Source organism: Sphaeramia orbicularis, chromosome 4 (assembly GCF_902148855.1).
Source record: "Sphaeramia orbicularis chromosome 4, fSphaOr1.1, whole genome shotgun sequence".
Classification (NCBI taxonomy): domain Eukaryota; kingdom Metazoa; phylum Chordata; class Actinopteri; order Kurtiformes; family Apogonidae; genus Sphaeramia; species Sphaeramia orbicularis.
Window position 1 is genome coordinate 1 of NC_043960.1, and position 125,619 is coordinate 125,619.

General features: G+C 40.6%; 1 protein-coding gene across 1 annotated transcript; it reads left to right on the top strand.

The window, feature by feature from the left end:
* Positions 1–5,095: 5,095 nt before the first annotated feature.
* LOC115417988 (FRAS1-related extracellular matrix protein 1-like) lies at positions 5,096–112,001 on the top strand. Its single transcript, XM_030132255.1, is given in 38 exon segments — positions 5,096–5,188; positions 12,342–12,670; positions 13,475–13,569; positions 18,576–18,838; positions 21,482–21,675; positions 23,626–23,949; positions 27,056–27,134; positions 27,137–27,163; positions 27,244–27,295; positions 27,297–27,373; positions 35,840–36,184; positions 37,388–37,530; positions 40,904–41,100; positions 41,189–41,279; positions 42,452–42,619; positions 44,265–44,473; positions 46,140–46,233; positions 46,688–46,940; positions 47,020–47,214; positions 62,970–63,158; positions 63,506–63,702; positions 65,475–65,700; positions 67,873–68,017; positions 70,829–70,970; positions 74,136–74,340; positions 76,946–77,210; positions 87,288–87,708; positions 97,409–97,610; positions 97,706–97,850; positions 99,216–99,345; positions 99,434–99,516; positions 100,141–100,280; positions 101,240–101,559; positions 104,116–104,160; positions 104,253–104,414; positions 107,543–107,661; positions 109,160–109,245; positions 111,659–112,001. Coding segments are annotated over 37 exon segments (6,459 nt in total). The 5' UTR covers positions 5,096–5,188; positions 12,342–12,448; the 3' UTR covers positions 111,868–112,001.
* Positions 112,002–125,619: the final 13,618 nt, after the last annotated feature.

The window sequence follows — 125,619 nt, forward strand, 5'->3', positions numbered from 1 at the left end:
ACACAGACGGTTCCAGCTGCTGACGGGCATAGGGAATACTTTCAGAAACAAAAGTTGCCGCATCTGTTTATAGGGGCATCAATGACTGATTATGACATAACAGGTCTGGAAGGGTTGTCCCATTTCATAGGGGAATGTTTCAACCCCTACCCCTCGCAGCTCCGTTTCAAGGGGTAGTACCAAGTGCAAGGACCAAGGGGTAGGGGTAAGAGGGAGGGGCCAAGGGGTGCATTTGGATTGGGCCTAGGGCTACGTTCAGACTGCAGGCAAATGTGGCCCAAATCAGATTTTTTTGCCCTATGTGACCTGTATGCAGTCTGCTAAAGACAGATTGAACAGCACAAATCTGATTTTGTCAAATCCGGCCCAGCCCACTTTCGTATGTGGTCCTAATTCTGCTTTCCAGGCCGGTTTTTGAGCCCATAAGTCATGACTTCAAACCGTGACTCATGACTTTGTATCATTCCAGGCAAGTCATGCCAAACTGCCTGAGCGCAAGAAACTGTGGCAGCTAGATGTAAACAAACCAGCATGGAGGACCGTACGTTATGCTCATTTACAATCATTTCTATCACTAGAGGTGCTTGATTTTGGCTTATTTGAGGGAAACAGAGGAGGAGAAACAGCGCATAAAGCAAGAGAAGCTGTTATACCTTTCAGGGTTCTCACTAGGATATTTTCACAGCGTAGGAGCGAGTTTTGTAGGGGGGTCCGGGGCATCCTCCCCTGTAAAATTTGGAAATGTATAACTCTCTGAAACACTGTTTCCTGCATTTTGAGGAATGAAGCCAAGTTTTCGTCTTTGTTACAACAATGATTAAAAGCAAAAATTTTTTTTTTTCTCAATTTGTGAATGGTAATTACTAATGGGAATTACTCCATATGGGAACTTGACACAGACACGACGCAGACATGATCGTAGAAAAACATTCACTTGCACAAAATTAGGGATAATCGGAGCGGCACTCACACTACACACATGCACAGGCTAAATTTTAGATCTAATTTTCCACGGGTGATCGGTCCGTTTAAACCAGATAAATTGATTGAAGTCTCATTGTCAGCCAATGAGCGTAAGGCAAGTGATGTTGGTGAGCGGGGTCAGACAATACCAAGGCACACAAAGGGGTGTGGTTTCTATTGTTCTCATTTCCTGTCTGCAGCGCTTTGTGCCAAGACAAAGGACTATATTTTTTCAAATTCAAATTTCGTTATCATTATGCGGGACGATCACACATACATACACACACACAAAAACTGCTACACTGGTTGAAAGACAGTGTTGTGGGTCAAATCTCAGTGTCGGGGGGGCCCCCCAGAGACAGCGTCGGGGCCCCGACGTTCAATGACGCGAGCGAGAACCCTGCATTTTATGTTACGTTATTTGTATATTTGGATACGTATTTGGTGTCATTTTATTCTTGCACTCAGTGGACTGAAAACTAGCTAATGCTAGAGTAGCCGCTGATTATACAGAACATTTGTGGATGAATTGCATCAGAGCAATACCTTGTTTTAATAAACAATTTGCATAAATACACATCCATGGGGGCGGCCATTGTTGTTTCACGGGCTACGTGATGTCAGACCTTGGAACTGGTATGACTGAGAAGTCACAGGTTTGACTGTCCGTCCAGTGCATTTTCACTGGTAGAAGGCTGGAAAAAACATGAGTTACGGGTTACCAGGAATGCAGCATAAATCCAATATGTATCTGATATTTTGCAGTGTGACTTCAGTTTGAACAGCCAGGTAGCATTTATCCGACCTTTACTTCATTGAAATAAGACAAACGTCACAATTCTGTGTGCCAGGAGGAGGAGCGGCGGGAAAAACAACAACAGGCTGAGACAAGATGCCTCCATATTTCCTTCTGTAAAACAGTGTGTGTCTGCGTGGTCACATATTACGTCAGGACCTCTTTTGCGCATGCGGGTCACTTTAGGATCGCATTCATACTCAAAACTGGTAGAAGTTGCATGTAATGTTTAAAACGAACAAGCACACAAAAAAAGGATTTCACCAAAGAATCTGAATTGTGCATTAAGACCTGCTGTCTGAACGTGACGATAGAGGCTCACTGATCATGACTCAGATAAAACTAAATGAAAATAAATTAAGATACAAGGAAAAAGAACAAAGAACGTCAAATTGTAATAAATAGAAAGCAAATGGTAGACTTTAGTAGAAGGTTAAAAAGTACACAAAGACTTTTTAAAAAAAGAAACAGCAGTGGGAACAAAGCTATTCCTGGAGTTGAGAGCGAGGGCTTGGACACGGTAGATACTTTAGAGCCCAGGAACAAGACACTTAATACATTTAACATTTCTCTGACAAACGCCTGCCAGAGTTATACATCACAAACCAAGGTAAAAGTGAACAGTAGCCTGGATTCCAAAGTCCCAGTGTGCTTCAGGTTTTCAGGAAAGTTAATGCACCTTTTGCACGTTTGACATTATTTCACTGTAACTTTCCAAGTATCTGTATTAGAGGCACCAACTGGAACTGTACTACACAGATGATGTCCACTGATTTATTCCACTGAACTAAATAAAGATACCGAATATTGGCAACAAAACAAACACACCTTTCTAGCAGTCACATTTTATACTGTATATTTAGGAGAAGGGTAACTAATAGATTACACCAAGGGGCCAGGACCTCATCTCCAACTTGAAGCCAATGTGGAAATGTCTTTAAGTTGCAATACTACTGACAGCCACTAGATGCTGCTCCAAAAAGTATTGACTCCCATAGATTTCATTGTTTTACCCTCAGCCCTCGCGGCATGGAATTTACATCAATTTGTCTGTCTGTATGTTTGTATGTGCCAAAACTCTGGCGTGGACTGAAGGCCGAGGGTTTTCAATTGCGGGCACGTTATGCTAAAACAACTAAATCAGCAATGTTCTTCAGGGACTCATTCTGGTCTCTTTTTTTTTTTGGAGTAGTAGCGATATGGTGTGTCTTTAAATGACTTTGCCGAATCCAGACACACATATACACATGTACATACATACATACAAACATATACATACACACATGCATACATCCCAAATTGGGAAATTGTAGTGCAGCACGACACAGTAAAAATACATGAGGAAACACACTATACGTAATAAATTAGCAGTATAAAACCAGAACTGGTAAAAAATCAGGACAGTCAAACAGTAAAGTGCAACAATAAACCATAATGTGCAAAGATAAAGTGGACTTTTTCAGTGGGGAACAGTTGCATAAATAACATTAAAATGCACCGTAGAAATTGCGTTTATGTCAGGGGTTTAACATCAGACAGAGGTGAGTTTATTGTACAGTGGAATAGCATGTGGCAGGAAACATTTCCTGTATCTGTCCTTTCAACCAGCGGTGAGTAGTAGAGTTATCGTCTGCCAGGTTTGGTTTTCATTAACTTACCCATGACACTTTGCACTCCTGCAGCTCCACCTATTCGATGCAATGTGGACACTTATGGACACTTAAGCCAACATAGTGGCGGCCAAATCATAAACTATTGGGTTTGAAACAACAGCTCAGAAACCAGTGGGTGACGTCACAGTTCCTCCATCCTCTAATTCTTTATAATTTAAGGTCAGAACCAGTGTTTTACCCAACAGTCTCGATCCTTCTTGGTACTTCTTCTCGGTTCAACTGGACTAGTTTAACTCTTTTTGACAACGTTTCCTCTCATTCAAGAGACTTCTTTAATTCTGAAGAACTACCAAGAATGATGACTTGAGCAAATGAGAACCTTACACAGACAATTCATTCATTCATTCATCAGGTCCAAATGTCCTGAACCTCATTAGACACAAAGCAGTGGAGATTCTGCCTTTTATGTCCTGTGGGCGAATGAAATACACGTTTGTCACTTAAGTTACTGCATTGTCTTTTTATTTTACCTCAAATTTCCACATTGTGGAATTATCTTATCTTATCGTAACCCCACTGGCCAGGAAAAATAGCTACAAAAAATCTTTCATCCCTTCTGCAATAGCTGCTCTTAATAACACAAAATAGACTGCACTATGTTTTTAGTAATTTTATGTGTTTTACTTGTTTTTATCCATTGTATTGCACTTTTGAGTGTATTGGGATGTGTTTAATGCCTGAGTGTGGTTTTTTAAATGCTGTCTTGAAGCTGTGACAAAAGATGAATTTCTGTTTTTACTTGGAACAGACAATGTTATCTGTCTGTCTGTCTGTTCAGTCAGATGAAATTGACTTCATTCTCGTATCTACACATTTTTCCATTCTGCATTTCTGCTGCGGTAACACCCTCTAAATTTTGTTTTTTGCATCTTTTGTTTTTATCTTTATTCCAACTATGTAAACTCCACCCTTCTCTTCCTCTACACACAAAAAAAATCACATCAGTATCACATGTGAAAATACATGATCCCATTTGACATACAGAGAGCATTTTTGTATTTGGTTGTAAACAAAGTCTGTTGATTACATGTGAAACCCATTTTCCAACCTGTGTCCCACATATCTGATCACATCTAAATATATTACACCATGCAAACGTCTGAAAACATGTTCAGTCCAGGTTGTTTTGGCCTCACTGTTCTGTGCATTGTTGTTTCATTATCCTATGAGATTCTCACTTTTGCATTTTCTCTCTAAAACTGTTGTGTTGAAGCTACATTTCCAGGTGTTATAATAAATCAGGTTGGAACATGTGAAAACCACTACAAACAGATGAAACCATCACGCATGTTGTTCTCCGTTTGTCGCTGCTGAACACATTTAGCTGAGGCTAACGAACCGAGGCTCGTCTGGTCGGATGGGAAGTGACAGGCCGCCCCGCTTTGACACCCCCCCCCCCCCCCCCACACACACCACACACACACACACACACACCCTCGCCCTCCACCCGTCCCAGGACATCTCCAGCACCTCTGAGGGGTCACGCAGATTAACCCCTTGTTTCCTGCAGTGGGCTTTGGTTTGAAGTGAAATGGAGGGTGAAAGCGTTTTCCGGTCGGGAGCGTGGAGCGGCAGGGGAAGAATCCAGATGCATGCTGGGAGTTTTGTTTTAAGGATTTAGAGGAGTTTCGGTGTTGGTCAGGGGCAGTCAGAGGTTTCGGTACTGAGTCGGTGGACATTTTCAGTAGGAAAAATAAAAGTTTTAGGGGTTGGATGTCAGTGTTGGAGGGAATGTGCAGCTGAGTAGGATCTGGATGTCAGTATTTTGGACTCGATATTAGATGTTTGTCCATGAGCTGAGATCAAACTTGGACTTATTTGCCGCTTAAAATATGATTATATTTGATTTCTATGTGTTGAAGACAATCTTGACACTGTTAGAATTTATTACAGCAGATAGAAAAAACAACACAGAAGGAAGAGGAAGAAAAAAGCCAAAAAAGAAAATTAGAAACGTGAAAAATTAAAGGGGCAAGTTCAGTTAACCCATAAAGACCCAGTGCTGGACTTCTGGTAAGATGACGAAGAGAGTAGCTGCGTAGTTTGGAGCTCCTCCAAGTCGGTTAAAGAAAACACCACTAAAATGAATTAACTCGATATATAAATGTTTTATATTTTGTAATGAGTGGAAATAATCAACGTAAAAGCTGCAAAATCAAGAGATCAACACAAGAACAGGCTGCAAAGTCAAACATCCCTGAACGCAGCGACGTTGAACCTGGAGACCACACCGAGGCTCTCCGTGAGGGGCTAGCAAGCATCAGCAGAGACATAAAAACCCTCCACCAAAACATCAGACAGAAGCTACAAGAATTTAAGAATGACTTAAAGACTGAAATGAAACAAGAACTGACTTGACTCAGAGAAGATATATACCACAAACTCAGAGAAAATGACCAAGAGCTACAAGAGCAGAAGGCTAAACTAGGAGAAGGCTAAGCTAGCAGAAGGCTAAACTAGCAGAAGGCTAAGCTAGCAGAAGGCTAAACTAGCAGAAGGCTAAACTAGCAGAAGGCTAAGGTGGCAGAAGGCTAAGCTAGCAGAAGGCTAAACTAGCAGAAGGCTAAGATGGCAGAAGGCTAAGCTAGCCGAGGCCGAGGGCCGCATAGCCGAGCTGGAGGAGTGGAACACTGATGCTAATGAAGCACTGCTGAAACTACTGAACCAGACCCGACAAATGCAAGACAAAAAAACAGAACACGAAGCGAGGTCACGGAGAAATAATATTCGCATATTCGGTCTACCAGAAGAAACAGAAGGTAACTCAATGATCAACTACGTAGATCAGCTACTGATAACAGAACTGGAGCTTCCAGAGGAAACACACCTGCAAATACAGCCAGCCCACAGAAGAGGAGTACAGGAGCACCTCCCAGATCAGTGCTAGTCGTCTTTCTACAGTATGAAATCAAAGAAATGATCCTGAAAAAGGTGTGGCAGAAGAAGCTAAAAGTGGGAGAAAAGATAATACAGTTTGACCACGACTATCTGCCTGAAATAGTTCAAAACCGCCGGTCATACCTGGGCATAAAGACGGCACTGGGGGAGAAGAGCATGCGTGTCCAGACCCCATAAACCAAAATACCAATCCACTGGAACGATGGAGTAAAAAGTTATGATAACGCCAGAGAGGCCACACGGGATATGAGAGTAAGAGGATTCTCACTGGACATGCCGAACGACACCGATGACCGAGGGGAAGGGAAACTCTGCACCAGGATGGAAGAGGGTGAGAGCCGGAGGAACGAACCGAGACACGGCACAGCGAGCGAGGGACAAACTACAGGAATACCAGAGGAAACAGCCATAACCCACCGGGAGAAATGGACAAAACGCTCTTATTGAAAAATCTGACTAGGTAAGGTTTCAGAGACTTATATAAAAGCGAAGTGACAAAAACAAAATGACTGGGGTATAGTAGAAAGAAATATCTGATATTTAATAGGCTCAGTTTACCTAGAAACTCGAGTCATACATCACTGTGGGAGATTAACAGCATTCTGTGGCTTCAACTATAATTATTTAATTCATTACTAACCGACAGAGAAGGGAACACGTTTGAAAATGTTGGACACTTCTAGACTGAGGACAGATCCACAGGGTGGATATCTATCATTGTCTAGGGATGGGCCCTCATGTGAGATGAGGATTCCCTGTCCACCCTCCAACTGGGACTTTGGGGGAAGTAGGGTGAGTACCCCAATATGGAAATTCAATGTTGTTCATAGCGTTCATAAAATGTTTCACGTTTATTATGTTTCAAGTTGCTTGGGTGAACATGTACATGTAAAAACTCAAAATAATGGTATATAACAGTCTTAAAATATTGCCTCTAAATATAAATGGGTTGAATTCACGTGTAAAGAGAGGAAAAGTCAGGACAAAACTAAAGAAAGAAAAGGTACAAATTATATTTCTACAAGAGACTCACCTATCCCAGGCAGAACACGAAAAACTAAAAAAAATTCGGCTATAGAAATTCTTACTACAGTTCATATAAACAAGGAGATAGAAAAGGAGTTGTAATATTAATTTCCAATTCGACTAAATTCCTCTGTGAAAAGGAAATCCAAGATAAAGATGGAAGATATGCCATTGTGGAGGGAAAGTTGGAAAATGAACCAGTTACTCTGGTAAATATGTACGCCCCCCCAGAAAGTGATAAACAATTTTTCAGATCTATCTTCAATGTAATAATAATGGAAACTGAAGGAGTATTAATTTGTGGAGGGGATTTCAACATGGTGATAAATCATAAACTGGACACAAGTATGAGGAAAAACAAAAGACAGTTGGCAAAATTTTTAAAATGGTCCCTAGAAGAGATGGGAATGATCGATTTATGGAGGAATATGAATCCTACCAAAAAAGACGTCACTCATTACTCAGTAACTCACAGGGTCTACTCAAGGATTGATTTTTATTTTTTTTTCATAAATAAGGAAGACAGATATAGAGTAGAAGAATACACGATTAAGAGAGCAGATTTATCAGACCATAATGCAGTTTATCTACAGATCCACTTAAATGTTAGGAATAAACAATCTGGAGGCTTAATGTAGGAATTCTGAACAATAAGGAAATACTTAAAGACATGGAAAAGGAAATCAGACAATATGTAGATGAGAATAATAATGGAGAAGTTGAACCAACAGTTGTTTGGGATGCTCTGAAAGCGGTTGTTCGAGGAAAACTTATAGCTAAAACAGCATCATTAAAAAAAAAAAAAAAAAAGCAGCAAGATTAGCAACGTACAAGATATACACTGAAAGGTTAAGGGAATTAGAGCAGCAACACCAAATTATGAAGGAACAGAGTATACCAACAAATTCAGGATATTAAAACCAAAACTAATGACATACTATTAAGTGAAATGGAAAAAAATGCTTGTATCTAAAGCAGAGTTATTATGAAATGGGCCCTAGATCTACAAAATTATTAGCTAAATATATTAAAAAGCAACAGGCAGAAAATACTGTACATAATATCAGAGACCAGGTCACTAATAAGATCACTTATGACCCAGAACATATTGAAAGAATATTCAAGACATTCTATGAAAAACTATATACACAACCACCAGCTGCAGATGAAGGTGAAATGGAGGACTTTTTGAACCAGCTTGTAATGGTGTAAGTACAGGCACTGAATCCAAATGCAGAACTCAGACTCAAAAGGTATAGTTCAAAAGGTTTATTGGTCACACACAGGTGTAAGAAAAATATGAATGACAAAATCTTGAGGATAATGGGTGGTAACTTCCTCTTCGGATTCGTCCTCGTCCTCCGGACCGAGAACGGCAATCCGTCTCCCCGTGCGGTTTTTGGGGTCTTTTTCCCGACTAGGGAAAAGCAAAGGGAGGTCAGGGACGGAAACAGGTCATACACAGGTAGGCTATCAATCAGGCGACAGGACATAAGGACAAGGCAAAAAAAAACCTCACGTACCAGTAGTCAGGCGAGGAGATCAAAACCAGGGTATCAGATGAGGCAGACAAAACCGACAGGGAGCAGGCAGTAGGCAAAAACCGGGAAGTCAAAAACGGGTCACAAAAACAGGTAATCAAACAGACAGACAAGATCAAGAACGCTGGTAAGTACTACAAGAGTTACAAACTGGCGTCTGATCAGGGGAAGAGACTGAGTTTAAATACACAAAAGGGAGGGAAGACAACTAGACACAGGTGGCACAAATCAGGGCAGAGACAGGTAATCAGGGGAAAGGTGAACACAATCCAGGAAGGAAAGTAAAGACGACAGACAAGACACATGAGGGGAAACTTAACAAAATAAAACAGGAAGTGACAAACAAACATGAAAGACAGACAAGACCAGATTAGCGTCTGGCTGCAGGCATGACACAGCTGGAATTACCATCAGTCGGTACCTCTCAAAACAATATCTTAGCAGTCGACATCACAATTGAAGAGATTAAAGAAGCAATAAATTTTTAAAAAAAATAATAAATCTCCAGGTAGCTATGGCTATGCTGCAGAATGGTATAAAGCGTTTAAGGAAGAGCTGATCACAGTGCTCCAGGCCTCATTCAACTGGACTCTCAAAGAAAACAAAATCCCTCCAACATGGGCAGAGGCAGTAATTTCACTTATACCAAAGCCAGGCAAAAACAAAGAATAATGTGCATGTTATAGGCCAATTTCAATATTGAACATAGATTACAAAATATATACATCTACTAATCTCCAAAAGACTAAATACCTTTTTGTCAGACCTCATAGATGAAGATCAAACAGGCTTTATAAAAGGACGCCAAATAAGACAACATCTGGAGAACACTCCATATAATTGAACAAGCATAGAAAGAAAAACAAAGTACTATCTTAGCATAGATGCTGAAAAAGCATTTGATTTTGTGGATTGGAGTTTTCTTTATAAAGTACTAGAACGGTTAGGATTTAATAAAAAGTCCATACAGTTAATAAAAACATTATACAAAGAACCTACAGCTGGAATAAAAATAAATGGAAGTCTGACTGATAAGATCCACCAGACAGGGATGCTGCCTATCACCTGCCCTCTTTGCTATCTGTATTGAACCCTTAGCTCAGGCAATTCGGCAAAACAAAGAAATAAAGGGAGTCACAATAAAATGGCTAGAACACAAAATTGGACTTTTTGCTGATGATGTAATAGCTTTCCTCAAACAACCAAACACAACGCTCCCTATATTGATGAAACTTCTTGATTCATATGGTCATCTGTCAGGATATAGAATAAATATTTCTAAGACTCAAATTCTCACAATTAATTATAAACCAGCAAAAGTAATTCGGGAAAATTATAAACTCAACTGGAATCTTAAATCTATTTAATATTTTGGTGTGTCGGTTACACAAAATCTGTCAGAACTTTATAAAGAAAATTATGAAACATTAAACCAAAATATACGAAAAGATATGGAAAGATGGTTGACTCTGCCACTAGGTTTAAATTCAAGAATTGAGATAATCAGGATGAATCTGCTGCCCAGATATCTATACTTGTTCCAGTCATTACCTGTAGAGGTCCCTCAGAGTCAGTTCATATCATGGGATAGAACTATATCTAGGTTCATATGGGGAGGCAAAAAACCAAGACCCAGATATGAAACCCTCCAGCTGCCCAAAGGAATATTTCTGTGCAGCCCAAATGAGACCTATCTATTGTTGGTGCAAACCTGATTATGAGGCTAAATGGAAAGAAATTTAAATAGAAATGGATCAACAACCGATTCAAAATATGATTGGTGACAAAGAGCTATACAAGAAATTTAGAAAAAACATAGACCCAATGACAGGACATACATTAGAATTATGGTTTAAAATATTAAAAAGCTATAAATGTTACAATGGTTCCAAAAGTTTCAAATGGGTAGCTTATGATAGCAAATTCAAGCCTGCTCAAGATGATCAAAGATTTAACCAGTGGACCGTCAAAGGAGTGACAGCATGGTGTGTTTTAGAAGGACAGCTGGAGAGTTTCCAGAATTTGCGAGAAAAATCTGATCTGGGGACACAAGACTTTTATAGATATCTCCAACTAAGAGATTATTACAGAAAGGAAATCCAGGTTGACCCCTCCAGGGAAGTGAACCGTGTGATCCAAATCATTATCAAAGCATATAAGGAAAGTAAATCAAGAATAATTTCAACTATTTATCATGGATTCAACTCACATGACAACAACTCAACCAGTTATATAAAAGAAAAATGGGAGAAGGAGCTAGTGTGAAATTCCAGATGCTGACTGGTTTAACATGTGGAAGATACACCAAACATCCACTAGTTCACAGATCTGGAGGGAGTTCTCCTGGAAAAATCTTTTGCGTTTCTTTATTTCACCTAAGAAAAGTAAGCAGTTGAACAGACAGAAGAAATGTTGGAGGGAATGTGGAGAATTTGATGCAGATCACACACATGTTTTTTGGAAATGTGATAAAATAACTGTTTTGGGAAAAGTTGTGTGCAGTACTAAAACAAATAACGGGGTATGAGATTCCAATGTGCTGTGATGTTCTGTATTTGTGTAACTTATATGATGGAAATGTAGCAGGAAACGACATATACTTGGTTAAGATACTTTTGGTGGCTGCAAAAAAACTATTACAAGGAACTGGGGAAGGACAGAAGCACCAACACAGGACCAGTGGATTGAAATTATTAATGGAATATATACAATGGAAAGGGTGAGTCATAGACTGCGACTACAGGAAACTCAAATGGACAAAAGGTGGAATAAATGGACTGTTTACAGAGCTGGGAATGATGGAAAGAGTGAATAAGGCTGTGCTGAGGAATGTGCGATGCGACCAAGTAATCTTGGTTTGTTAATTTTTCGTTTTTTGTTTTGTCAAAGAACGTGTGAATTTCAATAAAAACTTAAGTGACAAAAAAAGACCCAGTGCTACTTCTCTGGCAGTTCCCAAATAATTTTTAAACTTTCTTAAGTGATTTATCACCATTTATTGTAATGTTTTTTCAGTGAAAATTAGATATTTTCCAATATTTAATTAATTGATCGTATCAGTTGTAACAAAAGATTACATTTATGATTGATTAGATGCATCATAAATAATTTACAGTCAGAGCATGAAAAATATTTTAGAAATTTATAGGTAGAACATTTAAAATGGTCATGGATGAAAAACAAAACAAAATCAGTGCTGAGAGAAGTTAAGTAAAAACCATCTCTGAGGCATTTTGGAAGCAAAGATAACAATTTAAACCAAATTAACCAACGCAATGATATTTATCCCAACATAAAACTATATTATGACATTATTTTTTTGTGTCTCAGACCCCTGTTAGAAAAGAAACACCTGAATTCAACGTGTCCACATACTTTTGTCCATATAGTGTAAGTGTTCAACACTTAACTCCATTATGTAAACAGTTCCTCCTCCTTTTACAGTCTGCAGAACCACAAACAGAGACTGAAAGGAAAACCTGCTGAACTCAAACTCAGAGACTTCCACTCTTCTCTGATTCCGTGAAACTACAGGACCTCGCTGATCCAAAATGGCCGCTGTGAGCCTGCTGCTGAGATTCTTGGTGGCGTTGCCGGCCGTCTGCGGTGTCAGTCTGGTGGCGGTGAACTCAGGTGTGGAGGTTGTCAGGGGCCGCTCTGTGTTTGTAACGGAGACGGAGCTGAAGATCAACGTAGATCCGAGCGCAGACTGTAAAGTGGAGGTGGTGATGAACGAACCTGTCACTCAGAGGGTGGGGAGGATGAGTCCACAGGTAAGAACACACCTGATGAAGGCCTGCTCACATTACGAAGACGCACAAACCAGATCAGTTTGCTAGAGTTTTGTTTCAACAGCAGTGAATTAACCCATAAAGACCCAAACATCCACCGCCGACCAGAACCATCTACTGATCTAAACTGTTCAATACCTGTTGATCCACTAATCCTATCAATACGTGTCAATAATTGGTATAAAATACAGTTTGTCATCTTTTCAAGAGGCTCCGTAGTGAATGTAGAAACACTGTCGTCTTCTACAACGTTGCTTCACAAGTAAAAGCCATGGTGTTGGATCAGTGACAGTGGATGGAGACACTTGGTTTGTGTTCAATTAATGATAGCTTTGACTGAAAAAGTCACTTTTTCTTCAGTTTTCTCTCTTTTTTGTTATAAGAACCCTCAAATATAATCTTGGCATGATGATTAAAGTACATGATCAGTAATTAAATATATGAAAATGCCTAATTTTCACTGAAAAAATCCAAAATACAGAGGATATCAGTATGATAAATTGTGGTAAATCACTTAAGAAAGGTTAAATAGAGACCAAAAATCATTTGAGAACTGCCACAAAAGTAGCACTGGGTCTTTATGGGTTAATGCAGGGCTTGTAGACTTCCTCTCTGTGTTTGTACTTCACACTCAAGTTCTTTTTTAGATTTATTTCCCCCCAAAATGTAAACATCTTTACCATTTTTCTCTGACATCCAACACAAACTGAGGTCTGGTTCCTGTTGCATGAAAGAAAATGACCCCTTGTTTTGTAACCAGTGGTTTTGTTTGGTGTTCCTCTGCAGGTGTTTGACTGCAGCTTCCTCCAGGACGAGGTGAAGTACATCCATAACGGGAGTCCTCAGCTGGACCAGGACTCAGTGATGCTCAGAGTTTACAGGTCAGTGGTCATCATATTATCAGCCTGAGGTAAGATGAGGAGGAGTGGGAGTAGAAAGAAAGGTAATGTAATTAAAAAGTGATCAGTTAGAGATGTAATGTCTCCTGAACTTGGAGTTGGAAGATATAAGGTAGATGAAATAACTGCAGGAGATGACTGTGTTTCATGTTCACTATAGAGCCTCTGAACGTCCATAAGGGTCATATCTGATGACCATGAAAAGATGACAGTGATGCTTTTGGTTGCTGGTGGCTCTTTAGGTCTTAATTGGCATGTTATGTGATTTTCCTCAATGATTGTCATTAACTCATAAAGACCCAAACATCCAACGGTGACCAAACCATCTACTGAGCCAAACAATTTAATACCTGTTCAGGGCTCTAGACTAACTTTTTAACTTAGGAGCACTGATGCTCCCAACTCCAAAAAGTTGGGCACACTAGCAAAAAATCTAGGAGCACCACTATAAAGTTGGGGCCAAAGCAAAACTCTTGTGGATATATCAAGTAATACCCTTACTAATCAATGTTAACAACCTGGAATAAGGTGTTTGAATAGATTACAAAAGAAAAAAACAGAATTCTGCTGCATTAAAGTCCTATATTGATTGGTAGAAAAGAACTATGTGGCATTCTAGGTGGTTCTTAGGGATGGAGGACAAATCACACAATTTGTTACAGCCAACTGCTTTATTCCACAGATTCACTCAACTGCCATTCACCCCTCCCCCCTTCCCCCCTCTGCGCGTACCCCTCTTCCAGCATGAATCGTGTGTTCCCAGGAAGCGAAGCCAGAACTTGGCTATTAGTGATGGGACTTTTGTCTCTTTGAAGGGAGCCGTTCAATCAGGAGTCGTTCACTGAAAAGAGCCGTTCAAAAGACTGGCTCTTTTATGTTTTTGGCATTCTTTTGAAACACAATGTTTTAATGACTAAATAGGCTACGTGTGATGATTGACATTACATTTTAAAGGTGTTTAACTGGCGCGGCAGTAAATATTATCTTATCGTAAAAAAGAATAGTTAGTTCAAATGTGTGGGTTAAATCCATGACATGAGAGGTGACATTAGGCAAATGATGGAACTGGACCAAAAACATCACAGTACATTATGTGGACTAGTCTAGCCCAAAAATGAAGAAGAAAATAAAACATTTTCTTCTGAAATAACATTTTATTCTCCTCAAAACAAGAACAATAAATGTGTGTAAACTTATGGAAGAAATTGCACAAAACACAACAGTGATTAATCACTGCAATTACAGTACTTAAATTACATTACATTACATTTACATTTATGCATTTGGCAGACGCTTTTTTCCAAAGCGACTTACAGGGGAAAACCAATCAAATCAATCAATCACATTTTATTTATATAGCGCCAGATCACAACAAGTTATCTCATGACGCTTTACATATAGAGTTGGTCAAAACCAGACTCTAAGCCAATTTACAGAAACCGAACAGAATCCTCCAGGAGCAAACACTACTGGGTGGTGACAGTGGAAGGAAAAAGTACCTTTAACAGCAGAAACCTGGAGCAGACCCAGACTCCTGAAGGATGGACGTCTGCCTTGACCAGTTGAGGTTAAAGAGAGAGAGTAAAGGAGGAGAAAAGAGAGAGCGATAGAGAGAGACTGGGGGAGAGGGGAGAAGGGGGGAAGTAGGGGGAGACACATGGATGCAGTTCAGGAAAAGTGAGTGATGATGATGAAGGAGGAGAGAGGCAGAACCACAGCAGCAGGTCCAGAGAGGACCCTGGGAAAATCTGTGATAATCCTGGGAAAACCTGTGAGGATCCTGGGAAAACATTATTGATATATTTAAAATGGAATGTCTGAAAGTGCTAGGACAGGAGGTGCTCTCAGAAGAGCTGGGTCTTCAGGAGCTTCTTGAAGATAGGCAGGGACGCCTCTGTTCTAGTAGTGCTGGTAGATCATTCCACCAATGTGGAACGACCCATGAAAAGAGCCTGGATTGTCTTGTACAAGGTCTGGGGACCACCAGACTACGTTCCCCAGACGAGTGGAGTGGTCGTGGGGCAACATAACCTTTTATCAGTGCACCTAAGTAGGTAGGAGCAGACCCATGGAGAATTTTGTAGGTTAGGATTAATGATTTGAATTTGATGCGGGCAGCTATGGGTAGCCAGTGTAACTCAATAAGTAAGGGGGTCACATGTGCCCTTTTAGGGTGATTGAAGACCAGACGTGCTGCTGCATTCTGGACCATCTGTAGTGGTTTGACAACACAAGCTGGGAGGCCTGTTAGAAGAGCATTGCAGTAGTCAAGGCAGGAGATAACCATAGTCTGCACCAGGAGCTGGGTGGGCTTTTGGGTTAGGTATGGCCTGATCTTTCTTAAGCTGAACAGAGTAAAATGATATGATCAGGTGACAGAGGCAACGTGATCTGTGAAGGTCAACTGATTATCAATCATGACTCCCAAGTTTGGTGCTCCATTAGTAGGAGCCAGAGATAAGGAGTTAGTTTTGATGGAGATGTCCTGCTGTATGGTTGGCTTAGCTGGGAAAAGCCGCAGTTCAGTTTTGGACAGGTTCAAAACTGAACCTAAAAAACTGTAGTGCAAATAAAATACTTCAAGTAACATTGCAAAATACCTGATATCTCTAATGTAAATATCAAAATGATACCAAATCAGGAGTTCTCTCACTTCTACTCTGTATATAAAGCCAAAGCCTCCCCAGTGACGCTAAACTGACAGGCAATCGGACACGCCCTCCTCACTCCTCACCGGAAAACTGTTTTGTCACTAACATAAATCACTAGGAAATGTAACATTAGTCAGATAGGTCTGAACTGGGGCTGTTCTGTAAGAGGGGGGTGTTGAAGGAAACTGAATGAGGTATGCATGGATACGTGAGGCGGAAGCTCAGCCGGGGCCGTAGTCGGTGTTGGAAGCTCAGCCAGGGCTGTAGTCGGTGTCGGAGCCTCAGCTGGGTCCGTAGTCGGTGTCGGAGCCTCAGCCGGCTCCGTAGTCAGTGTCGGAGGCTCAGCCAGGGCTGTAGTCGGTGTCGGAGGCTCAGCCGGGTCTGTAGTCAGTGTCGGAGCCTCAGCCGGGTCCGTAGTCGGTGTCGGAGGCTCAGCCGGGGCTGTAGTCGGTGTCGGAGGTTCAGCCGGGTCCGTAATCGGTGTTGGAGCCTCAGCCGGGGCTGTAGTCGTGTCGGAGGCTCAGCCGGGTCCGTAGTCGTGTCGGAGCCTCAGCTGGGTCCATAGTCGTGTCGGAGGCTCAGCCGGGTCCGTAGTCGGTGTCGGAGCCTCAGCCGAGTCCGTAGTCGGTGTCGGAGCCTCAGCTGGGTCCGTAGTCGTGTCGGAGGCTCAGCCGGGTCCGTAGTCGGTGTCGGAGCCTCAGCCGGGGCTGTAGTCGGTGTCAGGGGCTCAGCCGGGTCCGTAGTTGGTGTTGGAGCCTCAGCTGGGGCTGTAGTTGGTGTCGGAGGCTCAGCTGGGTCCGTAGTCGGTGTCGGAGCCTCAGCTGGGTCCGTAGTCGGTGTCGGAGCCTCAGCCGGGGCCGTAGTCGGTGTCGGAGGCTCAGCCGGGGCCGTAGTCGGTGTCGGAGCCTCAACCGGGGCCGTAGTCGGTGTCGGAGCCTCAGCCGGGGCCGTAGTCGGTGTTGGAGCCTCAGCCGGGGCTGTAGTTGGTGTCGGAGCCTCAGCTGGGTCCGTGGTCGGTGTCGGAGGCTCAGCCGGGGCCATAGCCTGTGATGGAGCCTCAGCCCGTGTAGGAGATGGAGCTGTGGCCGGGCTCGGCCCGGACCGCATACGGCGTCAGAGCCCAACCCTGGTCCAGAGCAGCAGCCGGCGTATTGTTTCTGTGCAGCGCTCGTGAACCCTCAGGAACAAGCATTACGTGTGCTACTACTCTGGTGGCGTGGCTTCAGAGGGACGTCTGGAGAAAGGGGTTTGGACTTTTGAATTGAGTATTTTCAAAATGTAGCTTCCTTGAACTGTTTTTCTAAGGTCTCAGACCCCACCTTTAATTATTGATAGTTGCACCAGTGCGACCGTGATTTCATATTAAGTCGGACGTCCGAAATTATTGGCGCATATGCGCCCATTTCAGTCACAATCAAGAGCCCTGCTGTTGATCTACTAATCCTATCAATGCATGTAAACGATTGGTTTAAAATGCAGTTTGTCATCTTTTCATGGTCATCAGATATGACCCATTTGGAGGTTCAGAGGCTCCGTAGTTACCATGGAAACACCGTCATCTTCTCCAACATTGATTCACCAGTAAAACCCATGGAGCTGGATCAATGACAGTAGATGGACACACTGGGTTTATGTTCAATTAATGATATATTTTGTTGAAAAAGTTCACATTTTCCTAATTTTTTTTTCTGATTTGATCTTTGAATTTACTCTGAACTTTAATGAACATAGATATCATTAGTATTTAGTATGTATTTATCTAGTTACAGGACAGTGTGTATTGGCATTAGTTGCAAAGAACAAGATGCCTGCACCAGATTTAACAGAGAAGCTAATTTACATTTGTTGTCCTGGACAAACAACCAACATAACTGTTAATAATTAGTGAATTAAATATAGGGAAATACATGATTAACACTGAAAAATGTAAAATGTAGAAGATAATATTATAATAAATTATGATAAATCACTTAGGAAAGGTTAAATATTGAGGAAAAAATGATTATGAAGGTGTGTCAGAAGTGACTGTGTTTAAATGTTGAAGTACTTTTTACTATGTGAAAGATCGACTACGAGGTGGAAATTCTTTTTATGACCTCTTTTATTTTATAGGGTTTGAGTCATTTCATTCCATGAGCAAGTTCCAACAAAACGTCTTTCCTGACACTATTTTTTGAATTTTTAATGAATAATTCGCTGAAAAAGGTCACTTTTTTTCAGTTTTCTCAGTTTTAATCTGTTTTTAATCTAATCTTAAATGAACATCTAGACAATCAGTGAATTAGATAAAGGAAAAGACATAATTTACACAGAAATATTCAAACATTGTCTGTGTAGGTTTACAACTTCGGACACGCTGGTGGAGGTTGTGGTTCTGCCAGTCCGGGTGCTGGACTCGAGGTCTAGGGGGTCAGTGGAGCTGGGCACCGTTCCCCTGGTGGTTCCTCAGTTCTATGGTTTGTCCAACGCCATCGACAGCTCAGTTCTGAAGATCCGAACCAGGACCGACACCGTCTGCACCGTCCGGCTGTTGACCTCTGACCTCAACACTCCTGCTCTTGGTCAGCTGGTGATGGAGGAGGAGTCCGGTCAGAGGAAGGGTACGCCACGTTACAGCTGATATGATACGAGCCTCTGATTGGCTGACGGAGTTAATTTTTTTTCCATATCTTTTTTTAGGCGGGACAGTGCGCATTAATGAACACATTTTTTCATTCCATTTCTGTATAAACCATGGCTCAGATGGTAGAGCGGGTCATCCAATAACTGAAGGGTTGGCGGTTCGAATCCTGCTCTGTCCATGTGCTGTTATGTCCTTAGGCAAGACACTTCACCCTCCTTGCCTCCAGTGCTGCCACTCACACTGATGTGTGAATGTTTGGTGGTGGTGGGAGGGGCTGTAGGCACAGATTGTGTGAAAGTCTTAATTATAGTATAGAAAAAAGTTTCTCTCAGTTGAATTTTAGAGGATGCTCAAAGGCACATAATCTTACATGACAAGAAATACATGAGGAAAGCACATTTCATTTTTTTTAATTTGTTTTGAGCAGAAGAAAAAACAAAACTTTTGTGTTCAAGAAACTATTAGCAGCAATTGCCATGTACACTAGTAATAATAAAATAAACTCAATATGTATTGCTCAAAGAGGACTGAGAAGAAGAAAATGTCTTAAATCCCACCCCTACCTCTCATTTATACAAAATAATACATTACTTTTGTTTCCTTAATGATAAAGTTAAATCTGTGTAGAGTCCTAATAATGTAATAAGGTAATATACAGAGTAGGAAAACTGATGTATATTACACATAGTAACTGTCTAATTGATGGTCTGCAGAACTTATAATGCAATTTATTTCAACAGTGATTACATACTAAGAATGGTAAACAATGACAAGCACATACCAACAAAGGTAAGAAAGAGCCAAGGATGGAATGGCTTAGACCAGTGGTTCTTAACCTTGTTGGAGGTACTGAACCCCACCAGTTTCATATGCGCATTCACCGAACCCTTCTTTATTAAAAAATAAAATATGATTTTTTTCAAATTCAAGACACAGGTATATGTTTTACTGGTGCACAAAATGAACCGTGCATTAACATCACTGTGTTCAAAGAATAAAACCAATATAGTGCATGAACTCACAACAAATTACATACCTTTTCACAAAGACATGACTTGTTTTTAATACTACCACACTGAAATGGTTTTAATTTTTAACCTTATGTATTCCAATAATGAACTTATTGTATTCATGATATTTATCATTTTTAACATTTTAACACACACCCATCATCTAATTTCCATCAGGCTACAATAATAATGAATATTTACTACAAATCAGTGTGACTTCTGCGGTTTTCATTTCATCTCGCTCCGAACTTTCCGAACCACACAATTTTGACATTAAAAAAAAGATAATTGCATGTAGTGTATCAAAAAAAAGTTCTCGTTATACTCCTTAAGTATTTTTGTGATCATTGTTTTATTACGGCACTAGCTCGGCTTTAGCGTACTACGATTTCTCCATCCGCAACGGTGCGTCGGTCGTCACATGATTGTAACTGACCAGTGCGGTGACCGAAAAATGTAAACAAACGCTACACATGACTGCCTCCGTGGATAACAGGAAGTAGCAAAAGTCATAACAACAATGTGGAAAATACTCAAATAATTCATCGTCAGACGAGTGGAAGAGATTATAAACACTTTCGGATGTGTTGTAGTGCTATAAGCAACAAAATCACACGTATATTGGATGTCAATCAGAGAAAGAGTCTCCGAAGCCGTTTGTTTACATACACAGACCTAGCCCGACACACACCCCGACTAATGAGTCGAGTGTGTCTTGACCTCCGCCGAACCCCTGACACTGACTCACCGAACCCCTAGGGTTCGATCGAACCCAGGTTAAGAACCACTGGCTTAGACCATACGTTTGTGAAGTGCTTTAAAACTGTGGATATTTTGGCATTGTATATACAAAACTGGATCTGATTTCACTAACTGGTCAGTACTGGAATGATTCTAGTGACACTTTTTTGCGATATCCATGCACTTTTGAGACTTTTCATATGTTTTGAAAACATTTCTGTCAGTAAGACATAATTTACTGTGAATTATGCATTCATTCATTCATACATTCATTGAAATTAACTTTTCTACTACACACAAGAGGTACAAACTCAACCAAAAAAGTAGGAACGCAAGTATAAAAGTACATAAAGTCAAGATCTGGGAAAAAAAAAAGCTGTTTTCAAAGGCTGGAATTTTTTATTTGATATAGAGCAAAGCACCCTGCTAGATGCATAACGATTACATGATAAGTTTGAGTCCGTATGGATGGATGTAACTGTCAGCCTCCAGAGAAGATAATTAAGAGCTGAACTGTAACTTTCCTGCATCTGTGTCAAAGTTTCAGACACTGAGTAGGTTTCAGTCTAATGTGTTGTGAATTTCAAATAAATTATCTGAAAATCAGTGAAAGAAAATGCAAGTCCATCCATTAGTGTTGACTGAATATTAAGCACTTACTCAGAATCAGAAAACTTTATTAATCCCAGGGGGAAATTATTGTTACAGTTGCTCATTCAGGTTTAATAAAAAGTAGCAGAAAGGAAATTATCAGTACAACAAAACCCAAAAAACAACAACCTTAAACTAAAAAGTGTTTAACATGTTACGCTCAATCTGTTGTAACACTGAAGTTAAATTTGTTTTCTGTTCATCTGTTTCATCTTCAGGTCGAGAGACTCTCTGTCCCGGAAACAAACCCTGTCTCCACGACACCAAACGGGTCCAGTTCCTCAAAACCAGCTGCCAGGACTTCCTGAACTCTGGTCTGAAGTACCAGCACCTGAGTCCTCCATCGCCGGAGATCGACTACATCCCCATCAGAGTAGAGCTGAGGGACCAGGCTACCAGGGCGCTGCTGGAGGTACCGGTCAACGCACACAAAGATTCACACGGACGGAAAATAACATACAGTGGAACCTGTCAGTACGAGTCCGCCATAGTACAAGAAATTTGCTTAATGAGACACAGCTCTTGAGAATTTTAGTCTGTAAATATGAGTGTAATGGGTAACAGGATTCAGATGGAGATTAGGAAACTCCACAACAAGGACAGTGTAGAGGAGGAGGCAATCTCTACCAAGAAATTAAAAGAAGTGTTGATAAAGAGGACAGAGGTTTGTGATTTAGTTAAAAAAATCATCCTGATAAATTAAGTTTAGGTCATGCAGCTGCTTTATTTAATGACTATGGTCTGATGCATTTTCACAACGTTTTAAAAAGCAGAACAACACAGATTTCTCTGGATAAGTTTATAATGAAACTACCTGCAAGTGTAAACTAATGAAAGTGTATGAACAAATGAAGTGAAGACAGAGAGAAAACAGCAGAAATTCTATTGTGATGTTTTACTGGAAGGAGATTCTCCTCCTTCATCATATTCACAGATTCGATTATCTCATCTTTTTTTTTGACACTTTTTATTTATAAACATTTTAGTTTTACAAAACAAGAACATGTAAGTGAGGTCTAGGGATGACAATTATAACATACATGCATACAACATCAGCCGTTTTTTATATTAGTACTATCACCATTTGTAAAGACTGTCCATTTTCTTCAGCTCCTTCTGGAGCCGCAGGGTGAAGGTCATGCATTCCGTCAGTCTAATGTTTTCTACAATAGAAATAAAAAGGCCCATTACGGGTGGCTCCTACTGTAGCCAACGTTTTGTTATCAGGTTGTCTCATCTTAAAGGTAAATAAGTTAATAAAACTAGCTTATTGTTATTTTCTTTCCAACTGCACTTTTTGTGTTTTAAAAACCCTTAAAAAAGGATTTGGGTACTTTTTGGGTGTTGTTTAAGGTTGTTTTTCTGTGGTTTTTGGGTGGATTTTGGGGTCTTGAACAGATTAATTATATTTGAGTGGGGAAAATAGATTTATAAAATGAGTAAATCGCAGCTCGGTCATGGAACCAATTAAATTTGTACTGTGAGGTTCACCTCATAACTGTTACTGATTACACTACAGCTGCTATTGTAAATAGACTTAAATTTACACTTAATGTTCTATTATAGTTTATTCTTTATTCCATCTATTTATTCTTATTCCATTTTTACCTCTTTTTAAAAAAAAAAAATTTGCATGGCTTTTTACAAGAGAAACAGTATCTCAATTCTCTGTGTGTCCTGTGCATCTAGTGAAAACTAAATAAAAATCTTTGAATCTTTCGAACCCTTTTCCACAGTAGTTTTTCTCTATGCATCAGAAAAGTCGTTTCCTGCTGCAAAACAAGGCAAGAACTGCTCATGTGAAAGGAGTGAGAGTTTTCTTGAACTTTCTGATTAATATCTGAATAAACACCTCCAGCGCTGAAGTTCAGAAACATTACATAGTTGGAGGAAAGAGATGTAGGTGCTTTAATTATAGGGGGTTGATAAACTGCTAATTCTTAGACATCCAAGCGGATGTGGATGTTTTCCAGGCAAGATTAGCATCTGAAACGAGCCGACTTTTGTTGGCAGTGACAAGGTGACATCCCACTCCCATGTATTTTTCTCAGCTCTGTGGATGTGGAACAATGTGGAGCAGGAGGTTCTGCAGGGGTTTCCAAAGTCTCCAAAATGCACCATGTTCCAAATACTTCTCTTGTCCTTGTTAGCACATAAATTGTGCTTTTTTAGTCCTGTCATTTGTAACACGTCTGATTGTCTATTCTGGGGCATCGGTTGTTTACTCGTAAGGCGTTATGTGTTGTTTTTTACATGCTGCCTATTGTGTGAAAACTTACGTACATTTACACAGATCGTATTGGCAGCTTAAACATCGTCAGTCTTCACTTCCTTGTCTTTTCACGCTCACCTCCTCTGGCAGACGGAAGCGGTGTGGTTACCGGTTCTGATCCACGGGGCCATGCAGAATCAGCCTCCGCAGGCCGCCTTCATGGCCTCCTTCATCCTGGAGGTGGACCAGTTCATCCTGACGCCGCTCACCACCGCCACGCTGGACGCCAAAGACCACGAGACGCCGCAGGACAGGCTGGTTTTCAATGTGACCGCCCCGCCCCAGTATGGCTACGTCACCCACCTGGACGACCACACCAAACCTGTCACGTCCTTCACGTGGTCGGACCTGCACGAGATGAAAGTGGCCTACCAGCCGCCCAACAGCAGCCAATCACAGCGCAGGAACTTCGAGGTGCAGAGATGTTAAACGAGGACTTTCACTGGATTTAAGAAATAGTCAGGCTCATAGTGTTCTCTCTAGGACGGGTGTTACACATATGATCATGGACCAAAAGTGGCCCACCAAAGAGTCTAATCCGATCCATTGGATGAATTTGTTAAATGTAAAAATTAAACTGAAAATATTAGCAATCAAGGATGCGAAACTCCTTTTAGTTCATGCAAAACAATTAGTAAAATCCTGTCATAATAACTTATAAGTAATAACAAATCAAAATTTTTCCTCTTGGTTTTAGTGTAAAAAAGTAAAATTACATCAAAATCTTTACATTTACAAACTTTCCTATCACAAAAAATGTGATTAACCTGAACAAATATGAACAACATGGGATTTATTAAGAAAATTAAGTGTAAATTGGCCAATATTCTGCCTGTTACTAAATTTTTAGTGTATTTGTAGATCCACTGTGGTCTGTAAGTTGTAAAGTAATGATAAACTGAGGCAGAAATAATATAAATGCCTCATCTTAAGGATTTTCAGGTTGTTCAGATGACATTTTTTGTGAAAGGATAGTTTGTAGATGTAAACATTTTTATCATTAAATGTAACTTTTGTCACTCTAAAACATACAGAAAGTTTGGAGTTGACATTAGTTATAGGTTATAAGATGTACTATGTTACTGCTCTGGTCCACTTGAGATCATATTGGATTGTATGTAACCCCCTGCAATAAAAATGAGTTGACAGCCCTGCTCCAGGACATGTTCGACAGCCTTTATTATCTAGAGCCATTTAATGACAGAAATAGAAAAAAATCGGACCAATGGCCCTGTATCTTAGCGGCCAAATTCAAGCTTTGGTAAATGTATCCAGATCCATTTATTCTCCCCCAGTTCTGTGTATTTATTCTATTACAGTAATAGCCCATGTTTTGCTCATATTCAATCAGATCTGTCAAAAATTCAAATTCACACTTGATATCATTGATACTGATTTATTGGATCAATCCACTTCCTATCTGTTATAATGGGAACATTTTTCAAAGTCGCACCAAATCCAGAATCAGATCCAGATCAAAATAATTTCACTAACTTTTGTTGACATCATCATACAGAAGCTGTATACCAAGTTTGAAGTCAATCAGAATTGTAGTTTCGGAGAAGAAGACGATTGAAAGTTATGTAACGGACAACAGACGACGATGACAGATGATGACAGACGACGACAGATGCCGCCGGCGCCGCCGGATGCTGCATGACAATAGCTTACGGCCTGTCGGCCAGTAAGCTAATGAAATTGTCTGGGGCTAAAGATATCCTTATATGTTGTAAGTAGTAACTGTTTAAGAAGCTCTTCAGGATTTGTTAGTATTAGGGATGGAAACAATTAATCCACTAATGATTAATTGTCAATAGAATTTACTTGATAAAATTATTAATTGTTGGTTAATTGATTGCCGTTGTTGACCTGTCACACCTGTCTGAAGGCTGCTGGTTTGTCTGCGCTGCGACGCCGTGGCTGGGATAGCTGGTCATTGAACCGGATCATGGCGTTGATGAGTTAGAATCGCTTTATGGACATGATGGACCAAACACAGACCGACTGGTTTGTGGAGCGGTGCACCCCCGAATAAATACACGCACAAATGCTGGGGTCGGTATCAGAGCATTTTCCTTGGAGGTTGGTCTAGTCCACGGTCAGTGAGACAGAAGCTGAAAACATCCTCGAGGCTCCTGATTCGGGCCACAGATGTAATGAATTTGCGAAGCTTCAGGAGGTGGGGAAAGATAAATGAGCGAAAAGTTTCACTTCTGCGGGGGCACAGACCTGCACCGTACCCCCATAGTATTAGAAGTAGGATGGAAAGTGACGCACGTACGCGTGCAGTTACCAGCCAACACGCACGCATCACACCGCCACATCAACAGATGAATTCCACAGGAAACACTGACTGTATCCTCTGGTTCAGTAAATCAATCATTAAGGAATATGACATGCATTTTTTCATGAAGTGTATTAACAGTATTTAGCTTTGATTTTTATAGATGATATTGAAAAAGAAATTCAGGTTCTCGGGAAAATCGCTGCTTAACAATTAATCGTTAATCGATCGATAAGGGCAACCAACTAACGATTAATGAATTAATCGATAATTTGCATCCCTAGTTAGTATGGAATATGTTCAGAGTAAATCAAAGTTTCGGTGCATTTAGAGAACCAAAAAGAAATTACAGAACTACACTAAAGTAAATGGTGGGTCTCAGGAGGTTAAATATCTTTTTAATTAAACGATATTTAAAAAAAAAAAAATCAAAATACATTTCAATGTTAGCCTAATTTTTGAGTAATAAAATCAATCTAAAAAATAATCTAGATACTTTTTTTCAGAATTCATGCATGAAAGGGTTAAATCAGTGTTTTGCAACCGTGGGGTTGCCTGAAATTTGTAGTAATGATAAAAATAAAAAAAAAAACCTTACCAATAAAAAAATCTATGGTGAGTTGACAGAGACAATCCCAATCCACAAAAGACAAACTGTGGTTGGGAAACTGCAGCACTGTGCTTCTGTTTCTGTGTCAAATGTTCACTGTGGTCAGTTTCAGATGCTGCAGCTCTTTCATAATTCCTAGTTTCAGTTCTTGTTTGTTCAGTATTAATTGTCCTCCTTGTAAATCCCAGCTGGACTGACTGGACAGATCCTGAGCCTTTGTGCAGTAATCTACACCTGGATTTACTGCCTCTGTCCACAATAATAGACATTATATAGACTAAATGTGCTCTAAAATTAACGTTTATTTGCAGCATAGTATAGCAAACTATTACATCATCTAAAACAAATTAATTTTTGCAAAAACAAAATGTCTCCGTTTTCAATGTCTGAGGTCACCAGAAATTTGTGATGTTAAAATGGGTCACGAACCATAAAAGGTTGGAAACCGCTGGGTAAAATATACAAATACTACTAAAATATACATAAACCTAGCTGTATACTACAGATAAAACAGATATATACAACATATAAGGATATATTTAGGCAGTATAGAATATGTATTCTATTGTATGTATGAACAAATGTTACACTGTAAACATGTGTGAATGTGTTTGTTTTGCCGTAAGGTGGAGTTTCAGGCTATAGATGGTTCCTATGTGACCAGTCCACCCATCATGGTCCACATCTCCATCAGAGCGGCTGAAACCACGCCCCCAGAGTCTCCTGGAACATGGGTAAGAGTAAAACACATGGTTACAGCCACAGACGTGTGTTTTAAATGGACGATGGTTAAAGAGACGGCGTCTGTGTCCAGGTCTGGACCTGCTGGAGGGTCAGTCCAGACCCATCACATGGGAGGAGCTGAGATATCGACAACGACAACATCGACGCCGGTTACCTGGTGGCAGTGGACGGACCTCTGCATGGACGCCTGAGTGTCAGAGGTGAGGTCAAAGGTCACTGGGTCATCAGTGGTGGTATGTGAGTGTATGTGCTGGTTTTAATATAGGAGCTGGAGTTAGTTGAGCTTTACATCCAGTTTAACCCTTAAAGCGCTAAACAGCAACTCTGACTAAAATGTTTAATACCTGTTGATCCACTAATCCTTTCAGTCAGTACATATAAATACTGGTGTAAAGGCAGTTTGTCAGCATTTTCATTTGACATTCAGAGGCTTCATAGTTACCATGGAAACACCAGCATCTTCTACAACACTGATTCACAAGTAAAACCTGTGGAGTTGGATCAATGACTGTGGATAAAATGAATAAAAAAGACCTACAAAATAATAAATAATGTGGGGAAAAAGTAGCAAAAAATTTACTAAAATAAAGTAAAAAAAAGAATAAATAAGCAACAAAATGAACAAAAACAGCCAAAGTAATGATAAAATGACAAAAAATAATAATCACATGATAAGAGTACATTAGCCAAATGAACTAATTGAAGAAAAACATTTAAAAAACATCTTTACATACGTTTAAGAAATGTGATAATCATAATCTCTATTTTAAACGCTCCAGTCCATTATCAGATTCCTGTCAGAGTTCATACATACGTAAGTGAGGGAGAATTAAACTTCCTGTTACTGGTCTTATATTCATGTTGGCTATGTAACTTCCATTCTTTATGATTTCAATTGTTTTTACACATACACGGACATAAAAGAACAAAGTAAATCAGATTAACCTAAAAGAGAGTTCCAAGTGTGTCAATCTGATTACTCATAATCAGATTACTACTGTTACTTGATAAAACAGATCAGATTATACTGTTTACATTGTCACTTGAATAATCGGATAATAATCGAGTATTAGTATGGATGTAAACGGGTTCAATAACTGATCTGAGGACAACAGTGCCCAGGACAGGGGGCTCCAATCCTGGTCCTCAAGAACTGGTATCCTGCATGTTTTGGATGTTTCCTTCTTCAGTCCACCTGACGGTTGTTATCAGGCTTCTGCAGAGCTGGATCATAGTCTAATAGTAGGGCTGTTAGAAAATATCGGTTCTGCAATATATCACGATATTTCATTTCACAATACTGTACCGATATTAAAAAGTACTGTATTGATATTTTTAGGTATTTATTCAAACGCAGATATTGTGGAGGTTTGTTTTAGTTTTTTGGTTTTTCTTTGTTGTTTATATTTTATTTATTATTATTTAACACTGTTTATTAAATAATGGTTATTTGAAGCATCTTAAAAGCACTTTTTACTGTCTGAGAGAAGCAGATGTTCGTTCCTTTGTGGGATTGAACTCAAATCCTGTTCTGATGTTAGTTCTGAACTAATAGAATCTGAACATTTGAACAGGATCTGAAACTGTAATGTCTGTAAAAACAGAATTTCAGTTTGAACACAGGAACATTTTGTGATAGAACATTAGATCCTGTTGGGATCAAATAAAAATGTGTTTAGTATTTGTGCAGATTTCTGCTGGAATTCAATTCTTCCGGGAAATAATCATTTCAAAAAAAGAAACAAACAAAAAATTGCTTTTTGACAGTATCATGATATATCGTGATATATCGTATTGTGATCCTAGTATTGTGATTTGTATCGTATTGCCAGATTCTTGCCGATACACAGCCCTACTAATAAGAGGTAAGATATGCCTTTATTAGTCCCACAGGGGGAAATTTCAGGTTTACGGCAGCAAAGAAAGTGCAAATCATTTCAATCATTTTTCATCATTTGAATCAGGTGTGTTGGAAGAGGGATACATCTAAAACATGCAGGATACCGGCCCTCGAGGACCAGGATTGGACACCCCTGCTATAAGAGGACGATAGTTGAATCCAGGACCTGCTCTCTGAGAACATGTAGAAAAGTAGCTCACACTTAAGCATATACTTACTTTCCAGCACTGATTGGAATTACTTTTAGGAAACTCCGCCCCTGCGTCCTTATCTGTCGTGCTGTAATCCTCTGCTGGTATCCTGACACTCGCAGCGCCCTGGGAATTCCCAGAGAGCTTCGTCTGGCCTTTTCCGCCCTTTTTGCTCCATGTGTTGCCCATCCGTCAGGGACTGTGGTGTGGCAGGGGAAGCATATGTCTAGTGGCCCTGCATGTGTTTCCTAATCAGGTGTAAAATGGGGCCGCGGCCGCTTCGCCAGGGGCCGCCGCCGCCTCTCCGTCCACGTCTGTCCCTTCCAGCCCAGCGCGTTGGGAAACGGACGCTTTGTCTCCGACCGAAGGCAGGAGGGAGCAGATTGGAGCGACTTATGCCATTTCATGGCGCCGTGCACAGGCAGCAGATGTACTGTCCCCAAACAGGTTTGAATGCTACCAGCAAGTGGGGGGGTGGGGTGTGGTAGGGGTGGCAGGAATGAAGGCACCCCCGGGGGCTCCGGCAGAGTTAACCTTTCATGGAAGCTTTAGATGCACAAACAGGGACTGGATGGATGTTTCCAACTGGTTCTGTGGAAGATTAGTGACTGTATGATCACTGTAGACCAGTGGGTCCCAAACTCTGGGTCTGGACCAAAAAGTGACTGTATGATCACTGTAGACCAGTGGGTCCCAAACTCTGGTCTGGACCAAAAAGTGACTGTATGATCACTGTAGACCAGTGGGTCCCAAACTCTGGGTTCGGACCAAAAAGTGACTGTATGATCACTGTAGACCAGTGGGTCCCAAACTCTGAGTCTGGACCAAAAAGTGACTGTATGATCACTGTAGACCAGTGGGTCCCAAACTCTGGGTCTGGACCAAAAAGTGACTGTATGATCACTGTAGACCAGTGGGTCCCAAACTCTGGGTCTGGACCAAAATGTGACTGTATGATCACTGTAGACCAGTGGGTTCCCAAACTCTGAGTCTGGACCAAAAAGTGACTGTATGATCACTGTAGACCAGTGGGTCCCAAACTCTGAGTCTGGACCAAAAAGTGACTGTATGATCACTGTAGACCAGTGGGTCCCAAACTCTGAGTCTGGACCAAAAAGTGACTGTATGATCACTGTAGACCAGTGGGTCCCAAACTCTGGGTCTGGACCAAAAATCTGGCAGAGCTGGTTTTTAGGTTCAGCGGCCGATAAGACATGAGCAATATGAAGGCACTGTGTGGTCTTGTGGTGGCCTTTGTTGTGTCTTCATTTTTTGTCTCTGTTGTGTTTTCATCTTCGTTGTTGTCTTTGTCATCTTTGTTGTCATCTTTGTTGTTGCCTCTGGTGTTGTTGTCATCGTCTTTGTCAACTTCGTCTTCATTGTCGTCTTTGCTGTTGTCATCTTGTCATTGTCTTTGTTGTCATCTTTGTTGTTGTCTTCATCAAGTCTTTGTCTTCATCTTTGTTGTTGTCGTTGTCTTTGTTGTCATCTTCCTCATTGTTGTCTTGTCATCTTCATTGTCATCTTTGTCGTTGTCGTCTTTGTCTTAGTTGTCGTCTTTGTCGTTGTCCTCTTCGTTGTCGCCTTCGTCATCTTCGTTGTCGTCTTTGTCGTTGTCCTCTTCATTGTCGTCTTTGTCGTCTTTGTTGTTGTCTTTGTCGTTGTCGTCTTCGTTGTCATCTTTGTCGTTGTCCTCTTCGTTGTTGTCTTCGTCGTCTTGGTTGTCGTCTTTGTTGTTGTCGTCTTTGTCTTTGTCGTCTTTGTTGTCGTCTTTGTCGTTGTCGTCTTTGTCTTCGTTGTCGTCTTTGTCGTTGTCGTCTTTGTCGTTCTTGTCATCCTCCTCATTGTTGTCTTTGTTGTTGTCATTGTCGTCTTCGTTGTCGTTGTCTTCTTCGTTGTCGTCTTTGTTGTTGTCGTCCTCATTGTTGTCGTTTTCTTCATGTCGTCTTTGTCGTTGTCGTCTTTGTCGTTGTCGTCTTATTGTTGTCGTCTTCTTCGTTGTTGTCTATGTTGTTGTCCTCCTCATTGTTGTCTTCGTTGTTGTCATTATTGTCCTTGTCGTCATGTTCAGCATCGTCTTTGTTGGCGTCTTTGTTGTTGTTATCTTCATTGTTGTCTTTGTCGTTGTCATCTTTGTTGTCGTCTTTGTTGTGTCATGCGCGTTATAAAATATATTCCCAGCTTCGAAACAACGCCCAAAAGAGTGACGATAAGTTCATGATCGGAAAAGGCACCTGATAATTGTTTGTGATGCATTTGGATGTTAGATCACCCAGATCAGATGTGATGATGCAGAGCTGTACTCTCTTGAACTGTCACTGAAGTTACATTGACAGAATTTACTAAGTTAAACAAGGCTTTTCAAGTTAAGATTTGAGATATTTTTAACTTGTATTTTTGTCTTATCACAAGTCAAATAATCAGTTGTTATTGTAACACAGAATAATGTTAGCACAACAAATGGGTCCAATTCTATTTTACTGTGTGTCATTCAGAGACTTAACATGATGCATATTTTGTCTGGAAATACAATAAAGTTGGAATAATTTAGTTTTCATACACATTCATTTAAATTCATTACATTTCAACCTTATCTGTTCATTACACTTTGGGTTTATTAGTTCAATACTTACATTCACACTTACTTTTTGTCTGTTTGACCTGCATCACAATAAGTTGAATTTGATGTATCTTATCTCTGATCATTATTTATCCTTTTTAGCTTTTATTTTGTACATATTACACTCATTATCTCAGCTTTTCCTCATTTTCTGCTTCTTTCCCTGTTAACCCTGTTGAACATCAGGGCACTGTTGAAACTCCTGTGTCTTCTGTTTTTGGTTCGGATTTGTATTCATCTGTAGAAGACTAAGACGCCGTTCAACGATTGATGGTGTGATTCAGGGACTTAATGCAATGCATAAATTGTTTGTAAAAATATAAATGGCACAAGAAGCTGGTTCTAATTAATCTGAAAAAGGGCTTTAACTGTGAAAAATACATAAGATGGGTTATATATTAACCTTATTTATTCATAACACTTTAGGTTTAGTAGTTGAATACTTAAAATTGTGCTTGTTTCATTTTTAATTCATTCACTTATTACATTAAATTGAGATAGATTTTGATCATTATTTATGTTTTAGCTTTTATTGCACATATTAAAGTCTTTATCTTTGCTTTTCCTTTTTTTTTTTTTTTCCTCCTTTCACAATTAAGCGTACACAAAACCATCTTTAACATCAGTGTTGTTGAAACTCCTGTGTCTTCTGTGTTTGATTTGGATCGATGTTAACCTGTAGAAGCTCAATACTTAATGCACTGTGTATTTGGTCTTTAAAATGTAAATGATGTAAGAATCTTTTCTAATTAATCAGATTTAGTAGTTTAATACTTACATTCACACTTGTTTCATTTGTTCTTTGAGGCTTTTTTATTAATCTCTGATCATTCTTTGTCATTTTTAGCTTTTATTATTATAGATATTATTATATTTTATACATATTTAAAGTCTTTATCTTTGCTTTTCCTTTTTTTTTTTTTTCCTCCTTTCACTATTAAGCATACACAAAACCCTCTTTAACATCAGAGTGCTGTTGAAACTCCTGTGTCTAAATGATGCCAGAACCTGGTTCCAATTAATCTTAAAAGGGCTTTAACACTTTGGGTTTAGTAGTTTAATACTGACATTTGTACTTGTTTCATTTTTCATTCATCTGCATCACATTAAGTTTAGATAGATTTAGTTTTTTGAGGCTTTTATATTTATCTCTGATCATTATTTATCCACTTTAGCTTTTATTTTACACATATTTAAAGTCTTGATGAAACCCTCTTAACATCAGCGTTGTAATAACTCCTGTGCCGTCTGTTTTTTACTTTGGCTCTTTGTGAACCTGTAGAAGTTGCCAAAGCTGTGGCTCTGGTTCCCACATGCGTGTCGTCCTGCCTGTGGGATCCGGTCTGCGGTGGATCGGTCTCAGAGGAGGCGCCGCTGACACTGGACGCTGCGACTCAGGGGCGATGGCGTCACTGCAGGCTGGGCCCAACGCCTTCAGCCAAATGGACGGCTGCCTGTCCCATCACACACACACACACAGGCACCGTCCTCCCCATCCCGTCGTCTCCGTTATGGCCGCTTGCCCAACGCCACCTTTGGGCCCAATTACCAAGTTGTTTCCATCACTTGGACCAGTAGCCGGTTCCCCCTCGGTAAAGTTGCTAATGAGTTTGGGGCTCGCGACCGCTCGTCTCTCAATCTGTCTGCTGACCTTGCCCTTCTGTCTCTCTGGCATGCGCACGGAGACAGGAAGCCCCATCCTGGCAAGCGCTGGCGGCCACCGGGAAGGACGCCATGTTTTACCCCACCGGTGTTCACAGCACAAACCGCAGCCAACGCCTCGCGGTGCCTGAAGGCGCTAAGAGAAACTTGTTATTTCCAAGTGACAATGGGAGAAAAACAGCGCATGTGTTGGAGGCTGTAATTGAATCAAAGTGCGAAGCTTTCCGCTGACAACAACACATGTCCTCCAGTAGGCCGCCAGTCATGTGACACTCTGCTGTTAGCGCGAGCACGAAGTACAGCGAGGCGGAGTGAGGAAGGCCAGCCAGCAGCGCTGAGCTGCCAGATGGACCCGGCCTACATTTCATTAATGTAGGACACACAAGTTTTCATCTTCTGTCCAACAGCTCACCAGTTCGGATCCACGTTCCTGGACCAAAACGACCTGTTAGGAATATTTAGCGGCAGGTTTATACAGCGACAAAGACTGAGGGGTGTAAATCACATAGTCTAATAAAGCAGCGGTTATAGTTCAGGGGCCACATTCAGCCCAGTTTGATCTCAAGTGGGCCAGACCAGTAAAATCACTGAATAATAGAATAATAGCCTATAAATTATGACAACTTTATCTTTTTCTCTTTGTTTTATTAAAAAAAAAAGCATCAAACATTGTGTAAGTCATTTTACAGCTTATTAATGGAATAATTAACCATAACTACAGTGAAAGAGTCTGTAAGAAAGAAAAAGTATTATTTATTTATTTATTTATTTTTCTTGCTTATTTTCTGTATGTTACAAAACAAAACAAACATAGGGGGGCATTTGAGATACCTTGACCATAATAAACCTACAATTGTTTTAGTAGTGTGATGTTGAAAATTGTCCTTTTCTTCCATTTATCCTGACTCTGCTCTTCTTGAGTCCTCAGTCTATGCGTTGGAATCTCCATCTTAAATATTCCATTCACAGTTTGTATCCAGTCATTAGTTGTAGGTGGTTCTAATCTGCACCGTTTTTGGTAATAGCCTTTTTACAGGCTGCTAATAGTATTTTAAACAAATATCTATCATTTTTTCTTACATTATTACCAATAATACACCTGAAATACATCCCCAAACATGTTTTAGGGATTGCATAACCCAGTATCTGAACAAGTGTTGAATATACTTGATCCTAGAATGATGCAAGTTTAGGGCAAAACCAAAAGACATGAGCATGATTTACATTGACATCTCCACATTCTCTCCAACAAAGCTGAACAGTGGACACATATTTAGCTGTAATTTTATGTATTACGAAAGGAAAAATATTTTTAACAAGAAAAGCACTCGGAGAGCACAGACCTCCGCCAAGACAGATCTGTTGTGCCCCCCACCCCCGATCACCACCAAAATTGAATCATTTCTTCCTTGTGCCATTATCAACATTTCCTGAAAATTTCATGAAAATCCGTCCAGAACTTTTTGAGTTATCCTGCAAACAAACACACGCAAACAAACACACAAAGCAAAGCAATCACAATAATACCTCCTGGTGGAGGTAATAAAATAAACAAAAACCAACAAACGTTAAAGCTTGTTTTTTGACCTGAGAGTAAAAATTTAACCCATAAGGACCCAGTGTTACTTTTCCGGCACTTTCCAAATTAATTTTGTAGCTGAACATCAACCCACTGTTTCCATCCACTGTCACTGTTCCAACTCCATGGGTTTTACTGGTGAATCAATGTTGGAGACGATGACAGTGTTTCCACGGTAACTATAGAGCCTCTAAACATCCAAATGGGTCATATCTGATGACCATGAAAAGATGAAGAACTGTATTTTAAATCAATGATTTACATGTATTGATAGGATTAAGGGATAAACAGGTATTAAACAGTTACATCAGTAGATGGTTTAGGTTAAAGGTGGATGTTTGGGTCTTTTTGGGTTAAAAATGGTGTGAATCACTCATTAGGGGTTCAGGTGATGAAAAGAAACCAGAACGACTCCTGGTATGAAAATATTGACTTCGTATTTCAACAGAGAAGTTCTGTGTAAGTCTGCAAAGGCAGGGCTTTTTGAAAGTAACCCCTAGTGGCCATTAGTGGTGTTACAACCTTAAGTTGCTTCCGCATTGGCATCGTTTTGGAGCTTTGTCATTGCCCCTTGTACTGAAAATTGTAAATATGTTGAGATATTTCTGAGATACTTATATCACTGTCATTAACTGTGATTTAAAAAAATAAAATAAAATTCTGAAACGATGACCAATAGCGGCAGAGAAATGAGCAGCTGTGATTGGTTGACAGGTGGGAAGGCCTTCATGTTCCGCGTTCGAGACCTGAGGGAGGGCGTGGTCGTCTACCATCACTCCGACAGCGACACCACGCGCGACCACATCGTCTTCCGCATCAGCGACGGCCGTCACAATATTCGCCACAAGTTCCCCATCAACATCCTGCCCAAAGACGACTCACCGCCGTTCCTCATCAACAACGTGGCGGTGGAGGTCCAGGAGGGCGGGGCCGTTCGGCTGGAGGAGTACATGCTGATGGCGTCCGATCTGGACTCCAGCGACGACTACATCCTCTTCCAGGTGGTGTCACCTCCCCGAGTGGGTCAACTGGTCCGGAAGAGCTCCGCCTACGACGCAGGTGAAGGCGGAGTCAGCTTGATTTGAGAGAAAAAGATAATTATTTTTCTCAACTGACAGATTAATTAATATCATAGGGTAATACACCGTAATATCTTGTAGAAGATTGGTAAATTTCTCTTAATATCTTTAGAAAAAATGTTATTTTGAAAAATGTGATTTTCTTGTCAGAAATTCGCTCCGTAACGAGAAAAGAAGGTTTGTTATTTCTACATAATGAGAATTAAGTTATTGCAAGAAACTTTTGTATATCACAAAATGACCTGATAAACTCTTGAGGAGCACTGAAACGTAAATGCAAACTATTTTCTATTTTCTTCTTTCATTTACGAGTCAAACAACAAAACAGCCCAGTTTTTTTTCTTGATTTCTTTCAATTTTAATTTTTAGTCACTTTTATGACACAGATAATAAAATAATTATCACATTATGAAGAGAAAAACAGCTTTGTGTTCTCAGAATACCTTCAGAATTAAGCAGTTTTCATGAGTCAGTGAGCTTATTATCAAGAGAACATACTCTCAAAATATCAGAATACTCCATACTTAACCTTATCATGAGAAAACAATTTGTATTCCATTGAGAACAAAATAATTATGTCATTATCGGGAGAAAAACAAGCTTTGCAATCTCAACATATCACAAAATATGAAATTTATCTCAATATAATGAAATAATTATCCATTTACCTGAAAAAGCAATACGTTTTGTAAACTTGAAATAAAATAAAAACACATTATCATGAGAAAAAAATGTTATCCATGTCAAATTAGATGTACTGTTTATTTGACTGTTGTTTAGTTTCATATCCAACTAATTCTTTAAAGAGACAACCTAGCTGTGATATAGGGCTCTACAAATAAAACTGAATTGAATTGAAATTGAATGTAAAAACCAGATCAACAACAGATCAAGAATGAAAACAAGGTTTGTTACCTTCACATCATGAAAAAAAGAAGTACAACTTGTGTATAAGACAAAAAAAGTTCGGTTCTTTCACAAAAAAGAACTAAAATATGCGTTTATTCATTCCTTGTCATTCAGTTTTATGTCTGATCTTTACTTTCCACCATCATAATGACATGAATAGATGATTATCAGACAGTTTTGTCCTATAAATACCTTAAATGGTGATTAAAATCTGTTTCTTCATCACAGACTTCTGTAGGTTTCATATTATTTTTTGTCTTTTGTGATGACACAGGAGTTTCAGTGGACAGTTTCCTGCAGAGAGACCTGATCCAGGGTCAGATCTTCTACCAGCACTCAGGAGATGAACGCTTCGAGGACGCCTTTGACTTCACGCTGTCCGACAGCCACGAGCCGCCAAACCTCTCCCAAACATATGTACGCAAAGTAACACGTCCAGCTGTCATCTCTGTTCTGGTTTCAGCTGTTTTCCAGATGAATTATTTAATTTGTTAGTGGAAAAAATACTCAGATCCACAATAAAAATACTGCCTTTAGAATATTACTTAGATGGATTATCAGCAAAAGTAGAAGTAACTGTTATATATTGGCCACTGGAGGTTTTGTAAAAGTTTTATAATTCTTACACTGTTTGATTTCATTAGAAGTTTTGTAAGTTTTGTCTGGCTTGTGACTGAAAGGTTGCCAGTTCGATTTCACGGACTGGCAGAAAAAGTTGTTGGCTGATGTGCCCTTGAGCAAGGCACTTAACCCCCCCATTAGCTCCCTGGGCATCTGATATGGCAAGCCTGCTGCTCCTTGTCTGCAGTGTGTGGATGTGTGGTGTGTTCCTCCATGTTCTAGTGGTGGGTTAAAAGCAGAAGTTAAATTTTAGTGTGTGGTGCATGTACTGCATACTGACAATAAAAGGATCTTAACCTGATCCTAATCTTAATCTTAAAAAAATCTGAAAAAAGAAAAGTTTCCATTAATTAAGAGGAAACATTAACACCTCTAATAGTTTAATCCACAGTTTTTCAACCTTGGGGTCGGGATCCCACTTGGGGTTGCCTGGAATTCAGATGGGGTCGCCTGAAATTTCTAGTAATTGATGAAAAAGATAAAATAAAATTACTAATAAAAATATAATGCGAGTTGAGAGAAACAATCCCAATCCATAAAAGACAAACTGAAGCTGAAACTGCAGCGCTGTGCTTCTGTTTCTGTGTCAGATGTTCATTGTGGTCAGTTTCAGATGCTGCAGCTCTTTCATAATTCATAGTTTCAGTTCTTGTTTGTTCAGTATTAATTGTCCTCCTTGTAAATCCCAGCTGGACTGACTGGACAGATCCTGAGCCTTTGTGCAGTAATCTACACCTGGATTTACTGCCTCTGTCCACAATAATAGACATTATACAGACTAAATGTCCTCTAACATTAACTGTGAGTGCAGCGTATAACTCACTAGCCGTGAACCTCGGAGTTCTTCTGTTCGCGACACGTATCAGTTAACAAAACGTCTGGAATCCAACTTCTCTGTTTGCGGTCTTTACTTAAAACTTAGATTGGTACAAACAAAAGATCAATTTCTAAATTAAATGACATGACGGTCAAAAGACTGTGATGCTCCAGGCTTCAGGCTTCTGGTTCTGCTTTTCTTTCTTTACGTTTTTATAATCTTAGCAGCCAATACGATTGCATCACACAGTGATATCAAGACTTATACTATTATTACTCGACATTCATATAATATACATAAATTATTAATAATAAATCAAATATAAATATGAGTTTTTAACTGAAGCACAAAAAATGGCTCTAACCTTAACCTTTATTTGCAACATAGTATGGCAAACAATTACATGATCAAAAACAAATTTTATCAAAAAAAAAAAGGTCTCAGTTTTGAATGTGTGGGGTCGCTAGAAATTTGTGAAGTTAAAATGTGGTCATGAGCCAAAAAAGGTTGGGAACCACTGGTTTAATCTATAAAACGTGCAAAAATGAGCTAAAACTGCTCTGATAAATCATGAAAATCAGCAACAGAGCAGCTGGACCTGACCAGGGGTCACATAAATGTAAAAAAAAAAAGCAGTGCTGTTTTAAATGTGGTAATTTTATAAAAGGAATAACTTAAAGATAAAGAAATCTTTGAATCAGAAAAGATGGAACCAACATTTTCCTTTTTATCTCTCCGCTCGACAGGCCATGAGCCACTGTGAAGGTGCTGTGTCTAGCATCGTCTTCATTGTCATCTGTGTTATCCCCGTCGTCTTCGTTTGCAATTTCTTAAAAACTACTGGTCATTCCAAATTTTATATCTGTCTTCCTTGGGACAGTGTCTGCAAAGATTTTTCACAATTGTGAGTTAGGTTGATTTTCAAATTTTTTTATGAATTTTTGAAATATTTTAATCCATATTTTGAATATTTATAACATGTGAATGGTTACATGTATCCTACATATTTACTATTGATCACTGATAGAAGTCATATATGTACTTTTTCAACATTGATTTTTATTTATTTTTTTTTAATCCATGACTATGATTTTAAATGTTCTATTGTTTTGTTTATATGAATCAAACTTTTTAAGCTTGAGCAAAAAAAAAAAAAAAGGATTTCTCCTCATGAAGTTTTGATGAATATTTGAAATACTGAAAATGCACCTTTACTTACAATGGTTCATATTTTGAAGGTTTCTAACATGTATATGGTTACAGATATAAACATAGTTCCTGTTGATCACTGATAGAAGTCATATATGGACTGTGATTGAATTAGTTGAGTTCTCCTCCAGTGAAAGTCCCGCCCACTTCTATAGGTAGATTGATCTGCATCCAGAACACAGGACTGGAACATAGAGACAGAACCAGACAACCTCACAAATCCAACTGGGATTGATTCAGACAGAACATGACGCTGACATACAGGGACATTGAAATATACATCATCTTAGAAAAGCAAAACAAAATGTAAACTTTTCGAACATACAATCAGTCACAAAAAGTCGACAGTCAAATGTTCCAAATGTCCACAAATACAGTGATCCAGCTGCTTTAACTTGACTCGACAGGTTTCACTACAGGATGTTTACATCGAAAAGAATGCGGTTGCGCGTGGAGCATGTGCATAATTCTTAGGGGGTAAAAAAAAAAAATACGGGGGTAAACATTGTACAGTGGCACAGAGCGCGCACGGCTTCTTAGTGAAAATAGTAGGACTATTATATATTTTACATATGTATAATAAATCTAATGCCAGGGTGATGATTTTTTTCAACTTGAGTTGAAAGCAGCTGGATCACTGTATTTGTGGACATTTGGAACATTTGACTGTGGACTTTTTATGATTGATTGATTGTATGTTCGAAAAGTTTACATTTTGTTTGCTTTTCTAACTTGACGTGTATTGCATGTCACGTGATACTGTGATTAGACACTATATAAAACACCTGTGTAATCCTATTTGTCCTCAGTTTGATGAAGGGCCTCGGCCCCAAACGTCACATTGTTTAATAAATTCTTTGGGAGCTCACAGGTTGTGCGGACCTTCCTTTATTTTTTTCATACATTTTTTTTTGGGATCCTGCATACCTGTCATTTTCTGGATGTGCGTGTCAATCACCTCTCTTCATACAGGGACATTGGTCATACTTTCTTATTTCTGCTCTAAAATAGACTCATTAATTCTCTAAAACAGGACCTGGTTAGTCATAAGTTACAGACTGATTATAAATAATGTCACAATAATGTTGGCGTGTCTGCCTTCTCATGCCGGTTAAAGCTGTTTTCTGTCCTCTCTGCATCCAGACGGTGGTGGTCCATGTTTTCCCGGTTAAAGACCAGCTGCCGGTGGAAGTTTCCGGCAGCGTTCGCTCTCTAACGGTGAAGGAGACCGAGGTGGTTTATGTCACCCACGCTCATCTGCACTTCGTGGACAGAGAGCATCCAGACGCCGACCTGACCTACGTCATCACCCAGCCCTGCTTCAGCCCAGTGCATCCTGGGTAAGGGGAGGTGAAGCTCTGGAGGTGATCTGCCCCATGCTTTTATTCTGTCCTCTGGGAAACGATGTGAGGTTTTTCTCTGTTTCAGGCTCATGGATGCAGGACGACTGTTTTACACAGACACCACCAACGCCATGAAGAAAGACCACATGGTCCCGGTCCTGAAGTCCTTCACACAGGTGAGTTTGTTTGGGGGTCCTCAGATATTTCTACACTGCAAAAATCCAAATCTTACACAGTGTATTTTTCTCATTTCTAGTCAAAATGTCTCATCACACCTAAAATAAGACATAACCCCCTAAAGAGTAACTTTTATATTTTTATATTTGGACTAGAAATGAGAAGAATACAATCGGTAAGATTTAGATTTTTTTCCAGTATTTTTTTCTCCAGTATTTTTTTTGGTAAAGCTCAGTTTTGACACCTTTGACCACCAACATTTTCCCATCCATTCTCATGAACACAGTATCATCAAATAGAGTCAAGGATGGAGTGGAAATATTTTGGTAGGCCAAAGGTCAAAGTGAGTATGACCTTTGGCCTACCAACATTTTTTCAGTTCATCCTTGTCATGTCCGTCCACTGTCATGAACATAGTATCATATTTCATTAGTTAGATCAGACATTCATTCAGACTCAAGGATGAAGTGAAAATACTTTGGCAACCAAAAGGTCAAAGGTCATGCTCACTTTGACCTTTGGCCACCAAGATCATTTCAGTTCATCTTTGTCTGTCATGTCTGTCTGTCCACACACAATGTACTGCACAAACATTATGATGCAAAAACAACAGCCGCATCTGATTGTAACTAAAAAGACTTGAAATAAAGGCAGTGCATAAATGTTTTTTTCACCAAAACAAATCAGATATTTTATTAAATAGAGAAACTAGCCTTAAACAGCAATAAAACAACAGTGACACCATGAAATGTGGATGTTTATTGCATCTGATATTGTCATTTTTCAGTCCTTTTGTTGTGTCTGATATCCAGTAAAAAGTAAAAGTAGTAAAAATGTTCTACTCAGACTCTGATTTAGCTGCACTGGTCTGATCTGATTGGTTACAGAGCACGGGATTTAAGAGAAGCGTGCTTATTTACTGTGAGTTTTTTTTATTATCATTGTCAAAAGTCACAGTAGAGATTTGTTTCATTTGACTTGTCAGTTTCAAGCAATTTCAGCCAAGTTTTGTGTCAAACTTTGTGTTATTTCAAATAATATTCTTTTTGTCAGTTTTCTTTTGTCTCTAATAATCAGTATATCAGTTCTGAAAAACTCATATTGATCAAACTCTAGATATAAAATAAACTAAGAAAGAGCCTTCTCGTAACCATGTCTTGTGATTTCTCAGCATGCAGTGAACCACATGAAAGTGGCCTTCATGCCCCCGGTGGAGGACATCGGCCCCGATCCACTCTTCATCCAGTTCGTCTTCTCCGTCAGCGACCACCACGGGGGCACTGTCTCAGATCTGGTCTTCAACATCACCGTCACCCCCGTGGACGACCAGACGCCAGAGGTCAGAGGTCAAACACACACCCAGTCCCCCTCTGTGTTTATACGCCATGAGCTGCTGTGAAGGCGCTGTTTCTGGTGTCTTCGTCTTCATTTTATCCATGTGTCTTCCTTGGGACAACAGTCGCTTTTCCATTGACCCTCAAACTGCGCAAATATAACTTGGGCATAAAAATTTACCTGATGGAAAAACGACAATTTTGCCAAAAGTCTCATTTTTTTATTAAAAGTTTTTGCGCTAGCAAGAGGTGGTTTATCGGGCGTAGTGCAAATGGTATATCATGCAAAACTGCAATGGAAAGACCTTTTTTCGCAACTAGTCAGGTGAATAAAAAAAACCGGATGTTGACGAACGTCACAACAAGTGAAGAAGAAGAAGAAACATGTTGCAGTATGTGTGGACACACCAGGAAACCCAATCGTTTTTTAATTTAGTACGAGATATTCACGATTGTCACTATGTTTATGGAATGACTTCTCATGTCATCTCCCGATAATAAATAAACAAATCATCGCATTTGTGATTTAATAGAAAAACTGACATTACGCACTTGTGTTTTTTCGACATTTAGTAAATATCAGTAAAGTTTTGCGCAGATGTCCAATGGAAAAGTGACTAGTGTTTCCAAAGTTTGTTCACAGTTTTGATATATTTTACAGTGTTTCCTGTGGAATTGATCTCTAGGTGTGATGGTGTGTCATCAGTGGGAGGGGGGTGGCTGGTTTCTGTCCTGTTTATGCAATAAGTGGGCCTACTCAGTGAAGAAAAAAAATCCATTCACTCGCTTCTTCTGATTACCTCAAGAGATTACCTCAGAAAGGTGCCGTGTCTCATACAATTTTTACCCCCGTATTAGTTTAGTACTTCTGGTGTTTTCGCACATGTGCACCATGTGAGTAAATCTGGTACAGCATACTGCTTGCTGGTTTTACACCCGTATCATTTTTACCCTCATTAACTGTGTAGTTTTGAATATCCAAATAATGTAAAATTTACTATAGTACATGATTAATGAACAGGGTAAATTCAGTACGACAGGTTTCACTACTGGATGTTAACATCAAGAAGAATGTGGTTGCACATGCCTGACAATTTGGAGCATGTGCATAATTCTTAGGGGGTAAAAAAAAAAAATACGGGGGTAAAAATTGTACAGTGGCACAGAGCGTGCACGGCTTCTTATTGAAAATAGTAGGACTATTATATATTATACATATATATAATAAGTCTAATGCCAGGGTGATGATTTTTTGTATCATGTGTATGGTGTGGCAGCAAAGATTTTGCCGTGGTGCACCGCCACAGTAAAACCTTACCAGCAGAAATGCTGTTGTATGTTTTGAATTTGTGGCGAATTTTTGAAATATTGAAAATGTGCCTTTACTTATATAATGGTCCATATTTTGATGGTTTATAACTTGTAAATGGTTACAGATATAAATATAGTTTGTATTGATCACTGATAGAAGTCATATATGGACTTTGATTGAATTAGTCGAGTTCTCCTCCAGTGAAAGTACCAAATTCCACTTGTCATTGATTCCTGACAGAACATGCTGATGAGATACAGGGACATTGGTCCTGTTTTTTTCTTCCAGGTTTGTATGATTTGTCCACGTTCTGACAGAAAGCTTCCCGTGTTTTCCAGATGTTCACCAACCTGCTGAGGGTGGAGGAGGGCGGAGGGGCCTTTGTGACCGAGGAACACCTCCTGGTTCGGGACCGGGACAGCCTAGAGGAGGCGCTGAGGGTGGAGGTCCAGAAGACGGCGCTCCACGGCCGGTTGGAGCTGCAGGGCCAGACTCTGCTGCAGGGAGACGGATTCACCCTGCAGGACCTGAGAGGACTCCGGGTCCGGTCAGTAAGCCCGTTTACAAGACCATAAATATCTGATGACTGTTAGTAATCACATAATTGGAATAATCAGATCTGATGCATTTACATGCACTTAAGAAATCCGATAATCCTAAACCCTGGTTTAGATGCTCTCCAGTCCATTATCGGATTTCTTTCGGAGTTCGTAAAAACCTAATGATGGTCGACTCAAACTTCCTGTTATTGTCTTCTGTTCACGTTTGACTACATAACTTCAGTTTTTTACAGTTTTAATTGTTTTACACATGCACAGACGTAAAAGAATGGAATAAATCAGATTAGCCTGTATACATGCAGGAAGTATCCACGCCACAGTAAAGTGTCCACGCCACAGTAAAGTGTCCACGCCACAGTAAAGTGTCCACGCCACAGTAAAGTGTATGCACCCGCTCTGATTTGAGTGGATTTGCTGTTTACAGAGTCCACGTCGCTGCACCCGCAGAATCATGAATGACTAAACCCAACAGGAAACATGTTCAGGCAGGAAATCGGGATTTAATGTGGATGTAGGAGTGGGTTAGTTCTCTGCGTGGACAGTTTTTCCATCTTCTGACACAACCTCTCATTGCATTTTAGACATTTTCAAGTTTACAGCACCAACGCAAAATGATGCAGAGAATTCCCCATTATGTTACTGTCTTTATTTACTGCTGTTTTAAATCACAGCTCAAGTTTCTTTTTTTTTAACTATGCTATTTTGCCATATTCATTTTATTTTCCACATAAAAACATGTAGGATTACCTCCTACTACCATTCATATCATTACTAGCCCGTTGACCCGTGTGGATCCACAGGTTCTAGATGTGGTAGTTTTTATGCTGTTGTGTATTAGTGCATGGTGTACTGCATTTATCCAGTAGTCACTGCCAAAGTGTTCTGGGCATAACAACGTGATTTTAAGGCTGTTGTATTCAAAATTACTAATATCTCCCAAAATATTGGTTCTATCAACTTGCCGTTTTTGCTACTGTCTTCCTTGACCAGAAATACATAAGTGTGACAAACTGCAACAGTCAGCTCTGTACAGATTTAGTGTGAATCCCTGGGTGCACACACACACACATATGCACACAGAGGCCACTTAGCTTTTATTATAGATTTGATTCACCTTTTTCTTGTTCATATCTTAATTTATGAATAAATTATGATAAACATGATAGCCACAATAATTATAAGAGTCATGATGCTGACTACAACCATAGATGTAGGCACCCAGCCGCTTGAATAAAGGATATTGATAATGGGAAATACTGGGTGGATCATATAAAATTCAATGGTTCTTGGTTGATAAATACTCCAAAGATGAAATAAAACAAATTCAGAAAATAAAATTACAAAGCTACTGTAGATAGATCGATAGAACAGAAATGATGAAAAATAAATGTAAATAAGCAACAAAATGAACAAAAATAACAAAATAATAAAATTTATACAAATGGAGTTGATGATAGATAATTTAAAAACTGTAGAAAGAAAACCGAGGTAAGTGATGGTACACCGGTCCAACCGACAAACATCAGCATCAGCAAAAATGAACAAAACTGACCGAAAAAGACAAAATGAACAAAAAGGACAAAATAAAGAAAAAAGTCATTTAAATTTTACATGTTGTGTTTTTTTCACGTCTTGTTTCTCGTCTTGTTTCAGGTACATCCATGATGACTCGGAGACGACGGAGGATGAGGTCAGTCTGAGGGTGACAGACGGTGTGAACGCCGCTGACGTCGTCCTGCCGATCCAGGTGAGTGTCGACCGCTGATGTCCTCAACCACATCCATCCTTTGAACAATTACTTCTCCTTTTAGTTTGTGTGGAGTCAAACTGAACAAACTTGGCTCTTGTGGAAGTTCTGTCAACTCTTCAACATTTATGGTTATCAGTTATTGTCGATATCAGAGCATAAATCATTCAGTTTATAATTTTATCATAGGTGTTGGAGAACTAACACCATATAATAAGGTATTGTCTTTTTTTTTTTCGCAAACGAGATTTTTAATCTCAATCTTTTTTGCTGGTTAGTAAATTTGTTGTGTATATGAGGAGGGACTTGAACTGGTTTGAAAAAAGCAGAAAAAATAACTGATGAATGAATAAATAAATAGCTGTGATACTGGACTTGATGCAGTCGCAGCTGAACCTATCGACTCCATCCAAGGATTTACACTCCTCATAAATGTCTTTGTCGTCGTCCTCAGATTCTCCCGATGAACGACGAGCCTCCTCAGCTGGGTGGGGGTCTGCGGGGGGAGCTGAGCTGTGAGGAGGGGGGGCGGGTCCAGGTGACGGTGGACTACCTGTCGGCCACGGACCGGGACAGCGACGACTCCAGGCTCACCTACATGTTGGCCCGAACTCCCGGTTGGGGGGAGCTGCAGAGGGCGGGGCTTCCCGTAGATAAGTTCTCCCAGCAGGACCTGCTGCAGGGCCACATCTACTACGCCCATACAGGTGAGGGGCATCATGGGACCTCGGGATGCGTTTAGGGAACACGGGTAAACCTGGTGACATGTCTGTGTTTGTCTTAAAGGTGGAGAGATCGGCCCTCAGCCGGTGTTCGATACAGTCACCCTCATCATCTCTGACGGGGAGGCTGGAGGGACGGACAGCTGTTGCCATGGAGATGCCCCGCCTCCACCTGTACCGCTGCACGGCACACTTCCTGTGTATGACCTCAACATCACTGTTCTTCCTGTCAACAACAAAGTCCCTGCAGTCACTTTGGGTAAGATGAACAGCTGCAGCACAACGTCATAACTCTGTATTCTAAACCCTGTGATGATCATTTTAGGGAATTTTTTAATATTATACAATGTTATTAACATACTTTACTACTTAATACTTATCAATCAAATCAATCAAATTTTATTTATATAGCGCTAAATCATAACAAAAGTTATCTCATGACACTTTACATATAGAGTTGGTCAAAACCAGACTGAAGCCAATTTACAGAAATCAACAGAATCCTCCAGGAGCAAACACTAGTGAGGGGTGACAGTAAAGGAGGAGAAAAGAGAGAACGATAGAAACAGAGAGAGACTGGGGGAGAGGGGAGAGACATGGATGCAGTTGATGCACAGAAAATTGAACTGGAACATCTATGGAACTGTATAATAAACACTATCATAACTATATGGATACGTGAGTGATGATGATGAAGGAGGAGAGAGGCAGGACACAGCAGCAGGTCCAGAGAGGATCCAGGGAAAACCTGTGAGGATCCTGGGAAACCTGTGATGATCCTGGGAAAACTTTCGATGATCCTGGGAAAACCTGTGATGATCCTTGGAAAACCTGTGATGATCCTGGGAAAACCGGTGATGATCCAGGGAAAACCTGTGAGGATCCAGGGAAAACCTGTGAGGTCATAAAGCACAGATACTCCAGGGAATGAAGTCAAGTCACGTAACATGTATTCACTGGGGCGTAAATAGAAGAGAAAATTAGGAGAGAAAAGGTCAGGGAGGAAAGGGGAGCAGAGAGGAGGTCATAGAGGAGGAGGGAGGAGAGAGAGGGAGGTCATAGAGGAGGAGGCGTATCAGCAGAGCTCAGTGTCCATCAGTCTAACACTATAGCAGCAGAACTCAGATCAGCCTGAGCTGCACTAACTATAAGATTCATCAAAAAGGACCGTTTTGAACCTCCTCTTAAAAGGCAGAGGGTGTCTGACTCCTGGACCGAGGCAGGAGGTGGGTCCACAATCGTGGAGCGTGATAGCTGAAGGCTCTGGCCCCCATCCTACTTTGGAGATTCTAGGGACCACCAGTGCACATGCATGTGGACAGCGTAGTGCTCTAGATGGATTGTATGGAACTGAACGTTCTTTCAGATCAGTGGGTGCCTGGACATGAAGGGCTTTGGAAGTGAGGAGGAGTATTAAAGTCTATCCTAGCTTTTACAGGGAGCCAGTGCAGAGAAGCCAACACAGGACGAATATGGTCTGTGATACTGGTTCTAGTGAGTCATGGGCAGCAGCATTTTGGATTGGCTGAAGGGTCTGTAAGGACTTTTGGATTAGCTGAAAGGTCTTTAAGGACTTTTTGGACAAGCCTGCAGAGAAGTGAGTTACAATATCTAGTCTGGATGGAATAAAAGCATGGACTAATTTTTCTGCATGGTTCTGTGTTCAGATCTGTCTAACTTTAGTTATATTACGCAGATGAAAGAAAGCAGTTCTAGAAATCTGTTTTATGTGAGAGTTAACGATAGATCCTGATGGAAAATGACGCCTAGATTCCTCAAAGTGGTTTTGGTCTCCATGGTAACACCATCCACGGTAGACTTGGCTGGACACTGCATCCCTAACAGTTTTTGGTCCAAACACAATGACTTCAGTTTTGTTGAGTTTAACAGCAGAAAATTGTTGTTCATTCATCTTTAATCTCTTAATGCACTCCTGTAGTTTGGCTAGCTGATTGACTTCATCAGGTTTAATGGATAAATATAACTGGGTATCATCAGCGTAGCAATGAAAGTTGATGAGTGTTTTCTTATTAAGTTACTTAAAGGAAGCATGGATAGGATAAAACTGTATTGGTCCAAGAACCGAGCCTTGAGGTACTCCATAACTAACTATAGTGCACTGGGAGGATTCCTTATTAATGTTAACAAAGTGAGACCATCTGTTAGATGGGATTTGAACCACATTAATGCCGATCCTTTGATACCAACTGAGTTTTCCAGACGTTGCAGAAAGATGTGACGGTCAACAGTATCGAAAGCTGCACTAAGGTCTAATAAACCAGCCTAGAAACCAGACCCTTTATCTGAAGCAGTGAGAAGGTCATTGGTAACTTTGAGCAGGGCCATTTCTTGTACTATGATGTTCCCGAAAACCTGACTGGAAGTTCTCAACTGTTGGCTTGAAGGAAATCACATAACTGATTGGCTATTTTCTTCAGAACCTTAGATGTATGTCATTGTTATAGCTACCATTACTCATCACTTTATTATAACTTTTTTCCTGTGGTAATTCAACTATATATTTATATTTACATACATACATATTGTGCATATCATATTATCACATAATTAGCTATTTATTACTATTACTACTACTTTATGATTACTACTTTGCTTCTTGTTGTTGTCTACTAGTACTTTCCAATGTGCAATCACCTGTTTTTTTCTGTTATTTATAGTTATTGTATTTCTTGTCAAATTCATCTTTATTGTCAGTTTTGCCATATGTGCATTGCATACAGAATACTGAAATTACAAATTTTAAGGCCCCACAGTGCAAAATGAGCATAGTAGAAAAAATATTAAAAAATAGACTAGAGTCTAACTATAAACTAGAATATGACCATAAACAGAAGGAACGAGGAGACAAAAAATAGAGAATAAAGGTGCAATAGTTATTGGTAATAGATGAAATTGTGTGTGTACATTCGATGTTGTGCTGCTACTGGACTTCTCAGTTCCTGAGGGTTCTGCCAAAGGGATCAATAAAGTTCTATCTAATCTAATTTAATCTAATCTAATCTGAATATGGAAGAAGACATATAGACTGTTTAAAAACCGAAAGTGACAACTTGTTTTACAAACATAAGAGAGAAAATACTGATATTTGCAATAACATGTAGAGAGTGAAATTAAAATACACTATATTGCCAAAAGTCTTGTCTCCTCCATCCCAATAATCAGACTCAGCTGTTCCAGTCCCCTTCCATGTCCACAGGTGTATTAAATCCAGCCCTAGGCATGCAGACTGCTTTTACAAACATTCGTGACAGAATGGGTCTCTCTCAGGAGCTCAGTGAATTCCATCGTGGAACTGTGATAGGATGCCACCTGTGAAACAAATCCAGTGGTGAAATTTCCTGGCTCCTAAATATTCCACAGTCAGCTGTCAGCTGGATTATAAGAAAGTGGAAGGTTTGGGAATGACGGCGACTCAGCCACGAAGTGGTAGGCCACGGAAACTGACGGAGCGGGGTCAGCAGATGCTGAGGCGCAGAGTGCGAGAGGTGGCCAACTTTCTGCAGAGTCAATGGTACAGACCTCCAAACTTCATGTGTCCTTCAGATTAGCTCCCAGAAACAGTGCACACAGAGCTTCATGGAATGGGTTTCCGTGGTCCGAGCGGCCGCATCCAAGCCATACATCAGCAGTGCAATGCACAGCGATGGATGCAGTGGTGTAAAGCACGCCGCCACTGGACTGTAGAGCAGGGGAGGAGCCTTCTCTGGACTGACCAATTGTGCTTCTCCCTCTGGCGATCTGATGGACGGGTCTGGGTTTGGCAGTCGCCAGGAGAACGATACTTGTGGGAGCGCATTGTGCCAAGTGTAAAGTTTGGTGGAGGGGGGATTATGGTGTGGAGTTGTTTTTCAGGAGCTGGGCTGGGCCCTTAGTTCCAGTGAAAGGAACTGGGAATGCTTCAGCAGATCCAAGACATTTGGGACAATTCCATGCTCCAACTTTGTGGGAAACAGTTTGGAGCCGGCCCCTTCCTCTTCCAAACATGAACTGTGCACCAGTGCCACAAGCAAGGTCCATTTGGGACATGGAGGACAGAGTCTGGTGTGGAATGAACTGGACTGGCCTGCACACAGTCCTGACCTCAACCACCATAGAACACCTTTGGATGAATTAGAGCGCAGACTGAGAGCCAGGCCTTCTGTCCACCATCAGTGTGGGACCTCACAAATGCGCTTCTGGAAGAATGGTCCAAAATTCCCATGAACACACTCCTAAACCTTGTGGACAGCCTTCCCAGAAGAGTTGAAGCTGTTAGAGCTGCAAAGGGTGGACCCACGTCAGACTGAACCCATAGACTAGGAATGGGATGGACCTGACATTCATATGGGAGTCAAGGCAGGTGAGGGAATACTGTTGGATATAGAGTGTAAATAAAACACAGTTTAAAGCAGAGGTAAGTGACACTATGAGGTCCTTTAATTTGAGACCCTTTATTAACCATTTATTCATCGTTTTTGTATAACTTAAAAACATTACCATTGTTACAGAATCAAAATGCAGAGTTAAAAGTCGTCTTGGACTCACACCATCCAAACACCATCGAGCCGTGAGTTCACAGTATTATTGAGCCACCCAACTGTGTGTAACAGTGAACAAACCACAAAAATATCCAACCACCTCCACATCAGCAGGAGGAGACACAGAACGTCTCAATAAGAATCCTCTGTGTGTTTGTGTTCTTGTTGTTGCCAACACCTCGCTGTCATCCCGCTGACAATCCTCTTAATGCAGCAGAGCAGCGCCGACCCCGGCCACCGTCACCTATCAGTACAACACACACTGTGCACTGGGAGGGAGGGGTGGAGCCAACACACACACACACACACACACACACACAGTGTCTCTTCTGGGGAGGCTGATAGTTCTCACCAAGTCAGAGCCAAGAAGAGGGATTGGAGGAGCTCTGTGGTTATCAATGGAGACCAGTGACCATGGGGAGATGGAGGATGTGTGTGAGGGTGTGTGTGTGTGTGTGTGTGTGTTTGTGTGTGTGTGTGTGAGAGGGTGTGTGTGTGTGTGTGTGTGTGTGTGAGTGAGAGGGTGTGTGTGTGTGTGTGTGTGTGAGTCTCAGAGAAGCCTCAAATATCGTGTCCATTATTAAACCAATATTCTTGTAAAACATTTTGGTAGCCTTGTAACCATACTTGGCTAACTCATACACCATATGGACAAAAGTATGTGGACATGTTGAACTCAGGTGTTTCTGGGATACAAAACAATCATGACTAATGTTGTAATACACTTTTATATTAGGATTAATATCACTGCATTGGTTAGTTTGGTTTAAATTGTTATCTTTGCTTCTAAAATGCTTATGATTAGGGACCGAGCCGAGAGGTAAGGCCCTCTCACACAGTGAGAGGCCTTGCCTGCAAGCAAGGCCCTATTGTTATTCGTTTGTTTTTATATTATTATTATTCACACACCACTTTGACCTGGATTTTGACCCCCTGAACATGCTCAAAAACTCACCACATGTGGCACACATGTCAGGCCTGGCGAAAAATTTGATAAAATGAAAAAATTAACCCCATAGGTGCCCAAATGGCCTCTCTAGCACCACCTATGTGAAAAAAATGGCAATTGCCCTAGTAGCCAGTAGGAAAGTCGTAGAGACATGAATCCAACACCAAAATGTTGGTTGGACAATGCTCTACAAATCATCCACTAACACTCATGACCTATCTCCAACAGGAAGTTCGCAATATGCCTTTCAAAATAAAATTTTTAAAACTAACTCCGATGACACCGTTTGTCGTATTGACTTCTAAATAGCACCAAACGATAGAGTGAACCCTCCTCAAAAAAGTGACTTCACACTTTTTCCAGAACTGTCTTAGTTTTTTTTTTTACAAGCCCGCAAAGTTGCGATGTTTGGAACTCATTTTTCACTTTGGAGTTTTTCCCCACATGTGACATATCTATCCGTTCACAGGACTCACCACAACTCTCACATGCAAAAATTTTTGAGATATGATGTACGGTTATTGATTTATAACAATTTGTTTATTTTCATACTTTTTTCCACTTTAGACTGCCATTTGACCCCCTTAACATGCTCCAAAACTCACCAAATGTGCATGTATGTCATGGCTGGTGAACACTTTGATTCAATATCAAAATTAACCCCTTGGCTGCCAAATGGACCTCTGTAGCGCCACCTTTGTACTAAAAAATAGACAAAATCTGCCCTAGCAGCCAGTAGGAATGTCACAGAAACATGAAACAAATGCCAAAATGTTGGTCTGATTGAGCTGACAAATCATACACTGACACTCATGAGCTAACTCCAACAGGAAGTTGGCAATCTGCCTTTGAAAGTTACTCTACGTTTCTGCAATTACTGCTTATTCATTTCAGGTTTTTGACAAAAAAATTATACATCATTAAATTCCCACAATTCTGCAGAATCCAAAAGTGAAAGAATTTTTCAGAAACGACCTACGGTTATGGAATAATGGCAATTTTTTGACAAGTATGTTTAGTTTCACTTTTCACAATGGACAAAATCCTTATATAAGGCTTACCAGTGCAGACCTTTGCATGACTGACAATAGGCCAGTGGTAAGAGCTGTGGTCTATTGTATGGGAGGCATGGTTCAAACCCAGGCCCAGGATTTTTTTTTTTTTTTCTTCTTTCTTTATTTCTTTCCCCTCACATTTTGAAACAGGTTTTGCTGCATTGTATTGTGGATATTGGACATTTTGCACACATTACAAAGTACACAGAGTACATTTTTTCAAATAAAACCCTTATTCAAAATAATACATAATGTCTATTACATAGCTTCTTTTCATTTTTATGACCAATGCTCAACGTTTGTACAATGTTTCTTCATTCAAAGTACTCTTTCTCACACACACATGCTCACACAATAGGGTTTTCCAAAATAATAGCCTTAAATGTGATAAATCATCACTTTTATGCTCAATATCATACAATTTCAATTCATTTTTTCAAACTGATTCTTTCTCTCTCATACAAAACAAATGCACATACACACAGTAGGGTTTCCAAAATAAAAGTCTCATTTAAAGGTGATGGTGGTTTCAGCAGAGGGTTGCTGGTGTTCTGTAGAGATGTAAGGAGACAGACACTAAAGGGTGGGAACTGGTATGGGGACGGAGAGGTGTGAGTGGAGCTGAGGTGTCGACGGTCACGGGAGGCGGATCACGGGGGAGGCGGAAAGCCTGGTGGGAGGTCCCGCCCAATGCTGCTTGCAGCTTTAATTTTAAATGTTCTTCCTCTAAATTTCTAAAATATTTTCATGCTCTAACTGTTAATATAATTTTCTACCACAGCTAACCATCTACTTTCTTCACATCTCATTAAACTTAACGGAATATTGATGTTTTTAAACTATTGGACAAAAAGATTGGGTGATTATTGAGTGACTATGACTTCGACAATTATGCTATGAGGTTAATGATAGGAAATATTATGACAAGTTAATTATTTGATCCATCCATCCATCCATTTTGCCGCTTATCCGGGTGCCGGGTCGCAGGGGTAATAGTCTAAGCAGGGATGCCCATACTTCCCTCCCCAGACTCCTCCTCCAGCTCTTCCTGGGGACCCTGAGTCGTTCCCAGGCCAGCCGAGAGACATAGTCTCTCCAGCGTGTCCTAGGTCTTCCCCGAGGCCTCCTCCCGGAGGAGTCCCACATGCACCTGGAACAGGTCTGACTTACTGGTGGCAATGTGCACCAGGCTCCTGCTTCGGTCGTACAAGGACTGGACTGCCCTTTGCAGAGGGCCCCAGACCCCATACTCCTGAAGCACCCCCCACAGGATGCCACGAGGGACACAGTTGAACGCCTTCTCCAAATCCACAAAACACATATGTACCGGTTGGGCGAACTCCCATGAACCCTCGAGCACCTGATGGAGAGTGTAGAGCTGGTCCAGTGTTCTGCGCCCGGGACGAAAACCGCATTTTATTTGATCCCTTTTAAATTTATTCCATCATTTCCACACGTTTGTCAGTGTCCTGTCCATACTGACACTGATGTTTTTTTAAGCACATATTGTCCTCTGTTCTTACAACTTCTGTTTTATATTCTATCTGTGCCCACATGACAACATAAAACTCATAACAAACTGGTCCAAAGTCTGAGACAAACCATAGCTGTTGTCCAACCTGTGGACACTGTGGATGATACTGGACGTGTCAGACTCAGAGGCTTTAATCTGTCATGAAGGTTTAGTTCAGTTTAAACTTGTGTTTCCTTAAATGTTGGTTGTGGTTGTGGAAATGTATTCTTTACATGACGTGGATTAGTCCATAACACCAGTCCGGTCCATCTCACAAAGGTATCGGTGCTTACCTCCATCTACTGCTGATCATACATTGATTTATACACCTGGATTTGATGTTTCAGGTGCAGCTTTATTACACAAAGACATAATAGACATGAGAAAATGGGGTGAGAAGGACACTGACTAATAATATGTACATTTTCTATGAACACACAGATGCACACAAACCAGAGTTCTCTTTATTCTAAACCAGTGTTTTTCAACCTTGGGGTCGGGACACCATGTGGGGTCGCCTGGAATTTCTAGTAATTGACAAAAAACAAACTTACTAATAAAAAATATATGGTGAGTTTAGAGAGACAATCCCAATACATAAAAGACAAACTGTGGATATGAAACTGCAGCACTGTGGTTCTGTTTATCTGTCAAATGTTCATTGTGGTCAGTTTCAGATGCTGCAGCTCTTTCATAATTCATAGTTTCAGTTATTGTTTGTTCAGTATTAATTGTCCTCCTTGTAAATCACAGCTGGACTGACTGGACAGATCCTGACCAAGGAAAATCAAATTCTCCCTTTGTGCATTAATCTACACCTGGATTTACTGCCTCCGTCCATAGTAATATACATTATATAGACTAAATGTGTCTAAAATTAACGTCTATTTGCAACATAGTATAGCAAACTATTACATGACCAAAAAAACATTAATTTTAGCAAAAAAAAGTCTCATTTTTGAATGTCTGGGGTCGCCAGAAATTTGTGATGATTATAATGGGGTCATGAGACAAAGGAAGGTTGGAAACCACTGGACTAACAACACTTTTAGGTCATTTTTAATAATAATAATAATAATAATAATAATAATAATAATGATAATAATAATAATAATGGATTAGATTTCTATAGTGCTTTTTAAGGCACCCAAAATGCTTTTTATCGGTCCATTATTCATTCTCTCTCACATTCACACTCTGATGGTGGTAAACTACATTTGCATCCTCAGCTGTCCTGGGGCAGACTGATGGAGCCGTGGCTGACAATTTGTGCCTATGGCCCCTCCCACCACCACCAAACATTCATACACAGGGTTCCACAGGGTCTTAAAAAGTCTTAAAAGTGTTGAATTTATAAATCTGCATTTTATATCTTAAAAAAGTCTTTAAGTGGTATTAAATGTGATATGGTAGGTCTTAAGTTACATTGCCATAAACTTATTCACTATATTATACTTAAATGTGTCTGGGAAATGTCTAAACTACAAAGAAAGCCTCTTCTGCCTTGTTGTAATTTTATTTGAGTCACTATTTGGATTTTTTCACCCTTAACCCATAAAGACTCAAATATTCACCATCAACCAAAACCCTCTAGTGATCTAAACTGTTTAATACCTGTTGATCCACTAATTCGATCAATACATGTAAATAATTGGTGTAAAATACAGTTATTTATCTTTTCATGGTCATCAGATATGACCCATTTGGATGTTCAGAGGCTCTGTAGTTACCGTGGAAACACTGTCATCTTCTACAACATTGATTCACCAGTAAAACCCATGCAGTTGGATCAGTGACAGTGGATGGACACACCGGGTTCATGTTCAGTTAATGAGAGATTTTGCTGAAAAAATCAGCTTTTCAGTTTTCTCTGTTTCCGATTTAATAACCTTTGAATTTACTGAGCTTTTTTGGAACATCCACATGATCAATAAATGAAATAGAGGAAAATACATGATTTTCACTGGGAAAACATAAAATACAGAGGATAATACTAGAAGCACTCGGAGAGCGCAGACCTCTGCCAAGGCTGATCAGTGGCCCCCCCCCCGTGGGCCCCCCCACCCCCGATCACCACCAAAATTGAATCATTTCTTCCTTATCCCATTTCCAACAAACCCTGAAAATTTCATCCAAATCTGTCCATAACTTTTTGAGTTATGTTGCACACTAACGGACAGACAAACAAACAAACCCTGGCAAAAACATAACCTCCTTGGCTGAGGTAATTACAATAAATGGTGATAAATCACTTAAGAAAGGTTAAATGCAGAGAAAAATTCACTTGGGAACTGGCTCAAAAATCGCACTGGGTCTTTATGGGTTAAAAAGCATGAATGTGTAATATTACATGTGGTTAAATTTGAGACCAACATACAGTATGTGGGTGTGTTTTGTGTGTGGTTTGTGTAGTTTTTATATTTGTGTGCGATGTTGAGCTGAGGCTAAATGTGTCATTGTTTGCACATTTTTGGCATTTTGTGTGCTCAGCATGTCGGCCAAGGCTGACGAGGTTGGCGGTGACGTGTATTAGGCGACAGTCTTCCCATTGTGTGTTGTGTGTGTGTTTTACATGTGCACAGACACACACAACTCGGTAAGATTATCGTTTGTGTTTGTGTGCATTCCCCAGGAGAGCACGGACAGCGAACAATGACCGTCTTTACGAAACAAAGGAGGACAGATAGATGCACGTCCCTCCTTCACAATAGCCGGCGTGTACTAGCCTCATCTCGCTAGCAGGATTAGCGCAGTCCTAATCCTGCCAGCGTATCTCGCCAGTCATTCAGCAACCGGTTCAGGGTGTCTGTGTTTGTGTTGTTCCCCGGTCTTATTAATTAGCAGTGAATAAAGACGCAGAGTAAGAGCATTAGCACTGAGAAACCAGGAGAATCCAGCTTTACCTTGTTTTCTATATCGCATAGACAACGGTTTTATCGCCCAGATCCAGGACTGTTCGTATATACATGCACTTAAGACATACACAGGGATTTAGGCAGCATGGATCCAGGTTCAGCAGGGTTTGTGTTTGTTAATTAAGAGCAACAAACAAACACTGTGGAAGGAAGGGCATGATGGACTCATTAGCCTCTGACAAAGACTAGGATGGAAAAATCGGTAAATGTTGAACGATGATGGTCAGTTTGGTGGAAACTGGGGCCTGAAACAGTCTCAAAAAGTCTCAAATCCTATACTTTTAGATTATTTTGTTGAATTTTTAGCCCTAAGCATGTGTTAAAAAGTCCCCATACTCATATGTTGTACTTTTGCGTCTTTTAACCACCACAGTAGATCTGAAATCAAACAACCAAGATGTGATTGAAGTGTGGACTTTCAGCTTTACTTTAAAGTATTAAGGATTTTGGAATCTAGACATTTAGGAAACAGCCATCTTAACCCTCTGGTGTCCCAGAAGCATATAATCTGCACAGCACCGTAGCCACGTCAAAATCTTTTTTAGTTTGTTTTTAAATTTTTTTTAATCTCATCAATTTGACCCATAAACAAAAATACCAAATACTCAATAATTGTCATATTTTTAATCTTTTAAATGCTGTGTGTGTAACGTATTTTTTAATGCAAAAAAGCAGGTTATTTTTCAATATACTACATAAAAATTGGTTTACTTATATTTGGATATTTACAGCCTGGCATATGTCAATGATTAACAGCAGAGGTGGGAAGTAATGAAGTATAAGTACTTCATTACTATACTAAGTAGATTTTTTAGGTATCTGTACTTTAGTTGACTATTTATTTTTCTGGTAACTTTTTACTTTTACTCCCTACATTTTTGCATAAATATCTGTACTTTATACTCCTGACATTCTCAGAATAAGCTTATTACCTTTTCAAACTACACGTATGTGACAGTACGTAAAAGATGTCGCTTCAGAGGGAAAATCAGTGGAGGAGAGAAGGAGCACGGGCTTTGACCAGGGTCAGAACCAGAGTCCAGAACCGGGTCAGAACCAGAGTCCAGAACCGGGTCAGTACCAGAGTCCTGAACAGGGTCAGTACCAGAGTCCAGAACAGGGTCAGTACCACAGTCCTGAACAGGGTCAGTACCAGAGTCCTGAAGAGGGTCAGTACCGCAGTCCTGTAAAGGGTCAGTACCAGAGTCCTGTACAGGTACCAGAGTCCTGTACAGGATCAGTACCGCAGTCCTGTAAAGGGTCAGTACCACAGTCCTGTAAAGGGTCAGTACCACAGTCCTGTACAGGTACCAGAGTCCTGTACAGGATCAGTACCGCAGTCCTGTAAAGGGTCAGTACCACAGTCCTGAACAGGGTCAGAACCAGAGTCCAGAACAGGGTCAGTACCACAGTCCTGAACAGGGTCAGTACCAGAGTCCTGTACAGGATCAGTACCGCAGTCCTGTAAAGGGTCAGTACCACAGTCCTGTACAGGGTCAGTACCAGAGTCCTGAACAGGGTCAGTACCACAGTCCTGTACAGGTACCAGAGTCCTGTACAGGGTCAGTACCACAGTCCTGTAAAGGGTCAGTACCACAGTCCTGTACAGGGTCAGTACCAGAGTCCTGAACAGGGTCAGTACCACAGTCCTGTACAGGTACCAGAGTCCTGTACAGGGTCAGTACCACAGTCCTGTAAAGGGTCAGTACCACAGTCCTGTACAGGGTCAGTACCAGAGTCCTGAACAGGGTCAGTACCACAGTCCTGTACAGGTACCAGAGTCCTGTACAGGGTCAGTACTACAGTCCTGTACAGGGTCAGTACCACAGTCCTGTAAAGGGTCAGTACCATAGTCCTGAACAGGGTCAGTACCAGAGTCCTGAACAGGTACCAGAATCCTGAACAGAGTCAGAACCAGAGTCCAGAACAGGGTCAGTACCAGAGTCCTGTACAGGGTCAGTACCAGAGTCCTGAACAGGGTCAGTACCGCAGTCTTGAACAGATACCAGAGTCCTGAACAGGGTCAGTACTGCAGTCCTGTAAAGGGTCAGTACCACAGTCCTGTACAGGTACCAGAGTCCTGAACAGGGTCAGTACCAGAGTCCTGAACAGGGTCAGTACCACAGTCCTGAACTGGGTCAGTACCAGAGTCCTGAACAGGTATCAGAGTCCTGTACAGGGTCAGTACCAGAGTCCTGTACAGGGTTAGTACCAGAGTCCTGAACAGGTTCAGAACCAGAGTCCAGAACAGGGTCAGTACCAGAGTCCTGAACAGGGTCAGTACCACAGTCCTGTACAGGTACCAGAGTCCTGTACAGGGTCAGTACCACAGTTCTGTACAGGGTCAGTACCAGAGTCCTGAACAGGGTCAGTACCACAGTCCTGTACAGGTACCAGAGTCCTGTACAGGGTCAGTACCACAGTCCTGTACAGGTACCAGAGTCCTGAACAGGGTCAGTACCAGAGTCCTGAACAGGGTCAGTACCACAGTCCTGAACTGGGTCAGTACCAGAGTCCTGAACAGGTATCAGAGTCCTGTACAGGGTCAGTACCAGAGTCCTGTACAGGGTTAGTACCAGAGTCCTGAACAGGTTCAGAACCAGAGTCCAGAACAGGGTCAGTACCAGAGTCCTGTCCAGGGTGAGTACCAGAGTCCTGAACAGGGTCAGTACCACAGTCCTGTACAGGTACCAGAGTCCTGTACAGGGTCAGTACCAGAGTCCTGAACAGGGTCAGTACCACAGTCCTGTACAGGTACCAGAGTCCTGTACAGGGTCAGTACCACAGTCATGTACAGGTACCAGAGTCCTGTACAGGGTCAGTACCACAGTCCTGTACAGGGTCAGTACCACAGTCCTGTAAAGGGTCAGTACCACAGTCCTGTACAGGGTCAGTACCAGAGTCCTGAACAGGGTCAGTACTACAGTCCTGTACAGGGTTAGTACCACAGTCCTGTACAGGGTCAGTACCACAGTCCTGTAAAGGGTCAGTACCACAGTCCTGTACAGGGTCAGAACCCGAGTCCTGTACAGGTACCACAGTCCTGAACAGGGTCAGTACCACAGTCCTGGACAGGGTCAGTACCAGAGTCCTGAACAGGGTCAGTACCACAGTCCTGTACAGGTACCACAGTCCTGTACAGGGTCAGTACCACAGTCCTGTACAGGGTCAGTACCAGAGTCCTGTACAGGTACCAGAGTCCTGTACAGGGTCAGAACCAGAGTCCTGTACAGGTACCACAGTCCTGTACAGGGTCAGAGCCAGAGTCCTGTACAGGTACCACAGTCCTGTACAGGGTCAGTACCAGAGTCCTGAACAGGGTCAGTACCACAGTCCTGTACAGGTACCACAGTCCTGTGCAGGGTCAGTACCAGAGTCCTGAACAGGGTCAGTACCACAGTCCTGTACAGGTACCACAGTCCTGAACAGGGTCAGTACCACAGTCCTGTACAGGTACCACAGTCCTGTACAGGGTCAGTACCACAGTCCTGTACAGGTACCAGAGTCCTGTACAGGGTCAGTACCAGAGTCCTGTACAGGTACCACAGTCCTGTACAGGGTCAGTACCACAGTCCTGTACAGGGTCAGTACCAGAGTCCTGTACAGGTACCAGAGTCCTGTACAGGGTCAGAACCAGAGTCCTGTACAGGTACCACAGTCCTGTACAGGGTCAGAGCCAGAGTCCTGTACAGGTACCACAGTCCTGTACAGGGTCAGTACCACAGTCCTGTACAGGGTCAGTACCAGAGTCCTGAACAGGGTCAGTACCACAGTCCTGTACAGGTACCACAGTCCTGTACAGGGTCAGTACCACAGTCCTGTACAGGTACCACAGTCCTGTACAGGGTCAGTACCAGAGTCCTGAACAGGGTCAGTACCACAGTCCTGTACAGGTACCACAGTCCTGAACAGGGTCAGTACCACAGTCCTGTACAGGTACCACAGTCCTGTACAGGGTCAGTACCACAGTCCTGTACAGGTACCACAGTCCTGTACAGGGTCAGTACCAGAGTCCTGTACAGGTACCACAGTCCTGTACAGGGTCAGAACCAGAGTCCTGTACAGGTACCACAGTCCTGTACAGGGTCAGAGCCAGAGTCCTGTACAGGTACCACAGTCCTGTACAGGGTCAGAGCCAGAGTCCTGCACAGGTACCACAGTCCTGTACAGGGTCAGTACCAAGGTTATTATCGTGTACGAAACTAACGAAATGAAGAAAACTAGAATTGAAAAAACATTTCCGTGAACTGAAAGAAATAAAAACTATAATTGAAAACAAAAACGATAACTAACTGTACTTATAAAACTAACTAAAACGTATAAAATGATGGATAAAATTCCCTTCGTTTTCATTTTTGTCAATGTTGGATTGATATGAAATTGATTTATTTTGCTCTAGCAATTTTAGCTAGCAGCACAATACGACATTTTTTGCTCCGTCACTTGTGTTCACTTGTGGTTTCCAGTCGTCTTCTGGTCCCCACTCTACCTGGAAACATGGAGACTAAAGCAGCAGAGTCCTGTCTGGGATTTATGTGAATACGACGGTGAAGAAGAGACAAGATATGAAAAAACTAAAACTAAACAGAAAACTAAGCATTTAGAAAAAAAACTAAAACTAACTAGAAAAACACTCAGAGAGCACAGACCTCCGCCAAGGCAGATCAGTGCCCCCCCCAATCACCACCAAAATGTAATCATTTGGTCCTTGTGCCAGTATCAACATTTCTTGAAATTTCCATCCAAATCCGTCCAGAACTTTTTCAGTTATCTGGCACACAGGCAAACCAACGTCGACAAAAACAGAACCTCCTTGGCGGAGGTAAAAAAACTAGCAAACCTGCTCTAAAAAACAATTAAAACTGAATTAGAGAAAAAAGTCAAAAGTAAATAAAACTAAACTATAATGAAAAATCCAAAACTATTAGAACCCTGCTGTACTGACCCAAACCCAGTCCCTTTGGTATGAACCCAGCGTTGACCTCTGCAGAACCTGGACCCTTTTTGGGTTTCCTTGGCACTGAACCTGTTTGGTCTTGTGTAGGTGAATCCATGTTGGTGGTGGAAGAGGGCTCCTTCGCCTGTCTTTGTGGGGGGGTCCTGGGGGCCTCTGACCCCGACAGCCCCCCCAACCAGCTGACCTTTTACCTTGACACCCCGCCTCTGCACGGCTTCCTGGAGAACACGCTGCCAACACCAGGGTCGGAGAAGAGCAACGCCGGCGTCCGAGTAGGTCAGTGTCCGTCTGCTGGTTAAGGATTTCTTTTCTTTTCTTTTTTTTTGTTTTACTTTTTTTGTTTTATTTTATTTCATTTTATTTGGTTTTATTTCTATTATTTATTTTAATTTTACTTTATTTCATTTCATTTAGTTTTTATTTATTTTATTTCATTTTGTTTTATTTCTTTTTGTTTTATTTAATTTAATTTTGTTTTATTTCATTATTTTATTTTTGTTTCATTATTTTATTTTACCATTACAACATCTCACTGTCTTCCCTTTAACTACTGCATCACTGGGGGAAAATACATTTGTGCTGCTAATCACTAATACCTGATCTCAGTCTCACTTTTTTCCCAGAATCCTTCAGCCTCATCCACCTCACCTCTGGTTACATCAACTACGTCCAGTCAGAACACAAAGGGGCGGAGCCCACTGTCGACCAGCTGTCAATCAGCGTGAGTGACGGGCTTTATCGCTCCGCCCCCGTCCCCCTCTACGTCATCATCAGTCCAACCAATGACGAGAAGCCGTCACTGCTGCTCGCCAACTTCACCGTATGTATCAGAGCTGGTTCATGTCAATGTGTGCGTCAGGTTTGTCTTATTAGACTTTTTTTTTAAATTAACTGGACAAATACAACAACTACTCTTCAGCAGGGAGGGCAAACTCATTTTAGGTCAGGGGCCACGTTCAGCCAAATGTAATCTCCACCAGCCAGACCAGTAAAATCCTATCCTAATAACCTATAAATAATGACAACTCCAAATTTTTCTCTTTGTTTTAATCCAAAAAAGTACAATTTTAACAATATTATGCCTAAGCTTCTCATTTCCACATGTGCATTACAATTTACAGATCACACTGAATCTATAAATATACAAAACATTTAGCAACAGGCAGAATATTGATAAAATTGCAAGAAATTTGAGGTTGTTCATGGTTGTTTAGATTGTTGACTTTTTTTGTGAAAGGATAGTTTGTGAAAGTTAACATTTTCATTGTGATATTTTAGTTTTCTCACACTAAAATAAAAAAAATATTTGGAGTTGTTTATAAATTTTTACGTTATTCTTTTACTGTTCCGACCCATTTCAGATCATATTGGTCTGTATGTGGAACCTGAACTACAATGAGTTGGACATTCATTATTTTTAATATCTTCAGTGTAATTTTTGCATTTGACAAATTCATCCCATGGGCTGGACTGGACCCTTTGGTGGGCCGGTTTTGGCCCTTGGGCTGCATGTCTGATCTGCCTTGGCGGAGGTCTGCGCTCAGAGTGCTTTTCTAGTTTGTTTGTCTGTTAGCAAGATAACTCAAAAAGTTATGGACGGATTTTGATGAAATTTTCAGGAAATATTGATACTGGCACAAGGAACAAATGATTAAATTTTGGTGGTGATGTGGGGTGGGGTGGGGTGGGGTGGGGGGATGACTTTGGAGGTCTGTGCTCTCCGAGTGCTTTTCTTGTTACCATATTTTCCGGACTATAAGCTGCTATTTTTTCTCACTCACGTTTTGAACCCTGCGGCTTATACAACGATGCAGCTTGAGTATAGATTTTTACGGGCTAACAGCCTCCAGGGAGCACTGTAGCAGGAAGTGCAAAAGTGAGACAGACAGATGGAAGAGGGGATGAAGAGGAGAAGTTTTAATCTGAACTTTGAACAGTCATTTTATGTGTCATACACAAACCCTCATCATGGAAAACACACGAAGAAATGCATATGATGCAGCTGTGAAGTTCAAAGCGATCGATGTGTCTGTAAAGAAGGAAATAGAGCTGCAGCACTGAAGTGCCATTGAGCAACAACGGAAGAGACATGTAGAAGGAGTGTGACGGAGCCTTTCTGCGGATGTTCAGCTGAAGAACACTGAAGAAGATGACTGCAGTGGTTTAATGAGCAGAAGAAGATGAAGATACAGATCAGTGACTGTTCTGGATTTGTGAACCAGCCTGTTCCTGACGTTTACTGCCGTGGTACAGACACTGTTTGGAAAAAAGCAGTGAAGGGATGGAGCTAAATATTTAAACCATCTGTCTGTGTAAATATCTCATGTTACAACGTGGACACCTGTGGCTTATATTCAGGTGCAGCCTATATACGTACAAATGTGTTTTTTCTTTTAAAATTTGGTGGGTGTGGCTTATATTCAGGTGTGCTCTATAGTCCGGAAAATATGGTACCTATATCTTTGTACAGCACTCTGGGCACCTTGTGTTATTTTAACTGTGCTATATAAATCAACTTGACCTGGACCTTAAAACCATCTTCATTTCAGCTTCGTGGTGGTTCCACTTGTTGTTTACTTCCTGTTGTTGCAGGTGAAGGAGGGCGGGATGCGGGAGCTGACGCCGTCCATCCTCAACGCTTTTGACCTGGACGCTCCTCCAGATCTCCTGACTTTCACCGTGTCGGAGCCTCCGGCCCACGGCCGCTTCATCAACGGCATCTACGGCACCGAGATCAGCCGATACAAGGAGATGGGAGCCGATGTGCTGCAGAGGAGCCTCCCCGTCACCTCCTTCACCCTGCAGGAGCTCCGACAAGGTCAGACCATACGCTGTAGACCAGGACTCATTAACCCTTTCATACATGCAGTAAAACCTTAGTCAAATTTTTTTCCTGGGTGTTTTTTTTTAAGACATGAAAAAAATGATGCAATTGATTTTTTTTTTTTTTTTTTTTTTTTTGCTAACATACATAAATGTTCACTCAGCTGGACACCATGAGTTAAACATTTGAGGCAAAGAAATATGTATTTAACAAAAATCAGAAAATGAAACTTGTGTAAAAACTATGAAATATTTTTTTTAATGCAGCTAATCTGATGTCACATTTTAACATATTCTAATACTAGTTGTTACTGACTTTATAGAGATAATATGCAAAAAAAATACTTCTGGTTTAAAAAATTGTTAATTCCACTGTAATTACAATAGTTAATTAGTTTCCACTAAAACATGTTGGTGCAGATCAGGTTTATCCAGAACAGTAAAGTTAAATAAATATGTGGAATTTTTACCAATGATATTAATCCTTAAATATTACTTGATGCTTTCATATTTTTCCACCTTCGGGGGTGGGGGTGTAGTGCCCCATAATGGGAGGGAGGCTTATATACATTGCATAAGTAGTAGGGGTATGAATGCAGCGGACGTTACTACCAAAGACTGGGGGAGGCGGATTTGCCATTGAGATAACATGCTGCTTGATATTGATACTTTATATCAGTGGTTCTTAACCTGGGTTCGATCAAACCCTAGGGGTTCGGTGGGTCAATCTCAGGGTTTCGGCGGAGGTCAAGACACACACTCGACAACAGCAGAAGTCACACTGATTTGCAGTAAATATTCATTATTATTGTAGCCTGATGGAAATTAGGTGATGGGTGTGTGTTAAAATGTTAAAAATGATAAATAGCATAAATACAATAAGTTCATTATTGGAATACATAAGGTTAAAAATTAAAACCATTTCAGTCTGGTAGTATTAAAAAAGGTCATGTCTTTGTGAAAAGGTATGTAATTTGTTGTGAGTTCATGCACTGTATTGGTTTTGTTCTTTGAACACTGTGTTGTTAATGCACAGTTCATTTTGTGCACCAGTAAAACATACGCCTGTGTCTTGAATTTGAAAAAAAATCATATTTTATTTTTTAATAAAGAAGGGTTCGGTGAATGTGCATATGAAACTGGTGGGGTTCAGTACCTCCAACAAGGTTGAGAACCACTGCTTTATATAGACTAACACCCCCCATTTCAGTCTCAGCCCCCCCCTCTCAGCTTTCTAACTGGCCCCCGACAGTGTCCCAACACCCCCCTCAACAAACACTGGTTTAATACCTGCTGATCCACTAACTCTATTAATACACATAAATTATTAGTATAAAATGCAGTTTGTCATCTTTTATGACCCATTTGGGCATTCAGAGTTCATGTATAGTATAGTATTTATTCAGACAGTTTCTTCTTGAGGTGGAGATGGTGTTGTTTATAGGGTATAATTCCATTCTTTTATTGGTCCGATCCAGTCAGGATCAAACTGGGCTGAATGTGACACCTGGACTAAATGAGTTTGACACCCCTGATTTAATGTGTAATATCAGAAAACACATTTTCATTTGTGGGAGTGCTTCTTATATATCTAGGATGTTAAACATATGGCCCGTGGGCCAAAACCGGTCCACCACAGGTTCCAATCATGCCCATGGGATGAATTTTCAAAGAGCAAAATTTATACTGAAAACATTAACAGTCAATGGTGTCAAACTCATTTCAGCCCAGTTTGATCATAAGTGGGTTCAACTTGTAAAATATTGTCAGGTTAACCTATAAATAATGACAACTCCACATTACAAACTGCAAAATGTGAACAATATTCTGCCTGTTACTAAATAAATTGTGTGTATTTTTCTTAAGAAATTTCTGGTTGTTTAGGTTATTCAAAATTTTTTGTGAAAGGAATGTTTGCAAATGTTGACATTTTAACATTGTCATAAATTAATTTAACTTTTTTGCACTAAAACAAAGAGACAAATTTGGAATTGTCAATGTTTATAGGTTATTGTTCTTTTATTTTACTGGTCCGGCCCACTTGGGGTCATATTGAGCTGAATGTGGAACCTGAACTAAAATGAGTTTGACAGCCCTGGTCTATATGATTGTGATGTGGTTTCCATCTGCAGAGTTCTAATTCGTCCTCCCCCTCCTCCCTCCGCAGGCATGAAGATCATGTACATGCACGATGACACGGAAACCCTGAAGGACGCCGTGGTGCTGCGGCTGACAGATGGCGTCCACACAGTCCAGGGGACGGCGCAGGTCACCGTACTGCCGGTCAACGACGAGAAGCCGCGACTCATCAAGTACAAACACACAGATGTGGATTCCACACTTTAACTGGATTTGGTTGTTAAATGGTTTTTCGTTTGACATCATTAGAAACATGTGAATGTTTGAGGTTTTATATGTTTTGTTTCATTTATTACCCTTTGGCCAACTCTGGCCAGAGGGGTATTGTAACTGTTTTGTCGTCTGTCTGTCCATCCGTCTGTTTGTCCATTCTGGCCAAGGGGTATTAAAAGTGCACAGCAGGTTATGTTTTGTTTTAAAATCAGGTTTCTGGGGAATATTAATGCAGCTCCAAAATCTATGAATGTGAAAAAAGCATCATTTACCCTTACATGAAATGGTAAAAACAGGATCAAATGAGTAAATGCAACTTCATTAAAATATTAAATATGTTAACACGACTCGGGCTGTCTTGATCACTAATCCTTAGTTTGTCAAAGAAAACATTATCAGGGTTGTCATAAGTGACAAAAACTAAGACTAAAGCAGTGAAAAGGCATTTTGTTAAATTAAATAAGAATAAAAACAGTTGCAAAACATACAAAAAAAAATCATATTCTATTAATTTTTGATGTCATGCCGTCTTTAATCTGACCATTTTCAGGATTAAAAAAATGAAACTTTCCTCCTATTATAACTGAAAAACTCACACTAAAACTAAATAAAACTCAGCTAAATCTAGTCAATAAGAATCAAATTAAAACTACTTACCCACTTGACGTTAAAGGTGTTCTATGTAGTATTAATACTTCAATCTCTGACCAGCAGGGGTCAGTCTGGTACCAGAACACCAACAAATCAACTCTGTGTATCCACTAGGGATGGGAATTGATAAGAATTTAACTTTCCCGATTCCATTATCAATTTTGCTTATCGATTTGATTCCTTATCGATTCTCATCGGGTGAGGGAATAAAAGAGTACAAATGCGTGTGTTTGCATTAACTGTCTTTTGTATTTCCATTTCTACACAGAAAATATAATATATACAGTATGCACAAATAATAACAGGTGATGCCGGGCCCGGTTTCAGGGGGGGTCACCGTACAGTGAAAGTGAAACTTGAGACACTTCACTAATTCCTCTGTCTCCCGTTGTTGTGCACCTCCTTTCCTTTGCCTTACCTTTGGAAACTTTTATTTGAGGGGGCAGGACGTTTGTTGCCCGCACCAGAACCAGGCCCGGATGACAGCCTGGTGTTCGCTCTACTGCTACATTCACAAGCGTTGCTAAGTAGCAAATCAAATACGTGACATTCCTGTAAATGAGTCACATGCTGTGGACGAATGTTTGAGCAGACTGAAGGGATTTCACCCTTTTGAAGAAATGGAAGCTTTGCTAGTGTGACAAGTGGCCCAGGTGTTGTCTTTTTGGAGTGTTTCTGCCTCAACGCCATGTTGGCTACGTTCTGACCAAAACAATGCAGCGTGCATGTGACGTCATCGTGCATGTGCAGTGAAGGCGGAATCAATAAGCAGAATTGTTAAGCAGGCAGGCAAACGATTCCAAGGAATCAAGCTACTGGGAACCTGTACTCCCATCCCCAGGCTGGATTGGAGCCTTGGCGGCTGCATTTGGCCCCCGGGCTGCATGTTTGAGACCCCTGATATCGACCCTATTCATACGCCTACTTGTGTATGAGTGTGTGTGTGTGAATGGGTGAATGTGAAGAATTGTAAAGTGCTTTGAGCACCATGAAGATTTATAAAATGTGCTATATAAGTTCAGTCCATTTACCAAGTGACAAGCTTGAAAAAAGTGGAAAATACTGATATTTGCAATAAAATGCAGAGAGTTAAATTAAAATGAATAAAACACAGTTCAAAGCAAAAACATTTGAAGTCATAAAACCGTAAATGCTGCAGATAGACCCTTTAAAAGAGGAGAAACATTGTTAATAATTGTCTTAAATGATGTTGTTTGTGCACTTCAGTTGAGTTTGTACTTTCTCAGATGTGCTTCAACAGGAATGCAGTGTAATTAGCAGAACTGGCAGCTGCTGCGGTGAAATAATGTGACACTCAGAGAATCCCAGCAGGACGTTGCCTGGTCTTGGGGGGGTTTGGGGGGGTGGGGGGTTAACCTGTGTGCACATGTGGCCGGTTGCTTTGCTTCACTGGGTGTTTACAGAGGAAAAGTTCCCCCTCCTTCCTCCTCATTTTGTGTAGTGATTGGGAATTTGCATCCTTGACTGGGCTCCCCATGCCATCCCATCATGCCCCCTCCCCTCCCTTCCCCTCCCCTCGCCGTGCGGTCCCCAGGTCGGCAGTCGGTGTGCGTGGGTGCGTTGGCACAGGCTGGGCTGGTACTGTAAAGGCCACCGAGGCGGAAGTAACGCCCAGACTTGGCAGATGCCGGCCTCCTTGTTTCTGTGCTCCTGCAGGATGGACGTGGCAGCTTCGCTCCTGTTGGAGTTTAGTTCCAAATGACGAAGCAGCCAGACGGTTTCTGATGTTCAACCCCCCCCACCCCCCACCCTGTAGCACCCTCAGCACCACCCGCATCTCCATGATCCCACAGCTCTCACACTAACTTTAACTTTGTCGCGTCGGATGTTTGATTCGCACCTTTTTTTCGTGTCCGTTCTCAGACTTCGCAGGTATTTCATTGAAAACTTTCCTTCTGTTTCCTAATGCTGGAAAATTCTTATTATTATCTTATATTATAAAAGGAAAGTGGACTCTGTTTGATCATTAAAATCATGATTTCTTACTTTTTTCTGTAAATGTTTTTATTCACAACAGAAATAACAGTTCAGTGAACCCACACAGAGCTGTAAAAGTGGAAATGAAACTGGTCTTGTGTTGTTTTTCGTGGTTGTTTCAGGAACGCCGGGCTGGACGTGGACTCTGGTGAGCGTAGGGTGATCTCCAGCGTCACTCTGGAGGCTGAGGACCTGGACACGCCCACACATCAGGTGTTCTACTTCCTCAACACGGTGCCGCGCTTCGGCAAACTGCAGTTCAAGGCAGGTTTATGGATTGTACATTTACAGTGTCTTTAGAGAAAGTACAGCTGATTTTCAACTTGTGCATTTGGAGGGATGGGTTTCTCCTTGGTGTTCAGATGGCTTAGGTGCAGTTTGGACTCTAGCAGTTGTAGAAGAAAGTTTTTCAATCAAGGTTCAAGGTTACTTTATTTATACCAGTGGGTAGTTTTGTTTTGCAGACAGTGATTACATTTAGCTTTACAACAAAACACATATTGAACCTGTGTAGGTACTTGATTGAATGCCAAGACAAAGAGAGGTCAGTGTTCCACCATTCATCAGTACAGCAGCATGGATAAGTAAAAGGATAAAATAAATAACATCAAGTAAATAAAAACAAGATGCAATAAAACATAATAAAAAACTCAAGAAGTTAAAAACAGTCTCTGGGATAAAAACCAGGATAAGAACATAAAATTTAAAAATTAGAGAAATACATAGTAGGAATCCTTCAACAGAAGAGAAGATAATCCTTTACTAGGGGGCTTCAAAACAAAGAACACAGCTTTGACATGGTTTGAATCTCATGGCCTTCAGTTTTATACAGCCTTTGTCTTTGTTAGTAAATTCTTCAAACATTTATTAATTCATTTTTTAATATTTGAAATATTTAAAAATATGCCATTCCTTCTAATGGTCCACATTTTGATGGTTTATAACATGTAAATGGTTACAGATATTAGTATAGTTACTGTTGAGCACTGGTATATGGACTTCCATTTGGGTCCATGACCTTTGACCTGGAGTGACCTTGAAGGCTCAAACACAATGTCACCAATGTCTAGATTTCAACAGTCTTCTCTGAAACTTCAGGTCAGATTAGTTTCAAATTTAAATGCATCTTCCTTGGGACAGTGTCTACAGAGTTTGGTCACAGTTTTCAGATATTTAGATTTTGGAATTTTTGACAAACTTTTTAAATACAAAAAATGTTTGTTTCCTTCTAATGGTCCATATTTTGATGGGTTTATAACATGTAAATGGTTACAGATATCAATATAGTTCCTATTGATCACTGATAGAAGTCATATACGGACAGTGACTGGATGAGTTCAGTTGTCCTCCAGTGGAAGTCCCTCCCACTTCTATAGTTAGACTGATGTGCATCCAGAACCACAGGACTGGAACATAGAGACAGAACCTGACAACCTCACACAAGTTGCTTCTCTGTTGGACATCTGCGCAAAACTTTACCGATATTTTACTAAATGTTGAAAAAACAGAAGTGCATAATGTCGGTTTTTCCATTAAATCACAAATGCAATGATTTATTTATTTATTCTCGCGAGATGACGTGAGAAGTTATTCCATAAACATGGCGACAAACTAAAATATGGTGTTAATTTACAGATAGATTCATTATTATTATATATTACCCCTCTGTCTCGTACTAAATTAAAAAAATGATGTGGTTTCCTGGTGTGTCCACACATACCGCACCATGTTTCTTCTTCGCTTGTTGTAATGAATGTCGACGTCCATTTTTTTTAAATTCACCTGACTCTAGTTGCAAATAATGGTCTTTCCAGTGCAGTTTTGCGTGATATACCATTTGCATTACGCCCGAAAAACCACCTCTTGCCAGTGCAAAAACTTTTAATTGAAAATGAGACTTTTGGTGAAGTTGTCATTTTTCCATTACGTAAAATTTTATGCGCAAATTATATTTGCGCAATTTGAGGGTCAGTGGAAAAGTGACCACATTCAGCTGGGGATTGATTCAGATAGAACATGACGCTGACATACAGGGACATTGGTTCTATTTTTTACAACTGTCCTTTTTCCACAAACCTTTTGAAGCCCCCTTATATTAGTCCTACAATGGAGAAATATGCAGTTTTTATTATGATACACAGTATGTGCCAAAAAATTGGATAAGCACAGCATCCTAAAAGCTGAAGTTTGATGTTGGCCAACTGCAAATGATTATATATATCACAGGAAAAATCACTGTTTACTTTTCAACAGAATTCTACTTGATTCAACTGAAAGAAATCCTTAAAAAAACAAAAAAAACAAACAATTTCCCAGGGAATGACTGGTATTAGACAAACCAGAGGTGCTCATGGAGAGGGCATGAACAATAGAAAAAAGACAAAAATCCAGGCACTCACTTGGTTGGAAAAATTAGAAATTGTAAAAAGCCTTTATTTCATGAGGGCCTGTAGATTAATTCTTTGGGGCTGGAGTTAAAAACACACCAACGTGTGTCTGCATGAGCCCTCTTCAGGGTGTTGAAAGAAAGCAAAGAAATCCTTATTGAGGGTAAAAATCTCAACAACAAACAACTTAAACAAATGCAGCTAACAACGAAATAAATAGAGAATCTCGGTTTATTTAACCCTTTAACCCCTGAGCCCTGATTCCAGGTAAAGGTGTGTCAGTTTCAGGTTCATTAAAGCTGCTGTGAGTATGTGTTTGTGTTTTTTTTCTTCAGTGGTTTTGTTTTACTGTGTGTTTTAGGGTCAAAACAGGTGGAAGTACAGAAAAAGACAAAGAGAGGAACTGACATTTGACAGGTTTGAACTAAATAAGGCACTAGAATATACATCAGTAAGAGATTTAGGATGTTGAACCTCAACTGTGAACTGGAACACACTGAACAACAAAGATTTGAATTCGGACCCAGTAGTTTTTGTTTTGGGGCTCTTTTTTTTTTTTTTTTTTTTTTCTAAATCAGTCCAGCTGCTTTTTGGCACCTGGTTGAACTTCATAAAGCAGTTATACGGTCAAAACTCGGTAAAAACGCAGAAAAAAAAATAAAGGAAAATCATGACAACACTGGAAAAAACAGTAAAAACAAAAAACGACCAGGGAAATGGTGTAAAAAAAACAAAACAAAAAAGGCCAAACCATTTATTTTTATAGTGAGTCGGTCTCATTCACTGCTCTGTGTTTGACCCTCCATTCCACAGGGGGTAGGGGGAGCACTGAGCATGCTCAGATGTCAATGGAAAGAACAAGGTCAATTCTATCAGTGCACTTTAAAAATTTTTCCTATTGAGCAAACGGTTAAATTTTAATTAATGTTTAAAATAAATCATTCATTCAGAACGCTCACCACAGACACGTCAGGGGTTAAAAGGGTTAAATAGATCAAACCTGAACGGGTTTTCATGTGGATGTTTTTTGTCGATTCTACAGACGGCGTCGGGCTGGACCGAGTTGTCGGCCGGTCAGAACTTCACTCAGGACGACGTGGAGATGAACCGTCTGTGGTACGGCCATACCGCCTCCACCAGCGCCACCGGGTTCAAAGGTCACGACAGCTTCCGCTTCACCCTCAGTGACCTGGACAATGAGTCCACCTCGCAGAGCTTCTTCATCTCAGTCCGCACCGTGCAGAAAGGTCAGAGGTCAAACATGACAGACAGAGGATGTTCATACTACATACACCACATTTGTACTGAAGAACGGGAGCTGAAATATGGAGAAAATGGAAGAATATTTACCTACAATGAGTTTATTTGAATCCACTTTCTCATATTGAAACAGTGATTTCATGCATCTGGTCTTTCACGTGACTTTACCTGGGGTTTCTACTTTTGTCATTTGATTATTTTACTCATTTCATTGAATTTATTGCATTATTTGACAGGACAGTGTCCAATTTAAATCAGAGTTGGTCAGTGGGGTTTGATCTTGCCTGAGTAAATATAAAGACACAATATGAGTGTTTGCATTTATCATGAATGTGTGCAGGTGTTGGTACAAAACAGGAAATGGCTCAGTTTTAAAAATAAAAACTCATGAAGATCACACTTCTTCTTGAGGTAAAAACATACAATTGATGCATTTTGTCTTACGGTAAAAACACTTTAACATTGCGCTTTTTTTTCAGATAAAATCACACAAACATCGCATTTTGTCTTAAATATCAAAACACTTTAACATTATACTTTTTTTTAACATAAAAACACTAAAACATCACATTTGGTCTTAAAGGTAAAAACACAGCAATATAAGATTTAATAATCCTGTTGAAATGATGGAAACATGAAAGGAATTTTCTGTGAACATTTTTGCATTTTCATTCTGGATCAACTTTTGCCACTTTCTAATTATCTGTGTTAATTACATTAAAGTATTTTGCTTAAATAAACCATAATGTGGGTGTAAATTTGCAGTTTATTTGCATATGAACATAATTTGTAAGAGACGATAACTTTTTTTTCCGCTGAATTTTTTTATGTTAAATAAACAAAAGGAGCCATAACCAGGTTTGCATGAACACATTCATCGTCCCTGTGATGGTGCAGGTCTCTGTAGGCCCAGTGGTGGCCGGTGGGGGCTCATGTATTATTGAGACACCCCCCCCCCCCCCCTTCACCGTGCCAGCTTTGCCAGTCGGGTGAACACATCGTGAGGCCTCGGCCCTTCTGGCCCTGAGCCCTCTGATCCTGGAGGAGCCGAGGTGACAAACGCTCTGCAGCCACCGACCTCCACGGCCGCTGAATAATTAACGCGGGTGAGGGGGGTGGGAGCAGCTGTGGAGGGGCGTCGCATCGCCTCCTCTGGGTGCTCCCCCTCCTACAACAACACTCACTTTTAGGGTTTTTAGTTGCTTTAGTTTAAGTTGAGCCTCCGTTTGTCTTCTTTCTACAGTGGGAGTGTCCAGCTCATTTTAGTTCAGGTTCCACATTCAGCCCAGTATGATCTCCAGTGGACCGGACCAGCAAAATAATAGAATTGTAGTCTATAAACTAGGAAAGCACTCAAAGAGCACGGACCTCCACCAAGGCAGATCAGCCCCTTCCCCAATCACCACCAAAATTTAATCATTTGTTCCTTGTGCCAGTATCAACATTTCCTGAAAATTTCATCCAAATCCCTCCATAACTTTTTGAGTTATCTTGCACAAAGACAGACAGACAAACCCCGATGAAAATGTAACGTCCGCTGTTTCATTTGGCAAAGGTAATAATCAACCACATTTTATTTATATAGCACCAAATCATAACAAAAGTTATCCCATAACACTTTACATACAGAGCTGGTCCAAACCGGACTCTCTAGCCAACTCAGTGACAACTCCAAGTTTTGACCTCCATCAAGGAAGTTATGTTTTTGCCAGCGTTGGTTTGTTTGTCTGCCTGTCTGTCCGTGTGCAAGATAACTCAAAATGGATTTGGATGAAAATTTCAGGAAATGTTGATACTGGCACAAGGAACAAATGATTAAATTTTGGTGGTGCTTGGTGGCGGGGGGGTCACCGATCTACCTTGGCGGAGGTCTGTGCTCTCCGAGTGCTTTTCTAGAAAAGACGGTGCAGACCCCCGCCAAGGCAGATCAGTGGGCCCCTGTGCCCCCCCCCCACACCTGATCACAACCCAAAATTTAACCATTTGTTCCTTGTGCCAGTATCAACATTTCCTGAAATTTTCATCCAAATCCGGGGGGAATGATCTGCCTTGGCAGAGGTCTGCGCTCTCCGAGTGCTTCTAGTTATCTATGTTTTGGTGCAAAAAAAAACAAAAAACAAACCCATTAATTTATGAAAATATTTACATTTACAAACTATTCAAACAAAAAAGATGTGTATGACCTGAAAAAAAAAAGAAATTTCTTCAGAAAAATAAATGCAATTTTAACTAGAAAAGCACTTCTGCCAAGGCAGATCAGTTCCCCCCCCCCCAGCACCAACATTTAATCATTTGTTCCTTGTGTCAGTATCATTTCCTCAAATTTTCATCCAAATCTGTCCAATACTTTTTGAGTTATCTTGCACACAGACAGACAGACAAACAAACCAACCAGTGCCGGCAAAAACAGAACCTCCTTGGTGGAGGTAACAATATTATGCCTCACACAACCAACACTGGACATTGGATTTAAAACTGTAACCAGTAGCTCAACCAATAACTTTTCTAAAAATAATGCAAACCAAAAAAACCCCAGAAAATGAAACTATTCCTTCACAAACCCTTTGATCTTTGCCCTCTGGCCGTCCTCAGGTGCCATCACGCTGCTGTCCAAGTCTGTGAGTCTGATGGAGGGGCAGCGGGTGGTCCTGAGCACCCACGTCCTGCTGGCTTCGGACTCTGCGGGACGCCCCGAGGAGCTGGTCTACACCGTGACGGTCCCGCCGCGTCACGGCCTCGTCCACGCTGTCCAGCGTCAGGGCGTCCCTCTGCTCAGCTTCACCCAGCTGGACGTGGCCGCTCACCGGGTCTGCTACACCCACGACAACAGCCACGACGCCCAGACCGACTCCTTCAGGTCAGACGAGTGAAGCCGCATTTCACGTAATCACATGCAAAGTAAACAACCATTCTGTTGTATTTGTAGTTTAAATTTGACTATTTATACTATAAAAGGGAGTGGACTCTGTGTGTATGTGTGTGTGTGTGTGTGTGTGTCTTGGGCATCACAAAATTTGAAAAGAGCTGAATGCTGTAGTTTGGTATATTTATATATTTTTGTTTACGGAAGAGACTAGTGAAAATGGCAAATTGATAGGACCAATATTTTGTGAGATTTTAGTAATATTGAAAACAACAGCCTTATAATCACGTTGCTATGCCCAGAATCATATGAATGCTTTGGCGTTGACTGCTGGACAAATGTAGTACAGCATGCATGAATACACAACAAATATCCATGCTGAGGGACCGGGATGTGGATTTTAAAAACACCCCCCCTTTCCCATCCCACCTTCGGTACTGACAATGATGAAGTCCAGGATCTAGACCCCTTGGTTCCCCATGGGTCAACACACTAGTTTATAAGATAAGGTTAGATAAGATAAAGTAGGGTGAGATAAATTAAGATAAGATGATCTCAGACAAGGTAAGTCAAATTAAGATAAACTAGAAGCACTCGGAGAGCGCAGACCTCCGCCAAGGCTGATCAGTGGCCCCCCCCGTGGGCCCCCCCCACCCCCGATCACCACCAAAATTTAATCATTTCTTCCTTATCCCATTTCCAACAACCCTGAAAATTTCATCCAAATCTGTCCATAACTTTTTGAGTTATGTTGCACACTAACGGACAGACAAACAGACAAACAAACCCTGGCAAAAACATAACCTCCTTGGCGGAGGTAATTAAGATAAGATAAATGAAGATAAGAGAAGATATACTTTATTTATCCCCTAAATAACAATAATAATAAATAAAGTAACAAGTGTGCAAGTAAGTGACATTGGTCAGATACAAAAGTCAGCTTAAAGCAGGAAAAATGGGGAAAAAGAGGAATTCCTCTTCAGGACATTAACCCATGAAGAGCTAGAAGCACTCAGAGAGTGCAGACCTCCGCCAAGGCTGATCAGTGGCCCCCCCCGTGGGCCCCCCCCACCCCCGATCACCACCAAAATTTAATCATTTCTTCCTTATCCCATTTCCAACAAACCCTGAAAATTTCATCCAAATCTGTCCATAACTTTTTGAGTTATGTTGCACACTAACGGACAGACAAACAGACAAACAAACCCTGGCAAAAACATAACCTCCTTGGCGGAGGTAATTAAGATAAGATAAATGAAGATAAGAGAAGATATACTTTATTTATCCCCTAAATAACAATAATAATAAATAAAGTAACAAGTGTGCAAGTAAGTGACATTGGTCAGATACAAAAGTCAGCTTAAAGCAGGAAAAATGGGGAAAAAGAGGAATTCCTCTTCAGGACATTAACCCATGAAGAGCTAGAAGCACTCAGAGAGTGCAGACCTCCGCCAAGGCTGATCAGTGGCCCCCCCCCCCCCCCCCCGTGGGCCCCCCCACCCCCGATCACCACCAAAATTTAATCATTTCTTCCTTATCCCATTTCCAACAAACCCTGAAATTTCATCCAAATCTGTCCATAACTTTTTGAGTTATGTTGCACACTAACGGACAGACAAACAGACAGACAAACAAACAGACAAACAAACAAACAAACCCTGGCAAAAACATAACCTCCTTGGCGGAGGTAACCAGTTTGACCTCTATGTCATCTCCCAAACAAATTCAGTTTTCTTATGTGATATGTCAGCGTTTATTGTAATATTATCTTCTCCATTTGTTTTTTTTTTTCCAGTGAAAATCAGTTATTTTCTCATATTTAATTTGCTGATCATGTAGATCTTTATAAAAGCTCGGTATAAAGTTGAGGGTTATTATATCAGAAACAGACAAAAACTGATGAAGAAGCGACTTTTTCAACAAAATCTATCATTAACTGAACATAAACCCAGTGTGTCCATCCACTGTCATTGATCCAACTCCATGGGTTTGACTGGTGAATCAGTGTTGGAGAAGATGACAGTGTTTCCATGGTAACTACAGAGCCTCTGAACGTCCAAATGGGTCATATCTGATGACCATGAAAAGACGAATAACTGTATTTTACACCAATTATTGACATGGATTGATAGGATTAGTGAATCAACAGGTATTAAACAGTTTAGATCAGTGGATGGTTTTGGTCGGCAGCAGCAGCTGTTTGAGGGTTAATAAACAGAACCAAAATACATAAATATAATATGAGAATGGTAGAATAAGAGTCAAAAAGAAAAAAAAAAAAAATCTAATGAATCAACAGTGAAAATAATGGTCCCTAATCAGCCTAATTCTGGCCTTGGTTCATGTTTATTAGCTGCATATGTCACTGCTGACTGGGATTGTGAAAAAATGCCCACATCAGGAGAATAACTGGCACATTATCTGCCTCCATATTGGGGAGGGGTATTTGTGTGAAGTATCACACACAACATTTGGCCGACAAAAGCAAAACGGGCAAGCGAGACGAGAGAGAAAGTAGAAAAAAAAAAGAGCCCAGACGAGAGGCTTTTTCTGCTGCGGTGTGTTTATCTGCTTTTCCAGCCAATTTGGCAGCAGGCAGGGCTTTTAGTCAGGGGAGGGTGTGTGTGTGTGTGGGGGGGGGGTAGTGTGCTTGGGTTTGTCACCCAAGACCTCTGCTGCCCCGACCGGCTGGCGATCTGGCTCCAGACGACGGGGGACAGACTGACTGACAGGTAGAGGCGGGTCAAAGGTCACATGACATGATAGTTGTGTGTGATGAGGCCGACGCTGTGGCAGATCAGGTATTTACAGAGCGTCAGCGTTCGAACCTGTTCAGTCGAAGCTTACTGTCGTTTGGAGGCCGACGTCCAGATCTGCTGATGCTCTGAGGTTAGTCTGGGTTTAGCTGCTGCTCCTTCACCAGTAAAGAGTCACTGACACACGTTTAACATTTCAGACATACACTATATAGACAAAAGTTTGTGGACACGTTGAATTCAGGTGTTTCTTTTCTAACAGGGGTCTGGGATACAAAACAATAATGACTAATGTCAGAATAGAGTTTTATATTATGGGATAAATATCATTGCATTGGTTAGTTTGGTTTAAATTGTTATCTTTGGTTCTAAAATGCCTCTGAGATGGTTTTTACTTCATTTCTCTCCACATTGATTTTTTTTTTTTATCCATGACAATGATTTTATTAATTTATTTTTTTAAAATTTTGTTTTTATTGAAAAAGGTGACAAAATATCTCCAACATTACCATTCATACAGATATTATTGTACCATTCTAGTACAGTGACATCACCAAGATATAGACTTACAAAAATATATAAGTAATATGAACCTTAAAGACCGATAGTAAAGTCCGATGGATACCACTCCAATACTGGTGCATCTTGGGACAGTCCCACAACACATGACAAGGATTCACCTCCTTTGATCCACACTGTCTCCAACACTCAGAAGGGCCATTTCTGTATTTACCCTGATGGGGTGTCTTAAAATATCTAACAACATTTTTTCAACAATGCTCTCTCCATTCTAACAAATTGGTAGAAGACCACTGAAACGGACACATTTCTTCCCATTTGTCATCTGAAATTCTTATTTCCGCTTCATTTTCCTGCTTATTTTTGATGACAATGTTTTTAAATGTTCTATTATGTTTATATGAATCAAACTTTTTTTAATATAATATTTTATTTTGCAGTTTTCAGTTATGTAAAACACACACACAAAACCAACCAAAAAACCCCCAAAGGCTCAGATGTGTGTAACAACTGATCACTTGATTAACTAGTCAGTCCTTGTTAAAAGAAAGAAAGAGGGGCAGAGGTTGAAGACAGTCACTGGTCCACAGATATACTCCCTAGTCCAATTTAACTTCCTCCAAGTATGCGAGAAACGGAGTCCAAGTATTTGAAAAAGTGTTGACAGAACAGGTCCTAAAAGACCTGAGCTTTTCCATCTGTATTAATAACAACATTTTATTGACCCACGCTTGAAAAGATGGCGGGTTCGGAGACTTTCATTCTTTTAATATCAGTCTCTTAGTGATTATCATTCCAGTTCCAGTGGAGGCTGTAATGTTGCTGGTATATTCCCGACAGTCTGAGAACAGCCAAAAATAGCAAGTCCTGGTTCAGGCTGAAGGGGTCTTTTATCAGCCCTGGAGAACCAGTCTAATATTTTAGACCAGAAATCTGTGAGTGATGAACAGAACCAAAAGGAATGAGACAAGTTACCTTCTAACACTTTACACTGGTCACACATTATGGAGACTGAGGGACAACTGTGGTTCAGTCTGACTGTGGAGTAGTGGAGACAGTGGAATGTCTGAAACTGGATCAGCTGATGTCTACTGTTTATAGAACAGGAGTGAATTTTAGACAAACACTTGTCCCACATAGATTCAGTTCATTCAATGCTTATCTCTTCTCTCCAAGAATCTCTTATTTTCACACTATCTGCTTCAACACATTCATGAATCAAACATTTTAAGCTTGAACAAAAAAAACAACAATTTGATTTCTCCTCATGACCCCTTTTTGGTGAATTTTTTGAAATATTAGAAATGCACCTTTCCTTCTAATGGTCCATATTTTGATGGTTTATAACATGTAAATGGTTACAGATATCAATACAGTTCCTATTGATCACTGATAGAAGTCATATATGGACTTTGATTGAATTAGTTGAGTTTGTCACGGAAGTTTCTAGCACTGTTGACACCATTTGAAGCAAGAACACAAAAACTCACTGAATTGGTGTTAAAGTAGATATATTGTTACTTGTAAGAATATTGAGACAACAGACCACACTCGTCCAAAGCCTTGCCCCCTGCTGTCTGACCAACAGAAGAATCTTCAAAGCTTGTACATGTTTAGTCTTTTCCCATGTTCGGTTAACTACCAATTGGTTGGTTACTTCTTAAACTCCACCCATGTACACATTTTACCTTAAACAGTAAAAGGAGAACACTTGGTCAGTGAAGTCAGTAGTGTTTCCTTAAAGAGAAGGTGGACGATAAGTCTCTGACTCATCACTTTGTAGACAGTGAAGGAAACTACAAGCTTGACATGTTCACAGCAGGTGGTCATATGTTATGTCACGTTTAAGATGGGAGTACTGGACACTGCAACATTTCACTTTTCTTCGTCAAGTTTTCTTCCAGTGAAAGTACCACCCACTTCTGTTGGCAGATTAATATTCTGCATCTAGACCACAGGACTGGAACATAAACCACTTTTACACTCAGATCCTGGTAAAAAAAGGTCAGATGGTGATCCCACCTTTTTTCCACCATTGACCCATTTCCACAGCCAAGACAAAGAAACAGAGGTGAGACAGGCTGGACTTCTGCACAGCAGACCTGCGTTCACCAATCAAAGGGGCGGTGACACAGCGCAGCGGCTAGTGTGATGTATAACATGCACATCAGAAATACCCAGAGCATAGCGGTGTTGCTAACCTCTCCAGAGTCTTTCACCGTTCCACAAATGTTAGCATGGATAGAGTCCTCTGCCCAAAGTGACAACAGCTGGTGGATCTCGGTGTCTCCCCAGTTTGACATCTTTCTGGTCGCGTTGATATGTTTGTTTACTGTACACGGCCCACACTCATTTATAAATCGCCCTGGCACGGGGGTCGCACTTGCAATACGTCATCAAAACGTCACACCTTTTATTTTTTAAACATATCTTTCTTACATTTTTAACACATTACATGTCTTTTCTGACATGAATTTGTAATATTGTGTGGGTCTTCCCTGAGCATAAACCCCCAGAACCGCAAGCACTCCCCCCTCCCCAGACCACCTCTGAATTTGAAACTGCAATGAAAGTAAATAACAACAGACAAACAATGTAACTAATAGTCACTTGAATACTTGTCAACATTCATTTTCGTATGTCTGATACATAATCACACATCATTTAAAAAATAAAGAGAAAAAAAGGGGGGGGGGGTATGGTCTCACTTTGTAAGTTATGATGATGAGATATCAGGCCTTGATTCTAAAAATTTGAGAAATGAATTCCATATCTTGTGGAAGATATGAGTTTTATATAACAATTTTTATTTAACAGTACAAAAGAACAAACAGAAAAAAGAACAGAAAAACAAACAGATGAAAAGAACAGCCTGTGTTGGCGTCAGAATATTAAGGACCCGTAATAGATACATTTGTCTCTGAATGTCAGCCATTTTCCCCAGTTTTCATAACAAGATTTTCTTGAAACTTCAGTTTAAATGTCAGATGGTCCATGACAAGTCTATCATCTATGATTGAAATCCATTAAGTGTCAGACGGAGCATCAGTCTGAAGCCAGTTCTTTGTTCTGACCTTCTTCATGTCCACCAGGAGGATCTGGACCAGATATCTGTCTTCTTTATGCACTGATTCTTCCGAACGTCCAAGGTAAAGAACAAGACAAGAATTTGGGATTGCATATCCAACACATCACAGAGAGCTGAGGGAACCTTCCCCCAGAAGGGTTGAATATTTGAGCATTTCCAAAACGTGTGTGTGATCTAAATCCATGTGATTACAAAGTCTTCAGCACAGCTGTTGAGTATTCATTTGTTTACTTTTAATTTTAGGTGTGATGTAATAACGAATTACATTTGGAAGATATGAGTTTTACGTTTAATTGTATATGTGAGCCTTTCAATAGCTCTGCAGGATGAGAGTTCTGCAATCCATGCATTCACCGATGGACAATCAACACTTTTCCAGTGTCTGGCTATAAGACGCTTCGCATGTATTCGACAGATGTTCTCCAGTCGACTGTCATGAGTTCTAAGTGCTAAAGGTTCTGGAATAAGCCCTAGAATGCAGATCTCCAGATCTTTTTTGTCTATAATATTGGAAATTGTGTTAATTATCTTTCTCCACAATTCTTGCATATGTTGACATTTCCAAAAAACATCACACCTTGGTTGCGGAATGAGAGGTGTTCCTTTTCCATAGCGTTCCAGAATCCTGATTCCACCTTTATCAGGGTTCTGTTTCTACCTCCAGACCCGTGACAGAAGTGGGACCAAATGATCCATTTCATTTACACAGACGTCGTTCCGGAATAAAGGTGAAGTATTCCCGGAACAGAAGTGCTGTGGAAAAGGGGCTTTAGAGACAGAACCTGGCGCCCTCACAAATTCAGCTTGGTATTGATTCTTGATAGAACATGACTCTGAGGTACAGGGACATTGGTCCTATTTTTGCAAACGTAGACAACCAGGATACGACAGGAAACGAGGGCAGGAAGACGGAAAATGACAATAAAGGTGTCTGCTGACGTTGACCTGGCTTGACCTCAGAGTGGTGTGTTTTACTGGGAAAGCGGAAGACCATCATATGCTATGACAACACACCTGTGCACCACAGTGTAGTGTGTTCATCTGTCTGTTGTGTTGCCGTGACAGCACATGATGAATGGGCATTATTAGGAGAATAACAACAGCGCTGGCACGGCAACGGCCAGAGCGGCGGCCACAGACGGCCGTCCCTGGGCAAATATGGCCGACACCAGAGCCAGATGTTACACCAGGACCTGCCCGTGTGTGTGTTTGTGTGTGTTTGTGTGTGTTGCGGCCCGGGGCAGTTTGTCAGCTGCAGAGCTGCAGGGCTGAGAGGCAGATTGTGTTGGCAGAGGACGACAAAACACACACAAACACACAGCCTGTTTTCAGGTCCACTGCACTGTCAATTGTCACTGTAGTGTGTGTGTGTGTGTGTGTGTGTGTGTGTGTGTGTGCACGCATTTTGATCTTATGAACACACACTTAAACTGCACAGGAATAGTCCTTAATGTGGGTGATTGATGAGTGAAGCTGCAACATTAGAACAGATGACATGTGACGTCCAGGTTCAGTTCAGACGCTCAGAAAAGTCCAGAGATGTTTTTAGTCACAAACAGTCTGTGAACGGTGACTTAACCAGAGAATGTCATCAGCTTCACCTCGATCAAAGCTTCTTAAACCGAAGTACGAAACATGGAAGAACTATGAATGACTGTAAAACTACAACTCCCATGGTGCACGTGGGCAGCTTCTGGAGTCATTTGTTTATTTAGATCCTCTTTATTTATTGCACAGCAGCAGCTCCTCCTCCAGGGGTCATGGAGTTCACACGGTGACAGTTAAATACACTTTACTACTGGGTGCTTCTCTGAAACTGGTCCTGAAAACAGGACATGGGTCTAAAGATTCAACCCAGATGTAGATGAATGTTATGAAGCAGGTTTAGAAGCACTCTGGGTCTATTTTAAAAAGAAATACTGAGATAAAAGTGAAAATATTTTTCAGATAAAACATATTTTATATTATTTTACATAATCTTTAATACAAACATCTGCATGTAACACGGTCAAAAGGACATGAAATTTTGCACTACTATTTTTAAAAATATCTCTTATTCTCTCACAGATACATCTTGGGAATTGAAGTAATTATTCAAGGCAGACTGTTGACAAAAATGACCGCTACTGCAAAATCATTGCGATTTTAAATGCATTTAACTGGGCATGTAACACCAGTGGACACAATGGGTTCCACACCAAACCTGGAATGAGACTGAGATTGCTGCCAAACCCACATGTGTGGATTAGAAAAACCAGTAGGATCGACACATTGAACACAGTGTCTGTATTTAGAGTCTATAGAAGAGCATTTACACACGTTTACACATCTTATGCACTGACACCTAGAGAGATTTAATGTCCATATTTGGGTCCTATTTTTGGACCCAATATCTGTTTAAAAAAAGCATTATGGGATGGCTCAGAGCAAGAGTATAATTTTTTTTGCATTTATCTGAGGTCATCATTTGGTCCATCCTGGGGGGAAATATGTCTACATTTACCTTTTATTATTGGGTCTAAAAAGATGGCCAAGTGACAGATACTAAAATAAACACAGTTTCATAGAAGCACCCAAATCATCAGAAAACACTAAAATAACACTTTAAACAGTATAAACAAAAAAAACGAATGTCCGTAGAGCTCAGACACACTGAAGGAATATTTAATTCCTGAACATTGTGCTTTTGAGTTTTTATCTGAAGTCATTTACGTTATTTCGTTATTACCGTACATAGAAATTATGTGTCTCATTTTGACAAAGTGAAATAGTCTCCAACAGTTCGTCATGTTAAATAAATTCTTGTGTCTTTTAATAAATAATACTTCAATGCAGGGGTCTCAAACTCATTTTCTTTCAGGGGCCACATTCAGCCTGATTTGATCTCCAGTGGGCCGGACCAGTAAAATAATAACATAGCCTATAAATAATGACAACTCCAAATTTTTGTTTTCAATTTTGTTTCAGTGCAAAAAAACCCATTAAATTATGAAAATGCTTCATTTTGTAAATTATCCAAACAAAAGATGTGAATAACCTGACAAAACTGAAATTTCTTACGAAAAATCAGTGCAGTTTTTACAATATTCTGCCTCAACTTCTCATTAGTCCATGTGCATTCCGGATCAGATCTACAAAGACACTAAAGACTGAGGAACAGAAAGAAAAGAGTTCAAATTGTGCTTGATTTTCTTTAGACATTTCAGGTTCATATTTGTTTGGGGTTATTCACATTTATTGGTACAGGAGAGTTTGTAAATGTAAATATTTCATAATTTAATGTTATTTTTTGCACTAAAACAAAGACAAACATTTGAAGTTGTCATTATTTATAGGCATAATGTAATTTTTTTTTTGACATCAAACCGAGAAAGAAAATACACAGTCATTCTTTTGTGTGGGTCCCTTCTGCTGTTATTATTTGACTGTAGATCATATTGGTCTGTATGTGGAACCGCAACTAAAATGAGTTCCACAGCCTTGACTGTGGAATTTTTGCACTTTGTAATTTCATCCCAGGGGTCAGATTGGAACCTTGGCGGGACGCATTTGGCCCCCGGGACGCATGTTTGACACCCCCGCTTTAATGTAAATAAGATAGATGTTTGAGCATTTCAGTACATGTCTTTTAACAACACAAGCTGCTTCATTCTAGACCAGACTGCTGAATAACGACTCATTTCATCAAAATCTCTTCTGACGTCACAGTTTTGTCATCACCAACGGCGACTCGTCCCGTAGCGGCGTCTTCAACTTCACCATCGAACACGGCGACCGCACCCCGCCCACGCTCAGCCTCAACACCGGTCTGCGGCTTCAGGACGGCACCACGGAAACCATCAGTGGTGTCCAGCTGCAGGTCACTGACCCCGACACCGCCGCCGCCAACCTGACCTACGTCATCACGCAGCCGCCACGCTATGGCCACCTCCTGCTGAGGGGGGTCCCACTGTTGCCGCCGCTGACGTTCACCCAGACCGACGTGGACCATCTGAACCTGGCGTACCGTCACGACCCGACCAGCCCGGCCCAGATTGACAGGTTCTACTTCCTGCCGACCGACGGGAACAACAGAGGATACCTGGAGTTTGGACAGCTGAGGGAGGAGCCTGCTGTCTTCAATATACAGGTGGGCGGGGCTACACTTACTGTCATTATTATAGGAAACACTGGGATTGGACAGCTGAGGGAGGAGCCTGCTATCTTTAAGATACAGGTGGGCGGGGCTACACCTACAGAGGGTATGCACGTGACGTCAGCGCTAGCGGAAGTCACGGCGGTTCCTCCCACTGAGTGGCAGAAAGAGGGAGATGAGTGACAGCGTTGGTTTCAATCCTGTCTAAACTGAAGAACAATATTGAATAAAAATGGGTCAGAGCTGTTGTTGGTTGATTGTATTTTCAGGTTCTTAAAGCAGTGGGAGCTATCGTTTACAGACACCCAAAGACAAAGAAAAGAGAAGGAGATGGATCCACAAATCCAGGAAACCAAACCTAGATCTGTGGATCCTGTTTGGGGTCAGCTAACATTCACTGATGCTGTATTTTTGGTCCAATCAGACCTGAAATGACCTATTGTTTTGGCTAACGGTCCTTCTTAGTGCAGCTCTTGGTTTCATGATCAGATCTTTCCTGGTTTTTGTCTTCATTTGTGATTGTGAACCTTGTGCTCCTACATGATTAGTAAACTAACTGAAACTGAGGCCAACCTAGTTTTACAAATACGGAGGAACTGGAGAATAAAGCTACGACGGAGTATTAGGACCACAGAAGAAAAGAAAAACACTGGGCACTACCAGAAGAAAGTCAGAAAATATGGAGATAAAACCTGTAATTTTATGAGAATAAAGTCGAATACGAAAGAATCACAATGTTATGAGAATAAAGTCGTATTTATAAAAAAACTCATAATTTAACAAAAATGTCATTGGTTAATGAGATTAAAGTCGTCATATTCTGACAATAAAGCCATAATATTATCAGAATAATGTGTTCATTTAAACCAGGTGGTGTAAATCTGCTAATTTCCCAGAATCCAGTGGTGCCCTGCTGGTCCACAGCAGTAGTATCTGTGTTGGATAAAGGACTGGATCTGAACTAGACTCAGTAAATCTGCTCAGTCCCAGTAGATCCTGCATATATTCACTGGGGTCAGTCCACGACCTACTGGAAATGACCTTTGGATCAGCTGGTTCTGGGCCCTAGTTTAGACCCTTTGGATCAGCTGGTTCTGGGCCCTAGTTTTAGACCCTTTGGATCAGCTGGTTCTGGGCCCTAGTTTTAGACCCTTTGGATCAGCTGGTTCTGGGCCCTAGTTTTGGACCACTTGGATCAGCTGGTTCTGGGCCCTAGTTTTGGACCACTTGGATCAGCTGGTTCTGGACCCTAGTTGTGGACCACTTGTTCTTTGGTAGCTCGTACAGATCCATGTCCAGTCCAATTGTCCTTCATTTAATTTCAGATTTCCCATGTTCCTTTTCTCTGGCTGTGTTACTGCTATACTCCGTCAAGTTGAGCAGGTTGGTTTAAGACACTCAGTCTGACTGAGAGGGGCGTGGCCTGGGGGGGACGTGACGGATGTGCAGACCCTCTATTGTCATTATTATAGGAAACACTAGGACAGCTGAGGGAGGAGCCTGCTATCTTTAACATACAGGTGGGCGGGGCTACACCTACTGTCATTATTATAAAGGGTCTCCACGTGATGTCACCGCTAGCAGAAGTCACTGTGGTTCCACCCACTGAGTGACAGAAAGAGGGAGATGAGTGACAGCTTTGTCTTGAATACTGTGAAAACTTTAGAACAATCTAAAAACGGGGCAGAGCTGTTGTGCCATTGATTGCACAAATAGGTTTAAAAGCACTGGGAGCTGTCGTTTTAGTGACGACCTAAAGCCAAAGACAGAAGAAGCAGATGGATTGCTGCAATTCAGAGAAAGAACTGGAATCCAGACAACCAACCTGGATTAGTGGTTGCCATTTTGTGTCAGCTAACGTAATATATGCTGTATTCTTGTGTAAAATCATACCTGAATTACGTATCGTTTTGGGTAATGTTCCTTCTTAGTAAAGCTCTTAATGTTAGCATCTGTCATTTAGTTCTATGTTTCAGAACTGAATCGTTTGTGTCTTCAGTTGTGTGATTGTGAACCTTGTGCTCTACATGATTTGTAAACTAGCTTAAACTGAGGCTAACCTAGTTTTCCACATAAGGGGCTCCTCTAGCACACAGCTGTTGGATCTGTGTTGGATCCAGTATTTGATGTGAACTCTCCTTAAATCTCCACAGTACCAGTAGATCATCCACTCACTTGGGTCAGTACTAAGGGTTCAACTCCAGTAAATCAGTAGTGAACTGTGAGCACTACTGCTGGGCCTTTACCGCCCAAATCACCGCCAACAAAATGCGTCTGCACTGACACAAAACCTCCAAAACAATAGTATGTTGAATGAAAGCACTCACCAGCTGGAATCCTCTAATGAACCAGGACCAGGATGGACACAAACTCTGGGTCTGTTGGATGCTTTCAGCCTTTGCATTGGGATTTTCCGGCGTTGAACTCAGGTTCATCTAAATGTCAGGATAGGTGATTTCTGTCCCAGATCAGTGTTGATAGAACACTGGTTGTTTGGTAGCTTGGATGGATCCATGTCCAGTCCAGTTGTCTTTAATTCCATCTTATATTCCACAGTTTTCTGCTCTGGCTGGAGTTACTGCTGTACTCCGCCATGTTTAGCCGGTTTGTTTTTGCCGCTTAGTCTGACTGAGAGGGGCGTGGCCTGGGGGGAAGTGACGGATGTGCATTCCCTCTATAGTGAAAGACAGGAAATAAAGGACCCACCTGAAGTTTAGGAAGTAGTGGGGCTGTGCATAGGGTCCATTACACTGAGATAATAACAATCATTTTAGTTCAGGTTCCACAACTGGAAGATTCATACAAACACATCATTGTAAGTCTATTTTTCTGCGTTTCCACTACGTGGTATCAGCTCTTCTCGACTCGGCCTTTTTGCGTTTCCATTCCGAAAAAGGACCTGGAATCTGGTACCCGGTACTAGGTTTTTTGGTATCACCTCCGCTGAGGTGATACACCATGTTGAGCCGGTTTGTTTTGCCGCTCAGTCTGACGAGAGGGGCGTGGCCTGGGGGAAGTGACGGATGTGCATTCCCTCTATAGGAAACACTGGGATTATTGACTTCACTCATCATCAAGGAAGTTAGAAAAAAGAGTCATTTTGAAAAGTGTGTTTTAAATACAGTGTAGTTTGTTATTGTCTGTCAAGTATTAATTGTTGTGTGGTTGTCTGTCATGTGTTTTTGTTGTCGGTCAGGTATAGGCTGTTGTGTTGTTATTGGTCGGGTAAATGTTGTTGTCAATCGTGTATTTGTTGTTGTGTTGTTGGTCGTGTATTTATTGTTGTGTTGTCAGTTGGGTATATGTTGTGTTGTCGGTCGGGTATACAGTACAGGCCAAAAGTTTGGACACACCTTCTCATTCTTTGCATTTTCTTTATTTTCATGACTATTTTCATTGTAGATTCTCACTGAAGGCATCAAAACTATGAATGAACACATGTGGAATTATGTGCTTAACAAAAAAGTGTGAAATAACTGAAAACATCTCTTATATTCTAGTTTCTTCAAAGTAGCCACCCTTAGCTCTGATGGACTGTTTTGCACACTCTTGGCATTCTCTTGATGAGCTTCCAGAGGTAGTCACCTGAAATGGTTTCCTAACAGTCTTGAAGAAGTTCCCACAGATGCTTAGCACTTGTTGGCCCTTTTGCCTTCACTCTGCGGTCCAGCTCACCCCAAACCATCTCGATCGGGTTCAGGTCCGGTGACTGTGGAGGCCAGGTCATCTGGCGCAGCAACTCCATCACTCTCCTTCTTGGTCAAATATCCCTCACACAGCCTGGAGGTGTGTTTGGGGTCATTGTCCTGTTGAAACATAAATGATGGTCCAACTAAACGCAGACCTCCGGATAGAATGGCATGTCACTTCAGGATGCTGTGGTAGCCATGCTGATTCAGGTGCCTTCAATCTTGAATAAATCCCCAACAGCGTCACCAGCAAAGCACCCCCACACCATCACACCTCCCCCTCATGCTTCACGGTGGGAACCAGGCATGTAGCATCCATCCGTTCACCTTTTCTGCGTCGCACAAAGACACGGCAGTTGGATCCACAGATCTGAAATTTGGAACTCATCAGACCAAAGCAAAGATTTCCACTGGTCTAATGTCCATTCCTTGGGTTTCTTGGCCCAAATAAATCTCTTGTGTTTGTTGCCTCTCCTGAGCAGTGGTTGCTAGCAGCTGTTGACCATGAAGGCCTGATTCACGCAGTCTCCTCTTAACAGTTGTTGTAGAGATGTGTCTGCTGCTAGAGCTCTGTGTGGTATTCATCTGGTCTCTAATCTGAGCTGCTGTTAATTTGCGATTTCTGAGGCTGGTGACTCAGATGAACTTATCTTCCGCATCAGAGGTGACTCTTGGTCTTCCTTTCCTGGGCGGTCCTCATGTGAGCCAGTTTCGTTGGAGCGCTTGATGGTTTTGCGACTGCACTTGGGACACATTCAAAGTTTTTGAAATTTTCTAGACTGACTGACCTTCATTTCTTAAAGTAATGATGGCCACTCGTTTGTCTTTACTTAGCTGATTGGTTCTCGCCATAATATGTATTCTAACAGTTGTCCAGTAGGGCTGTCAGCTGTGCATCAACCTGACTTCTGCACAACACAACTGATGGTCCAACCCCATCAATAAGGCAAGAATTCCACTAAGTAACCCTGACAAGGCACAGCTATGAGTGGAAACCATTTCAGGTGACTACCTCTGGAAGCTCATCAAGAGAATGCCAAGAGTGTGCAAAGCAGTCTCAGAGCTAAGGGTGGATACTTTGAAGAAACTAGAATATAAGAGATGTTTTCAGTTATTTCACACTTTTTGTTAAGTACATAATTCCACATGTGTTCATTCATAGTTTTGATGCCTTCAGTGAGAATCTACAATGTAAATAGTCATGAAAATAAAGAAAATGCAAAGAATGAGAAGGTGTGTCCAAACTTTTGGCCTGTACTGTATGTTGTTGTGTTGTCAGTCGTGTATATGTTGTCGGTCGGTATATGGTGTTGTGTATTTCTTATCGTTGGTCAGGTATTTGCTGTTAGTGTTTGAGGTCTGTACACGCGTGTGTTGTGCGTGTGTGTGTGCGTGCATATGTGCGTGTGTGTGTGCGTGCATGCATGTATGCGTGTGTGTGCGTGCGTGCACGTATGGGTGTGCGTGCGTGTGTGTGAATGTGTGTGTACGTGTGTGGGCGTGCATACGTGCGTGTGTGTGTGCACGCAGGTACGTGTGTGCGTGCGTGCATGTATACGTGTGTGCGTGTGTGTGCATGCGTGTGTGTGTGCGTGCATGTGTGCGCGTGCGTGTGTGTCCCTCTGAGCCTGATGGTTGAAGCTGTCGATGTTTCTCAGATGGATCATTGAAGAACACAGAAAATACTGTATTGGAGGCAGAGACATAAGGTTCTCATTCTCTTCCGCCTCTTCTTTCTCTTTTTCTCCTCCTCCTCTTTCTTCTTCTCTTCTTCCTCCTCCTGCTCCTCTTCTTCCTCTTCCTTCTCCTCCTCTTCTTTTCTCCTCCTCCTCTTCTTCCTCTTCCTTCTCCTCTTCTTTTTTCTCCTCGTCCTCTTCCTTCTCCTCTTCTTTTTCCTCCGCCTCCTCTTCCTCCAAATATCAAAGACTTCATTCATATATTGAACTTTTCAGTTCAAGAAACAGAGTTTTTCTGCATGAGATGGAGTTAAAAACAGGTTGAATATGAGTTTCACTGAGCACATCTCCGAAAAAGAAGAAATATAAGAAAATAATTATAAGCGAGAAGAATTAAAGATGAAGATGGAAATGATTCATTTCTTAGTTACGGTTTACTGCTGATTTTATGGTTTTTTGTTTTTTGTTTTTTAAATACCTTTTGCTTTCATTACATAAATCTAACTTGACTTTTCCTCTCAATGTAGAACACCAACAACCAAATATTTAATCTTTTTTTTTCTTTTCTTTTTTTCACTTTCTGTCAACTCAAATTCTAGTTCAATAGGACCCAAACATGTTTTCTTTGGTAAAAATTATTGAATCTACATGTGCAATAAACAACACAAATACAAAAACAATGTACTTGCAAGGTGCATTATTTCTTAAAAATAAATAAATATTAAATAAATGTAATATATTAAATTAAATAATGAACCATTGGTCTGCGTTGACTGGGAGACAATGACAATTAATTGTTTATAACAGAAAAAACAGGTTTTATTAGTAAATTTGTTGAAAAACACTGATCTAGATTCTGCAACCAAAGCTCATTTAATGTGACTAAATTTATATATTTTATCTGTAATCATACGTCCACACTTACACAAATGGCTTTAAGAATAGAATGCTGGATTTAAAACCCAGAAATCCTCAATTAAATCATAAAGTTTTTTGTTTGAATGAAGAAGTGCAGAGGATAAAAGAACTGTATAATCGAAATAATAGAATCCACAACAATAATGATGATAGAAATATGTAAAGGTACTTCAGACATAACCAAATACACTACACAGACTGTGGAATTATTCAGTACAAGTAGTTTTTATCAACTTTAAAGCTTATATTACTTGGATTTGTACAAAAACTGATGTACTTAATCATCAATCCTTTAAAAAGTCTCAATGTTCCTTTATTATTATTATTTTTACCACAGGTTCTCTCTCATCATTTATAAGTGTTTGTGACCAGTTATTTATTTATTTATTTACTAATTCATTCATTCATTCAGTCTTTAATACATTCATTCATTCATTCACTCACTTATTTTGTTTAAATACCATCTTTCTTTCCTTAATGCTAATGTGATTATATCTATTTTAATGCATGAACATTTGGGGTTTTTTATCACATTAATTTTCAACAGCATCAATAAAGTCGAACACATAAGATATTACATTTCATTTCAGTTTTGCAGCTTTGTTTAAGAATTGATTTGTCGTTTGTGAATGAGTAACGCTAGAGTAAAAAAACAACAACACATTTTCTGAAAAACTCAAATTTTATTCCAGCTGATATTAATTTAGTCATTTGGTGTAAATTTGACTGATTTTCTTCTAGTTAGAGGTGAAATCCTTCTTGTAAAAGCTCGAGTGGGAAATTTACTGGAGCAGGAAAGATGCAGCTGATTTTTACATGAGACAAGAGTGACCTCCAGTGGCCGAAGGATGAACTGCATGTCTGTTTTCCTTTCTTTGATCTATCTATCTATCTATCTATCTATCTATCTATCTATCTATCTATCTATCTATCTATCTATCTGATAAATTTAGTGGACTATAAAGCTAATATTTGCCTCTGAGATGTGAGTTGGAGTAGATGAACAAACTGCAGTAAGTGGAAATACTCAAATAAAGTACTTGTATAAAAGTATCCTACTTCTAACCATTGAGGTTGACCTTCATTCAATTATGTGAAAATTATTGGTATTTAACTGTCTGAGAAACTATTCACCAGGCTTGTTTAAGAGATTTGTAAAATGTTATTTCAATTTATTTAACCTTTATTTAACCAGGAAAAAAAATCTCTTTTACAAGAGTGACATGGCAAAGAGTTTTTAAAGATTTAACCCTTAAAGACCCAGTGGTAATTTTGTGGAATGAATTTTTCTCTAGATTTAACCTTTCTTAAGTGATTTATCACCATTTATCATCATATTATTCTCTGTATCTTACATTTTTTCAGTAAAAATGGTCTTTTTTTCCATATTTAATTCACTGATCATATTGATGTTCCATAAAAACCCAGATTAAAGGTGAGGGTTATTATATCAGAAATAGAGAAAACTGAAGAATAAGTAACTTTTTCAGCAGAATCACTCATTAACTGAACAAAAACCCAGTGTGTCCATTCACTGTCATTGACCAACTCCATGGGTTTGACTGGGGAATCAATGGTGTAGAAGATGATGGTGTTTCCATGGTAACTACAGAGCCTCTGAACGTCCAAATGGGTCATATCTGATGACCATGAAAAGTGAAGAACTGTATTTTACACTAATTATTTACACAGATTGAGAGGTTTAGTGGATCAACAGATATTAAACAGTTACATCAGCAGATGCTTGTGGTCAGTGGTGGTTGTTTGGGTCTTTAAGATCAGAAATTTTCTGATGACTCAGCGGTTGTCGGTTGTATCAGAGGAGAGGAGGAGGGGGAGTACAGGGGCCTGTTAAGGATTTTGGGACTGTGTGACCTCAACCACCTCCACTGAACATTTCCAAGACCAAGGAAATGGTTTGGACTTTAGGAGGAAGAGGTCCAAACTGGTGCTAGTCACCATCCATGACACAGAGGTAGAAGCTGTCTCCAGTTCCAGGTACCTGGGAGTCCAACTGGACAACAAGTTGGACTGGTCCTGTCATATGGAGAGACTGCACAAGAAGGGGCAAAGTAGACTTTATTTTCTACGGAGATTAAAGTCTTTCAACATGTCCAAGCCTCTTCTGTGCAGCTTCTACCAGACTGTGGTGGCTGGTGCCCTGTTCTTTGGTGTGGTGTGTTAGGGGGAGGGAGCTCACATTTCTGACAGAAACAAACTGAACAAACTGATGAAGAAAGCGAGCTCCATCATTGGGACTGGACTGGACACAGTTCAGCAGGTGGCTGGGGTGAGAATGCTCAGGAAACTGGACTCTATTTTGAAGAACGCATCTCACCCACTTCACCATCTTGAGGTGTTCAGAGAGAGAACCTTCAGCCACAGACTGATTCCCCCTCAGTCCAGACTGAATGCAGTAGAAGGTCCTTTCTGCCTGCTGCCATTAGACCTTTTAATATCGCTGTGTCGAGAAATTATTTTATGCTGTGCATACTTAGGTGTTTTGGTTATTGTATTATTTACATTACTTGTATTATATATATATATATATAGATATATATATATAGTATATATATATACATAAATGTCAGGGTAGAGACTGCGATCTGGTAGGATCGGCGATTCTACCAGTAGAGATTCTGATCGTAGTCTCTACCATAGAAACTCCGATCAGAGTCTCTACTGGTAGAAACTCCAATCCGAACCCTAACCCTAATCCTAACCCTAACCCTAATCCTAACCCTAACCCTAACCCCTAACCCTAACCCTAACCCTTCTACTGGCAGGATCGGAGTTTCTACCAGTAGAGACTCTGATCGGAGTTTCTACTGGTAGAAACTCCAATCCGAACCCTAACCCTAACCCCTAACCCTAACCCCTAACCCTAACCCTTCTACTGGCAGGATCGGAGTTTCTACCAGTAGAGACTCTGATCGGAGTTTCTACTGGTAGAGACTACGATTGGAGTCTCTACTGGTAGAATCGCCGATCCTACCAGATCGCAATCTCTACCCTTACATACATATACACATATATATATATATATATATATATGTATTTTATTCTCTTTACTTCTTCGTTCCATTGTTGGTTGTTTGTGGGATGTTCATCGGGATGGGTCAGTGTATTTTTCTTGTACTGCTGCTGTAGTAATGAAACAATTTCCTGCAAAGGATCAATGAAGTATCTATCTATCTATCTATCTATCTATCTATCTATCTATCTATCTATCTATCTATCTATCTATCTATCTATCTACCTACCTACCTACCTACCTACCTAACCTCAGGAGGAGAATTTCCAAACACTTTAACCAACAAAAATATTTCTTAACACATTTGGTGATAGTTTTATATAATTCACTCTGCACTTTATTTTGTGGTTATATTTTTATCTGTCTGTCTGGTGCAGGTGGAGCGAGTTGACCGGACACCTCCCAGTTTGACCACCAGGCGGAGTCCCAGCACGGTGGTGGATCTGGGCGGAGGCCGATATGGCATCTTCATCACCTCCAAACACCTGCAGGCGTCCGACCCCGACAGCCCCACGGACGAGCTGGAGTTCTCCATCATCAGACCTCCACACTTCGGATACCTGGAGAACACTGTGACGGGTATGAGGAGTGGCCTGGATCCGGACCAGATGAAACCTGGAATAGTCCACTGATAACACCCCCCCCATCCCCCATGTCTGCTCTGTAACCTACAGGAGGATACATTAAAGGCCGTTTCACCCAGCGCGACCTGGACCAGCGAGCCGTGGTGTTCATCCTCCCCGTCGACGTGGAGGTGATGGCTGACAGTTTCCAGTTCCGCCTCACCGACCCAGCAGGAAACAGCCTGCTGCCGGAAATGTGGGTTAGAACGAAAAAAACAAAACAAACCCCATGACATAGAAAGAATAAGATAAAGGTGTCAAACTCAGTTTAGTTCAGGGGCCGCATGTGACCTCAAGTGGGATGGACCTGTAAAATAATAGAAAAATAGCCAATAAATGTTTTTGAATCTACATTTTTCTCTTTGTTTTGGTAACAAAAAGTTAAAATGTCTGCTTTTACAAGCATTCCTTTAGCAAAAAATAATGAGTAACCTGAACAACCTGACATTTCTTAAGAAAAATGAGTCCAATTTTAACAATTTACACATGTACATTACAACTGACAGATCTCAGTGGATCTACAAAGGCACAAAACATTTAGTAACAGGCAGAATATTGGTAACATTTTGCAATTTTGAATTTGCAGTTCTCATTATTTACAGGTTATTTCTACTATTATTTAGCTGGTCAGACCCACTTGTGATCAAATTGGGCCAAAATGAGTTTGACGCCATTGAGAGCCCAAGCCACCCGATTGGTCGCCTATAATGAGGAGGAGAGACAAGCAGGACAGAAGGAATTAAAACATTTTAAACACTCCAATCATATGCCACTGTGGTAAAAAAAAATCTATTGTACTGTCATTTTCAATGATAATCTACATAAATCTATGAATAAAACAAGTGGTTCCAGACACAACAAACCCCGCCCCTCACACATATTGTCGCTTATTTTGGGATCGATCCAGCTGATGTCATCATGTCTGTGTGGGCTGATGTCATCACATCAATTGCCTCTATATATGTGTCAAGTTTGAAGGAAACTGAAACAAAATTGATGTTTTATAGACGTGAAATTTTGGCCATTATAAGTAAATGGGAGAAGAAAAAAGATTTTAAAAATTCATTAAACAGCGGACCTTTGACCTACTTTTCCCAAAATGTAACCACATCTATTCTGGGTCTCTGGAAATCTATAAACCAAATTTGGTATGAAGTCAACCAATGGTTTTGCTGCTAGAGTGTAAACAAACAAACAAAGAAACAAACTGAACCAAGAACAGTACCCCTTGCCTCCCCTTCAGAGGTGGGGTTCTAAGTCTTATCACAAACTTTATTTAGTGTAGATTCTCTGACTTCACTTACACCTTTAGAAACAAAATGTAGACACAGAGTTTGTTCATTTATTAAAATTGCAGTTTTTCAGAGGGTTAAAGGCAGAGAAAGTTCTACAGAACAGACCAAAAAAGAATCCAAACCTGATCCAAACTGTGAAAAATAATACGAGCTGTTATAACATGAAGTGCATATTATGTTCACATGGACACTGAAGGGTTAAACATCCTCACATCATGACAAATGGATGCACCTCCAGCGGTTCTGAAGGCCCGGTGTCTCTGCAGACTGGAGCTGTCCTGGTCTCGGGTGGAGCTGTCAGCGACCTGCTACAGAACCTGTGAAACAGTCGGGATGCTGCAGATCCAGATCCAACGCAGCGGGAAGAGCCTGGACCCGGCCTACGTTGCCATACAGGTACCAGGACACCACGGGGGAGGAGGGAGGGCGGCGGGTTACGGAGCGGGGAGTTCAGGTCACAGTGTTGGCTTTTATGTTCCCGCAGGTGGAGGAAGGATCGGCCAAACCCGGCAGAGATTTTACTCACAGCACAGCCGGACTTATCCAGTTTGATCCAGGTCTGACTCTACTGGCCCAGTTTTATAAACAGACACACTCCTCAGATGTAAAAATAAAATCATGGGCAGGATGAACAAACATGTCCAAGACAGAAATTAAAGGGTTAATTTAGTTCAGGGGCCACATACAGTCCAATATGATCTCAAATGGCTCAAAACAATAAAATAAAAACAGTGAAAAAAGTAAAATTATAGCATTAAAATGTTCAATCTACAAATTATCCTTTAAAAAAGGTGAATAACATGAACAAATATGAAAAACATGAAATTTCTTCAGAAAAATTAGTGCAATTTTAACAATATTCTGCTTCGGTTTCTCATTTACACATAGTAAGTAAGTAAGTAAATTTTATTTATAGAGCACTTTTCACAGACAGAGTCACAAAGTGCTTTATCAGTTCAAATCAGAATCAAATTAAGTTTACAGAGACCCAACAGAATCCTTACAACTTATAGATCACAGTGGATCTACAAATACATAAAACTTTTAATAACAGGCACAATGTTGCTAAAATTGCGCTTATTTTTCTTAAGAATAAGTAACATAATAAAAATGTGGTTTTTTTAAAGAAGTGATTTAAACCTTAAATCAGCTGTCATGTCTTTTTCCTGTTTTCTTTCAGGTGTGAATCTGAAAAACCTGGAACATTTACCTGATTGACGACGGTCTGGAGGAGAACCATGAGATGTTCACTGTCTCTCTAAAAAACCCAAGGAACGCTGTCCTGGGTCAGAGGACTTCGGCAAGCGTTGAGATCATCGACCCCAGAGGAGGTGAGAAACCGTCTGACGGTTCAAATTCAGATTCAGATAACTTTATTCATCCCCTAGGGGCCATTCAATTCGCAGACATGGGTCGCAGCAGGACAGGACATTAGATCAATGGACGGGACGGCTGAAGGGTCCAGCCATAATGTGCAACATTAGCAATAAATAGATAACATACATTTAAAACCTAAAAACAACACATGTAAATGCACAGTGTACCCTACACTACACATTACGCCAGTGTTTTTCAACCTTGGGGTCGGGACCCCACGTAGGGTCACCTGGAATTCAAATGGGGTCGCCTGAAATTTCTAGTAATTGGAAAAAAAAAAAAAAGAACAAAAAAACCCCCAAAAACTTATTAATAAAAATATATGGTGAGTCGAGAAAACAATCACAAACATAAAGACATGACAAACTGTGGTTGTGAAACTGCAGCACTGTGGTTCTGTTTATCTGTCAAATGTTCATTGTGGTCAGTTTCAGATGCTGCAGCTCTTTCATAATTCATAGTTTCAGTTCTTCTTTGTTCAGTATTAATTGTCCTCCTTGTAAATCACAGCTGGACTGACTGGACAGATCCTGACCAAGGAAAATAAAATTCTCCCTTGTGCATTAATCTACACCTGGATTTACTGCCTCTGCCCACAATAATAGACATTATACAGACTAAATGTCCTCTAAAATGAATGTTTATTTGCAGCATAGTATAGAAAACTATTACATGATCAAAAACAAATTAATTTTAGCAAAAAAGAAATCAAAGTCTCAGTTTGAATGTCTGGGGTCGCCAGAAATGTATGATGTTAAAATGGGGTCAAAGCCAAAAAAGGTTGGAAACCACAGCATGATGCACTCTCACTGGTATTTAAAAGCCTGATGGCAGAAGGAGTAAAAGAGTTGGCGTTGTGACGGTGTGTTTTTAACGACACTAAACAGGAGAAACATCTGTATCTGTTTGTCAGGGAGGTGTGACCCTGACGACCTGAGGGTGGATGAGGATGACCGAAAGGCCCCTCCCCCTCCTCCTCCTCCTCCCCCTCCCCCTCCTCGGCTGGATGAAGATGAGGACCCCATCACCGACATCGAGGCGGAGCTTCTGTGGGAGAACCAGCCCCACCCTCCCAGAGGAGACGTCCCAAACCGGCAGCCTTATGTGGACTACGTAGAGCCCCAGGACCAGGCCGCCTCCAGCTACAGCCAGGTCCAGTACTACAGCAGACCAGGACCAGGGAGAGGAGCTGGGAGCACTGGGAGCACTGGACGCAGATCTGGAGGACTGAGGGTAACTGCAGGTTCAGATCCACGGTAGAACCTCACAGTACCAGTTTAATTCATTCCATGACTGAGCTCATTTGTCATTTTTTACAAATCACTTTTCCTCTTTGAAATGAACTGAAATATAACTAGAAAAACACTCAGAGAGTGTAGACCTCCACCAAGGCAGATGAAAATTTCATCAAAATCTGTCCATAACTTTTTGAGTTGTCTTGCTAACAAACAAACAAACAAACAAACCCCTATGAAACATAACCTCCGCCATCCTTCGCGGAGGTAATAATCAATCTGTTCCAACCCCAAAAAACACCAAAATCTATTTTTCAAGGGTTTTTCAAGCAGAAAAGTGCAGTTAGAAAGAAATAACAATTATAAAATCATAGTAAAAGAAAATGCAAGGACATAAACTGTTTTTACCCTTGGTCACACTGGCTGCAGGATATTGTCATCAGTTGGTCGTACCTCCGACTGTCCAAAAACTTTGGCATGCACTGATAATTCAGGCCACTGGGTGGCAGTAGTACGCCTGATAAGTCAGGCCGGGGGTTTTCAAGTGCCTGCACGTTATGTTATTAACTTATTTACCTAAAACATGAGACAATCTGTGGAGGAAGATGATGGAAAAAGAGGAGGATTATTGTTTGGAAGGAGAATCTCCTTCCATTAAAAAATCAAGTAGATGCTGTTGTGCTGAAAAAGTGAGTTTTTTTTTCTGATTTGATATAATAACTTTTGAATTCACTCTGAGCTTTTATGAACATCTACATGGCCAGTGAATTAAATAAATTAAAATGCATGATTACACAAAAAAATACAGAGGGTAAAACACTAAATAGTTAGTATAGAGAAAAATTCATTTGAAAGTCACCACAGATACAGTTTTAGATGTTTAAGGGTTAATAAGTTACATTAACCATCCTGTATCCAGGTGAGCATATTATGGATACTTTGCACTTCTTTTTATAAAAGGTCATATTATTTTTCACAATTTGTATTAGGCCAGAATTCTACAGAATTATAGGCTTCTTATTGTAGGATAAATTACCTGTTAATAAAGACAGACGTCTGGTGTCCAGGTGAGTATATTATGCTCACATTTTAGGGTTAGAACAGGGTCGGCAACCTTTACAACCTAAAGAGCTATTTTTGTCTGGAAAAAAAGAAAGAAATCTGACTGGAGCCATGACAAATTTTTTAAAACCCATCTACATTTTACCATGAGGTGGCTGCTCTGTTGTAGCCTATTTGTGATTAGTTTGCTATTTAATCTTGCATTCCATTACAATAGTGCAATGGCTGGTGCATTTATGAAATTATACAACTACAAGAAAGAAAACATTTAAGATTTGTACAATTTTGTTAATGATGGATACTTTTTTCAAAACATAATTACGTTGCGTAATGGAGAAAAAGCGCAACTTTCATGTATAGTGGCTTACTTACAAACTATGAACAAATGCAAATTGAGCAACTTGTATTCAGTTCGGCCAAAAAATAATACATTTTGGTTTTTATGCTGTCAAAAAAGGATTTTATTACCTGTAAAGCCTGTGCATTTTTGCAGATGGACAAAGTTAGAATAGATTTAGGCGTATAACAGTGTTAAAAAGTAATGACTCATTCAGTTCATTTCAAAATGTTCCTTATGTTTTTTGACCAGAGGGCCATAATGTGGCCCCGGAGCCACAGGTTGCAGACCCATGGGTTAGAATTCAAAAGTTGCCTAGCACAAAAAAAAAAAAAAATATTAACTAATGTTGGTGTTACTCATCGACATATGAGAGGATGAAAAAATGAATAAATAAAATTTTTAAAATTATCCAATTTTTATGTCGTATATTGGGAAAAAGCAAACATTTTTTTTTTTTTAAATCTGTACAAAAAATTTGAACAATTTAAAAACAAAGTATGAAAACAAGAAAAGCACTCAGAGAGCGCACACCTCTGCCAAGACAGATCATCCCCCCCCCCCCCCCCCCCCCCCCGATCACCACCAAATTTAATCACTTGTTCCTTGTGCCAGTATCAACATTTCCTGAAAATTGCATGACAATCCGTCCACAACTTTTTGAGTTATCTTGCTAACAAACAGACAAACAAACACGCAAACAGTCAAAGCAAAGTGATCACAATACCTCCTGGAGGTAATCATTTTGATATTAACACGGAACAGCACAGATTACACACTTCTGTGGAGGGTTAACAACACTGAAGCATAACAGCAAGCTAGCGTTTAGCATTTGACACCCCTTTTTGTCCAAATATGGTCACTTACAGCTCGGAACAACCTACACAATGAAGAACATATTGAGAAGTCACGGTTCCTGGGTTGTCTCCTTGTGTCTCTGTCAGTCTGTCCCAGGGCAGCTGTGGCTACAAATGTAGTTTACCACCACCAGAATGTGAATGTGAGAGCGAATGAAGAATGGGTCAATAATGTAAAGTGCTTTGGGTGTGTAGAAAAGCGGTATATAAATCCAATCCATTATGATTATTATCTGCCTGAACCGATTCATTGTGTTTTCATTTGTTCTGACCATGTGACCTTTGTGGTGGTGTTCAGGTTCATCTCTCAGCAGAGCGGAGGCCGGAGGAGAAGACGTGGACGGTACAACTCCCTCTGCCTTCCATAAAAACACACTCTTTAATAAAAGCACATACTGACGTCTGCCTCCTGCTCTTCCTCATTGTCCTCCTCAGTTCCACAGTCTGACTCCTCTCCGCCTTGGGGAGTTGAAGGCCGCCGAAGCAGGGTGGAGCTGGTCGCCTCGTGGTCGCCTCCTGCAGGAGCTCGGAGTTGGTGATGCTCCTCAGATGGATGGTCCAACTGTCGGACGGCGATCGGAGCTTCAACAGCGTAAGGTACAACGGACAGCACTGTTTAGGAATGTGTGACCACAACTTCACATCGGGAGACATTCATCAGTTTAAATATTTATCTGCAGATGGTTTTTGTTTCTTGTTTGTTTTTTCTTGAGTTTATTTTCTGAGTCGGTCTGAACCAGGGCTGTCAAACTCCTGTTAGTTCCGGTTCCACATTCAGACCAATATGAGCTCAACTGGGTCGGGCCAGTAAAACACTGTCATAATACTGGAAGGTCTCAGAGCGTGTGTGTGTATCTGTACTTTTCAGAGGAATTTAGATGTTTTTAATTGGCCAGTTTGGTTCCTACACTTGAGGAATAGTCCCATCTCCACATTAAATATCTCGGCAAGTTGATAGAACCAATATTTTGGGAGATATTAGTCATTTTGGGATACAATAGCCTTACAGTCACGTTGCTCATTTGACCGGAAGCGCAGTACCACATTCCATGATGGGAAATGAAGTTAAAAACAGGAACGACACATTTACTAACTTCAATCTCTAGATATCGGTTTTAATATGACGCGCTAGTACTATCATAATGACCTATAAACAAGTGGTTCCAGGCACAACAAACTCTGCCCCTCGTACATATTTTAGCTAATTGTGGCATTGATCCAGCTGATGTCATCATGTCTATGTGTGTGCTGTTGTCAGCATAGACATAATACGTAATAATGACAATTACAGAATTTCCTCTATGTTTTAGAGTGAAAAAACTAGAATTACATTTGAAAATGTTTACATTTACAAACTATCCTTAAAAATGTGAATAACATGAACAAGAAAATGAGTTTTATCAGTGATTTTTCCCTCAGTTTATCATTTATACATGTGCATTACAGATCACAGGGGATCGACAAATACACAAAACATTCAGTAACAGGCAGAATATTGGTACAATTACTTTTCTCAAGATATTTCATGTTCATATTTGTTCAGGTTATTCACATTTTTTGTGAAAGGATAATTATATATATATTATATAATGTTTTTTTCCCTGAACACCGTTGCTGGATCTCCTTCATGTGAACACAATAACTAGGACAGATTTGGTTAGCTTTCTTCTCCCCTGATAACCAACATAGTGGACCGTAGTGGAAGAACCCTATGGATTTCAGCTTTTCTATGAGTATATGCTGTCGGCGGCTGACACCAAGGGTATATCCCTGAAATCCCCCCAGTCCTCTGCTATACATATATATAAATCTATCCACAATAATTGTTAGACAATCGATACAAACTTAATTTGAGCCACATGGACCTGATAGTGGCAGAATAATGGTCACAGAACCAATTTCTTCTCCAAAACTCCACCTAATGAATGAAAATGACCTCTTATGAACTCTGGATGGTAGAAAGAACATGGACATATGGAAGACCATCAGTATGAACCAAATTTGATCTCAGTGGGCCAATTATTGCTTGATTTAAGTCCGAAAAACTGATTTTCAACTACAGTGCCCCCATGTGGATGACTTATAATACTGATAGAGAAGCTGAAATCCATCGGGTTCCTCCACTAGGGGTCCACTATGTTGGTTATCAAGGAGAAATACTATGACCACATCTGTCCAATTGTCGCCAAAACACCAAAGACATCCGGTGGAGTTCGAGGTAAAACTATTACATTTACATACATATGTATATATATATATATATATATATATATATATATATATATATATATATATGTATATATAATAATTTGTTAAAGGGTAAATTGGTGAAATGGCTTTGACAAAGAGTTGAGGACGTGTGACTCACTTTACAAATAAAAAAAAAAATGTCTTGAACGAATATAAAAGTGATGTATGATCATATTTTTTTGTATAAAATGTTTGGAAGTTCAGTTTTAGTTTCTTTAACCCTTAAAGACCTAACCCTAACCCTAAAATCATCCATTGAACTAAACTGTTTAATACCTGTTGATCCATTAATCCTATCAATACATGTAAATAATTGGTGTAAAATACAGTTTTTCATCTTTTCATGGTCATCAGATATGACCATATTTGGACGTTCAGAGGCTCCGTAGTTACCGTGGAAACACCGTCATCTTCTACAACATTGATTCTCCAGTCAAACCCATGGAGTTGGATCAGTGACAGTGGATGGACACACTGGGTTTATGTTCAGTTATTGATTTCTTTGCTGAAAGTAACTTTTTCTTCAGTTTTCTCTGTTTCTGATATAATAACCCCCAACTTTAATCTGGTGCTTTATTGAACATCTACATTTTCAGTGAATTAAATATGGAAAAATACACAATTTTTACTGAAAAAAAAAGCAAAATACAGAGAATAATATTGCAATAAATGGTGATAAAGCACTTAAGAAAGATTAAATCTAGAGGAAAAATTCATTCAAAATTGCCACAAAATTACCACTGGGTCTTTATGGGTTAAATGGGTGTTCATAGAAAAGCCATATATAATATAATTCAATCCATTATTATTATTCAGTCTTTAAAAAGTCTTTGCCAGGACAGTCTTGTAAAAGAGATTTTTTTTCCTGGTCAAATAAAGATTAAACAAATTGAAATTACATAAAAAACCTCTTATACAAGCTTGGTAAGTTGTTTCTCAGACAGTAAAATGCTAATAAATCTACTGAAAAAGTCACTTTTCCTACCTTTTTCTCTGTTTTTGATATAATAACCCTAACTTTAATTTTAGCTTCTACATGATCAGCAAATTAAATATTGGAAAAAAAAAACAGATTTTCACTTAAGAATGCAAAATACTGAGTATAATATTAGATTAAATCATGATAAATCACTTCAGAAAAGTTAAAAATAGAGAAAAAAATCATTTGGGAAGTGCCACAAAAATAGCACTGGGTCTTTATGGGTTAATTTATTCGTATTTTGTATAGATAAGTAGCTAAAGTAACTGTTCTTGAAACTTTGGGGACATTGTTTTGTGTCACCATCACTTTAACGTGCGTCAGTGTAATTAACTACAGCGTTAGGACACGTTTTCAGTTGATATTATTTAGTTTTTCTGTGTAATTTCACATCATGGCGTTCATTAGGGTTTGGATTCATCCTGGAAACATTTCACCAGAAACTGAAGTGATTGTCAGAGTAAATGACTGTGTTTTGTTTTTGTGTGTGTTTCAGACGGGGAAGTTGGTCAGCAGCTCATGTCCTGACGGTTGGACTCACTACAGGAGACGCTGTTACATGGTCAGCTTGTCTGTGGCCACTGGGGGCAGCGCTGAGCGGAGCTGCTCCACACTGTAAACAACCCACAAAAACACTGGAGGGAAAAAGTTTCTGTTTTACCACATGCATTTATGATATACTGCATTAACCCATAAAGACCCAGAGCTACTTTTATGTCAGTTCCCAAATGAATTTTTCTATATTTTTAACCTTTCTTAAGGATTTATTGATATTTATTCTAATTTATTCTAATGTTATTTACTTTACTTTTTTGATTTCAGACACTGGAATTATTGCTTTCACTGCTTGTTAAAGTTTTAATCTTAGGTGTAATTTTTTTTTTTCATAAATATATTTATTGTTGTTTTCATTGTTTTATAAGGACAGGCAACAACACCCACATATAAAAACAATCCCTACTAACCCCCACCCACACAATAGCACCCACTGCCAGTGGAGTGAAACATTAATCTTAGGTTTAATTAAATATAAATCTAATTAAAGCATACCAGTTCCAAGTTGAGTTTAGTTACAGTAATTTTGTGGGATAGTTTTATATACACTCTGGAAGAATCTGCTGCTAAAACAGGACAGAGCTGCTAAAAACATTTTCTTTGTTCCTGTAACAGTGACAATAAATATTTATTCTATTCTATTCTATTCTTAACCTCCTCAGACCCAGCTATGGGTTTTCTGTCCACATTTGTGGACAAGAGTTTCTCAACTTTATACAAAAAAAAGAAAGAAAACTGTCCACCACAAAGGACATTCCATAAAAATTTTAAAAACTGCATCTGAAAAAACTGTTGCATCATGGTGTTTCCAATATAGGCACTGATTTAATACAAAACAAAAAAAGCTGGCACTTTGCTGACATTTTCTGGGTCTGAGGAGGTTAAACATCAGGCAGAAACGAGATATTTACAACACGTTTAGAATTTGGAGAAATTCTCTAAAACATATCACTATCTCCGGTTCTTTGTGTATTTTAAGTTAAACCACACAGAGAACCTGAAAGTAGTGGTTCTAATAGTTTTTTGTGGAATTTTGATTCTAATATTTTAACTGAATTTTTTTATAAAATCAGCAAATGTGAATGTACAGTCACGGAAAAAAAATGATTAGACCATCAAAAGTCCTCCAAAATATTGATTAAGCAATCCAGTATTAACTCCTGTGTGTGTCATGTGACTAAAACAGACAGAAAGAAAACACGGAATGCCTAACGCACTGTTTTTGTCAGTACAGTGACATAGATATTGATGGACGAACAGAGGTGAGTTTGATTATATCAAGAAAACATGTTAAACGCATAGATATCAGCTCTGAAATTAAACTACTATGAGTTATTTTTGTTTTTCTCGTTATATTTCTCCAAACAAATGGACCTTTAGTTGGACCAGCCATTAAATGAACAAGAGATTGAAGGAAAACAAGGGTGGTCTAAGAATTTGTTTTGCGACTGTAGATTATCTTTCCAGAAAGTACTGACAGTGGTGTAATACTGTGAATGTTGCAGATGTTTACGTACATGTTGGGTTCTACATACTGACTTCTAAACCTCTGATCCAGGTTCAACAGCAGTCTGACCAGTGTGCGCTCCAGACGAGACATGAACTGGCTGTGGAAGTTTGCAGGAAAGAAGCCATTTTGGATCGGTCAGTCACAGATTTGATGTTTAATGTCAGATACAGAATTTGTTTTAACCAGTACACGATGTCTTTAACTTTAACCCTTGGGTGTCCCGCCCATAGAGGTCTTTCTAATTAACCTGTCCAGTCATCCGGTTTTGTCAGTGTATTCAATACTAAGAAAACAGTCTGGTAATGGGCCAGTCATTGTGAAATATGAACCGACCAATCACAAGTCTGGGGGGGCGGGTGCTTCACGATGCATCATATGCACGGGGGCGGGGTAAAGGGCATCATGGATGGACTGCCCACTACTTTTTATTCATAACTTTTGAACCAGACAAGTTTAAGACAAATATTAGACAGAATTATAAAGATCTAAATGCCATCTGAAAGACACTCAAAGGGCAACATTGAGTTTCAAATGTTTGTAAATGAAAAATTTCAAAAACTACTGTCACAGATGGACAAAATAATTAACGTCTATTTTTTACAAGAATTACAAAGTTCTCAAAAGTGAAGTTCCTCTGACATTTTCATCCTCAAATGTATTCAGTGTATACCTTAAACCCTCTATTTTACAACCGAATAATTGGTCAGAGGAAACAAAAATGTCATTATACCTAAATAGCAAGAGTTTTGAAAAATACAACATACAAATAATATTAACATTATATCCAGATGTATCTTTCATAGACATATGCATTTATTAATTTTAAACACTATGTATTTAGAATATGACATAAATACTGTAATAGTCAAATATCAATGTTTTTGGAATAAATGTAGTTTATTTATGAGAGTTTATAAAATGAAACCAGAATGACAGCACTAAACTGGGTCACTTTCCAAACATTCACACTCAGAAAACTCCTCATTTTTTTTCCCAAATTTTTGCTCATTTCAAAATACATTTTCCTGAAAATGTAACTAATTTCCTATCCAAAGATATAAGTTTGGTGTAGCTTGTTGTAATTATATTTTTTTTGGACCAGATGTTAACTTTTCATTGACTTCGCCCACAGACTTCTTTTTTGTCACCAGTCAAAGTCGGTTCCAAGTCTGCAAATCTCTTTACAATGTTGTCGGTTGTTTTCTTGATTATTACAGATTACACCCTGTATTCTCAAGTTTCTCTGATAAAAGGTTAACGTTCATCTTATCTGTGATTGGTTTACTCTGCACCTGTTAGTCCTGCCTTCATATTTGGATTCAAGCCCTGCGATTCCAGACAGCTCGTAATTTGCACAGCGCCGTAGTAATGTCAAAATGCTTTTCATAGTTTTTCACTTTTTTACTTTTTAAAAAATATTTCATTAACTTGACCCATAAACAAAACACCAAATACTCAATAACTGTCATAGTTTTTAACCCTTTAAATGCCATGTTTGTAATGTAAACAAACCATATTTTTTGATGCAAAAAACACAATATTCTACATAAAAATTGGATTACTATTTTTTTATTTTTGCATCCTGACATATGCCAATCATTAACACCAACATGGGTTAATCAGTGATGAAAGTGTTCCGGTTTTTGCTGGAAATCCATTTTTTTCTGAAACTGAGCATATGTTCTGGTAAATTAAACGTGTCCAGATTCATTTCGTCTGGTCTGGCAACATTTCAGTCGGAAAATTACGCATAAATTGCTCCGAAAAGTGCTAACTATGTTTATTTGGGTTCCGTCTCATGGGCGCGGCCATATTGCTTTCTTCTCCATTCATCTTGACCAATGAAATGCTCATTTACAACGTGGAACTTGTATTGACGGCTCTGATTGGTCCGTTGATGACACGTGGTCTGTTTCGCGTCTCTGGAGACAAGATGGCGGCTTCGCTTTGAGTATTTTACCACCAACGTATTTGGTCTAAATATTCTGTGAAATCATGTCAGAATTCATCGTCCTTCAGCGTGGGAACAAACTGAAGTGTGAGGCAGGAATCAAAATAAGTTCAAGTGTATTTTTTCATTAATTTTGAACCTTAATGCTTTACCAAAGTGCACCAGAATGCACCTAAGAGCATGCAGAATGAAATGCTCAGAAAAGTTCAGTTTTTTTTTCTTTCCTCACTTTCATCATTGGTTAATATGCATTATTATTTTTGGTTCTAGGTCAAATGTTAAATGCTAAAATGTGTCAGTGTGCATCTTACTCCCTTGGTAGAAGGGTGTTAAGTGTAAGAATTTAACACTGTTTATAATCTGATGATTTTAGTGGATGGGTCAGAATATTAAAATTTCATGCAAAAATGAACAACTTCTGAATTCTGACCAAATATCATTTGTGGAAAATAATATGAGCTTTAATAACATGAAGTACAAAGTGTGGATAATATACTCACCCAGATACCAGGAGGTTAAATCAATGTTTTTATTAAATACGTCAATGTCAGACTGAAACATGAACCTGATTCTTAACGTCATCCCGGTGTGATTAGGTCTGTCTGGGGGTCCGGGCCGTTGGACGTGGGCTGACGGTCAGTCCCTGTCCTTCTCCAGACTGAGGGGGGTGCCGTCGGGCCGTGGTGACGCCGACGCGGGCTCAGACTGCGTTCTGGTGGAAAATCCCAGAAGCTGGATCTCCACAAGCTGCTCGTCTGAAACTCAACACACGTTCATCTGTTCATCACTGGCTCACACTCACTGACAGATGCCCAGCATATTTTCAGCCAATGGGAACGCTGCCTTTACTCATATTTAAAGTCATGTAATGATGCTGCTCTGTACATTAGTTTTCATATTTGTGTCATAATAAAGAATGCTGCACCAACTGAAATGATGGACATGCTTGAATAGGTTTTATCTCAGATTGGAAACTGAGGAATAATTGTTATTCAGTATTTTCAATATTGGGAGACTGACTCCTTCCTGCTACGTCAGACGTACTGCGGTAAGCATCTTACATTATTTCCTGTTTCTTGTTGAGTGTTTGCCCGGAAACTTCATATTTTTCAGTAGAATCACTCATACTGGTGCCATTCTAGATTGCCAGTGCGTTCGAAAATCACCAGTTATTCGAGAATTAATTAGATAGCGAAGGTTATCGGTTTCCACACAAACGGTAACCTCCTTCAATGCGTTAAGTCAGTTTAGTCCCAGTAACTAATCTACTGTAGTTTGGCGGCTAATATGGCTTCTCTTTCTCTTCCCATTCTTCTTCCCTTCTGTCTTGCTCGGTGTGTCAGATGCTTAGTTTTACGCCCGCTTCCTTAGTGACAACGGTACATGTAATAAATGTAGTGTATTTTCGGCCATGGAAGCAAGGCTTAACGAATTGGAAGCTCAGGTCTGCTCCATGAACAAACGTTAGCTGCGACAGCTAGCCAGCCCCCTTTAGCCGGAGCGGACCCACTAGCCCAGGTTAGCCATCCCCAGCAGCTCCTGAGCAACCGGGAGAAAAACAGGAACAGTGGGTGACTGTTCGAAGGAAGCATAGTGGCAGGCGAAAGCCTGAGGTACACCACCAACCACTGCAGGCCAAAGCCTGAGGTACACCACCAACCACTGCAGGTGAAAGCCTGAGGTACACCACCAACCACTGCAGGCGAAAGCCTGAGGTACACCACCAACCACTGTAGGCGAAAGCCTGAGGTACACCACTAACCACTGCAGGTGAAAGCCTGAGGTACACTACCAACCACTGCAGGCGAACGCCTGAGGTACACCACCAACCACGTAGGCCAAAGCCTGAGGTACACCACCAGCACTGCAGGTGAAAGCTGAGGTACACCACCAACCACTGTAGGCCAAAGCCTGAGGTACACCGCCAACCACTGCAGGTGAAAGCCTGAGGTACACACACCCCTGCAGGCCAAAGCCTCAGGTACACCACCAACATGCAGGTGAAAGCCTGAGGTACACCACCAACCACTGTAGGCCAAAGCCTGAGGTACACCACCAACCACTGCAGGCCAAAGCCTGAGGTACACCACCAACCACTGCAGGTGAAAGCTGAGGTACACCACCAACCCCTGCAGGCCAAAGCCTGAGGTACAGCACCGACCACTGCAGGTGAAAGCCTGAGGTACACCACCAACCGCTGTAGGCCCAAAGCCTCAGGTACACTACCAACCACTGCAGGTGAAAGCCTGAGGTACACCACCACCACTGTAGGCCAAAGCCTCGGTACACACCCCCACTGCGGTGAAAGCCTGAGGTACACCACCAACCACTGTAGGCCAAAGCCTGAGGTACACCACCAAACTGCAGGCCAAAGCCTGAGGTACACCACCAACCACTGCAGGTGAAAGCCTGAGGTACCCACCAACCACTGCAGGCCAAAGCCTGAGGTACAGCACCGACCACTGCAGGTGAAAGCCTGAGGTACACCACCAACCACTGTAGGCCCAAGCCTCAGTACACCACCAACCATGCAGGTGAAAGCCTGAGGGACACCACCAACCACTGTAGGCCAAAGCCTGAGGTACAGCACCAACCACTGCAGGCCAAAACCAGAGGTACACCACCAACCACTGCAGCCAAAGCCTGAGTACACCACCAACACTGCGCGTTTCCAAAAGTTTCCCACTCAGCAACACACCCGCCGAGAATGAAAAACTGGGGATGGCAGCTCTGTAGTACAGAACGTGAAGCTAGAGACACCAGCGCCATAGTCAAATACATTCCGGGGACCAGAGCAGGCGACATTGAATCCGCTTTAAAAGTGTTGGCTAAGGATAAACATAAATACCCTAAGATTGTAATCACTTCAGCGGTATGACACCCGATACGCCAATCGAAGGTCACTAAAATAATATTGAGTCGGTGTGCACATATGCCAAAGTATGTGGGACTGGATAGTTTTCTCTGGTCCCCTACCTAATCTGACCCAGTGAGGCATGTAGTCACATGTCTTCACTCAATTGCAGGCTGTCCAGGTGGTGTCCTGCAAATGACATAGTTTGGTGACAACTGGTGGACTTTTTGGTGAAAACCCAGTCTTAGTAGAAGAGACGGCATACATCGACTTGGAATGGCGCTCTCCTTAGAGAAAACCTGTCCAGGTTATAACCGACCCAAAAGCCTGACCCAGAGTCAGGGCCGGACTGAGACTCATTTTCAGCCCTGGAGTTTCATACCTCAGACCAGCCACTTTAGATCTTGTGAAACTCAAGATTTTGTGAAAAAAGTTGCAGATTTTGGCACATTTGGCTGCGTTTGCTTCCAGAGCTTTCCTCTTAATTCTTGCTTCTCCACACCACCCTTGCTTCTTATTATCCATGTGTCAAACAGCAAACACAGCTGACCATCCACAGCCTACAGAGCACAGATGGTATGTGCTCCACAGCTACAGTACAGAGCTACTAACCGTGTGCAAGGACAGATTACATCAGGTCACGCTGCGTCTGCAAAAAAGAGGAGAAACAAACAGCTTGCTAGTAGAGGGGGTGGGGCCCAGGAACAGTGGCTGCAGATTATGTGATCAACCCAGTGCTGTGACTGAACACGGCCCCCCCAAAAAACAAATAATAAATAAAATATTAAATACATATTAATATGAACTCCGGCCCTAGTGGCCTAAATATTATACCAGCCCACCGGGAATTGTCCCGGTCCTCCCGATTAGCCAGTCTGGACCTGCCCAGAGTTGAGTGCGGGATGCAGTGTCAGTCTGAAACATCTCTGCGCTTCTGAGCAGATACCCTCTGTAAACCCAATATAGATGGGTCTGTCCCAGGTACCCACTGTAAAGCCTGTATGGACTGGGTCTGTCCCAGATACCCCCTGTAAAGCCTATATAGACTGGGTCTGTCCCAGATATCCCCTGTAAACCCTATATAGACTGGGTCTGTCCCAGATACCCCCTGTAAACCCTATAGACTGGGTCTGTCCCAGATACCCAGTGTAAACCCTATATAGACTGGGTCTGTCCCAGACACCCTCTGTAAACCCAATAGACACTGGGTCTGTCCCAGGTACCCACTGTAAACCCTATATGGACTGGGTCTGTCCCAGATACCCCCTGTAAAGCCTATATAGACTGGGTCTGTCCCAGATACCCCCTGTAAAGCCTATAGACTGGGTCTGTCCCAGATACCCCCTGTAAACCCTATATAGCCTGGGTCTGTCCCAGATACCCAGTGTAAACCCTATGTAGACTGGGTCTGTCCCAGATACCCAGTGTAAACCTATATAGACTGGGTCTGTCCCAGATACCCAGTGTAAACCCTATAGACTGGGTCTGTCCCAGATACCCAGTGTAAACCTATGTAGACTGGGTCTGTCCCCCGCACCTGTAAAGTTAAATTAATAGATAAACAGCTGCACAGCAAAATCTAATAAAAATCAACACCAATACTTCCACAGTTCCAAAGCACAAGAAAGTAAAATGTGGCCTCCTTAATATTAGATCTTTGTCTTCCAAAGCCTTATTAATTCATAGTATTATATTAGATCGTCATACAGAGTCTAATGGAAACCTGGCTCTGTGAGGAGGAATATGTGTTGTTAAATGAAGCTCCTCCTCCTATTCACCGTAATAATCAGATTCCTCGAGGCTCAGGCCGAGGAGGAGGAGTTGCAGCTATTTGTAATTCATGTCTACAAATAAATCCCAAACTTAAGCCCAACTTTAAGTCATTCGAAAGTCTTAGTCTGAGCCATCCAACCCAATCCACAAACCGCTCCAGCCTATACTATTTACTATAGTGGATCGTCCTCCTGGTCCATCCCATACTGTAATGCGATTTCCTTCAAGCCAACAGTTTGAGAACTTCCAGTCAGGTTTTAGGGAACATCATAGTACAGAAACGGCCCTGGTCAAAGTTACCAATGACCTTCTCACTGCTTCAGATAAGGTCTGGTTTCTAGGCTGGTTTTATTAGACCTTAGTGCGGCTTTCGATACTGTTGACCATCACATCTTTCTGCAACGTCTGGAAAACTCAGTTGGTATCAAAGGATCGGCATTAATGTGGTTCAAATCTATCTAACAGATGGTTCTCACTTTGTTAACATTAATAATGAATCCTCCCAGTGCACTAGTTAGTTATGGAGTACCTCAAGGCTCGTTCTTGGACCAATACAGTTTATCCTATCCATGCTTCCTTTAAGTAACTTAATAAGAAAACACTCCATCAACTTTCATTGCTACGCTGATGATACCCAGTTATATTTATCCATTAAACCTGATGAAGCAATCAGCTAGCCAAACTACAGGAGTGCATTAAAGAGATTAAAGATTGAATGAACAACAATTTTCTGCTGTTAAACTCAAACAAAACTGAAGTCATTGTGTTTGGACCAAAAACTGTTAGGGATGCAGTGTCCAGCCAAGTCTACCGTGGATGGTGTTACCATGGAGACCAAAACCACATTGAGGAATCTAGGTGTTACTTTCGATCAGGATCTATCGTTTAACTCTCACATAAAACAGATTTTTAGAACTGCTTTCTTTCATCTGCATCTTCCTAAAGTTAGACAGATTTGAACACAGAACCATGCAGAAAAAATAGTCCCTGCTTTTATTCCATCCAGACTAGATTATTGTAGCTCACTTCTGTCAGACTGTCCCAGAACGTCCTGACAGACCCGTCAGCTAATCCAGAATGCTGGCCCATGGACTCACTAGAACCAGTATCACAGACCATATTCGTCCTGTGTTGGCTTCTCTGCACTGGCTCCCTGTAAAAGCTAGGATAGACTTTAAATACTCCTCCTCACTTCCAAAGCCCTTCATGTCCAGGCACCCACTGATCTGAAAGAACGTTCAGTTCCATACAATCCATCTAGAGCACTACGTGTCCACATGCAGGTGCACTGGTGGTCCCTAGAATCTCCAAAAGTAGGATGGGGGCCAGAGCCTTCAGCTATCAAGCTCCACGATTGTGGACCCACCTCCTGCCTCGGTCCAGGAGTCAGACACCCTCTGCCTTTTTAAGAGGAGGTTCAAAACGTTCCTTTTTGATGAATCTTATAGTTAGTGCAGCTCAGGCTGATCTGAGTTCTGCTGCTATAGTGTTAGACTGATGGACACTGAGCTCTGCTGATACGCCTCCTCCTCTATGACCTCCTCTCTCCTCATCCTCCTCCTCTATGACCTCCTCTCTGCTCCTCCTCTATGACTCCTCTCTGCTCTTTCTCCCTTCTTTTCCCTGACCTTTTCTCTCCTAATTTTCTCTTCTATTTACGCCCCAGTGAATACATGTTACTGACTTGACTTCTTCTCTGGAGTCTCTGTGGTTATTGCCTCACAGGTTTTCCCTGGATCATCACAGGTTTTCCCAGGATCCTCTCTGGACCTGCTGCCGTGGTCCTGCCTCTCTCCTTCATTGTCATCACTCACTTCTCCATATAGTTATGATAGTGTTTGTTCTATCGTCCATAAATGTTCTAGTTCAGTTTTCTGCACATCAGTTCCATCCATGTGTCTCCCCTACCTCCCACCTTCTCCCCCTCCCCCAGTATCTCTCTATCACTCTCTCTTTCTCCTCCTTTACTCTCTCTTTTTAACCCCAACTGGTCCTGTCACTCGTCCATCCTTCAGTAGTCTGGGTCTGCACCAGGTTTCTGCTATTAAAGGTACTTTTTCCTTCCACTGTCACCACTCACTAGTGTTTGCTCCTGGAGAATTCTGTTGGTTTCTGTAAATTGGCTTCATTCTGGTTTTACCAACTCTATATATAAAGTGTCATAAGATAGCTTTTGTTATGATTTGGCGCTATAAATAAAATTTGATTTGATTGATTGAAAGAACAGGGGACACAAGTGAGTCAAGGAGAAGTAGACGCAAGTGGGTCAATTGGGTCAAAGAGACACAAGTGGGTCAACTGAGTCAAGGAGACACACGTGGGTCAATTGGTTAAAGAGACACAAGTGGGTCAATTGGGTCAAGGAGAAGCAAGTGGGTCTACTGGGTCAAGGAGATGTAAATGGGTCAGCTGAGTCAAGGAGACACAAGTTGGTCAACTGGGTCAAGGAGGCACAGTGGGTCAACTGGGTCAAGGAGATGTAAATGGGTCAACTGGGTCAAGGAGACACAAGTGGGACAATGGGGTCAAGTAGACAGAAGTGGGTCAAAGAGACAGAAGTGGGTGAAGTGGGCCAAAGAGACGAAAGTGGGTCAACTGAGTCAAAGAGACACAAGTGGGGCAGTAGAGAATGTCTTTATTTATTTATTTTTAACTTGTTTTAACATGTTTTTAAACCATAAAGTTGTAATGGTGAACAGTACCTCAGTTGCAGGTTCACAGGTCTCACTTGGTCTGCGTTTTTTGTTTTTCTTCTCCTCAGGGGTAGTAGGTTTAATGTCGCTTGTGTCCAGTTTAGATTTTGCTGCCTTTGGTGTTGGAACTGAGTGTGGACTTGAATAGTATTTAGACATTTTATTTGGGGGCTTTTCTCCATCCCTTTTTCCCCACCTTTCTTCACACAAACTCATATCTGTGTTCCTCATGGTCTTCAGCAGTAATTGGTCAGAGAAACTGCTTGTTATGAGGTGTTCTCTGTATCTCCCTTGACAGAACCATTTCATTTTTGGGATGCAGGCTCCAGGTCTCCGTCTCCCCTGCTTTTTAAGGATGGTTTGCTTTACACTCCCAAAACCATCTCTCACATGGACAGTTGGTGCCACGTGTGGGACTTTGTTCCAATTTATCTGTGTGTACATTCTCCAGCAACACACCACTCCAAATGGGAAAAATACTCAGGTAGGTATCACACAGTTACTTCTCCAATCCTGGGACGTAATAGCGACTGTGACTGGGCATACCCGTAAGTCAGCCTCATCCTGAAGGTCCCTCCTAGCACTCCTCCAGGACTTTCCCTGAATAGGAGGGTGAATGGAAATCTTCCAACAATTATTTTTGTTGTTTTTCTGTCTTCATCATCTTCCTCTTGCGCCATGTGGCCATCTTGGAGAGCCTCCAGGTCTTCAGATTTGAAAAGATTCTGCCTCTTGATCAATGCCTGCATGATCTTCACATTTTTGGCCACAGTAGGGTATAATGTGGGCTCATGAAAATGCAACACATGGACCCGAAAAATGTTTCGCGGTGTTTGCAGTTATTGTAGTATTTTGCAGTTGTGCAAAGCCAAATGCTGCAAAATTTTTCAAGGCCTTTTCAGAGGGCCTTCCTCCCAAAGGCTTGGCACACAGCTTTCAGCACATGAGCTGAGCACAAATGGAAAACTGTGAATGATTTGTGTGTGCTCTGTCCACAGCAAATAGCAAAGGCCCTATCCAGATCGGTGTATATGTTTTCTGTCGTTAAACACAAGCAGCACCCTCTGTATCATGGCCCAGCTGTAACTGGTTTCCATCCTGTGAACTTTTTGTGGGTAAACTGTGCCAGCTTGTGTTGGAACTGCATCAACAAAAATGTGATTGCTGGGATTGTGTGTTCGTTAGTTAGCATCTGACACACTGGGAGTGGAGGCCCATTCTGAACAGCCCTGGCAGCACCCACTGCATAATGCATGACCTGTGTCTACTGACCAGGGGTTTTTCAACTGACATTCCCAGTAGCATCCAGATAAAGTGTCACAGGACTCTTCTTTCTTAAATGTTGGACTACGATGTTAATTCCCATTTCGGTGTATAAATGGACACCAAAGGGGTTGGTTGAAAGTTCTGAATGTACCCGGGTATTTTCTTGAATTGGAAATGTAATTCTCACATTATATTTTCTGTCAGATTGATTTCATTATAATGTCATCATGAATCTTTTTTTTTTTTTTTTTTTTTTTAATTCTGAGGTTATAATCCTCAGCACACTTGTGTTTCAGCTTCAGGAGAGGTTCCCTGAAATGAGCTCAGCAACAGGTGTTTTTTTTTCAGTTGGCTGTAGTACAACTGACTCACTCCCTTATGAAGCACATTAGCAATCCTTCCTCTTCTGGTGTTGCAGGCAAATCAAAATTGGTTTCTTTTTTTAATGAGTAATTCTCTCTTTGATGAACCCCAATCCTCAGTCTTTTTTCTAGTGGTTCTTCTTCATTGTGAAAAATACTCTGCAGGGCAGGATGGAAAAGTGCAAATAGCTTTGATCTTTAAATAAGGGCAGTTAGTCTTAGGCTGCGTGGCAGTTTAATATGTTGTATCTTAAAAGAAAGGGTATGACAAGGATTTTAGTACTTGAAACTATTTTATAGAATGTGGGTACACGGCTGCCTCATTTTGTAGAGCCTGGTTTAGGTGTCATTTTTTCACAGTCTTTTCTGTTGACATTAATAGTAAACCTTCGTGAGACCTTTGGCAACACTCTCAATAGCTTTTCATTTTGTGCCTGTTCAGGATTGACCTGTGATGTTCTGTGTACAAGGCCTTCTGCTTTTGCTTCATTACTGCCTCACTTACTTCACACTCTTCAACATCCACTTTCCCTCTTTCTTCTTCAGACTCACAATCTTTATCTGTTGGTAACATCTCTTTCTCTTTCTCCTCCTCCTCCTCTTACTCCTCCTCCTCCTCCTCCCACTTTTTGTGGGTGTCCCTTCACCAGCCTCTTTCCCCTTCTTTCTCCAAACTCAGCATCTTCATCTGTCCATAACAAGTCTTTCTCCTCTTCTTCTGTGAGTGTGACTTCTCCATCCACTGTCCATGGTCTTTCTTCAGAGTCATCGTCTCATCTGTCCATAGTCTTTCTCCTCCTCTTCTTCTGTGAGTGTTACTTCTCCATCCACTGTCCATGGTCTTTCTTCAAACTCAGTATCATCATTTGTTGTTAACATCTCTTTCTCTTCCTCTCCCTCCTCCTCCTCTTCTGACTCTTTTCTGAATGTGCCTTCTAAATCCATTTTCCCTACTCCTTCTTCAGACTCAGCACCTTTACTTGTCTGTAGCTTTTCTTTGTCCTCCTCCTCCCACCTTCACCATCCACTTCCTCTACAGTCTTCAGTCCTACCTGTAGTGATAATTTTCTTTGCTCATCTCTATTGTGGTCTGTGCCCACATCTTTTTCACTTCTCAGAGGCAGGTCCAACATCCTATCTTCTTCACTGTTTGTTCCTGTAACAACTGGTCTGTCTTGTGACTCCCTTGTCAAATCCCTCACTCCACAATGATTTTCATTCCGTATGGTCCACAACCAATGACGGTTTTTCCTTATATCAATATCAAAAGGACTACTGATGGCTCAGACCAGATGGGGGAGGATTAACATGTATCTCTTTTTGTAATATTTGCATCCTTCAGTTCTTTCACCACATTAGCCAATCGACAGCTACTGCCCACAAGCCTTTTCTCTGCACTTTACGTCCTCTTCTACTCTACCCATTATCTTCTCTGTTTCTGACCTAAAAGAAGGTGTGTGCATAAAGCAGGAATAACTCAACAGTGATTTGGCTGTTCCTTTATACACAAAAATATCAAGGTACTATTGTTCCTTTAAATGTCTAAACATCTACAGCCTGTGAAGACATTGGTCTCCATCTATGTTATAACATTAATATTAAGATTAATATTCACATTGTATCTATTTTACATTATTTTCTTAAGGGCTTTCAATTAACCTTGGTAAATAAACACAAATTGCTGGGAGCTTTAATAATATGAAATCATTGAATAGGTAAAGTCATATCTTTATATAAGGCTGGAAACAAGCACCTTTTCACAAACTATAGACCTGTGTCCTTACTGCCACAATTTTCAAAAATACCTTAAAAAGTCTTTAACAACATATTGTAAACATTTCTGAAAAAGTACAAAATACTGGCAGAGAATCAGTGCAGGTTAAGGTCAAACAGATCAACAGAATTTGCAGTAACTGAGGTGACAATATAAATCACAAATGCCGTAGATCGAAAGGAATATACTCTTGGGATATTTATTGGTTAAAAACAGGTTGGTAACCCAGGCCTCTGGAGCCGCATGTGGCTTTTTCATCCCTCTGCTACAGCTCTGTATGGCTTTGACAACATGAATACTGAATATTTAACAGAAATTAATTTAATTTTAGCTTAGTAATTTTTTTTATGTAATTCTAAATTTAAAGATTATGGTGATCTTGTAACATTACAATAAACGTGTTATATTTTTTTGCCGCAACAACAACAAAAACAACAACAACAAAAAGGTAAAAGCTTGAAACCATCAGTTGTATTTGTTAGTGGACAAGATTAAAGCCTGTTTTCAGATAGTGATGTGTTGGTTACAAAAGTAACAGCTCATACAGCTGGCACTGTCAAGTGAATAATAGGACTGTGCTCATGGGAGCCAGAGAGTCTTTTAAATAATTTTTTTTTTAGAGCTGAACATATTTGCTGTACTGCATTGAACAGAACTGTGCAGTGCTGAATCTGTTCATAAGGCACGGGTAATCAGCGCTGTCCAGTGCTGAACCTGCTCATAAGGCACAAGTAACCATATTAGCGCTGTCCAGTGCTGAACTTATTCATAAGGAACAGGTAACCATAGTAGCGCTGTCCAGTGCTGAACCTGTTCATAAGGCACAGGTAATCAGCGCTGTCCAGTGCTGAACTTCATAAGGAAGAGGTAAACATAGTTGCGCTGTCCATTGCTGAAGTTGTTCATAAGGAACAGGCAAACCATAGTAGCGCTGTCCAGTGCTGAACCTGGTAATAAGGCACAGGTAACCATAGTAGCGCCGTCCAGTGCTGAACCTGTTAGTAAGGCACAAGTAATCAGTGCTGTCCAGTGCTGAACCTAGTCATAAGGACTAGCTAACCATAGTAGCGCTCTCCAGTGCTGAACCAAAAGTATTTTTGCATAAACTAAGAGTTGTAGTCAGAAGGGGGAAGTGTCCTTGTTTTGGCCTGTGAGTTTGGAGGGTCCGCCCCCTTTGTGGGTGGAGCTATTAACAAAAAAAATATATATATAAAAGTTGCTCTTTCTTTAGCAGTGTATTGCTCTGAACTAGGGATGTAACGATTACTGGTATAATGATAAACCGTGACAAAATTCCTGACGGTTAGTATTACAGTTTAAATTCCAATTATCATGTTAACCATGTTTGATTACTGCACTTTGAAAACTAATGGTACTGCTCATTTCCTGGAGAAGCAGCAGTACTCAAGGTGCTATCTGTCGCTGAAAAAGAGACTCAAACAACTCAAACTTGACATGAAAAATGGTCAAACATTGGCCATAAGGAGACATCTTTAACGCACATTTGTAAATTTGATTGTTTACATGTAATATTTTAATGTTTCTGCCAACAGAAAATACATTGTGGCTATTATTTTATTTATTTATGTATTTATTTATGTATTTATTTTTTCAAAATACAACTTGATTAAATTATTTCAGTGTGTGAATAAATACTTTTTATACATTTTGAGCACAGTTTCAACAATATCATGATAATAACGATAACTGTGATAATTTTGGTCACAATAACCATGATATGAAATTTTCATATCGTTACATCCGTACTCTGAACTAAGAGTAACAGTAGTAGGAAGGCAAAAACATAACCTCCTTGGCGGAGGTAACAAACAGTAATGTTAAAATAATTTTAATTCAGGTTCCACATGTAGACCAATATGATCTAAAGTGGATCAGAACCATTCAAAAAATAACAGAATAACCTATAAACAATGAGAACTACACATTTTTGTCTTTGGTTTGTGAAAAAAAAAAGTCAAATTACATGAAAATGTTTACATGTGCAAACTATCCGTTCACACAAAATGTGAATAATGACACTAAAGATATTAACAATCAATATTGTTAAAATGATTTAAATTCAGGTTCCACATACAGAACAATATGATCTAAAGTGGATCAGAACCAGTCAAATAACAGAATAACCTATAAATAACTACACAACATGAGAGGCATGCCACCAGAGGCTGCTATACAGTTTCTAAAGTAAGAACCAATGTTGGGAATAACTGCGTTACTAATTCCGTTATTTAATTATTAATTAAAATTATTTCTATTTGAAACGTTACAACGCCGTTGCCGTTACCGGTATTGAAATATGGTGCGTTACTATGCACTGATATCTAACAGCTGTTATCCGTCCTGGCTTGCTCTGCCAGGCACGAGAGATGTGACGTTCGGGACAAGTCGAGTCTTTTGAATGGCTCTTTTCAGTAAACGATAAGAACTGATTCATGGTGAGCCGTTCGTTTACGAGCTGTTCTTCTATTCAAATCTCCTACACCACCTTCATGTTTCACCTGTGTGTCCATGAGTCAGAGTTGTCCACGCCCCCTTCACCTGAACCACTAATGACATCTATGAGTTTGAGTTGTGCGCAGCACACCACATTCACTTGAACTATGCAGCAAGGTGCGCAGCTAATTTAGGGGAGGAGTTATCAGCTAATTTAGGGGAGGAGTTATCAGTGAGAGTCCGACTGACTGGACTGAAGACATTTCCTGCTGGATCTGGGAGGAGCCACTGAAAAGAGTGCAGATGTGGGATTAATTGGAGGAGCATCTGCCTCTATATATACAGATATGCACTTATGTGGTGGAAAAGCCGAGGCCGGTGGACCCCAACCGGACCACAGTTATGATATGAAGTACCTCTCTGCTGTTCTACTCAATGAAAGTGGCCCGTGAAACCCGCTCAAAAATCAGTTTCCTTTTACATATTTGAAGGTTGTTTTTTTTTTTTTTTTTTTTTTTTTTTTTTAAGTAACGCAATAATTACTTTCCCTGGTAACTAATTACATTTATTAAGGAGTAATTCCGTTACTAATTCAAGGTGCTTCACACAGGACATTGAAATACAATGACAAGGGAAAAGGAAACACATTTAAACATAGAAGAAACATGTAAAGGTGATTAAAAACAGCAAGTAAGAAAACAACACATAAACCCCCAAAAATATAAAAACACACACATATTAAAGTAAGAGTTGCAGTGCAGAGTTTCGAAAGAGAATATAAAATTTAAAAAGTAAAAAGCCTTTTAGTCAACGGCAGGTAATAGTCAAATCTTCCATCACTGGTTTTTGTTCTGCGGTCAACTTCAGATACAAGTATTTTATTTAAACAAATGTTCAAAAAATAACTCAAACCCCATGTTTGGCTCCTGTTGAATCCAGTTCCATTCATGCAGTCTGCTTGTGTGACCAGTAGAACCAACAAACTGCTCCTGATCAGGTCATGATTGTTTCGTTGACCCAAATATCCTTCAGCAGTATTTGTTCACCGTAATAAAACTGCGTAGTCTGACATGTCACTGTTTGTAAAACAGGGCATTTTTTTTTTTTTTTTTTTTTTTTTACTTCTCCAGGCACCACTGCACCACTTTAGTGCTGGTGTCACATCCATGACCCAGAGGAACAGAAGGGGAAGCGGCTGTAATGCTCTGTACTGTGGGTTTGGCGGCTCTGAAAACAGCCTCTTTGTTGATCCATTTCCACACACCTCAGCCAACACCCATCGGATGTTCTGCAGAACACCGTTTCCCTCTGCTTTCACGTATGCGCCGTCATTTCACAGCCGCCCCAGGGTTATACCGGGTGCGTGCCCCGGTGGCGGCTC